This window comes from Myiozetetes cayanensis, unplaced genomic scaffold, assembly GCF_022539395.1.
Source record: "Myiozetetes cayanensis isolate MyiCay16 unplaced genomic scaffold, myiCay2020 scf10, whole genome shotgun sequence".
NCBI lineage: Eukaryota > Metazoa > Chordata > Aves > Passeriformes > Tyrannidae > Myiozetetes > Myiozetetes cayanensis.
The window spans coordinates 6,400,153-6,515,322 of record NW_026086605.1 but is presented as its reverse complement, the minus strand read 5'-3'; the positions used below and the strand labels follow the sequence as shown (position 1 = coordinate 6,515,322).

General features: G+C 48.1%; 3 protein-coding genes across 26 annotated transcripts; 1 reads left to right on the top strand and 2 right to left on the bottom strand.

The window, feature by feature from the left end:
* Positions 1–765: 765 nt before the first annotated feature.
* On the bottom strand, positions 766–69,207 carry JAKMIP3 (Janus kinase and microtubule interacting protein 3). Of its 23 annotated transcripts, none has more exons than XM_050337446.1 (25): positions 50,127–50,295; positions 44,295–44,432; positions 43,386–43,620; positions 41,790–42,287; positions 34,537–34,752; positions 32,884–33,003; positions 32,310–32,456; positions 31,431–31,562; positions 30,923–30,958; positions 29,431–29,490; positions 27,574–27,702; positions 26,028–26,156; positions 24,223–24,306; positions 23,512–23,574; positions 22,987–23,085; positions 22,054–22,152; positions 21,905–21,964; positions 20,224–20,289; positions 19,775–19,843; positions 19,611–19,688; positions 16,432–16,635; positions 16,037–16,102; positions 15,056–15,097; positions 13,098–14,329; positions 766–2,560 (listed from the first exon to the last, which is right to left on the bottom strand). In XM_050337446.1, the coding sequence occupies exons 3-24, from the start codon at positions 43,518–43,520 to the stop codon at positions 14,015–14,017; spliced, it is 2,847 nt and encodes a 948-aa protein (XP_050193403.1). In that variant the 5' UTR covers positions 43,521–43,620; positions 44,295–44,432; positions 50,127–50,295; the 3' UTR covers positions 766–2,560; positions 13,098–14,014. The 23 variants fall into 23 exon arrangements, with proteins under 23 accessions (XP_050193403.1, XP_050193268.1, XP_050193255.1 ...); XM_050337311.1 differs by lacking the exon at positions 766–2,560 and adding an exon at positions 69,078–69,144 and having other exon boundaries at positions 14,181–14,329; positions 15,056–15,128; positions 50,127–50,309; XM_050337298.1 differs by lacking the exons at positions 766–2,560; positions 50,127–50,295 and adding an exon at positions 69,078–69,207 and having other exon boundaries at positions 14,181–14,329; positions 15,056–15,128.
* Positions 69,208–74,381: 5,174 nt separating this feature from the next.
* BNIP3 (BCL2 interacting protein 3) lies at positions 74,382–81,626 on the top strand. The gene is made up of 6 exons (XM_050337596.1): positions 74,382–74,539; positions 76,861–77,044; positions 77,684–77,768; positions 79,416–79,522; positions 79,629–79,778; positions 80,705–81,626. Exons 1-6 carry the CDS (start codon positions 74,503–74,505, stop codon positions 80,754–80,756), a joined length of 615 nt encoding a protein of 204 aa, XP_050193553.1. The 5' UTR covers positions 74,382–74,502; the 3' UTR covers positions 80,757–81,626.
* Positions 81,627–82,444: 818 nt separating this feature from the next.
* Positions 82,445–105,749, bottom strand: PPP2R2D (protein phosphatase 2 regulatory subunit Bdelta). Of its 2 annotated transcripts, XM_050337546.1 has the most exons (10): positions 105,632–105,749; positions 105,300–105,398; positions 94,373–94,470; positions 92,158–92,323; positions 91,126–91,238; positions 88,429–88,606; positions 87,134–87,298; positions 85,539–85,708; positions 85,365–85,456; positions 82,445–84,402 (listed from the first exon to the last, which is right to left on the bottom strand). In XM_050337546.1, the coding sequence occupies exons 1-10, from the start codon at positions 105,636–105,638 to the stop codon at positions 84,123–84,125; spliced, it is 1,368 nt and encodes a 455-aa protein (XP_050193503.1). In that variant the 5' UTR covers positions 105,639–105,749; the 3' UTR covers positions 82,445–84,122. The 2 variants fall into 2 exon arrangements, with proteins under 2 accessions (XP_050193503.1, XP_050193509.1); XM_050337552.1 differs by lacking the exons at positions 91,126–91,238; positions 105,300–105,398; positions 105,632–105,749.
* Positions 105,750–115,170: the final 9,421 nt, after the last annotated feature.

Sequence of the window (115,170 nt, the reverse complement as noted above, 5' to 3'; positions counted from 1 at the left end):
AGGAGTGAACCGGACGGGAGGGAAGCGGACGGGATGGGGCTCCCACTCGCCCTCCCTGCGGGATTTCGTCCGAGGCGGCTCTGGGAGGTGCCCCAGACCCTGTCCCAGCGCAGCCCAGGTACCTGCCGGCAGCCGTCGCGCAGCTCCGCCGGGGCGATGGCTCTCGGGGGCGGCGCGGCCGCGACGGGGCCGGGGTCGGTGTTCGGGCTGGGTCCCGTGTCCGGGCTGGGTCTCGGGTCGGGGCTGGGTCTCGGGTCGGTGTCGCGGCGGTGGCCCCCGACGGGTGTCACTGTTCCGGAGGCAGCGAGCGAGGCGAAGTTCAACGTCTTGTTGTCGAACGCATCCTCCACGCTGCAGAACATCCCGCCGCGCTTCTGCCGCGGCCGCGGGCTGCCCGCACCCAGCCCCGCAAAGCAGGCGGGCAGAGCTTCCTCCTGCCGCCCCGACATGGGCCCGGGACCCCCGCGCTGCCCCGGTGCCGGTGCCGCTGCGCTCCCGCAGCCGGCTCGCCCTGGGGAGAAGAGCCCAGCGCTGCGTTAAGAGCCGCCCAGGGACCCCCCGCCCCTCCCGGTGCCCATCCACCCGTGCCCGTCCCCACGCACGACCGGGAGGTGACATCTCGCAGCGCCAGTGACGGCAAAGACAGCGTGGTTGGCCCCCCGAACGCCCCCGCGGCCCTCCCACCGGCCATCTCCCGGTGCCCCAGGGCCACCAGTGTCGCAGTCCAGCTTCCCCATCACCTCAGCCACAAACCAATTCATCCAATTTGAAGGTTTAAAACAGATCTTTTTATTAAAAGTTGACAATAATTTATGTATTTTACAAAGGAATAGAAAGTCTCTCCATATATATCATAGGAATCACAATACAAAAATATGTGTAAAATTCTGTACTTGATCGCTCCAGCCCCTGTTTTCGGGCTGTTGCAGCACTGAACTCAATGTTCTGTCTTTTGGATATGATTTTGGGGTTGGATTAGAGGACACAGGTCACGCCGGCCAGGGGGCCAAAAAAGTCCATTTTCTCCACGTTAATGTTTTGCATAAGTTTACAATAATCCCTTTTTATAAACTGTACAACACATCATACAGGGTTTAATACACGTATTCACAGGGCGATTTCCTGAGTCGAAGCTAAACCTGTTCCTGTGCACACACACACGCTGCCGGGGCCAAGGAGCCGGCGCCGGTCCAGGGGCATTGTCTCTTCCTGGTCAGGAATTCAGTTCACAAGCCGTGTAAGGCACTCAAGGAATCACTGAAGGCTACAGATATTATAGAGCAGAATACTGGAAATAACAGCCACATCCTCCAACAGCTTGAACAAGAAGTCCAGGCCTGACACGCACGTGGCGGTGGGTTTGGGGTGAGGGGGTGGCCCCCTCCTCCTGCTGCTGTACCTCTGCACTGAGGGGCTGCAGGAACCCCCCAGGTGAGGGCACTGTCCCCACGCCGCGGTCCTGTGGCTTGGAGACCGTGTTTTAGAAGATGCACCAGAGCCAGAGGTGAGGAGGGAGCAGCCGAGACCCGACACAGCTCATCTCATGGACAGCACCGGCTCCAGCTCGGCCCCAACCCACGGCCAGGGACTGATCAAACAAACCCATCACACAGAGCCCAGAGGGGTCACAGACAGAGACCGAGAACCCAGCAGAATCCCTTCCTGTGGAGTCAGGGAGCACATGGATGTCAATCCCCTCTGTGCATTTATACGGAGCGAACAGTTCTGAAAACATTCTTGCAGCCATTTCTTCTTTCCTATGTACAAAACTTCTTACATATTTATATTGACATATAGATAAGCACAATCCCTTATTTACACACAGACCTGTCCTGTACAGTTGGCTTTGTAATTAAAACCCCCAGGATTAAGGAAGTCGAGTCAATGGGAAAACAGAACTGATGCTTGAGACAGAAACACACAACAGGCAAGAGCACAGCCTGAGTGAAGAGCCATGTGATGGACCCAAGCCACTTCCTAGCACACACCTCAACTATCACCTGCAGGGCTTCCACTAAATACTGGTTTTTAAGACATGAAGTGTTTCAGTAGAACTCAAAATGGACCTGTTTTAGGTGAGAATGCAGAAGTGAAAATGCAGTTCATCCTGGAATCCCAGCACTGGTATCAGGATCTGGTAGAATTGGAGTTTGTTAAATTAATTCCATAATATAATCATTTACTGACATAAAAATCCACAACCTTTGCCTTAAAACGTTGCATCCATCCAGTACAAATATCACATCTGACCAATTCAATTCCGTTTCCACAGCTGAGCTCCCTGTGCTGGGTTAAAAGGGGTGGTCAGTGTACTGGTGTAGGGAGAGGGTTTAGAATTTCAGTATCAAGGGGTTCTCCTCATAACTTTACAAACTCCAGCCAAGCTTTGGAAGCAGTGCAGGTACCTACAGAACAAAACAAACACAGGAATTAACTACAGCTGGGCTCCTCTCCCCCACATGGGATTTTCAGTTCCATTCCACGGGCTATGCTGAGTTGTGTTAAGCAGCTCTCAGTTAAGTCTAAGTTGGCATAGGCTTAGCCAATTGCTGGATTTTCCCTGGAAAAAAAAAAAAAAAAGAGGTCATTTATTAAATGTTAAATGTGCCGTTTTCCCTAGGCTGTGCCACATATCATATCATTCATTTTCCTTAAGCAACACTCCCCTAACGGTTTTGGGTAACACTCAGAATATCGTGATGATAGTGATGAATGAAGAATTTAAAGTTTGCCTCATTTCACAAGCTCTGAGAGGACAAGCTGATAACCATGGAGCCAAATTCCACCTCCTCTGATGAGCAGAGACAGCACAAAGGACGTGGTGCCCACAGGTGGGAGGGTGGTCCTGCAGCTGCCCCGACCCTTCCTGTGCACCTCCTTGGACCCTCCTCTGTGTTCTCAGTTTCACACTCAGCTACGAGACCAGCGCCAGATGGAAGGGGAATTTCTGGGGCAGACACATGGGAAGCAGAACAGTTCAGCCAATGACTAGAAAGGAGAGAATCCCCCTTTCCCTGTCTCTTCTACCCCCAGACCTCATGAGCAGCTGAATCCCCCCTCCCCAGCACAGCCCCTGCACTGTGGGGGGAATGAATTAACCCTTCCCTGCCCACTTAGCCAGCAGGTCGGAAAATCCCAGACTGGGTTGGGCTGGAAGGGACCTTAAAGCTCATCTCATTCCACCCCCTGCCATGGGCAGGGACACCTTTCACCACACCAGGTTCTGGAGGTCAGGTGGCCCTTTTGTCCCTCCGCAGGAGGCTCTAGACAGGGACACGCAGCTCACAGGGGCACAGTAACACCCCAAGAATTTTTTCAGAAGCAATTCCTGAAAAGACACAGAACTTAAGAGAAACCAAGAGTAACTAACACCGTCTCTTCCAGATGCCGCTTTGCTTTATGCCCGGCTCTGTCACTGCTCATGGCACCGGGGTGGCAGCCCGGGCGGGGCGAGGCCGTCACAACGGGTTTGGGTGAAGGCAGACACGGTGCCTGCGCTGGGACCGCCGCGCTGCCACTTCAAATGTCACTCAGTGCGCCCGGGGCTGCCCGGGGCTAGCCGTGCCTCAGATAAAAGGCACAGTTACCACTCTCTCACCCCGCAATCTCCTGCCAAAGAGGGATTTTTTTTTTTTTTTTTAACAGAAAGCCGTACAAATGGGACAAAAGCCTTTCAGAAACGGTAATGGACGGAGCGCTAATATTTGTGCATCTGAGCATTCACAGCGTGTGGAAAACGGCAGCTTTGCTGAATAGAGCAATGCAAGAATGCAGTTCCTCAAAGATTATGGGTCACATTTCATAGGGGAGAGGAATCATAGAATGCCAGACTGGTTTGGGTTGGAAGGGACATGGCAGGGACACCTTCCACTGTCCCAGGTTGCTCCAAGCCCTGTCCAGCCTGGCCTTGGACACTTCCAGGGATGGGGCAGCCACAGCTTCTCTGGGCAACCTGTGCCAGGGCCTCAGCACCCTCACAGGGAAGAGTTTCTTCTGTACATCCAACATAAATTCCCCTCTTTCAGTTTGAACCCATTACTCCTTGTCCTGTCACTACAGTTCCCGATGAAGAATGGTCACCCTCATCAGCACAGCCTCTTAGCAAGGTTGCAGTGTAAGGAGACACATATATATATAAATATACATATATACGTTTCTTTCTTTGTAAGTGTTGCTAAGGGGATTTGCTGGGTTTGTTTAAACATGTCATCCTGAGCTGGAAATCCCATTTCCACGCTCTCGCCACCCGTGTTCCCCAGCGAGGGGCTGGTGGCAGTGGTGGAGCCTGGAAACCGATTTGGAATCCAGCTTGGGACCTATGAAGTTATGGGGGTTTACAGCAGATAAAGATCAGGGTACTAATAGTTATGGATCTTTCCATACTTACAGAAATTACAGCTGCAACCCCAGCTTGAACAGAGTGCACCTGATGTGATTTTTGCTAACACCTGCCTGTGTGAGCGGGATGAGGGGGTGAAGACCACTCAGGTAATTATCTACTGAGTGAAAATTAGTCTCTGCAAAAATTCAGATTCTGACTGCATTTGAGGCCACACTCCCATGGCTTTTGTGGTAGGAGGAAGGGTTACTGGCTCCGAGAATCTCAGCAATCAACAGCCCTTCGTTGTCACTTTGTTGCTAAATTCCTAATTTTTACTTAAGAACTAAGAGCACTGTTTTGCAGGACATCCCAGTGAACATATCCAATGGTGTGCTTTGTTCCTGGCCATGCTGACTTGGAAAATTGTGGGGTTTTCGTGCCTTAAGACTGTCATATCTACCAGTGGAAGGAAAATTACTGACCCGACCCATTTATGCTGGCAAACCCTGTGAGCTTAGCAGGAACTGCCCACAAGCATAAAAGCACTTCACCTCATTAATATTTATGGCCTGGAATCTGAAACGCCCTTCCTGGGCCCCCGAAGCTTTCCAGCATCTCCAGGGCCTGGGAGGAGGCTGGAGCTGGGCTGGGGGTGTCAGGCACTGCTGGAGCTGTGCCCCTCACCCCCATCACTGCTCTGCCAGGTCGGGACTAACAGGAACAAGCAGCACAGCTGAGTTTGAACCATTTCTGGTCACTTTTCTGCACAGTTTCGTGCCATAAGCAACCCACATGTAGGGCAGAGCTGGGCTTCTGGCATCGCCCTCCTGCACTGCAATCAGAATGCCGGGGGCTCTGCCACCACAATCAGGCTTTACCTGTCCTTTCCCAGTGGAGACAGGAGGAATTCTGACCCAGACACGCTACAAACTGCTTCTGCTATGGGATAAAATAGTGCTGGTCCCTTGAGGCTTGATAGCAGGGCTTTAAAAAGCTGTTTCCTTCCATTACAAATCATTTATCTGTGATAAAATCTTGATACTACTCATTTTACATGCACAGATATATGTGCACAGAAGCCTACAGCATTTTCTGTTCACGTTGGATTTTGAAGCAGCGTGTAACAAAGAGTGAGCAGAATATTTATAATTAAAACTATTTAATGACTGCTACCCCACCCAAAAAGCAGCATGCGTGAGCACAGCCCTGGTTCTTGCGCTCCCATCAGAACAGGTTAAATGGATCTATTTTGACCTATTATGCACTGCTTTTACAAAAATGGCTGATTCTGCACTGAAAACAGTTAGTTTTGTCCTTTAGAAAGCTGGTTTAGGTTAATTGCTGGTATCATCCCCTAATTACTGGGGGTATTTCATTTGGGTACACGGTGCGTATGAGTGACTGTGATCCACTTATATGCACTTTTCATGTAATTTGTAAATAATATTAAAGTGCTTTTTAAAAAGACAAATCTCTTCTTACAAGACAGTCATTATGGTGATGGAAAACGTACGGCAGCTATAAAATATATTTACATGTTGTGTAATATATAAAATATTAGGCAATATCACTATTTTTTACACATTGAAACAGCATCAATTTGTTTTCCAACTAAAGAAAATATGAGAAGAAAGAGAAGCTTTAGCTGCTCCATCCCTGTAAGTGTCCAAGGCCAGGTTGGACAGGTCTTGGAGCAACCTGGGATAGTGGAAGGTGTCCCTGCCCATGATAGGGGGTAGAATGAGATAATTTTTAAGGTCCTTTCCAACACAAACCGTTCTGGGATTCTAATTTAAAATATATGTCTTCTGTATTTGCAATAATGGGGATTTTATAAATGTCATTGTCAGTTAACCCTTAGAGAAATCTCTGTTTGTAAGGCCTGGGCAGTGAGTTCATGACTGGAATCCCTTATTGGCACCAGCATCCATCTGCTGCCACAGCTGGAAGGGCTGGAACGCCCATGAGGACATAAATCCTTGGGCTGGGAGTGTCTCCAGGAGCAGCTGGGATCAGGAATGTGGTGTTTGAGGGGCTCCCAGGAGAACTCCAGACAAAGCAGCCATTCAGCTCCACTCAGCATGGGCAGACAGGAATGGATTTTCGGTCCTTTCCCAATGGACCTGCAGGAACAGGAGCAGGTTGGTGGCAGCAACCAGTGCTGCCAGAGCTCAGGTGCTCCCAGGGCAGCGGGAATGGAATGGTGGGATGGCACCTCTCCGGGTTCACCTCCAGCAGCCCTCCTGGTCCAGACCTGCTCACTTGCAGGTTTCACACAATGACAGCATCATGGAATATCCTGAGTTGGAAGGGACTCACAAGCGCTATCCAGTCCAACTCCTGGCCCTGCCCAGGACACCTCAACAATCCCACCCTGTCCTTGAGAGTGTTGTGTACATGCTCTTTGAGCTCTGGCAGCCTTGGGGCCATGACCACTGCCCTTCCCCTGACTTCTGGTCTCTTCCAGAACATGTGCTCCCATGCTAAATCCATGGCCAGGTCTCCCCTACAGCGTGAAGCCATAATTACACAACACAGAAGGGAATAAACCACCCCCTGGTTCACCTGTTCTGCACATCAGCTCTGAAGGGCAGCAGAAACAAATAAAGAAACATCTCTGAGAAATAATAAACCATCACACCCTGGCGAGAACGGTCACTCTCTGGCATTGTTCCTGTCACAGACCCCTGGGCACAGGGAGGGAGGAGCTGCAGCTCTGGCACGGGACAGTTCAGCAGGACGGGCACGCAGGCAAGCTGAAAATGCAGCACTAAGGCAGGAAGTGCAGGATGACACCTCAGCCTCCCCATCACCTGCTCCCGGGGCAAAGGCACACCAGGGTGTTCCCCAGCAGGAACCTCAGGCCTCAGGGTGATGGCACTGCTCAATCCCATTGGAACATCCTTCTCTTGCCCAGATGACCTCACTGTGGAGGGTTTCGGAAACGCAGCTGCAATTAACACCCTCAGAGATCTGGTACATTATAAATTTACAGCCCCCAGAATCCTACAGTCGCTCTCTCAGTACAGTTGGCACGGGGTGAAAAGTGGCTTTGATCTGATGGTGGGTGAGTATTTTTACAATCCCTTTAGTTCCACGACATCCCAGCGCTGCCAACGCGGGCTGGTCTGTCTGTGACAGCCGTCCTGACACTCCTCTCTTCCATTTGCTGTATCCCCGGGCTGTTTATAACATTCCTGTTTATAACAAGGAGGAAAGTGCCCCCTGGGGAAATGTGTCTTCAGAAAGCCATTGACAGAACAGAATTTCCTCCGTCTGCCTCTACAGATCAGCACGAGGCCTGGACAGTCTTAGTTACTTGGACATGTTGTCCTTTCCTGGGGGAGTTTTCTCTGGGATTTTTGCTGACCTGGTAGTGCAGGCACATCACTGGGCACCTCTGTCTGCACTGAGGAGTTGCTCCATGAAGAATAATTGATTTTAGTGTAACACAGAGACACCCAAACGCTACAGACAGCACAGGTTTGTGGCAGACACAGCCACCTGTGCATGAACCCCTCCAGTGCGGTCAGGATGGAGCTGTCCTGCTCCCACCTCACGGCCGGGCTGTCCCCTCCCTGCCACCCAGCTGGCAGCCCAGGAGGCCCAGATCCCTACCCAGCAGGATTAGCTGCTGCAAGGTTTTCCCCCCAGGACACAGTCTGACCTACAGCATCTGCCTCACACTTTATTGCGTTTGGACAGTGACTCCAGGAGAACCACAGGTGAACATGGTCCCTCTGCCACCTGTCCCTTTTCATTCCAGAGGAATTAGTAGCTCACTGGAAGGATTTGGCACAGTTACTTGGGTGGGGCTGGGCAGCAGCCACCTTGCATTTCTGTGTCTTTGTCAAACCAGACTAAACCCAGAAAAACAGAAGTTTAAGACTTGACCACACAAAATCCCAGTAACCAATAATGCTCAAGAGTAAGTCAAATACTCCTTCTTCTCACGTACTTATCCAACCAAAAATCTTCAGATTTGGGACTCTTCCCAATATATCTCTACCCAAAATCTTCACAATAGGTTTTTGTGCTCCTGTGTATGATCTTACAGCAGCATGGGAGAGGACAGATCACAGATCCAGGAGATCAAAGAACCATGGAATGTCTCAAGTTGGAAGGGACCATAAGGGTGATTGAGTCGATGCTAATCCATATGACACTATCAAACAGCTGCACCACTTTTTTAGAATTATTGTGTGAAATCTTTAGGAATAAAGACCATGAATTTAAAAAAATTTGGGCCATCAGCACTGTGAACTCATAAATTATGTGGGTTTTTTTAATCTGGTAATTTGCATTCTTTTCAACATTCGATCCTCCAGATAAAATTTAGGTGTTTTGTTGTGCATTTTGGCTTTATCAGAAGGGAAAGGATGAGGTCCCTGACAGGAGGCAAGAAAAGGTTCCTGGTAACTTTTGCTACAGCATGCTCAGAAAGATATATTTCTAATTCCTTTGACATTATGTATCAGTATAACAACTTCCCCAAAGGCTTTGACCTCTGCTTGTCTGTTAACACTGTGCACATGAAAATGTAATTGTATAAATACACGGGGGGGAGGGGGTGTACACAAACACATGAATTTACAAACATAATGCATTTTTTTTAAAAAAAGCTCCCTTTATAATAGATTTTCCAGCTAATTAATTCTTCAGGCTAACACTGAGTTTGGTACATTACAAAAATATATGTCCTTATTATTTATGAGAACTCAGCAAGACCCAAATTAAGGGGGAGAACTCTTCAGACGTGATGAGAACTGAACCTGCTCTGCTTGGGGAATGAAGGATAAAATGAATTATTATCTTTAAACCAGCTTTAAGGACCAGGCTTTTACCCTGCCAGTCTCAGCTCTGTATAGAGTTAGGCTGAGATTTCTTTCTGAGAGCAAGCTAAGGATGGAAGGCACTGGTGTCCTGAGGGGAAGCAGACAGGACACCAAATTGCTGTTGCTGGGCACAAATTTGCAGGATGTTTGCACTCTGAAAAAGCTCTTTTTTACTTCCCACAGACACAAGAACACCCTGTGAATGGTTCAAGGCCAGGTTGGATGGGGCCTGGAGCAATCTGGTCTAGTGGAAGGTGTCCCTGCCCATGGCAGGGAGTGGAACAAGATGAGCTTTAAGGTCCTTTCCAACCCAAACCAGTCTGTGATTCTCTGCTGTGTTCCAGGTTCCAGGTCCTGCCCTCTCTGAACCTGCCCAGGAAGCACAACCAAAAGTTCCTGCTGTGATAAACCTGATGTTTGGCTTAGAAGAAAAATCTCAGCAAGTCAGTGACAAAGTGTTTTCCTGTGGGATTTGGCAAACCAGCAAGGAGCAGGCTCTGCACAGCCCAGAGCTCTGGGATGAGCTGCAGCCCTGCCTCAGACCTGTCTTAGCCGTCCTTCAGCACCAGCAACGTTCCTCCTGCCCCAGGGCCTCCATCTCATCCCGTCTCAGCCATAAATTCAGACTGACATTGTCATTTCTGTGCATTTCAGTCTGGAACAGCTCCTGAGACAGCGAAGCAGAAACACCAGGCCAGAAGACACCCTAAGCTTTTATATAAATTGACAATTATTAACCCACTGGAAATCTCTTCATTATTGCTGAGCCCAATCTGGGTCTTCACCGAGAAAAAGAAATCCACAGGATTTACAGCACAGTGAAAGGGAGTAAAAGCTTTTGAGTCAATTCTCTGTGCCTTCCCAGCAATGCCTTTGCTCAGTGGGAGTCTCCTTGATGGCCTGAATTTCCCCTACACTTCACTTTAAACAAAGATGTTTGGGGTCACCCTGCACAGCAAAGATTTGCCAATTAGCATTCTAATGATGCAGCTCATTAGGGCCCCTGTGAGGGAAGTAATTTCCAGCCCCTTCCAGAAAGCAGGAGCTCACACACACGGGGTTGCTGATGAAGCCTCACAGGGAATTTCAGCTCCAGTAGCTCTTCATCTCCCCTGTGGATCCTCCCTGGAAGGATGTGCTGCTGACCTCGAAAAAACCCCAGGCACGGCTGACAGCTGGAGTACACCAGGAGCGGAGAACAATTCGATTATTGTTCGGCAGATCAATATATAATGTGATTTAAAGAAAAGGAATTTTCTACAAAACAGAGGCTCACAGGGACAGAGCCCCCACCAATGCTGGAGGTGACCCCCCTGACCTCTGTGGGAAATGCCCCCCATCCCACTGCACCTGGTATCTGTGGTCAAAATCATGGAATACAGACTAGCTTGGGCTGGAAGGGTCCTTAAAGATCATCTAGTTCCAACCCCCTGCCGTGGTCTTCTCTCCATCCTTCTGTCACTGAAAACATTGAAAATAATAATTTAATATTAATATTTTAATTATTTTAATAATAATTTAATATTTTCAATGCTCTAGTACAGATTGAAGTAATTAAACTGTAATTACAGCAATATCTTCTGTTACCTTTACAGCCATGAGTCAAAGTGGATCCCATTCAGGTGTGACCCTTTTCCAGGTAGAGAGTGTTTAAGGGTGGGCACAGGGTCTAGTTTGGTCTTTCCAGTTCTATCTGTGTCATCCAGTCCAGGTTAGCAAGAGGCAGCACTTGGGTGTGCATTTATCAGAAGGAATTTATTTACAGAAGACGCTGTGTGGCAGTGATGGGCAAACACCCCTTCCCCTCAGATGCAGCATCTACAGACACTGTCAGGGCCAGGCTCTGTGCTCTCCACGCTCCCAGTGTGGGCACCCTCACACACACACAGAGAATATCATCCTTGGTGACCACATTTAGCTGTAAAGGGCATGGCCCCATCAGTGTCCACATCTCACAGAGCGGTGGCTGGACTGGGGTAGCCCAGGGGGTGCAACAGGATGGGGGATTGTAGGCAGCAAAAAACAGGGAACAGGGAAAATTACCAGCTGAAACCACAACAGCATCATGTCCTGGCTAATTCCAGCCGGAGGGACAGGTCTCCTTCTGATGACCTGCAGGGGCTCAGGGGTTTGCACCCCGAGCCAGAAAGCCTTTTGGCCGGAAATATTAATGCTGGGATGTAACTCCCAGAGTTCATTTAGGATTTGATGGAATGTGTGGTTGGGCATGTGCAGCTGAATTTCTAAAGTATTCCAGTATAAGGCATTCCAGTACAAAGTATTCCAGTATAAGCTGCTGCATGAAGCACAGATTTTCCTGATGCAGACCTGGGCTCCAGCACATCCCAGATGTTATTTCCTTTGAGTAAACAAATATCAAATGGATTTATAATTAATATTGGATTTTAAATTAAACTGAGATAATTGAGAAAAAAAAATGTGGATGCTCAAGCCTCTTCTATAAATGTAAGAGTCTATAGCGATAAATTTCTCTTAGTTTACTGACAACTTATTTACTTGGATATAGGCGAGTGCTACCTATCCCTGGGAGTCTCCAAAATTCCTCAAACACACACAAAAATAAATAAAATAATATCCTAGAACTGTTTAGAAGAATAAAATAGCCTCTAAAGCAGCAGTTTATGATCCTGCAGGACACATAGCTCCCAGTTTCCTTAGGCTGCAGCACCCTCCAGTGGGGTCCCTGCTGATGGGTTCTCCACCATTGGGACACCCTGGGTCCCCCCCTACCTGGCTGCTGTTCCTTTCAACCCACAGGAGAAATTAAACTTGTAGTGGAATTAAAAGTTGGTGCTCAATGAACGCATAAATTTGGTGTTTAAGTAATGCTTTCATAAAGCAGCTTCCTCAGTGCCTGCAGATATCTGTGTTTATACAAATGCTCATATTTGTATTTATGCATCTTTCTAACCCAAATATTTGTGTACCTAGACAAGCACAAATACTTACATCAAAATATTATTAAAAGCAAGCTGAGAAGTTAAGCAGTTGCAAACTAAGCCAGCCAAAGGCACTCTGAGCCCTGCCTGGCCTTCTTTGCCGGTGTCACCCTGGACACTGCTGTCCACCACTGCCCCAGCACCCCGAGCACACCCAGCCATGATTCCTATTCCACACTTCAGAGACTCCCAGAATAGTCTGGATTGGAAGGGACCTTAAAGCTCATCCAGTTCCACCCCATGCCCTGGGCAGGGACACCTTCCACAGTCCATGTTGCTCCAAGCCCTGTGCGTGTGGGACTTGGCTGGGGCAGAACTGTGGGCACAGAGGGGTTGGGGTTGGATCTGCTCAGGGAATAGGTTGGGCACCTGAGAAAACAGGTCACAGGGTCATGCCCAGAAGGCCAAAAGATTTTCTATTTCTTCACTTCAGGGACATCTCAGAAGTTCATGTTAAAACAAACACACATTCTTAATACAGAAAACATTTACTTGAAATCTAACTTTCTGTTGAGGAGTTGTCCAACAGACACTTCAGAAAGCCAAAGCATTTTTATTTTCCTCCTTTGAGGGATTAAAGGCTTTTTTGGGTTACTGAATTCACAGATCTCACTGACCTCACTGCCCTGGAAAGTCCAGCCCCTGGGGGTCTGGTGTGATACCAATGGGCACAGAGCACTGGGACCATACTCTGGAACCTCCCAGTAATTTTGTGTTGAGTGACCACTGATCTAAAAGCATGAAGTCAGCATTTGTGATTATATCACACTGAAATTCAACACCTAAATTACTGAAGCAAAATAGATAGATAAATAAATGATGTTTAAATAAGGACTTTGGTAATTTCAATACCAAGTTCAATGTTTTCTCTGTTATCATCTGAAGCATTTTAACCCAAATGAGAGAGACTTGCAGGTGAAGGAGTTCCAGGGCTCACAGAATCCCAGAATAAGGGGGTTCCAGTTGATCAGCCCATCTTACCTGCCCAGAGCTCTGTCTCCTTCCTTCCCTGTGCTCCCAGGGATGGGATCTTTGCTGTGGCTGTGAACAGGAGGTTGTTCCTGACCTTGCCCCACAGCCCCGTGTTTCTGTGCTCAGCTGCAGATCCCACGTGGTCTATCACAGTCTGGAATTTCTTCTGGATTTCCCCTCTTCAGCTGTTTTTCTAGAGGATTCCTTTTCCTTCCTGGTTCCTGCACCAGCCTCCTGGGCTTGGGATCTGTGGGATTTGTGCTCCCTTTCCCCAAGGTGAGGACGTTTTCCAGCTGACATCATCTTCCATTTGACAACATCTTCTGCTCCCTCTTGCTGCCTCCCCCAGCCCAGCACGTGTGGATCAGGGATAATTGTTTTAGTTCACTCCTTCACAGGTTGAACTTTTTGCTGGGACAAAGTTTAGCCTTTTATCGTCACTCAAGGACAGCAAATTATAAATTATTGTGTCATTTTGCTCATCATGGTTTACTGAAAACTCAAAAAAAAAAAAAAATTACAACTTGATTTCCTGAATGCAGCTTCATATTTTTCCCCCAAAACCGGGCTCTTGGGATATTCAACAAACCATGGGACAAACCCTGTGTTACGGAGAAATACCTTGGAACAAACCGCTTCATTTTCACTCCTATTCATCTTGTCATGAGCTACTCCTCTGGAACTCTTCCTAAAGTCTTCTTTCAAGAGAGATTTTTAAGGAACTATGGATAACAAATATAAATGTGTGACATACAAACGGGACACGGGCACTTCTACACAGAAGCAATTTGCCACCTGCTTAGCAGGGAACCAAAATAATTCAGTGTATCTGAATCAGTTCTGTCGCTCCTGACAGAGCCAAGCGCTGTGTCCAGCAGCAGAGCCAGGATTCCACTGGAGGTTAGTTCAAGCAGCAGAGCCAGGACTCAGGGAAGGAGCCTGTGGCTGTAGGAGAGGGAGGAGGAGAGTTTTTGGGCTTTCGTTGTCAGCTCAGTTCTATCTTTTCCAAACGCTCCGTCAGGGATTTCAGTGGTGTGGATGTGGCCTGTGCAGGGATCTCCACACCCCCTGGTCCAGCCCCAGTCTGAAAGGGTCACAAGGATTTGTACCTTCCATTGCCAGTAGCAAAGTATGAGAGAGATTTGGGGGGGTGGAAAGGGCAATGTCTCTGTTTCGGTCTCGGGAAGCAGGGCTGTCTTCCTGGGAATAACAGCAGGAGCAGCTGTGTCTCCCTCAGTAGGCTGAAACAAGACATAAAAACATGGATCAAAGAAAAGCCCATCTGGGCAAAAACAACACGCATGAAATTTCTGTAAGGTTCTATTTATAGTTATCTCTTGAATTCTGCAACTGATAAAAAAGGATTTGTGTTATATTCCATATCCGTGGGGAGCATTTTCCTCAATGCCATCTATGCCACAGCCATTTCTGGCAGCACAAACAGAAGTAGGGCAATTTACCCCCTATTTACATGGGGAAAGGGGGATTCATGGAGTACCCAGGGCCCTTTGGCATGATGATTGGAGGAACACACCCTTATAAATGCCATGGTCTCCCCAGACCCCTCTGGTTGCTCTCCTGGAGGTAGGACAAGCTCCCTGTCAGTGAGCAGGTCAGACCTCAGCCATGCAGGGAGAGGGGCTGAGGCAGATTTCCAGCAAGGATCAGTTGGAGCAATCTCTGGTGAAGCCAGGAATAAGCACAGAATGGGTGTTTTCCTTGTTTCCCTTTTAAGCCTGCTGAATTTTTCCTTTTCCTTGTCCTTCCCTCTAAAGAAGGAAATTCTGTTTGACAAGATTTTTTCTGCTGGTGCCAAGATATCATGGTTTTTAAAGGCTTTGGAGTTTCCATTTTTAGGTTCTCTGGGGTGCCCAGGAGACCTCTCCAATCCTGCCAATACAGCAAGGGGAAGGCTCTGGTGCTTTATGAGAAGAAGAGGAGAGACCAGAGGTGACCCGAGGGCTTACCTTGTGCATGTGGCCTGAAGGGCTATGACCAGAGAATGAAAGCTAAAGAGAAAAATAAAAACAAAAATAAAAACTGAAAAGGGGGGGGGAAGAGAGGAAAAAATGGAAGAGAAGAAAGAGATTAAGAGTTTACAGTGTGTTTAGCTGAGAAAAAGCTGTGGTTACAGACAGAGTGCAACAAAACTCCCAGGTGAGAGGAAATATGGAGTGTGAAGTTGGGTCCAAGGGCTCAGGGCTCGACTCAGCTCACCAGAGCCCCTGTGTCCCTTGGACTGGTCACAGTCACCCCCTGCCTCCTGAGCCCAGCCCAGTCACAGCCACAGGCTCAGGGAAAATAGGGAGGGAAAACACCATCTGAATTCTTCTGACACCTCAAAACCCCCCAGACCCAACCCCGATGAGGTTTGGGTTCAGTCTCAGGTGCAAGTCCAGCTCAGCCCTGTTTGCCCTGACCAAGCTCTCCCCTGGCCATGTCACTGGAAATGAGTGTGTTCAGCTGAGGGCAATTTTGGGGTCGAATACACCGGTTCTGACTGGAGAGGCGCCGATGACAGGAACTGCGGTGGCAGTGATGGCTGTGGCTGCAGGTGAGGGGAGGAGAGCGAGGCCCCTCATTCCTGCTGGGAAAGGCTGGTCCATGCGGCTGCACGGGAAGATGCTGGAGATGGGAGGGAGGGAGCAAAGATCCCGGCTCCTTCCCCAGAGCTGACCTGCTGACCTCAACTCTCTCCCTTCCCAGGGTGGATGGACCCCCATCCCTGCCAAGTCCTGTGTTATGGACTTCACTGAGGGACAGCAGAAGGAATGATTCAATTTAAACAGTCAACCTTTCCTTCCCAGAGGAACTGATGCAAGTGCAAACTGGTTTCCTGGAGCTCTCCCACTGCACACACGAGCTCTCTAAGGACATTTCCTTATCCCAGGTGAAATGGATAATGGTCATGTGCACACACAGCAGCTGTCCCAGCTGCATGACCTTACCTTTTCCTCTAACTCTTTTATTTGTCTTTTTTGGCCTTCAATTCTTTCTTCTAGCTCTTTAATTCTCTGTCAGATTTCAAATAAAAAAATATTTATTAACCAACCAAATAACAGATGTACCCAGAAGATGCATTAGTTTTGGGGGGATATAAACTGGATGTGGCTGTGCTTCTACCAAAAACACATTGGGTATTAAGCTGCAGGTGAGTCCTCTGGGAATGTCACTGTGTGTGACGAGGTCAGGAAAACCGAGATGCCCCGTGTGCAGGGTTATCCAAGGCCAACCAACACCTGCCCCAGGACCAGCCAGTGGTGGGGCAGCTCTAGGAGGAGAGGCTGGTGCTCACAGGGACCATCCCACCCTGGATCCCACTGTGCCCTGCCCCCGTGCCCACCTGCTGTGCGTGCTGAATGAGCTCCATCCTTTCCCGCAGGATTTGGGCGTCCCTCTCCCGGAGCTCACTCATCACCTGCCGCTTCCATTGCTCCACGGCGCTCTTCAGCTTCTCCTTCTCCTCTTCTGAAAGAAGTTCGGAAATTTTGGCTCCAGCTTCTTGCTGCAGGGCATCATAGAGCATGGCTTCTAATTCCAGAATTTGCTAATCAAAAACAATATAAGGCTGTCAGCTCGACCTTGTCCCTGGTGGGGTGAGGAGTTTGTGAGGAACTGAACATCCAGGTGAGGCAGCGGGAGCAGTGGAGGGGTTTGTGTGCTGAGCCTCCCTCACAGGACAGCGCGGAAAACTCAATCCAGAGGGAAAATACTTCAGGCTGCCTTTATCCCATGGGGGTCTGGGTAGCACTGGAACTGGAACAGCTCTGGGCCCAGCCCAGTCTGCCCCTCAAACATGTGTGGGAGCCAGCTTATCCTTCCTGGGGATGGGAGATGGCCGTGGGGAGAGAAGGGAAAAGGAAAAAAAATAAAAGAAGGTGGAAAGGGAGAAGGGACATTCAAAGAAGACTCATTTTGTGAGTTACAGATACTTTTTACAGGTAGTTTTCAAGTCCCTCAGTTCCCCTTTTCCAGCTCTCCAGTTCACAGCAGCAGAGGACATGGCAGGACCATTCCATGTTCCTGCCAGCAAGGAACAACTCCCTGCTGTGTGTGTGCAGATTTTGTACCAGCCAGCTGAAATGCTTTGTGGGAAGGTGTTCCCAGCCCTTCCTCTGGCAGAGCTCTCAGCTCTGAGAGGCTCCATGCTCAAGGAAATGAACCTGTCTCATAGCTGGGCCTTGCCAGACGATGTCTTCTGCTTTTTAATCCAGGATAAATGCTATTCCCTCAGACAAGCCAAGAGTAAGCTGAAATCTTTTTCAGTGAGTTTGATACAGAGCAAGACAAAAGGCAGCAACTGGTGGCACCTCTGCACACCCTCTCCAGAGCTTGTGGTGTCTTGCAGAGCTTTCCCTGGCCTCAGAAGAACCCCACTGCTATAGAATCACAGAATTGTTGTGGCTGGAAAAGTCCTCAAGGTCCATCAAGTCCATCCAACCATTCCCTCAGCACTACCAAGGCCACCCATGTCCTCAAGTGCCACACTGGGGAACATGTCTTTTAAAGCCCCCCAGGGTCTGTTGTGATAATTAGGCTCAGTTCAAAATCATGTTTCTCCACCTGAGGCTGCCTGTGGTGTTTCCTCACTATGGCTTAGCAGAGCCAGGACAGCAGAACACACTCACAAGGACAGTGACACGTTGGCAGGAGTCACAGCACTGATGATAACCCACCTCTGTGGGGAAGATCACATCAGATCTCAGGAGAAGATTCTGCTTTCCTGTTTTAAAACAACCCCAAACAGCCTCACTAACCTTGTCCCAACAAAATACTGTTACTTGAGACATGGATGTGTGCTGGGCCCCAAACGTCACGTACACAACCATCATCCTTCTCTGACGTGAGAAAGAAGAAGGGCCTGGGCACATTCCCAGTCTCCAGAGCAGCAGCAGTGTGAGCCAAGTGTTTCTTGGAGCAGAATCCCCTCCAGCAGCCACTGGAGTGAGAACCATGCACAGATTAGCGGTTCCGGCTGGTAATCTTGTTGGCTCCAGTTCAGGGGGGATGCTGATTAGCAGCTCCCCATCTCCAGGGGCACAAAGGAAACATGGAACTGAAGCAAATTTTATAAAGCAGAAGAGCTTTTGCCACTCGAATTGCAGGGCAGAACAAAGCTTTCTGTTGCTTTCAGGCTGCATTTGTGCCCGGGAGCAAAGCCCAGTGCTGTGCCTGGGATGTGATACCTTCAAAAAATACAGGAAAACCAAATAACCCTCTGCTCGGGCTGCACAGAGTCATTGCACTCACTCCTTCCCCATGAGCAGCAGAGCTGAGGAGCTGAATTGTTGTTGGACCCTTTGGTAAATTTGGGATCCCGGACTGGGATATCCATCTCATGGCTGTGAGCCGCAGGGGTGCTGAGGGACACCCAAATCCACAGCAATGGCTCCACGTCTCAGCTCTCCTGCATACTCCATGACGTTCCCAGGAGTTTCAAGTGATGCCATATGCTTTTCCCACTCTGCTACTGTTGTGAGTTTCCACACAGATTTCTGGCTCTGTTCAGAACTCACCCAAGACTGAGCAGATTGTTGCTCTGAGGGCTTAACTGTGAGGATGAATCCTACAGACTGCCAAACTTTGGCTGCACCAAACTGCTTCTCAGGGCAGCTCAGAGCTGCAAGAGATCGTGGAATCTCAGAATCCCAGACTGGTTTGGGTTGAGAGGGATGTTAAAGAACATTTCGTTCCACCCCCTGCCATGGGCAGGGAACTTCCCCTGTAAGATGTTAAGGCTGAGACCACAGGTAAGGGGGGAACTCGTGTGGTTCCCAGGGTTTCCACTGTGGATTGGTTCCAGATACAGCTCAGCATCTGGCAAAATCAGTCATAGAAATCACTCTCATAGGACAGAGAGTGCATGGAGTAAAAGCTCCCCCAAATGGTTTGAGATGCGAATAGATAACAGGATCCAAAACCAGCCCTAAATACTCATTGCTCCTCAGAAAGTGTAACTGTGCTCAAGGTTTACACAGAACTGAAAAAATGACTTGAGGTGACCATTTATGCATTTCTGTCTTTTGTGAATATATATTAAACTTTTCCCTCGCTGAAGGAAACAAGACAGCTGGTGACTGAAGGGATGGGTGAAATGCCTTAGGACCAGCTAATGATGAACCTGCTGTAAGAGTAGTTTAATTTTGAATTTACAAAATCCCAGAATCCCTTCAGCTGCTTTGGTTACAGAGGCTGTAATCCAAGATCCAAGGAAATGTCTAGGTTAAAATATCTATTTTGGAAAGAAAAGATGAGTTACCGAAAACATAATTTCCTTACCAGTCCTTTACTAAAACCTCTGGTGAATTAAAACTTGTATTTCCTAAACCTGCGAGGGCCACCCAAAGCCAAGGAATTCTGTTCATGAGGAACTCACTGTCAGCTCAGGGTGTAGAGGATCTGGCTAACACTCAGCCTGTCACACTCCACGAGCAGAGAGTGTCCACAGGGAACAGACCACACACATCACACCAGGTGAGTTATTCGAGGTGTAATAACTCAGCCACGACTGATGTCCCTCACCTTGTGAGCCTGGTCCAGGGACTGCTTCCTGAAGTCCAGCTCATCGTCCAGGTAGCCCTTTTGCTTGCTGAACAGCTCCTAGGGACCAAGGAAGGGGCTGTCAGTGACCACCACACCCCACCAGGAGTCCTCCAGCCCCTCCCCTGCTCCTCCTTTCCTGGTACCTTCTCGTTTTCCAGATCCAGCATTTTTTGCTGCAACGCTGACTCCGTCACCTCGATCTGCTGAAGCCACTGCACAGACAGAGAGCAGAGCCAAGCCTGAGCAGGGCACACCCTGTGAGCCCAGCTTCCCTGGGACTCAGGGTGTGCCAGCACACAGCGAGTACTCAAATAAAAGCAATATTAACTGTATAATCTTATTTTTCTTTTCTATATATTGGCGATGGCAAAAAGGTGTATTTCAAAGCCTGACCATTACCTTCTGACATTGCTTTGTTAGTTCAGTACCATTTTAAGTTAAGCAATGTCTGTCTGCATTCCCAAAACACTACCTGTACTTTGACAAAAACTAGTGTAATTCCACATAAAGCATGGTGGCGTTTGGTGATGGAGCCATCATCTACATCACCACTGTGTATTCTGAGAGGCACACATGATGCCCTGGTTATTACCTTTTCAGCCAACGTGAGGACAGTCCTTGCTTGTATGATGACCACTTGCTCTTCGTTGGTCAGATTCTGCATCAAAACAAAATACAATTACAACAAATCCCAGTGTCTTGTTATTAACCCACTACTTAGGCCACTGCTGTATTAAAAAAAATCTGAAATTAAATATGTTCAAGGAACAATAAACCAAGGCAGAGAAAATTAGTATTGTAATGCAATATTCATACCGAATCCTTATCATACACAGAGTTAATTCTCCTAAAATTCTCATATTTACCAAATTAAAAAAGGTGACACTGGATCTATTTTTACCCAAAAGGGAGTAAACACACAGCTACACAGGACAAGATCAAGCTCAGCACAAAGTGCCACTGAGAGAAGAGACACAGTGCCCATCCCATGCACAATCCTCACTTTGCCAGCCAAGCCGTGATTTTGGGAAGCATTTGTTGAGATGTTGGCTATTCCATCCATCTTCTTTTGCTCTTTTAATAAAATCAAAGTAGTGAAACTGGGGTTTGCAATTCATCCCACACTTCAGTTTGACACAGACACAGTAGGAGTAGGGAATCCCCTCGGCTGAGTCTCACTTGTGTCCAGACCCAGAGCAGCATCAGCTCGTGGGGCAGGGGGAAGGTGGTGATCAGGGTGACTGTGAGGAGCTTCAGTTCAAGGCACAGCCTGGGAACAGTGACAGTGCTGCCCAGCAGGGATAGAACTGTAGAATCCCAGACTGGTTTGGGTTGGAAGGGACCTTAAAACTCATCTCATTCCAATTCCCCTGCCATGGGCAGGGACATCTTCCACTAGCCCAGGTTGCTCCAAGCCCTGTCCAACCTGGCCTTGGACACTTCCAGGGATGAGGCAGCCACAGCTTCTCTGGGCAACCTGTGCCAGGGCCTCCCCACCCTCAGGTACTTATAGTTCTGTTACTTCCAGGCTGCCCTGCAGTCCTGGAAATGGCGTTTCCCTGGTATCCAACCTGTCCAGAGGCACAGGGAGAGCTGGGGCAGCCCACGTGCAGAGCTGTGAGGGCAGTGGAGATCTTTCTGCAGCCCCACTGCAGGTGGTGGGGTCCTCCAGGGGGACCCCAGAGTGGATGAGGGCTCTCTGAGACCCTGGGCTGGAGAGGGCTCTGCTTTTCTTGGCCCCTCACAGCCCCGAGGGCTCTGCTGAGAGAGGAGAGCACAGCAGGAGTTACACAAGGACACATGGATATCCCATGCACATCACCGTTTGTGTGATTAGTCACTGCCACTTGCTGAAGGAAAACACTTGCAAATTTCTTATTATCTGCTTACCTTTTGTTTAATATCCTGGTTACTATCAAGGGTTTATAGGTCATTAAACAACATTAAAACACGCAGCTGCTGAAATGCAAAAAGCAAAGCAAACGCAGAGCAAGCAAATCAAGAAACCAGGTGACCAGTGGCCAGAAAACACCGAACACCAACATTATTATCCAAATAACAGAAACATTAAGAACAAAATGGTGACATTGAGCCCCTGTGTGGCACTTCAGCAGGCTGTGAACAAAACCTTAAAAAGCCAGAAAATGCTTCCTTCACTCGCAGCCCAAACCAGAGCAGGACAGGCTGTGCAGCACCAAGCCCAGGTGGCCTTGCTCACTTGACACGAGGACAAGTATTCCCCAAAGCATGCACAATTTATTAAAGGAACATACACTTACGGCGTTATCCCCTAAAATGTCCAATTTTTTCATCAGCTCTGCTACTACTATGTCCTGACAAGAGAGAAATGGAGAACCAGGAGTCAGCACAGAGTGTCTGATTTTGTTTAGGGAGAGGAGGATAGGAAAGGAGAATCCCTTACTGTTACACCTTCTGCCTCGCAGTACACCTGGAGGGGGCTCTTCCCCTCCGTGAACGGGCCGTGCAGGAAGTTGATGGCAGGGGACCGTCTCTCCCTCTCCTGAAAGGACAGTAATTCCTTGGTTACACCCTCTGGTGTGTCAGGCACATCACAGAGTCATGGAAGCGTTTGGTTTGGAAGGGACCTTAAAGCCCATCCCATCCCACCCCGTGCTGTGGGCAGGGACACCTTCCACTAGCCCAGGTTGCTCCAAGGCCCCATCCAGCCTGGCCTTGGACACTTCCAGGGATGGGGCAGCCACAGCTTCTCTGGGCAACAACAGATTGCAACAAAACTATACCATAATATATACATATACATAGATAGGTAGATAGATAGCTTTGAAATTTTGTTTGTAAGTGGCTGCTTTGTTAATGTCTCCTTGGAGAATTTCAGAACCAGTTTCCAAGAGCTCACAGGTTCTGTTTGTACAGGTAGGGATACAGAAAACAGAAGGCTCAGGGGAGTAACTGCAGTGGCCACCTGATTCCTCCTGTGCAGGTTTAGCGAGAGGTGAAACACCGGGATCATTTTTGGCAATGGAGAAAAGTTTCTTTTAATTTTTCTTTCCCAGGGTTGATCCATTCTGATTTTACCTCTTTGCCTTTTCAGGACAGAAGGAGAATAGTAGAATGTGTATCTACAGCATGGGCCAACTTTCTGGATCTTAAAACCACTTAAGCAGTAACGCTGCCAGAACAACTGATGGTGCATATCAGTGTTGATCCCTCGTTGCTTGGGGTTTTCCCCTTTCATAAGCACTTTGTACCAAGCCCTGTGGCCTCACTCGGTGCAGTGTGTCCCTCTCCAGACCCCCCTGTTCCCAAACCCGCAGTGCCTCCGTCCCTGGCTCGCAAAGCCCAGGGCAGGGCCGTGGCTGCCACAGGTGCTCACTTCCAGCTCCAAGATCCTGAACTCCAGAAGCTCGTTTTGGTCCTTCGCGTCCTGGACATCGTGTTTCAGACGAGCTTCCTCGGCTTCCATCTGTTTGATCTGCAAAAGAAACAAAGCAACTCATCCTTAGCACTGTCAGCAGAGTCACTCCTGATCCGCTGTGCACTGACCCCACTGGGACAGGGCTGGGGGCACTGGGGGCTGAGCCCAACTCCCTGGGGGCAGTGGGAGCACTGGGGGTCCCAGCCCACCCCAGGATCACCATGAGCAGGGACACACGACCCCAGCCATGAGGGGACACAGGGTTGTCCCCCAGAGCCACCATCCTCACGTGGCCTCCCACCAGACACGTGTGGGCCAACAGGGAACGCTGGAAACTCACTTTTTCCCCGAGGTTTATAAGGATCTTGTGTTACACATGAATTATTTCTACAGAGCTGTGCAGTACATATTAAAATACTGCCCTTTCTGCATCCCTTCAGCCACAAATATTATCGGGATAATAGAAATAGAAGCACTGAACACCTTTTCTACCAGTTCCTGATTTCTTCTGTAGAGTGCTTGCTTCTCCTCGATCCACTTCATGTCCTTGGGAAGGAAAGGACCAACACAAAAGGTGAAGCTGGCAATGTTTAGCACCAATAGAGCAGCAAGTATTTCACTAAATCTCACATATACAGGGACAGAGCAATATGCATATGAAACTGTAATTTCATTGTTTCCTAAAATAACTTCCTAATCTAAACTCACCCATCTTATTTTAATGGAGTCTGTAATATGCAAACAGAATGGAAACATTCCAGTGATTAAAAAACTTTTTCAGATCAAAAATTTGCATTAAAAGGGATATTTCCAGCTATGTGTCTACTACTAAATTTCTATTTTGCTAAATACAGATGACATATTTCTAATGATCAGGCAAAATAAACCTTATCTGGAAATTAATCTCTTAGTCTGAGGGATATATAAAACCCACAAAGCCCAGAACACTGTTTATCAGCAAGGGCAACAACAACAGAAGGTTAAGCTGGAAAGGCAGCTATGAAATGATTTAATATTATTTTAAAGTTCTCAAAACAGTTTTATGCTATTTTTTCTTCTTGTTTTGTTTGTTTGGTTGGTTGGTTGGTTGGGTTTTGTCTGGAAAAGTACTACACAAGTTGGAAGCAACCTGGGAACATTTCTGGTTCCCCAGCAGGGAGGTGGGACAAGGGCTGGAGTAATTTGTGGCATTACCTGTCCCTGCTCGGCCAGGGCCTTCTCCAGGTCTTCTATCTGAGCCTGGGACCGGTGGATTTCTGCTTGGAGCTGCTCACGTGTCTGTGGGATACAAGGGAGAAAGGAAAAAACCCCAACAAATCAATAAAAAATACACCAAAAATAAAAATAAATCCAAATTTCTCCAAAAGACCAAAGCTAACGCAGGTACAGAAAACACTCAAAACACGAAACACTTTTAACAAGTGATTTTTAAAGTTCTTTGGTAGAATGAACTTGACCACACAGCATCAGCCGGGAATCAAATAAAGTCTGGGAGGTGGGATAATGATTTTCAGATTTAAGTCCAGATTAACAAAACAGTGAAGCAGAAGTGGCTCCTCATGGTTGGTCGTGACAGGCTGCAGCCAGCAACCCCCTGCTCTGGAACAACAAGTGTAAAAAGCTATTTCTCTATGAAAACAAATGAAAATTATTATGGCACAATTCTGGGCACACCTGGTTCTCTTAAATTTGGGGCAAGTTAAAAAGCTCAGGGCAGACCCCACATATGTAACATTGGAGAACAGCAAATTCCATTGATTGTTGTGCCTTTAGCACCTTATCTATGATTTACTGCCTTATCTGTTTAGTACCCATTTAGGGTCTTCCTGTACTGTGTGTCACTGTTTAGTACACTCGTATCTTCCTGCTTACTTAAACAGACACCACCTTCCTACACATGTTTGGAGAATAAATGCAGTTATTATTAGCTGCCTTATTCATTAAATAGTTTTACAGAACACTCTCTGTCTTCAAACCATTTCTCTGCTCTTTATCTGGTTATTTACACTGAAAATTATCTTGTTTGCATGACGTACACTAATCTCTCTTTTTGCTCACTATGGAAAAATTAAATTCTATCCACTTTTCCAGCTGGGCATGTCTTTGTTCACTATGATTTTCTTTCAAAGTGCAATTCCTAATGCCTCAGAGTAGACATCAGTTCTGAGAATGTATCTGGGAATGTCAGTTTTTATGCTTTTTACCTTGATCTACTGTAAGTGTTCCCGGATAACACCTTCACACAACAGATGCAGGACCAAATTAAGGCTCTGCAGGTGCCTTTCTCCTGTTAAACTTCAACTATTCCAACTCCCTGCCATGGGCAGGGACACCTTCCACTAGCCCAGGTTGCTCCAAGCCCCATCCAACCTGGCCTTGGCCACTTCCAGGTATCCAGGGGCAGCCACAGCTTCTCTGGGCAACCTCTGCCAGGGCCTCCCCACCCTCACAGCCAAGAATTCCTTTCTAACTCCTTGTAACACACAACAAACTCATAACAAATGCAATACTTTAGCCCAGCTGTCAGGAGCCTCAGGGGCTGCCTAAGCACATGGGCAGGCAGAGCAGCACAGGGCACTTTGCAATTTAATTAAGAGAAAAAAATCTCAGCTATAAGCCTTCTAAACATTTTATGAGGAATCATGTAATCTCTCAGATCCCAGAGGGAATTATACACCACGCATTATACATTTAAGGCTATCTGTCCTACTTCTTAATAGGAAAAGAGCTTAATTTCAAGGATTTCCCATAAAAAAACTCTCTCTGGATTTCCCTCAAACTGATCAGAGGTGAAAAGACTCAGCTGCACCAGTGGTGGATCCTCAGCAAACCCTTCCTAGAGGAGGGTCAGACATCCCAGAGACCCCCAGCCAAGCCCCCCAGGCTGAGTCCCAGCCTGGCTGCTGCAGGCAGTGCTCGAGAACAACCTGAGCAGGTACAGTTGGGCCCCCCACCCCCTCTTACAATTCCAATGTTCATGTAATATAAGCCATGTAGACCTTAACTTCTCGTTCTGCATCCAGGGTCCCTCCGACCTGCTCCTGCAGCAGGGCATAGGCTCGTTGCAGGGCCTGGTACTCCATGGTCAGCTGCCGGAACCGCAGCTCTGTCTCCTCCTTGGCCATGCCCTGCAACCAAAAAACAGAGTGGATTAGCTATGTTTTCTCTTCAAAGTGCCAAAATGATCACTTTTGAAATGCAATTTGGGAAGCACAGCACTAAGGATCTCGTTTATGTGCCCTCAGACTACTTATCTTCTCTCCCCTAAACACTTCCAGAAAATGCAATATAGAAATAAAAAATAATCCCCTGCCTTGAAAAGATAAAAACTTGCCATCCATATAACACACTAATGATGCATCACTCTTTCTTCCTGTAACAGGGAAAATCATCACGTTAAAGGTGAAAATACAACTTTCTTGAAACAACAAAAGGTTTCCAACCTGGGGAGGAAGCCAAGCCTGACAGCCTCACTCAATTATTAAAACACGAATCCAGAGCTAATACTTGTAGGAGTGGTGACAGCAACATGAAAGGAGCCCTTCATCTTCTTCACCCTCCTTACAATATCCAGCATGGAACGCTTTCATGTCAGGCTGACCGGAATATTTCACTCAACATGAAATGGAATTACATTGCTGCGTGCAGGCACCAACTCCCCACCAGCTGAACAGGGGAAAACATAAAGGAAGGAAAAACAAACAGGCTCATACATCCACAAATGCATTCAGATTCCTGCAGTGCAGCACACACCTGGCAACCATCACAGCTCTCTTATGATGGAGACAGGAATCGTCCAGGTTGCCTCTGACAGATCTAATTACAGCCCACGGCACAGGAGAATGGGCAGCAGAGAACCTGCAGCCAGTGCACCGTGAAAAGGCTGCAGCTCATCAGTGGCAATTTTCTGTCTGTTACAAGATTCTTGTTAAACCCAGAAGCGTGTAATGGTCCAGTGATCTGACACACACAGCCAGGAATACATTTGTAGGGAAGCCCTGTAAAATACCAGGAATAACAATCCCTTTGATTTGTATTAGCTTTGTGTACTCTGCACTCAGAGCTCCAGAACAGCCCAACCTCCATAACCCAGCGAGGAACCAGCCTTTCCCTGGAGCCTGGAGCTTTAGGGGAATACTCCCTGCTCCTTCCCCAGACACAAACCTCACTGCTCTGGGCCGAGGTCAGAATGGCAAACAGAAGGATCTGACCCAAACTACACATGCCCAAATATGCAGCCAAGTTCATAGTGAACAGACCTCCTAAGGGTTCTTTGACTTCTCAGCCTTTTTAGACCTCTGACCTATAAACCTGCTGTAAATTTAATATTCTTATGATATAATATTTCCAGCTTGGCTGCAAGCTGTGAAATTACTGAAGACCTGACTTCCAGAGATACCAAGCAACAAGCATAGGGTCAAATTTAATATAAATGGTTAATTTTTTGGCCTGAGGTGAGAGAAGAATGATAGAACAGATCAGGAATTCCATTAAAAATTAGCAGTGAGTTTGCAAAACAAAGTAACACAGATTTTTGATGATTACCTCTTCCAAGTCATCCTCAGGAGTGCAGGGGGTTTGGTCTGTCCGGTCAGTTTGGTAGGAGATGGAGGAACCATCTGACTCCAGGGAAGCTTCTTCATCGTAGCCATAAAACGTCTCCACAACCGGCTTCTGGCAGAGACAAAGGTCAGGGAATGTGGCCAAGCCAAGGGCCCCGTCAGCCCCTGAGCTGGGGACAGTGCTGGCCCTGGACACCTGGATAAACTGTGCCTCTGTGGGACCTGAACACGGGCAGCTGGGAGGAACCTCAGTGCCAGGCTCTTGGGAATTCTCACTCTGCTGCTCTTTGGGAACTGGTGCAGCTCGTTACACGTGAATACACAGAAGTGTTTTCACCCCATGCCAGTGACAACAGCTAAATTGATTTAAATCACTGAAGTGCCATATTTGTCATTAGGTATCCCAGTGTGTGACTTCACAGCCTTTGACTTTTTAAACGTGTTTTCCTCCCAATTTCTCTAAGGCCAAGCACTCTTTTCACTGAGTGTTCACCTCAGCATAAGGTGGGACCTGTGCACTGAAATGCCTTTTAACCCATTGTCATCACTGTGATGTCCCCCCTGTCATCACCACAACTGTCACATGAAAACTTAAGATTTTCAACGAGTATTCTACTTGAAAATGTAAATTTAATCACTACAGCAATGTGTTTATGGTTTGAAGAAATCCAGTTTTCCATTCAAAGCTACTTTTTGTTTAAAAGAATGAAGGGAGTGGTGGTAAAGAAAGATTTACTGTAAATGCTTGAAAGCCAAAGACAACACTTCACAGATCAAAAAACATTTTTAATTGATGATTTACAAAAACATACCTAGATTTTGGCTTTTTGTTTTAATTTGCAGTGGGTAACTTTGGAAGGAGAATCCCAGAATCTCAGACTGGTTTGGGTTAGAAGGGACCTTAAAGATCATTTAGTTCCAACCACCTGCCATGGGCAGGGACACCTTCCACTAGCCCAGGTTGCTCCAAGCCCTGTCCAACCTGGCCTTGGACACTTCCAGGGATGGGGCAGCCACAGCTTCTCTGGGCAACCTGTGCCAGGGCCTCACCACCCTCACAGGGAAGAATTCCTTTCTAATATCCCATCTAACCCTACCCTCTGGCAGTGGGAAGCCATTCCCTGTGTCCTGGTGCTCTAGGCCCTTGGTCAAAGCCCCACCCAGCTTTCAGAGAGAGACAGAACGTGTCCCTCTCTGGAAGGCCTGCCTGCCATGTGCAGGATGACAGGAGTTATCTCCCATCAACCTCAATTAGTTATTTATAGATTCATTAGCTCCAGCTCCACCCTAATTTTTCATCTGTAGATCACAGAGTGCTCATAGTCTCTGGCATTAAACCTTTCTGTGCCATTACAGTGTTAATGTTTACATTAACACCCTGCCAAGTTCTCATTAACTAACGTTCCCTTTTCCCTGAGCTCCAACCACGGCTTCTCGTAACGGGCAATTTTTGCATGTTACTAAACACCACCATGAATTATTTACAACATACACATGTTTTCAGGCAGTGCCATTAGAAGATCATTTTGAGATGTGTTAATTCATAAAATCTGTCTCCTCCTAAGACAACCACATCCCACCGAAGTCCCACAGGGTAAGCGCAGAGCATGGAAAGGCTCAGAATGTGCAATGCAAAGGGTCCCCTGCCCCTCCCAGGTTTTTCATAAATATCCCCAAAAGGTCTGTGATTGTCCTTGAACTACATCACCCAAATTTAGGCTTAGGACCCATTTGCATACCCTTCAGGAGAACATTCCCCCATGTGGCCCCGAGGTACCTGGGGCACCCCAGCACCAGCACTGCCCATCAGCACGTCACTATACAAGCTTTTTCGTTTTACCTTAGGAATTCTTGTCATTTTTTTCCTTTGCTTCCTGAACCTTAACAGCTTATCACGTTCCTGCAAGAACCAGAGACATGTGTTAGCTGTTTGCAGAGAGCTGCTATTCAAATTAACCACGTCAGTACTGGGAGCCGCTGGGCAAGCAAGAAACAGGAATGTCACTGCTGGATGCTGTCACCAGGCATGGGTTAGTTCACTCCAACATCTTTCAGGTTTGCATATACAAGTAGACATTGCTCTTTATGTCCATGAAAATCTAGCTAAAATAAAGCTGATTATAAGCAACACAGTGCACTGAGAGCTTGGGTGTCACCTTGGGCTGCTCCATGGGTGACTGTAGCACTCCAGCCCAGGCCTGGGCTCTGCTCCCTCTGCCCAGAAAGAGAAGCAGAGACTGGCCCTGCCCTGGGCTCTGGTGGCTGTTGGTGCCTCTGGAAGGTGCATGCACGTAACAGCCCCACTGCACAGAATTCAGGGGCTGTTTGAACTCAGCACTTCCAGGCTCAGCTCCTTCTCTAAGGATCTGCAGGTTCCCAGTGCCCCTGGGAAAAGGTTTGAGCACTTACTGATTGCAACAATTTTTTTCCAATCAGAGGAAATCATGGAATCATCAAATCCCAGACTGGTTTGGGTTGGAAGGTACCTTAAAGCCCATCTTCTTCCACACCCAGCCATGGGCAGGGACACCTTCCACTAGCCCAGGTTGCTCCAAGCCCCATCCAACCTGGCCTTGGACACTTCCAGGGATTGGGCAGCCATAGCTTCTCTGGGCAACCTGTGCCAGGGCCTCACCACTCTCACAGGGAAGAATTCCTTCCTCTTTGTGGAGTAAGGTCAATTTTTTACAGTACTGGGAAAAAAAGTCTCTGTTCTCGACTGCAAATCCAGGTAAAGCCCAGGATTGCAGAGAGGAAGTTCCAAAAGGAAAATCCTTAAATCTTTCATTTTAACCACCTGGTAGAAGGATGTGATGACATTGTGGGACACTGACAATGTGCCACTGCCATGAGCCCGATGGCAAATCCCACTGTCAGCAGCAGTGGCAGAGGCCAATCGAACACTCATTGCTTGGCAGTGGGGAACAGGACATCCCATCAATACCTATTAGTGCTTAACTCCACAAAGTTCCTGCTGGTCATAATAGGGATGAGTCGGGCAAGGGCAGGGGCTGGGCACAGGCCAGTGTGGGTGACACAAACCCAGAGGTAACTTGAGTTAAAAAATGCAATTCCCATGTGGCAGAGCTGTCCTGGACATGGCTGTTGGCCACTGGGGCAGGTGGTGGGATTAAAGCTTTCTTCTCCACTATCACTGTATTTTTCTCTGGTGAACAACTGCTGTTACAACATCTACATTGAGAAAACAGTGTGTCAGCTCACTGCTGAACAGAGGTGGAAGGGAGAACAAATATTATTATACCCTGCCTCCTCTTCCACAGACAGCAATTTAAAGTGTCCAAACATGGGGATGAAGTTAATCCCATTCTTACCATGACACTCTTCACATAGCCAGCAGTCTCCAGGGTCTGATGCAAAAAGAATGAAATAATGTCAGTAAGTGGACAGGCTTAAGAAGAAAGGAAAGAAAAGTTATTTTCTGGAGGAGTATTAGTATTCTGGTGTTTTCTGTTTCCAGAGACTGAGAATGTGTTAACAAAGAAGCAAACCCTCTAACCCAGCATTGCAGACCACCCCCTGTTCACAGGAATCTTTAGTCCCAGTGATGTCTCCAGCTGAAGGAGCTTGGACACTTTCCCTCACAGGTGCTGGATCTGGCCACCAGCACATCTCCTGGACATGGTTCTGTCCTCCCAGTGCAATTCAGATGGAAAGGGTTTTTCCAAACACTACACCACAGATTACTTTTATTACCACTAAACACAGAAATGCCTGCCCACTGTGCCCGTGGGCTCCCAGGACCCTGAGCATCCCTTGCTTAGGCTTCCTCTGCCCTGCCCTTGGTCACTCTCCTGTGAGAGCAGCCCTGTTCCATCTTACCTTGGAGAGTTCATCAATGATGTTTTGCTGTTCAATAACTTGTAGTCTCAGGAAATCAACTTCTCTTTCTTCCTGGCTGTGGTCAAGGTCATTTAAGGAGCTTGGTCTCCTTATTGCTCCAGTTCTTTGCCTCTAAAACCAAAAACCAGAGGGCAGATGAGGAAATGATCAGGAGGCTTTGCCAAAGGACTTGTCTAACCCTTCCCTGTACAGTGAGTGGTGCATATCTCTAATGGCTGTTCTGGCAGCATTCCTGCTCCCCTTTTGCTGAGTCTCACATCCAGGCTGCAAATGTGCTGGAGGGTCCTGCTCCTCTGATTGCAAAAAAGGGCAGAGTCACCAGTGCAGATTTCCCAGGCATTACCAGGTGATTCTGGCAGGAAAGTCAAAGCTGAATCATAGAATCCCAGACTGATTTGCATTGGAAGGGACCTTAAAGACAATCCAGTCCTACCTCCTGCCATGGGCAGGGACACCTTCCACTAGACCAGGTTGCTCCAAGTCCCATCCAACCTGGCCTGGAACACTTCCAGGGCTGGGGCATGAAATGGGGAGATCTGTGCCCATGTGGAGACTGAGCAGCCCCAAGGGAACAGTCACCTGATAAACATGTGCAAAGCTCACACCACTCCTTTCCTTCAGAGCTATTTGTTTTCAAGGCTAAAGTACATCCTACATTGTGGTTTTTTTACATTTTACATGTTTATGTAAAACCAGACGTGTCCAAGGCACAAACCGCTCCACAGCACAGCACATCTGAGCAGGAGCTGGAGTGGGGACAGTTTCCTATGGAACCAGCAGGTTTGGGATGATGCCTGACCCCCTCAGCCCCATCGATTCCAGCACCCCCAGTTCTCCCAGGAGCACTCAGGTTCTCACCATTGCGATATTTTCTTGTGTCACAAATTTCAGTTTATTTTCCATTCGACGTAAGGCATGTGACAACTCCTCATTCTTCCTACTAAGGCGTTTGTTCTTGTCCAGAATGGGCTTATACTGACTTTCTGCTTCTCTGAGACGTTTTAACTGGAAGATAAAGAGAGAGTTAACACCTCTGGAGCTTTTTCAGTGAATATATTAATACTTTTCTTTAACAATCACATTAGCAGTATTTCCTCCTCATGAAAAGCAGAACTGATCAAAAACTCTTGTTGTTTTCCTGTGGGAAGAGATCATTCCTCCTTTGTGAGATATTCAGTCTGTGCAAGAAGGGCTCCATATGGGGCATGCATTTTTTTTTTTAAAAGGAAGTAAAAATAATTCCAGCTAATGCCACCTTAAAAATTCATTGTCATACAAGCCAAGAGGAGTGTGACGTGGCACAGCACCGAGCAGAGAGCTAAGGAGGGGCAGCCAGGATTTCCAAACAGCACAGGAGAAATACCCTGGTATTTTTGGGACAAGGCACATCCCTGGCAGTACGTCCCCCAGTCCCCATCCCTGCTGCCCTCACCAGCTCGTTCCTCTCCTCTGACAGCAGCGCGTTCCGGTCCTCCAGCTTCCTGATGATGCCGCTCAGCTCCGCGATTTTCAGTTGGAAGCGCCGGGCATCCTTTTCATCCAACTGCTGTTCCTAAAACAAAGATCAACTGCAAATAACTGTTCATAAGTGTACACGCCAGAGCACGTTTTCAAAGCTCAAACTTTTTCTCATCCCAAATCCAAACATTTCAAAACATTCTCGGGCAGAGTGTGACCCCTGGAACCCAAGTGACCATGGAAAGCTGCAGGATGAGACCAACGGAAAGTCAGGAGTGGAAATGTAACAAAGAATGCAAATGCAGAAGTATGTATATGTATATGCATATGCAAAGTCACGAATGGTAAACTTGGAAACAGCAAATATCCAAACTGAAGGCCGTGTTCCAATGGTGCCACTGTTGAACTGAGAGCTTCAGACACATCGCTCACTGAGGTCTTGGCCATAAGAAGATGATATTAAAATTACTGAAGTACAAATGGGGAAAATCCATGAAATTGTGCCACTGCAAAAGCTCTTCTCCCACAAAGCTGTGACCCTTATGGGGTCCTAAAGGGTCACTTGTAAAGCACTTTACTTGAGTGAAAATGCTTAAATCAAATCAAAAAGGAATATAGATAGATGTGTTCTCGTTCAGAGAAGTTACAGCTATTGACAAACATGCCAGACTTTTCCCTTCTCTAGGACTCGTTCTGGTCTTTGGCAGAAGTTGAGTACAACTCAAAGAGGCAAATTAGCGCCCACAGTGCGGGTGGCACTTTTTTGGGAGGTCTAGGGTTCCTCATTCAACAGGTGCAGGAGAGGCTTGGGCCAAAGAATGAAATAGGTAGGTCTGCTCATGTGTAAATTTTACACTTGCACTGAGAAAATCAAGGCTCTTGCAAAAGAAATCTTGATGAGGATCAGCAATGAGGACGACCTGCACACGTCAGAGGTACGAGGTCAGTTACCTGAGGGGTTCATCTGAGCAAAGGAAGGCCAAAGCAGAAAGGGCCCACAGTTACATTAAAAAAGGCATTGTGGAAGGGTGATTAAAATTAAATGTTCTGCATATTGCAGGAAATAAATAGGAAGGAGTAGGTTAGGAGGTCTTTGATTCACTTTGTGGCCCACTGACAGCGAGAGCACTCGGCAGCGGTATCCCGAGGGGCTGTGGGGTTTCCATGCTCTCACCACTGACTGCCTTCCCCCATTCCCTCTGTAACTGGCCTCGTCCATCTGCTCCCCGAGCCCCGTGCTCGCAGTTCCAGAGCTGCACACATACATCACTTGGTGAGAAATGCATTTGCATCGTTTGTTGGCAGAATCGTGTCAAACTGTCAAACTAAGGCGGGTGGCTGAGCATGGTACAGTGAGGAGAAGGAGAGAAAGAACAGAGAAATTTCCCCCTGCTGACACAACCAAACCAAACCGACCGGGAAACAAAGCGACAGAAAGCAAAGGCTCTCCCATGACAGGGTTTGATTTGAGATCAATGGTTTGGATAAAGCAGGAGCACGGAGCGGGTGCCTCAGGCTCCCCCGGCACGGCCATGGGAAAGCTCTTGCTCCAGGGAGCACTCATCAAGATTCTGTCACTTGGTGCCCTTTGGTCGCTGTTCAGGTGAAACCAAGTGAAAGTGCTTACGGGGCTTCCCGAATGATCTGAAGCGTCTCCTGCACCACTTGCATAAGGAAGTTCCCGCTTGGGGCTGCTCAGATGCCGGTCAGACTCTTTGAGCTGGGACAGTTGTTCATCTAAAGCCTCCTTTTGGAGCTGCAGTCTCTGAGCATGCCCGGCTCGCACCCCTAACTCTCTCTCCAGCACGAAGACTGCTCTGTCCTTAAACTTAATCTCCTCCATCTACAAGGAGAACAGAACACAATCACACAGGAGCAGCGGCTCAGCAACAGCATCCCGGAGAACCCCTGCCCATGGAAACACAGCACCGCTCCCGGGAGCCAGAACATGGACACTGGTCAGTGAACATCAGGCTCAATCACTTCAGGAGCATCGCCCTTCTCCTGGGATCACCCAGAGGGAAATCTCTTTATCGGCAGGGATTTTGTCATTAACTTGATTCGGAAATACCCCGTGCTCTTATCACTGTTTCAGAATATCTTAAAAAAAAAAATTAAAACTTAACATTCACATCACAATTTGATTGGTTCACTCAAACATTCTAATGATTTTGCAGCATTTTTCTTGGGCATCGCCTTTGGAAATTTCAAATTCATAATTTTTAAAGAAAAATATTAAAAAGTCAACATCTTTCTATTTGCAAAATATAGAAGGAATGTAAATTTTTAATCTTTTTCCCAAAAAGTCTCTCATGTGAGCAATTTAATAATTCCCTTCCTATGAGAGGTTTTGCTTATGGATAATAAACATTGTGCAAAATCATTAAGTGCTTAAATGACAAATGTCCAGTGACCTCTAATTCTCTTCTTCCCTGTTTGTCTGTGCTGAGGGGCTGTGCACATCCCATGGGATCAGCCAGGATCCAGCCCTTGTGAAGGGTGGTTGGGCCCTGCCTAATTATGGAAAATCCCTAATCCCAGCCCAAATTGCCTTGGGTGCCTGTGCTGCTGCACCCACTGCAGCAGGATCTGCAGCTCTTCCCGGCTGGATCACAGACACGTACATTATACATGGATGTAAAGGCATTAATTACACTCACACACTACATGTGTTACAGACACTGATTCTTCGGAAAGAAGGAAATCACATCCATCCCCTCAGGTGTCTGTGAGATGGTTTCAGACACCATAAACACAAGATTTTTAGCATCAGTTTTTGAAACTTTAGACATTTAATTTCAAGGATCCCTTTTTAAACCTGGCCTGCTTGAAATAAGCACATTTTGCCCTGTGAGAACTGTGTTAATACTTTTGTCTCTGCTTTGTCTGTAAACCTGGAAAAAAAAATTTCACTGGGGATCAACAGTCACTCAGAGGACTTTGTTTCCAATGGATACCAACATGGCCCAGCCAAGAGAAAAGCAGGTGCTGGCAAGTCACACAGGTATCAGGAGAGTCAAATGGAGCAAATGAAATGTATTTTGGGTGCCACGGACTAAAGGTGCTTTCAACAATGTCCATGAAGGCAGTGCCTGCTAACTTTGAATGAAACAAAGAGATGCCTCCTGAGCACCCGAGGTCCTTCTGCTAAATGCTTAATCAGGGAGAAATCTAAATAGATGTACAGACAACAAGGGAACACATCACCAAATGATTATTTGCCAAAATAAGCAGAATATTGGCTAGTTGATCCCTATTTATACGAAAACAAAGACACGTTACAACAAAGGCAACACATGAAATTGGGAGGAACAAAGAAACTGGAGAAAACACAAAACGTTTCACAGCATTTCACTAATGGTTTGTTTTCCAGGAAAAAAAAAAAAAGCAAACCCTAAACAAAACCATAAACCACAAGGAAACATCAGCATTCCCATTTTCCTTTATATCACTAAATTCCCCGTAGGTGAAACATGCACAACAGTTTGGTGTTTGCAGCCCGTTACTAAACACAAATGTTGTAGGAACAGCACAAATGGAAGGAAGCATCTCCCTGGAAAATGGCATTCAGTCATTAATAAAATTAAGGACACATACAGACAAGAGACCCCTCGGAACTCACTGGAATTGGTGCCGGTTGCCCGGGGTGGGTGCCCAGCCCGGCCTCATTCTGCGCTGGTGCTGGACTGGGGACACTCTGGGGCTCCTCTCCCTGCTCCCACCCCTGCTTGATGACTTGGGTCCTTGGGAAGGGCTTGGGAAGGGGCGTCAGCGTGCGGGAGCATCCAACCACCTGCGAGACACCCTGCGCCGCGGATATTCCCACTCTATTCCAGAGGCTGGGATGAATATTTATGCTCTATGCTAATTTATACCCAGCCGTGAGCACAGCTGATGCCAATTACACAAATACAGCCCCTGCAAGGTGAAATGTGCTGTTCCCTCCTCGTGCTCCCCAGTGCACACCCGGCACAGCCCGACCCTCCAACGGCTCCAGGCCGTGACTCTTTCAGATGTATCATTTCCATCCTGATTCAAACCCAGTGTGTAGGTCCTGGTTGGGGAATTTCTCCCTGTGATGTTCCTGGGGCCTTTGCAAACTCATAGGTGCTGTCAGAAATGGCCTTTGAAGCTCCCAGTGCCTGGGATCAAAGCCAGCCCCGCCAGGCAGGGGGCACACGCAGAGGGGAATTCCTGTCCGGCCGGAGCTGCCCCATGACAGACACACTTCCCAGCGGATATGGTGTCAGAAGTGGCAGCTGGGACACATGAGGACACCTGTCCCCAGCCTGGTCCCTGGATGGGACTGCCAGGCTCCTGTCACTGGGTGATGAGGAGATGGGGTGGCTCTTGGGGGTGACACCCCTGAGAGAGGGGGTTCAGACACAGGGGGCACAGGGGACACATGCCCTGCTCGTCCACCTTCCCTCCCCGCTGCCTTGTTGTGGGACCTGTCCCCAGCAGCAGCAGCAGCCAGATTCACTCAGAATCTTGGCTTGGGCTTAGAGAGACCCAAAATCTCATCTTGGTCCAACCCCCAGTGGAACCATCCAGTGCCCTGAATGAAGTGTGGGGTGTCCCAGACCCTCTGGAGGCAGAAACCCCATGTCCAGTGCCAGCAGCTTCCAAGCTCTTCCAGAGGCCCAGAGGCCCCAGTCCAAGCCCTGTGTCAGGTGTGTTGTAGCACAGCACCACAGTTACAGCTCAGAAGAGAGCAGGATTACAGAGAAAAATGTTTTTTAAACCCTGGCCTGCGAGACACCAAAGGAATGACTCAGAACAAGGAGGTTTATTGACCTTGTTAAGTGTAGGACTAATGTTGTCTGGCTTTTAATATACAACAAAATCCTCCAGTCCAGGTTTTAGTTGGAAAAAATACTGTTGTAAATGAGGGTCAAATCACAAATGACTAAAAAATGCCCAGCTGGCAGAAGGAACGATTCCCCTTGAATGCTGTGTGCACCTTTCAGTGTAGGTGAGTGCTGAGCCACCTTTATAATACCAAATATGGGGATTTCTCACCACATGAGGGAATCAAAAGGAGAAGATAAAGACTAAATCAATCACTGATAAAATTAATATTTAAAAAGTCAGCTTCCTACCCTTTCATCTGATCCCACCCTTTAAATCAGACATTTTCACTAATTTACCACTGTCTGACAGGGAGCTCAGGGTCTCTGTCTGAGAACACAGAGGTTCAGAATGGTGCAGAAAACCTCAGTCTTCTCTTTGGCTATGGGATGGCACTGCCATGAGGAACCAGTGAGGGTCTCAATGACCAATGGTCTTACAGAGGTGATGGAGCAGGTTATTAAAGCTTTCTGTAGTCATCATCAGCTACAGTTTATCTAAATTGAAAATAACCACTACCCAGCCTCTAATAAATCTAATTCATTCTGTTTTTCTGATTTCTCAGTACCCTGGTAAAGGAGCCAGGAGGAAGAGGCTGCAGTGGCCATGGCTGTGCAGAACTTCTCCTTCCTGACTAATCTACAGCTAATTAAAATTTAAATGCTCTTCACCACATTGGATTCTGGTTCCCACCAAGCAAACTTCATGGCCAATTGATCTCAGGGAACATTCCTGACTGAAAGCTGCCTCCCCTGGCTGTGCACACGCTAACTCAGGGAGTGCTCCTGACCATACAAATGTAATTAAATACATCCACGTAGTATTTTAGGCTGGTTTAAAAATGCACAAATTGAAATTTAAAACCGGTCTACTAAAATTAGAAATTCTCTCTCGAAAGGAGGCCGTTCCACACGTCCTCGTTACCATCTGCAAGGGAATTTCATCTCTTGCAGCCCCACTGCTGGAGGTTCTGAGCCAGGGACAGCTGAACTGGGTTAGTTGAACGTCTCTGGGGAGCCTCACGCTCAGTCTGCACAGACACAGACAGCACAAGCCATATGTGCAAACACAAAACACGAGCCCAGAGCAGCCTGAACGCACGTTTTGGAGGAACACCTTATTCCACAGTGCTGAGAGGTGCTCAGCCCTCCTGCGTGGGACTGGTCCAAAGCTGTTGGACTAACAGTCACCCTGAACCTGAAAATAACTACAGTGGAGAGTTGGGATTTTTATTTGGTAAATGCTCAGAATCACAGAGTTATTTGGGCTGGAAAAGCCCTCCCAGACCATCAAGACCAACCTGTGCCCAATCCCCACCTTGTCACCCAGCCCAGAGCACTGAGGGCCACGTCCACTCCTTCCTTGGACACCTCCAGGGATGGGGACTCCATCACCTCCCTGGGCAGCCCCTTCCAATGCCTGAACACCCTTTCCAGGAAGAAATTCCTCCTCATGTCCAACCTGAACCATCTCTGGCACAGCTTGAGGGTGTTTCCTCTCATCCTGTCCCTTGTTCTCTGGGAGCAGAGCCTGACCCTCCCCTGGCTCCACCCTCCCATCAGGGAGCTGCAGAGAGCGAGAAGGTCTTTTTGACTGGTCACAGGTTGGACTCAGTGATCTTGAAGGTCTTTTCCAGCCTTAAATATTCCATGATTCTATGACTTGGAAACGAAGAACTGAACCTATCAGACATCAATCACTTCAAAAACAACCTTGTGCTAAAGGGCTTCACACCATTGCAAAGCCAAACCCAGATGAATTTGACTCGTCTTTTTCTACTCTGATTCAACTAAAAAATAACTCTTTTCTTAGGTATGAAATTAAAATTCACCCAAAGGCTACTCCCTCCTTGATTAAAACAACTAAATAATGCATTGTACACAAGCCACGGAGCTTTTAAACCTTGAGCTGAATCCTTGGGCAGCTCAGGGCTGGTTGCCTGTCAGTGCCATGGGATGCAGGTGTGATCCCAGGGCTCTGGGGGATGGATGGACCTGCTCATCTCCAGCTCCTCTGTGTGTCTCTGCCTCACTGCAACCCCAGTGAGGCTCAAGGACTGCACTTTATGGCTGAGTCCTCTCTGAAAAGGAAGGAAACGCTGGTTTCCAGTGATAGTTGAAGTGTTTTGGGAATTGCCTCATTTTCATAGAGAGCTTTTATCACATGAGGCAGCACCAGCCTTTTCCCCAAACATCAGGGCCCTCCCTGCAAGGTGCCAGGAGCCACCAGTCCCCACTGAAATTATTTCTGGTGGAGTCAATGGAGCTGAGAGTACTTGAAGCCATCCAGGAAGCACTCAGGGCTTGGTGAAACAATGGCATCAGGTAATTTCATTAGTGCAGTCTAGCTAATCTCATTCTTTCCAGCAGGAATTTAAAAAGAAAGTTTGATTTTCAAAGGCAATTTAGAAAACATCCCATCAAACCACTCTATTCCTTATAAGTAAGACCATATTTATTTAACAGTTTCTACATTAAGGGCCATTAGTGAAGACTTTCCATGTGATGCAGCAAGTTTATTTAGGATGTCCATTAACCACCCTTCCACTGGGATGTATGAAATCAATGCACCAGTGATGAATGGTTAGAGAGGAAGGGACTTACTCTGCAGGATATTTGAACAGCATCAACAGATCAGTTGGTTATAAATTATTTTAACATCCTCTCTTCACAAAAATAAAATAATGCATGAAAAAAACTTAACAACCTATAAGTCTGAGGGAATAGGTGGCTAAATAAAGGTAGGACAGACTCTACTAATGGTGTGTCAGTCCCTGCCAGGCCCTTTGGGTCATCAGGACACAGGTGATGCTGTTCCTGCTCTGGGATGGGTAGGAGGTTCTGCCAGGGGGTCCCTGCAGCAAGGCCACACTGCCAGGCTTTGATTTGGGGCCAGGCTGCAAGAAATTTGGGCATTATTAATTGTTTTTTAGGATTTGGATAACAGCCAAGGATCAATGGCTTAGGAGAAACATGGATGAGTTTGCACCAGGACACTGCGTGGCAAACACAGAACGATGGTGACATCACAGAAATACTGAGACAAGACCCAAAATACACATGATGGAGCATGGCTGTGTTCCCAGGTCCTTGGGAAAGGCAGAGGCAGTTCAGGGATACACTCCCTGTGCACTCACAAGATGGGAATCCCAAGGCAAGAGTCTGAGACAACGGTGGAAAATAAACCACCTTGAACTCCAGGAGGTGCTGGTGGCCTGCCTGGCTCTCATGCACAGGCTCCCTGTGAGGAAGCTCCCTCCTTTGAGATGTTCCTCCCTTTTCCAAGGACCATGATCCATTTCAGTCTCCCCAGCCAGTTTCCAAACATGCTGGAGGAGCACTCCAAAGCACAAGAGTGAAGCTCTTGCCTTTGAGACTGGAGCTGTTGCTCCAGAGGCTCAGAAGGTGGATCAGGTGAGTGCAGGCTGAGCAGCTCCACACAAAGGGTTTGTGAGAATCAGGGCAGCAGGGACAGATGAGGATCCCAGGGACCTGCTGGGATCAGGAGCCTGTGGAGTCAGGCAGGAGAACCAGCCCCTGTCCAGGGGAAAATCACTCGAGGTGGGTATGGAGAGGAATTTCCCCTGAATGCCTTGCTGCATGTGTAGGACTCAGGGATGCAGAAGAAGAGCATTTTGGGTTTATGCAGGGCTCATTATGGGATATTCATGGGAACTAGCAAAGGCAGGGAAAGGGAGGGACCAAGGAACACTTGGGGAGGAAATAAAGGCCTAGAAACACAACTCTTCTGTAGCATTCCCCTAAGCAGTCAGGAACCTGAGAGCTCCTCCTCATGTCTGAAATGTGAACAACATTAACAGGCACTGACACGGATAGAGAAGTTCCTTACAAAACATCCTGATAGTTTTAAAAAACAGTTCAACGTCTCTTCTAGTAAATGTAGAACAGATTTGAAGCAAGTTCCAAATTTCCAACACCCATCCTTATCCCCTCAGCTGAGTCCAGCACTGATCATTTCCTGACTATCAATAAAGTAAGTTAAAGCACAGATGCAAAGAGCAACACGTACCAGTCTACGAATCTCCCTCTCGCACTCCCTCTTGATCCTGGTGATTTCCTCCTGGTGCAGGTGATACACACTCCTGATCTCCGCTGCTTTGATTTTGTCAGCTTGGATGACCATAGTTAGAGCCTCCTCCACTTGTTTCTTAGCCCCCTTCAGCTCGGAAATTTCCTGCTGCATTTTGATTTTCTCCACCTCGAAGCCCCTCTTGGCCTCCTCCTTGGCCTCCGAGAGCAGCACCGTTTTCACCTTGTCGGGACCCCCATCCCGCACGGCGTTGAGCAGGGTCTGCAGTCTCTGGATTTCATTGTCCTTGATTTTTATTACTCTGAGCAGCTCAGCTTCGTGCTGTCTCAGAAGTGCTTCTCGAACAGCTTGGAGCTCCTTCATTTTGTCCTCGTGCAGTTTGACTTTGAGCTCTGTGACCACCACGGTACTTTTATGCTGTTCGTGCTCCTTGATCTGCTTCACCTCCTGGTTTTTTTCTCTTTCCAACTTGCTGACCTGCAAGGAAAATCAGAAAGGACTCTACTGTCAATCAACAAAATGATTAGTACAAATCATTATATTACTTAAAAATTATACAGGTCACTTTATAACGTCAGAGTTCAGTGCTCTATCTCTGTGTCTACGCAGCAAAGCCCTATCACTGGAAACCAGCATAAACAGAAATATCTGCATATTTAGAAAAAGAAACCAAAATGTATCATTATCATTTTGGAAATTGTCGATACTGAGGCCGAAAGGCCAGGTACCAATGCTGATTTTAGCATCTTATTCTATCTTCAGAATTAAAAAATTATCCCTTGCAATCTTACAGGCTCTTTAATTCACCCAATCCAGTGCTCTAGAAAGCATGTGGTACAAAATATAAATGATTAGCACAAATTTATGCAAGAAAGAGAGAACCCAGGTGCCCAAACCACCAACATCCAAACACTGGAGGAAGTGTATGGTCACAAACTGGGCTGATGTGCGTATACCAGGTGCTACAAACAGATTAATGAGTGAGATAATACACATTTAGGAACCAGGCAGTATCTTGTGAGTAAGGCTGAGTCCTTACTTCAGTGTGCAGAAGCTCTCACACCACATCACCAAAGGAATACATGAGGAATCAGATGCCAAGCCAGCATTTTGGCTTGGCAGGCACACAGACCCAACCCGCACAGAGCACACGTGCACAGGGAAGATACGCAAATCTCCAGTGAAACCCCAAACAGCTGCATTTTACCAGATGCTTTCTCAGCAAAGAGTTATATTCAGTGCAAATAACTGACTGTACCTGAGCACACAGGGCTCAGATGATGTTTCAATTTAAAACCATGACATAAACTCTAAAGAAGCCGTGACTGGAAGTGGTGGGGTAGAACAGAGAGAAGGAAAAGAGAGTCCTCAGCCTTAAAACTGCCAACGCTGCTTCACATCAAAACGATTAACAGATCTTCTGTTTTGATATCATATATATATATGTTGGATTCATATTCTACAGTGCCTCATAATCATGCAAATGTATAAGGCAGCCATGAGTGGGGCAGAGAGCGGTCAGAAATAACAGAAATACGCTGAATTTGCCGGTGGAAGGAAAGGGAAGCTGCACACCTTACTCTTTTCCTGCTGGAGCTCTATCTGGATGTCAGTGAGCTTGGCCCTGAGCTCCTCATTGGCAGCCTGCAGGGCGGCCAAGGCGTCCGGCTTGTCCCCCCTGGCCCGGCTGCTGGAGCCCCTCTTGGACATGGTGAGGCTGTGGCAGGGAGAGAAATCCTGCCTGGAGCCCCTGGCCCAGCACTCGCTCCGGCTCCTGCGCCTCCCGCCGGAACACTACATCTTCCTGTGCCTGGAAAAGGGAGAGCACGGTCACACAGCACCCCCAGAGAGGGGTGGGCAGGGACAGGACACCACCACACACACAAGGCACTTCTACATGCATGGGGGACAGGGCAGCCAGCTGAAGGGGCTCTTCCCTGCACTCAGTATGGAATCACAGGTTTGTTCAGGTTGGAAAAGCCTTCTGAGCCCATCAAGGCCAACCATTGCCCCAGCACTGCCAAGGCCATCACTAACCTGTGTCCCCAAGTGCCACATCCACATGGCTTTTAAATCCCTCCAGGGATGGGGACTCCATCACTGCCCTGGACAGCTATGCTAAGGCTGGACAAACCTTCTGGTGATGGAATTTTCCCCAATATCCAACCTAAACCTGCCCTGGTGCAACTTGATGTGATTTCCTCTTATCCTGTCACTTGTTACCTTGGAGAAGAGCCCAACCCCTACACCCTCCTGTCAGCGAGTGTCTCATCCCTTCATCTGCACTGGAATTCACACAGTGCAAAGGATCTGGAATGCTCATGAGGGATGTCCACACACCATCCCCTGGCACCATCAAGGCCTGGAGACAGCAACCCCTGGGAAAACTATTTTCATAGAACCATAAAACCACGGAATCACAGAATCATTATATTACAGAACTCCACAGAAATAGAAGCTCAAATTTGGGAGAATGTTTCCAACCTTTTTTATACTAATCTTGTTAATGTAGATAACGATTTCCTTGGGACGATGACCTTCAGTGCTTTGGTTTATTCCTCATGACTCATGGTCAAAACCACTGTCTGAGCACGAGTGAAGGGGCTCCACAGGTCAGGGCAGCTGTAATGAGAAAATAACAATCAGTGGTAAGAGTGAAATAGCAACTACTTAATAACAGCACCAAAACAGAATAATAAAAACAGCAGCAACAACAACAACACCACCACACTGATTTGAATTCTAAGAGCAAAATCCTGAATCTATAATGGAGAAAAGAGCCAAGGAAGGGCGCTGCTCCAGGGATATATAAACAGGATACAGAGCTGGGGGAAGGCTGAGAGCATCTGGGAGAGGGGCTGGAGTTTGGGAGGGACAGGGCAAAGCTGCTGAGAACTGGAAAAATCACATAGGACAGACAGTTAACCCTGCTGGGTCAGAGGGACAGTGGGAAAGCTGAGACTTAAGAGAAACAAGTAAGAAAATAAAATAACATTCCTGATATTAATTGTCCAAATCAAAGTGGCACAGTCCCAGTTCTGCTGCTTCTCAGGCTGATACCTGACTTTGTAGCCTAGAAGTGTCTATAAAAAGAAACGCGTTTGGTTGGGCAAAGAAATAGAAATAAATTAAATTTTAAAGATATTGCCTGAAAAACCTGTAACAGGAGCAGATGTTCTTTGCATTTAAGATTCTTGCTGCTTTGTGGAAGCAGACACAACGCACCAGTGATCTACAATGGAGCTTTAAACCCTCTTTCTTTATTGATATAAAAATGGGGCAGCCTATAGCCACAGGCACAGGGCTCTACCTGCTGTGAAGAGTGAGGCCTTTGTGCACTTTACAATTCTTTCCTTCAGTGATCTCCTGTAATGGCAGAGGCAGTGGCGAGCCAGGTTGTCTCACAACCTGAGGAAACGAGCAGCGCACTACGAGCTTTAACTGCTTCCACTTGAATGGCAGACAAATCACAATTTGAATGGTACAGGGATTTGTGAGAGTAATTGCAATCAGGATTCCTTTTGACAGACAAGGGCTATGAGAATTTCTGCTTGCTTGCTTACAGAGAATAAAACTGAGGAACTGATACTGTGGAGCACAGTTCACTGGGTGGGAATCCTGTCTGAGATTGATTTGTAGAACCACATGTCCTCTCACTTCCAGTTTTTAAGCTTTTTAATTTTGTTTAAATGTTACCAAGGCCTAATTGCATGAGTTGGTACAGTTCATGTCAAGCAGCTGCCTAAACCTGATTCTTCTCTACTGAAAGACAAAGTGTAGAAGTGGCTGGCTTATTTCAAAGAAGAAAGGTTTGTACAGCCCTGTTTGCTCCAAGCAGGTCCCCAAAACCTTTAAAGAAGAAATGAAATATTATCAAGAAGGTCACAGAATCCCAGACTGGTTTGGGTTGGAAGGGATCTTAAAGCTCATCCAGTCCCACTCCCTGCCACGGGTAGGGACACCTTCCACTATCCCAGGCTGCTCCAAGCTCCGTCCAACCTGGCCTTGGGCACTTCCAGGGATCGGGCAGCCACAGCTTCTCTGGAGAACCAATGTTGGAAACATCTTCCAGACTTGAAATGCTGAAGCCTTAATGAGATTTCCCAGAGAACTCAGGACATTCTGTGATTCTGCAGTTTACACGGTCTGGAGTCTTTGGTCCATTTAATGCTCAGAGCGTTGTTATTCCCAGGGATAATAATGCAGAACTGGACTGGACAGAGTCAGACGGCTTCTAGTACCACCCAGGGCCTTCTGTGTGTGCAGTGGGACAAGTGTCATTGTTGGGCACCACGACAGTCACCGTTTGTACTCCCAGCAGTGCCGGCCCCATGGCCCAGAGCAGCCGTGTCTGCCGGGGATGCCCCACGCGGAAGAGCCATCAGAGACTGCTGCACAAATGCCAGCCTTAAAACAACATTTCTGCCAAATGCTGGGAGGAAAACATGCCACAAAAACATTTCTGAGCCACCATCGCTGTGCTGATACGTGTGTGCAGCGAGGAGGTGGTTTATCAGGGAACACAAACCCGCTGCTCCCTGGTTGCTCGGGCTCTGCTCTGGCTCCAGGTGGCACACAGGGAGCGCAGGAGGCCAAGGGACCAAAACTGAGCCCAGATCCTCAACAAGCCCAGTCCCTACAGGGAACAGAGCAGCTCCCTGGGACTCCTCACCACAGCACTGGGTAGAGGAGTCATTCCCTGGTAAAAGTCACTTGCCTTTGGATGTTTCCCCTATTTTTCCAGTGAGTTATATAGAATGGGCATCCATCAGACACATCACCTTAATAGAACAGAAAGGTCCTCATATTTTTGATTCTGGGAGAATAGATCATGCATCTTCTTCCTGGCATGTTTGATATTGAAAACAGCATCAATAATGCATCAGAGCTACCTTGAGCTGGGCTCAGAGTTCCCTTTGCCTCCTGACTTGTAATTCAAACATCAAGGCTAATTGGAAAATGTGTTTTCTAGGTAGCAGTTTCTGAAATCAATGTTTCACTGCACCTTAACAATAAATGAATACATCCCTACCCAGGGTACCAATATTTTAAACAAAACACAGCTTAAGCAGCACGCTGTTCTTACAAACACTGCACATTTCCAGTGTCTGCCACAGCCTCTGAGCACTGGTGTTCTCTATTTTTGACAAATTGTTCTAATTAATTAGTTTAGACAAACCTTGTTGAGCCTCTGGTGCACCTCAAAATATTATGATAGAAAGAAAATGTAATACTGTCTATGGGTGAGTTCCCACTTCCTCCTATGAGTAATCTCCATGTTCCATTTAGGATTGCAGCAGCCTGTAGATCCGAATGCAAGAAAAATGAGTTTTCCTCTGGAAAGGAATTTCATGCTAAGCCAATGCAATCACCTTCAGTGCTGCATTTGTGCCTTGGGGGTTTTTTTTGTACAAACATTTGTCACAAATAGCGTTTCATTCCCTCAGCAGCAACATAAGAAGAAAACTTGTTGGAAATTACATGGAAAACAGAGTAAACTGGTAGCTGAGATCAAGAAACAACTGCCAAGGCCTGTATTGTCCTGTACTCATGGTTATGTTGTGTATTTCCTGCACAAAAAGACTCAAAGAATCCCAGTATCACTGAGGTTGGAAAAGCCCTCCCAGCCCATCAAACCCACCCCGTGCTCAATCCTCACCTTGTCACCCCACCCAGAGCACTGAGGGCCACGTCCAGACCTTCCTTGGACACCTCCAGGGATGGGGACTCCACCACTACCCTGGGCAGCCCCTTCCAATGCCTGAACACCCTTTCCAGGAAGAAATTCCTCCTCATGTCCAACCTGAACCATCTCTGGCACAGCTTGAGGCCATTTCCTCTCATCCTGTCCCTTGTTCCCTGGGAGCAGAGCCCGACCATCCCCGGCTCCCCACTCCTTTCAGGGAGTTGAAGGGAGCAAGAAGGTCCCCCCAAGCCTCCTTTTCTCCAAGCTGAGCCTCCCCAGCTCCCTCAGCCACTCCTGTTACTCCACACCCTTCCCCAACTCCACTCCCTTCCCTGGACCATCCCATAAGGATTTTTTGTTTCTGCTGTTTAATGATCGAATTGAGACCAGTTTGATAAAACCCTGCTTTTTTAAAAAAATACAATCAATGTTGGTAACTCAACCCAGATTCCAAAGAGCCATATCTGACTTGTTCATGCTTTTACTGGGAAAGGTTCAGGCTCCCCACACTGCAAGGGTAACATACTCCATTACCCTCAGTCAGCTGCTTTAAAGCAAATCTCCATTTCCATAAGGAAAAAAACAACCAACCAACATTTCCCAGTCTGAAATAAGCTCTGAAACCTATCCTTGATGAAATATGTGCTTTAAATTAAAAACAATGCCCCTCTCCCCCCCAAACCCTGACAACCAGCGCTGAGCCCTTGCAGATGGAAGTCTAGCCAAAGTTCTGCCGAGGATTAGATCAATTCCAGCAGCAGCTGTAACAGACACATGTCAAATCCTGACTGACCTGAATTTTTCCTCAAAGATTAATCCTTCAACCGTTGTTGGCTTTAACTCCTTGATGGGTGAATCATATTTACAAACCCTGAGCAAAACCCTGACGTTCACGACATCTACATTTGTAGTTCACACAGGCTCCTCTCTGCAGGCTCACCTTGTGTCTGTAGTTTCCACACATGGGTCTAAATCCCATCCTCTGATTTTTCAGCATAAGTTTTACAAAGCTTTTTGGTTTGTTGGTGTTCTTGGTTGGTTGTTTGGTTTTGTTTGTGGTTTTGTTTGTTTGGTTTGGGGTTTTGTTGGTTTTTTATGGAAACAATTGGGTGTCAATTATGCAACTAATTAACAGTTTATAGAGAATGGCTGGAGCTGGGTCAGGGCAGGGTTAGGGTGGATCTCAGGAAAAGGTTCTTCCCCCAGAGGGTGGTCGGGCACTGAACAGGCTCCCCAGGGCAGTGGGCACGGCCCCAAACTGACAGAGCTCCAGGAGTGTTTGGACGAGGCTCCCAGGGACAGGGTGGGACGGTTGGGGTGTCCTGGACAGGGTGGGATTGTTGGGGTGTCCTGTGCAGGGCCAGAAGTTGGGCTGGATTGTCCTTGTGGGTCCCTCCCAGCTCAGGAGATTCTATGAATTCCAGTACTGACAGACACAATTGCTGATAAATCCCAGCAGGTACATTTTAAAGCACGACACCTGTTTAATTTTACATCTCCTATAGCTAATTTGCAGAAAGAGATATAATTAATTAAGAACACAGGCGAGTATGTAGGAAGCTCATTTTTCTTTTTGCTCAGATAATCCCCAACACTTAAGGTACAAAAATCCATTGGAGTTATTGCAGTAACACTGCAATAGCACACCTATCCAAATTCTCTGTTAAAATGGAGCAGCTCAGCATAATTCTAGTGCTTTGGGGAGGATTATTAGTGAGGAATACATTTCAGACTAATGCCATCAGTTTAATATTGTGTCACTCTGTTATCTTGCTCTCAAACAAACTGTTAGAGCAATGCCATCCCTTTTCCCAAGGAATTCATGCCTGTATAATTAACTAAATCAACTGTAACACAGATGGCATCGCACCATCCAAAAGCACTTGATGGAAACATTTTAAGCATGTTATTAACATCCCTAAATAACTATTTAATGCTACCTCTCCAACCCTCTTCGGCACCAACATGCAACACAGCTGGATTTGAGGGTGGAAAAGGCAGTATTTAACCGCTACACTCTTATAAAAGATTTTCAATTCTCGGATTTATTCAATTTATAAATGAGCTTGAAAATAACAGACTAGACAGTGGCAACAAAAACATTGTGGTTTAGATTTCAGAATTAAGATTAATTTCCAGACTGACTCACCATCATCAGATTCAGCTGTGAGGAACTGGGCAGAAGGGAAAGACTGATGTGAGGAGGAACCTTTCTTTAGGCTGGCCATGGCTATCTAAAAATTACATGTCTATTTGACAATGTGTTTTATGTCTCAGTAGGTGTGTGCCCAGCTCTAAACCAAGAATAAAAACTTACAGTTCACAGCAACAGACAAGATTTTGAAAGGAAAGTCCATTAATCTCCCAAATGCAAACAGCTGCTAATTGTCAGATGCCCATCAGGCTCTGGTGAAAAGCTGCTCCTTCAGTCCCAAAAACTGAGAATCCGATTATTTCAAACCTGATTTTTCGTTACTAAATATCCTAATTTAAATAACCTTTTCTTGACAGTTGCTGTGACAAAAATAGCAAACACGCCTCCTGCCTCACAAACGTAAATAAGCATAATAATGAACATAAATAAACATAAATACTGATTTAGAAAGAAAGCAAGAATATGCTCAGAGTACCAGACTGGCTGGAGGTCAGTTGTGAGGGGAGTGGACTCGGTAGGTGGTAGCGCTGGGGATTAACACCATTCCTCTCCCACCAACATCTGCTGGGCCAGGGCAGGCCTCGGGGGGCTGGAGAGCCAAAATCTCATGGAATCAGGTGTGAGCCCTGCAGCGTGGCCTCAGCTGGGAAAATGGTCCCTGGGGAAGACCAACAGAGCTTTAGTTACATCCTGGTGGCAGGGAGATCTTTTGCATTAGAACAAGTGAGACACAACGTGCTGCTCTCACCTGGTCCAGCTTCTGGCAGGAACACTCTTACAGAAGGTAAAGGGACAGATCCAAAGTAGAGATAGCAAAGGAGTTCAGAACAGAAAGGCTCTTAAAATGGGATGGGAAAGCCACAGCTTCTCTGGGCAACCTGGGCCAGGGCCTCTCCACCCTTACAGGGAAGATTTCCTGCAATATCCCACCTAACCCTGCCCTCTGGCAGTGGGAAGCCATTCCCCCTTGTCCCATTTTCATGCCTTTGTGGAAAGTCCCTCCCCTGCCTTCTTGCAAACCCCCTCTCAGGTACTGGTTAAGTACACATTTACAACTACACACAAAAGATCCACTATGAAAATGCTTTTAAAACAAAAACAGTCCCTGGAAGATGACTGAACAAAATCCCAAAATCAAACTGTCCCTTCCAGACGACGAACGAGAAGCCCTAACCAAAGCTCGTGTTTCCCAAAGGAGAGGCAGAGCAATAGGTGGGAAGGAAAAGGCTGAAGGCACATGGGAAAGCTGTCCCTGAGGAGTGAGAAAGACTGGTGTGACATGAGCCAGGTCCTGTGCCTGGGGGGTGACCGAGGCAGGGCCATGCCAGGGACACAAAGGTGGCTCAGAGCTGCTGCCCTTGGGGAGGTGAGCTCTGCCAGGGTTGGGGGGAGCACTGACCAGATGTGCACAGCCCAGGAGTTCAGAGCTATAATCTGATTTGATAAAGCTGATTTCATTTGAGATGCTGCATCAGCCTTTAGAGTCAATTTGCCTGGCATGTGGATACTATTTCCCTGCACTTTCACAGAATGGATCAGTAAGAGGGTTTAAGGCAAACACAGAGCCAAGCGGAATATTTTAGGCCTTTAGGGGAAATAAAAGAGAAAGGGCTGTTTCAATCTCACTTTAACATTTAAAATCAAAGGATGCCGGGTTCAAAAGGTTGCCCAGAGAAGCTGTGGCTGCCCCCTACCTGGAAGTGTCCAAGGTCAGGTTGGATGGGGCTTGGAGAAACCTGGGCTAGTGGAAGGTGTCCCTGCTCATGGCAGGGGGTGGGACTGGATTGTCTTGAAGATCCCTTCCAACCCAAACCATCCCATGATTCTGTGATTCCATGATCCATTCCTCTGGGAAAACTTTATTTTCAACACAAGAGCTCCATAACTTTTTTTCTCATCTAGACTAATAACAAGAAGATTTCCATGGAGAATTACAGTCAGTTTGTGCACATCATTGCATTCAAGATATATCTTGAATATTCCAGTCACTAACAAACCCTACATGTACTGACCCTCCCAATGCTACACTAAATGCAATAAGCTTCACATTTGAACACGAACATAATGGAAATAATTTTTTTAACTATAAAAATAATTGCAATGAGCAACTCAAAGATGGACCATGCAAACTATGTGTGTATTTGAGGAGTAAATTAATAGAAGTTACACGATGCTCTAGAGCCACCTGCTACCAAGAATGACCTACCAAGGGCCAAGAATGACAACACCAGGACAAGCTGGTGCTCACAGAGCTGAATTTTGGGTCAGTTTGCTGGTTCTGCTGAGGGACACAACTGGGGCAATCTCAGGATGTGTAAGTGTATGGAAAAGTCTCTCATTTATCTTTTGAAGGGGAAAGAAAAGGGAAAAGCATAAAAAGAAAGGGGGAAAGGGGAACCTCAGCAGCTGCCTCTGCTTGTGCTCCCTATTGGGTCACCAAAATTGACTTGCTGGAGTTCACGTCTGAGGCCAAGTCCCTCATTCCCGAATGACATCTCCTGGCTGATGCCTCCTCTCCAGAGAACCCATCCTGTGCAGTTATCTCACTCTCAAGGACCTGTGCAGATGATCAGGAAAAGTGCTTGGCCTTGCTTTTCGTAATGAAATATGCTGTAAAAAGTAACTGGGGAAACATTCCCTCCAACATCCCCATTGACAGGCAGGAGAAGCTCCAGAGGAGGTCTTTCCTAGCCACTGGGTTAGTGTGGCAGCTGGGTAATCTGGGATTTGAGTTCTGGATTCTCCAATCTTTTAGCCTTCTGCACTCACTCCTTCAGGGAAAGTAGCTTCTTACACGGGTCGCAGGGCGCTGATCCTCAGCTAAGAGGATGTGTCCATCTGGCTCCTGACTTTCTGGCTGATCATTGCTCTTGGAGCAGGAACACCGGGTTCTGCCTGCAGTCAGGATGCCCGAGGGCAGCAGAAATGCTTCCTGCTGGGATCTGAGTCCCACCAGCTCCTGCCATCACAGCCAGGCACGTTCTCCAGGGCAGCAAGGGTGGAACTGTGGGACTGCGAAGCTCTGGGAGTCTGGAGAGGGTCAGGATGAGGAACAGCAACAGCTGTGGCTGCTCTGCTCTGGGGGAACCAGAGTTTGTGAGTTTTAACAATAAAAATATGCAAATTCATATGGCTCATTAAAGGCACCAGAGAAACCCATGCCCAGGACACCCTGCTGGTGCTCTGGACAGACAGTGACCCACCAGGCAGAGGGGTGTGGAAATGTGACCTGTGTGTGGGGCAGCAGAGGCATCTTGATGGATCCTGGCACTGCAGTGGGTGAGGGACGTGAGACCAGAAATCGGGATCTCAGCTTCGCAGGCACACGCAGGGTTGGACACGTCCACAACAAACTGCTCAAGAGTCACGGAATCACAGAATAAATATCCTGAGCTGCAAGGGACCCACAGGGACCATCGGGTCCAACTCCTGGCCCTGCTCAGGACATCCCAACAACCCCACCCTGTGCCTGTGTGAAGGCTGAGTAATGTGGTGTGTGAAAACATGAGTCACAGATGGGGAATCAAAACAAAGGAGGACTTACTACTACAAGGAGGAGTTACTACTACAAGGAGGAGTTACTACTACAAGGAGGAGATTCCCAGCTGGGAGCTCCAAGGCCCAGGGCTGGCACTGTTTGATATTCTGGTGACCTGGTAAAGAGTAAAGGGCAGGACACAAAAACCTGCTGATAGTAGGGGATTATGTAGGTCAATCAAGAGGAGAGAGGACTACAAAGCAAGCAAAAGGAAGAAAAAAAACCAACAATAACCTCAAACCAGAAAAAAATAGGTAACTAAGCAACATGAAATTCAATCCAGGAAAGTACAAGATAATCTATATTTAAAAATACAATTTGACATATCCTGCACACAGAGATTTAGGAGGAAAGATCAAGTCATCACTGAGGACATCTGTTGTGCCCACAGCGAGGTAAATAAGGTATTATAATGGCACGAGACTGGAAACAGGGTGAAAAGCATTATGATGCTACAGAAAGGTAAGTAGTAGGTACTCATTAATCCATTCATCTAAAAGAAACATAACAGGTGTGACCAGGTAATAAAAGATGAAGGATCTGTGATTTTTTTTTTTTTTTTTGGAAGAGACACTGCACAGGCAGTTATAAAATGATTGATAGGGTGTAGGCAAAAACAATGTTTCAGTTACTTTTCACACTAATGCAAGAAACCACCCTGGGGGCACTTGGCAGGAAGTGATTTTTTCAGTGGAAAGATGAATCTTCCACCTTGGATCACACACGACAAACCCTAGGGGCACTTCTGCTGCTCCTAGGGTCAGCCCACCACAGCCAAATACAACAGGGTGGGAAAAGGATAGTGCTGTGAGTCCCCAGGTACTGGTGACAGAGACAGGGCCAACCCAGCCCCAATACCACCATCACAGCACTTCCCTCCCAGCCCAAACCATTCCATGATTCCATGAATGGGTAGGGTGAGGCCAGGTGTTAGGACTGAAACACTGAGGCGTCTTGGCCCTTCCATTTCAGGAGAATATTTGCCCTTCTTGTTTACTTCTTTTATTTCTATATTGAAGTCACAGTTTCTTCTCTCACCTTGCTTTGTGCAGTGGAATGGGACATCCCAGTGAGACAGCCTGGGATGAGGGCAAGAGGTCAGGAGGAGAAGCCCCAGATGAATTCCTCAGGATGAGAGGAAACAGCCCAAAGTTGCATCAGGGGAGGTTTAGGCTGGACATTAGGTAAAATTTCATCATGGGAAGGGTTGTCCAGCCCTACCACAGGCTGGAGTCCCCATCGCTGGAAGTGTTCAAAAAGTGTGGATGTTGCACCTGGGGACAGGATTATGATGAACATGATGGTCATGTGGGTTGATGATTGGTCTTGACGACCTTGGAAGGCCTTTTCCAACCTTAACAACTCTTGTTATTTTGATTCCATGATTCTGCTCCATCCCTCAGGGACGGCAACTCAGGGCACATTGCCCTGTGCAGTGGTCAGACAGGCTGAGCTGGGCTGATCACCCACAGCTCAGCAACATCACAGCCCCTAAACACACTGCCAGGCTTTTCTAACACTTTAAAAATCTATTCAAAAGTACATGGAAAATATCCACACAGTCATAGCTACTTCAGATTTGCTTTAAAAAACAAATCTGCAATTTAAACGACCACGAATACATTTGCAATAGCAGCACAAGAGCATTTTTCTGTCTAGATAACACACATCCTGGCAGCATTTCAACAGAACCAGAATTACTTTCAAGTGTCAAGTGCTACATTTTAATGGTGTTCAGCAAATGCTCCCGTGTCTCTGTTCCACCTGCAGCCTCCCTGCTGTAAGGGAACCCACCTGGCTTTCCTTCATCAATCCCAAATCACTCCTCCCTCTATAAACTCCCCTGGATTTGACACCCAGTTCTGTGGACTTGAGGAGATGAAAAGGCTTTGGAAAGCAAATAACCTGAACCACTGAAACACGGTGCAGAGGTACAAACAAAGCTGCTCAACTCCACAGTGGAGAGCCTGGAACAGCCCCAGGTCATGGCTGCAGAGGGATTTATACAGGCAAGGACGGCGGGACAAGCTGGGAACAGGGAGAAAGGCTCCGATGGAGCATCAGCCGCGGCACTGCAGGTCGGGAAGCAAAGAGAGAACACCACACCTGGAAACACGGCCCAGAGCCCGGAACAGAACTGCCTTTCCCTTCCCACCAGGCACCAGCTCTGCAGACACGCCGGCCCCCTTTCCCAGCAGACCCACTCCATGCGCTGCCCCCGCTCCCCATCCTGTGGCAGGGGCTTCCCTGCCCCGTGGGGCTCCTGGCCATGCCAGAGACACGGGGAGATGCGGCGCTGCATCCAGAGCAGGTCCCACAGCCCGCATCCCGCCGCAGGACCGCTCCCTGCCCTCGCAGAGGGACGGGGCTACCCCCGGGATGTGCCCGGGATTTGCCTCAGCAGAGCCATGCATCCCCCGCCCCGCACGCCGGGGATGCAGCTGCACCCTCCCCCAGGCTGAATTCAACTTACAGTGCACTTTAAGGAGATTCAAAAAACCATTTCAGGCAAGAAAAGCGGCGAGAAGGATCCTGGCCAGCCTTTCCTCACCTCTGCTTCAACTCCGGCGGCGGCGTCTCCCGGCTTGTCACGGCTCCAGCTCCGGGGGCTGTGACTCAGCAAAGGGAGCAGCTTTTTATTTTTCCGATGGAACTTACCAAACCGTGCCAATATTACGGGGAGGATCTGCTTCCTGGAGCCGCCGCTCTGCCAGCCTCTCCCGAGGTAATTCCACTGAACCCTCCCCATCTGCTTACGGTACGACAACAGGAAACAATTTCTTTGGGGGAAAAATATCAAATGCAAACCTGCCTGAGAATCGGACTGGGCGAGGCAGAAAAGATTCCCAAGCTCTACCTATGGTGGATTTAAAAGAAAAGGTGGCGTCTCACTATTAGCCTGAGAGTTTTGCTGCTCCTCGTCAGACATCCTCGGATTTGATTCTCTGTGAGAGCTGGAGCTCGGGAAGGAGAGCCTCCTGCACCAGAAGCTCCCAGGCTGGCAGGGGTGGGAAGTGCCCCAGGAGTGAGGCAGCTGTCTCTGCTGTCTCTGAAGGGATCCCTCTGGCCCTTCCACAGGCTGGAGGAATCCCCCCCGTACCCCGTGGAACACGGCAGGACAACTGCACCCACGGGGAAAGAGCTCTCACCCCAACCACAGCCCCTGGGGTCACAGGCCTGACCCCACTGCCTCCCTCTGCTCTGCACTGCCCAAACCATGGAGAAACAGCCCATGGAGTCTCTGTGGGATTTCAGGAGAGTTGTGGAGGGCTGAGATCCCTCTCTGTCAGGCTGTGCCTACCTGGAGTGATAGAACCACAGGCACAGGGGCACAAACCCAGCCGGGCAACCTGCGGCTCCTGCTGTTAGGAAACCAAACTCCAGCAGCTCAGGAACAAAAGGCTGACCCACACTAAAAATCCCAAGCCTGTTCCCAATCTCATAAACCCCAATATCTTACACCACCCTATGGCCACACATGTTCAGGTGAACCCACATCTCCAGGCCCACCCAGTGCCAGCATTCAGTGGGTCAGGAACATCCCCAGCAATCACCCAGCTCCTGTTTATCCTCCTCTGTGTCCTTGCCAAGAGGGATGCACAGGGCTCTCCTGAGCCCATGGACTCCCAGCAGCTCCTGTGCAGAATCTGGGGTGCTCCTAGCACCACTGTATCATCCCTACATGGTTATTTTCCTTATCCAAGATGTCCCAGTTCCCCATCCCAATGGCACAGGTTGCCCAGAGAAGCTGTGGCTGCCCCATCCCTGGAAGTGCCCAAGGCCAGGTTGGATTAACCTGGGATAGTGGAAAATGTTGGTGCCCATGGCAGGGGGTGGGACTGGATGACATTTAAGGTCCCTTCAAATGCAAAATATTCTGGGATTCTGTGATTCCATGATAATAGAGAACTGACTGGGTTTGCCCCAGGGTTATTTTCCAATGAATTTGTTACTAACCCACTTTAGAAAGATAAGGAAGATGATGTCACTGCCAACACAAGCTCCATTTGCCAATCACTCACAACAGCCAGCAGGAATGCAGAGGCTCCAGGCCCAGCCCGGTGAGCACAGTGGGCAGGGGACACTGCCAGGTTTTGGGAATGACGCTCAGCACAGGGAGACTGGGAAGGGTCCCAGGAGCCAGGAGTGCTACAGCATCCAACCAGAAGTGCTCCAGAGTTCAGCCTGTGACAAATCAGCAAATACATCCTTTAATTAAAGAAAGCCTTTCCCTTTGATTTTTTAATTAGAAGCAAGAATGCAGATTCCATTTACATATGAGGATTGTCTTGCTTTCCTTCCAGTGCTGGCACAACGGAATTCCAATCACATCCTGCAAATTTCCATGGGTTTAAAAAAGCCCTCGGGATTACAAAGCTCCTGACCATCAGGTTTTGAGACATAGGGTAGCAGCCATAAATTGTGGCAGAAAAGATCCATATAGAATTTTGACACCTCTGTAAAATGAGAAATACAAGGTGCAGTTGAGAGTTTTAGAATGGATTCAATGAGTGAATGAGTAAGAAAGCAGAAGAATGAAATTTTCATGGCATGCAGGAGACATGAGGTGAATACTTGAATAAAAAGTAATAAAAATGAAAAAAATCAATATTAGCCTGAAGCACTGTAGAATCCCAATTTAAACCAGCCTCCCAACCCCCCAGGAGAGTAGGGCTGGCTGTCCTCCTGCTGCCTGAGCTCCTGCCCACAGCAGCTCAATACCCTGACCTGTCTTCAAAGGGAAGGGATGCACCAGCCTGAATTCCCCTGCAAGGACAGAATCCCATCAGATTCCCCCTAATTACAGACAGCCATGGCAACGTCTCTGGGAGGGGGAGACAGGCCAGAGGAAAGGCTGTAACATCTCTATCTCTTCCTCACTGATTTTTAAGCAGTCTGGCTCTTGTTTTAGTTATAACGTGCTTACAATTCCAGGCTGGTTTGGGTTGGGAGAGACCTTAAAGCTCGTCCCATTCCACTCCTGCCCTTCCACTATCCCAGGCTGCTCCAAGCCCCGTCCAACCTGGCCTTGGACACTTCCACACCATGCCAAGGGCAGGGACACCTTCCACCAGAGTAGGAAATAAACCTCAGAAAATGGGAATGAAATACCCTGTTTTGAGCTAGATAGACCCCTTCTGTGATCAAAGTTGGCCTTGTCTCACCCTGCTCCCCCTCCTGCTTCTCTTCACACCCAGGCTGAGGCTCCTCCCGGGTGGGTTCTCTGGGAGCCACAGTCCCGACAGGATCCGAGCAGGACTCGCTCGGTACCACCCCACTCCTAACTGGATTAAGGAAAAGACGACTTTCCCTGCTGGCAAATGGGCTTGTAGCCAGACAGATTTTGAAAACAAATATATCCTCAGGAGCACCTTCTCCACGCAGCAGCCCCACAGCCCAGGCAGCCGCTGCCGTTGCCATGGAGGCCGTGCCCGCTGTTCTTTTTCTCTTTTTCCTATTGAAAAAAAAAAGGGCAGTAACTGCTGCAGATCAGTAGCACAGATTTACAGGGAGCTCTCACAGGCCGCAGGCACAAGGCAATATCTGACACAGGCAGCTACTGAGAGAACTTGGCTGCCTGAAGGATCTTCGTGATGGATTTATCTCTCCCCCATTTTAGTCAAAATATTGAGATAAAAAATTGAGATTATGTCAAAAATGAAAGTGAAATGTTTCAGAATGACATCTGAATTTTTAGAAGTGCTCATACTTAGTTAAATTCAAGAGTTTTAAAGCCTTATTTTGAAACTGGAGCCCCTCTGCTCTGGAGACAGGCTGGGAGAGCTGGGGGTGTTCACCTGGAGAAGAGAAGGCTCTGAGAGACCTTAGAGCCCCTTCCAGGCACTAAAGGAGCTCCAGGAACACTGGAGAGGGACTCTGGACAAGGGCTGGAGTGACAGGATAAAGGGGAATGGTTTCCCACTGCCAGAGGGCAGGGTTAAATGGGATATTGGGAAGGAATTCTTGGCTGTGAGGGTGGGGAGGCCCTGGCACAGGTTGCCCAGAGAAGCTGTGGCTGCCCCATCCCTGGAGGTGTCCAAGGCCAGGTTGGACTGGGCTTGGAGCAACCTGGGCTAGTGGAAGGTGTCCCTGCCCATGGCAGGGGGTGGGACTAGAGGAGCTTTAAGGTCAACTTTGAGGGGAGCTCCTTACTCAGCCAGGAAGCAGGGTGGTGTTTTTCTGCTATTGCCAAAAAGAAGTGCACTATAAATGTTGTTCTTCTTTGTCCTTTATCATCTCTGATGACTTAGCAGCAAGTGCTAAAAATAATTTTTCTTGCTTCATCTTCAAAGTCGATGTGGTGCAATGTTTAAAAAAACCCCAAATCCCATTATCCCAGCAAGAATATTACAAATATTTCAGGATCCAAATGAAACTTTCTGAAGATGTGCTGTAGGGCTGCCAAATGTGATGTTTCACACCAGCTTTTCTCTCTGAGCTCCCTCCCAGCCCTCTGCTCACAGAGACAGCAGTTGAGACAGTGACACTTTTTTGAGAGCAGGCTCCCATCAAGTGCTCAGGATTCACTGCACAAAGGCATGTTTGGGAAACAGTGAACAAAAACTCTCAGGAGTTGGAGAGGAAATGAAACAATATTCTGATCCCCAGGCAGAAGTTTGGGCCATTCAGGCTTTCCCTTCACAGTTCTGATGTTCAACACATCTCTACAGTCAGCAAGTGGGCAGGACACAACCCAGAGGCAGAAACGGGTTTGGAGATCCGCAGGGAAAACCAACAGCAATGAAATAACGACAATGGTGTAACAAATGACTCCTACCCATCCCACTGCATGGTGATGGCCTAAATTTAGGTGTAATAAAACCTATTTGTCCTGCAAATAACATGAAATAACATATCAAAATTTTTGACTCCAAGTGAGTCAAGCAGGCTTGGAATTCAGAACTCCAGGGAAACTGAAGGGACCTGAGCTTGCCTGCATGTTACTTTAAATAGCGAGTCTCATTAATATGAAATGATGTTGCCAATGCCACAAGTACAGCATTCCTTAGTAAATCTGACACACACAAGTCACAGGCAGTACTACCCAAGTGCACTGTCCAAGCACTAAAGGTTATCTCAACAAGATGCACAAAGGGCAAAATCCTCCCAGGCACCCCAGGGAATGATGCCTCAAGACTACTCCTGCATTTGTTTACACACCCAGGAGTGGGTTCTGTCCCCAGACAGAGGCTGCAACAGGAGGGTTAAAATGATGCTGAACAGACAGAAGGTGCTCACAGTGCTCTTAAATCCCACCCAGAGTAACTGCAAGCATTCCTAGAAACAGGGAATTTCAAGAAGTTCTGAAGAGCTAATGGATGCTGGGGAAGCTCAGGCGTTGCCCGAGGGCTGCCTGGAGGCTGGAGCAATTTCCCCGTTCCCAGGGCAGGGTTCATTAGTAAGGCATAGATGTCATTAAGTACTGGTGTACAATAACATCTTCAAACTCCATCCTAAAGATGCAGCTGTTGTTCTAACCATCCCTTGGATCTTTGCTCCCTGCCTTTCACTCCCGATTTGGGGATGTCCATGTACATCCATGTCTGTGCAGACAGCCCTTCCCAGGAGCTACATCTGCTCCGGAGCTCGCTGACACTCCTTGATACCACTGTGCTGATTGACACGGAAACACAAACAGAAGAACAAACATTCCTGCCTCTACAATTTGACACCTTCAGTGCCAAATTCAGTTGTTGAGTGGCTTATTTTGAAGTGACAGGAACAATATTTTTAGCCGAGCACCTATTTCTCTGTACTTTCACATGTTTATGCATAACATCGAGTTAACCAACAACTTGTTCCCCCTCACACAACTGTTACTGCTCTTACAGCAGAACACATCCAAACCTCAGCTTGGCTTTGGGAGGGAAAAAACCCACACAGCAGCAGAGCTCTCTGCAGCTCCCTGTCGTTGTTCCAAGGGGTTTATTCCCCTTCCCGCCCTCCTGTGGGTTGGGATGTGCCCTCTCTGTCGATACCAGATTCAGTCTGACCATCTCCTGCCACCTAAGGCCAGGTTGGACAGAGCTTGGAGCAGCCTGGTCTAGTGAAAGGTGTCCCTGCCCACAGCAGGGGGTGGGACTGGATGAACTTTAAGGTTCCTTCCAACCCACACCAGTGTGGGATCCTGCTGGTTACTGGGCACTGCTGAAGAAACTCATTTCACACACTCCCATTTCAGCCTTTCCCTTTTGAACAAACAAAATAATAACAGAAAAACCTCTGAAAAGCAACTTTGAGGGAAAAAGAGCATAATTATATTTGTCTGCTCTTGATGGTAACTCTGACACCAACCTCAGTGACCCTCCCCATCCCTGTGTTCTCTGCTTTCCCAGTCTCAGCCATCAGGAGGGCATCAAGCATGCCTTTCTTTCCATTCCTCTTCACATCCCAGATACATCCCACTTTCTGGGTTGCTTAATTTGTGGTTATAAAACCTTATCAGGCCAAAACTGTAAGCCAGTCTCAGGTGACACACTGACGTTTTGGTAAGAGGGGAAATAAAAAAGCAATTCCCAGACCAAATAAAGCACAAAATTGCCTTTGTTTAGGAAGTGCTGCCTGGCAGAGCTCCCTCAGGCTGGAAGCAGGTCAGGCTGCTGGGCCTGCTGGGTGACTGACAGGTAACAAGGAGCACCTGCCAGCACTCAGCCCCTTTAACTCCTGCTAAGCCTGAGCGTGTCATAAGGCAGTCAAACCTAATGACATTCCCTTCCACTGCAACTCTGCAAACCAGCAAAGCCCGGAGTTCTGGCAGTGATGGTTTTGTCCCTGTAGACTCGGATTGGTAAAATAGGGAATTGGAATTGCTGCACGTGAAAATCCAGGAAGCAGCCAGGTGTTCAGGAAAGCTCGGGAAAAGGAGAGAAAATTAAACCCAAAAACCATCTCCTTGTTCCAAAGGCTTGTTTTGATTTGTCTCTGACTGTGCTGCCAAATCAAAGAATAGTGGAATTTTTATAATTGGAAAAGACCTCTGAGATCTCTGAGTCCCAATGTCCAAACCCAATCACCACTAACCAAGTCCTCAAGTGTCACGTCCACAATTTTTTTGAACATTTCCAGGGATGGAGAATCCACCACTGCCCTGGGCAGCTGTGTCAGGGCAGGACAGCCCTTTCCATGAAATTTTTTTCCCTGATGTTCAACCTAAACCTCTCCCTGGCACAGCTTGAGGCCGTTCCCTCTCATCCTGTCCCTTGTTCCCTGGGTGGCGAGCCTGACCCCCACCTGGCTCTCCCCTCCTGTCAGGATATTGCAGAGAGTGAGCAGGTCCCCTCTGAGCCTCCTTTTCTCCAGGCTGAGACTCCCCAGCTCCCTCATTCCCCAGAGGTGACAAGGCAGAAGATTGAGGGTGTGACGGGGCTGTAGGTGCCGTGAGACACCCTGGCCCCTCCACCACCTCTGGGCCCCCCTGACCAGCACCTGGAGGGGCCTTGCATGAAACACTGAGAAAAAGGAGACACCAGCAAACTGTGGAAGTGTCAAACTGTATAATGAACCTTCCCACAGCAGCATAAATAATAAATCATTGCCCTGCAGGCACTGCTGGGTGAGGGAAAGGCTCCCAAGGGTCCCAACAGTGCTCCAAGCTCCGGCCATGGCATCCAGCAGCTCTGGGAAAACAGCAGGGCTTGGGTTACAAAACCAAAATCCATAACACTTCCCTCAAGGACAGCTGGTAATACAGAGCTCAGGCAGGGAAAAGCTGGGATCCACCAGTACAGGAAGTTTTTAAGTAGCCACTCGTAGCCACACTAGAAATCCCAAAAGTGTTTTGATTGGAGAGCAAGGGCTTTTAACTACTGCAGGCATTATTGGGATAGAATGGATGAATCTTGACAGTTAAGTCAGTGTGTTTTCCATTTGCTTGTTATTACTACAGGTCAAGCAAATAAATTTCCCTTCAAGACCATTCCATCGTATCATAAACCAGTGTTACAAACCCCAACACAAGGACACCCTGAGCCCAGTGCTCAGAGGTGACAACCAGCACAACAGGGAACATGGACAGCGACAGTGGGAAGAGGCACAACAACACTGAGAGCAAACAAATCAACTCTGTGACCAGTGACTACTGAACTGATGTAAAGAATGGCTGTAACAAGCTTGTTGTAACACATTCTGCTCAGATCTATTGGAACCTCAACCCTTCATGCCCCACCTTGGGCACCAGAAAGGCTGGTTGTGGTTTAACTACAGCTGGGAACTCAGTCCTGTGCAGATCTTGCTCACTCTGTGGGATTGGGAGGGGAATCAGGAAGAGGTAAAACCTGTGGGTTATGAACAACTGCAGTGAAAAGTAATAAAAGTAATAATAATGACGATGAGAAGGAAACTGAGAAAGAGGAGTAAACCTCAAGAATGGCAAGTGCCACCCACTGACCCATGCCCAGCCCATCCCCAGCAGCAATCACTGACTCCCAGCCCACTCTCCCCAGTTTATACCCTGGACACGCCGTTCTGTGCTGTGGAACATCCCTCTGGCCAGTTTGGATCAGCTGTCCTGGCCTTGCCTCTATCCTGTCCCTTAAGCTCCTCCTCCCTGGCAGAGCAAGGGACACAGAGAAGCCCTTGACCAGTGTAAGCACTGCTGAGCAACAACCAAAACATCTGTGTGTTATCCATGTTATTCCCACTCTAAATCCAATCACAGCCCTGTATCAGCTATCCGGCACAAAATGAACTCTGTCCCAGCCCAAACCAGGGCACTTCACCGACTTCATGTGAACATTTCCTTTGCCTGCAGCTTCCCCTGACCCCAAATGTAAACAGGAGATCTTGACCCTTCCAGCAACCATCACCCAAGTCACAGCAGCCTGACCTGACTCACTCTCCCACAACATTCCTATCAGCAAGCTCCAGTGTGCTTGGTGTATCCTCCCATCTTCCAGGCAGGGACAGGCTTTGGACAGTGGGTGCAAGAGCTGAGCAGTGAGAGTTGTCACCTGCATGTTCACAGCCATGCACTGTGGGTCCTGTTACTTCTCCCAGAGACATCACTGGGTATTTCAATCGTTTCTGTTGAACTGAACCATAACTGGCCTTCCCATCCAATGTTTCCCAAGGAACACTGTCAGGATAATCTGGCCTGACTAGCAGGCAAGAAAGGCGTTATGATATTAGGCAATAATGAAATAATGCATGGTGATTCATAATTTTCTTTTCCTAACAACACAAGCAACATGTAAAAGATAAAAGTGGCCCATAAATCACAGGATATTTACTGTGATGGACCAAACCCTCAGGACTCACTGCTCCGTCCTTGAACCAGGATAAAATCCAGATATCACATCGTGGCACACAGATCTCTGCAGTTCCCCACATTGACAAGGCTGGGGCTTTAAATGACTGTCTGCTTTGACACAAACATGACCCCTACTGCAACACATATCAACTATAAGTAGGGAATGTTTTATTCTGATTTGTGTGAAAATTGTGTGAAACAGCCTGGGAGGTAAAGAAAATCTGTGCTCTGGATACTAGATTTTTCTCTGCCTTCAAGCTTCTCTTTACCTTTCTTTGCTATTATTTCTCTGCATATAAAGTAAGAAAATCTCATGCCCAAGAAATACCCTGTCACTACAGAAAGCCAACATTATGGAACATTTTGATGGAAATTCAAAGTCTAGTGTTGTCCTGCGCTCTGAGCACCAGTTACTGGTTGGACAACACCTCCTGGTTCAGTTTTGTCCAAATGGAATTCAGATTGTGGATGCTGAGACCACACCATCAGTCAAACTAGAATGCAAATGGGCATCATCAAGAGATTTGCTTTAACAGAACCACCCTCATCCAAACCAGACACGTTCTCGTTACAAACCACGGCTGGAATTAATTTGTTATGGAAGCAGCTGAAAAAGTAATCCAGTATCAAGTGAATAGAATCATTGTTTTAGTATAGAATTAGTTAACATGCAGCAAACACTTGTCAGGAGGGCCACGGGAATATTAGTGTAAGAGTCCTGCTAGAAGTTGGTGCGAATCAGTAAATCTTCAGCCACTTCAGGTATTTGGCAAAGTTCTCCCTCTGGGCTCATCCCAAGGCTCTGCAGGCAGTAGGATTTCTGACACTGCCTCAGTGGCATCAGAATCAGGGCTTTGTGTGCAATTTCTGTTTAATTAAACCCCATTAATAAGGAGTTTGGTGCAGATTTACATCCAGTAAATATCGTCTGTGCCATCTGGAGTCCATTAATTCTGTCCCTACTCCGGGGATGTGCCAGGGGACACAGGGATTACACAACCAGGGATCATGGGAGACATAACAGCAGTCAGCCAAAAGCGGAGATGGTTTTTAGTGTTAAAAGCCTGAGTTGAACCAATTACCCCTGTACTGATTCTCAAAGGGCTCAACTAGAGAAACAAGGGTGGCCACAGAATGATGGCCAATCCGAGCACCTTCCCACCCCACAGCCTTGCACTGCTCACATCCACACTGAGCAGCTCCCAGGGGATAAATTCTGGCTGTCACTATGACAAAATCGGTGCACAATACCCAACATTTGGGCAGCAGCTTTCCAGACCAGCTGCAGCTCTCAGTTAGTCCTGGGACATCAGGTTGTCCAGAGAAGCTGTGGCTGTCCCATCCCTGGAAGTGTCCAAGGCCAGATTGGATGGGGCTTGGAGCAACCTGGTTGAGTGGAAGATGTCCCTGCCCATGGCAGGGGGTGGGATTGGATGGTCTTTCAGGTGCCTTTCCACCCAAACCATTCCATGATTCTATGGTTCTGTGGTCCCACCCCAGCGAGCTGGGAAAGCTGAGGGGCCCAGCCTGCAGCTCCTCACTGACCAGGTAGGCCTCCAGGCTGGGAAAGCTGAACTGGAACCAGCAACAGGGGAGAACTAGAACCAGAAACATTAGTTCAAAGGATAGAAAAGACACTCTCTGAGCTTAAACTGACTCGTCTTAAGCATCCCCCTTTGCACATGACCTTGTCAAGGCTGAATGACCACAGCACCAGCGCAATAGCTCAAACCCAGGATATCCATGGGATTTAGGAAAACCAACACTCCACACCCTGCTGCTGGCCTGTGTATTTGAGGAAACTAATTTTGGCCTCCAGACATTCTCCCAAGCCTTTCCCAACCCTCTCTCCTCAGGCACTGCCTCTACTTTTATGGAGGGTCCCTCTGGGGGATTATAGGAAGCTCCACAAATAAAATGTATTGAACCCTCCTCTCGATTCTGCACTAGCAGTGAATAACAAATCCCTGATCACACGTGCTTGGAAATAACCATCTGTGGGCCTGCACTGAACTGAAGAGATTTTAAAAATTCTACCAGGATGTCATTCTCCATTAGAATCATTTCTACAGAACTATATTGAATTCCTGAAATCTGTTGGGGTTTATTTGTCTACAGCGCACTTGGCTGTAATTGCTAAAGGAAAATCAGGAATTATCTTTCCAGGTTAAATGAGTGGTAGAAATGGATTAGTATCCTGCCACTAATAGTATCCAACACTTGATGCTCCAGGGGCAAGCTCCCTTTCCGCTTGCATGCAGATACACGTGGGCAAATAAAGACAGGATCACAGGAGTGATTTAATTTGGAATTCTGATGTATTGGCTAATACTTGGCTGCTTTTACCATGAATACATTAGTACAAATGCTGCTACGTGTCTAAAAATTGCTCACCCCCAGAGTAGCTGGATGGGTTCAAATCCTACATCACAGTCAGCTGGCACATGTCAAATTTTTAGAACTTGCTTTTTAATTATTTTTTCCATTCAAGCTAAACCTCTGCTGCTGATCATACATGAAGAGCTGCACTGCAGAAGGTGACAAGATGAGAACACATGTTTTAAGGGCAAGTGTTAACACAGATTATTATTTAAAGGCCTTCATTTGGTAACATTCATTTGCTGATGCTACTTTGAATTCAAGTCATCTGAAACAAAAAGTAATATTTTAGAGACGCATTCTGGAAGCAAAAAGAAAAAAAAAAAGTGAAGCAAAGTTTTACTCTTCATGTAAACTGACAGTGCTCTGGGAAACTTGGTGAAACTTCACCATGTGGGAGGTGTTGACAACCGAGCGCGTAATAAGTGAAGGATTTACAAGCACACAGTGCCACAAATATATCCCAGGCTGGTATTTGTCAAGACAACCAATGGGCCTTCAGCACATTCTTTAAAGCCTTGTTAAAATGGGGTCTTATTCTCTCCATCAGGGCCCTGATGACAAATGCACCTTCTTTTGCTCAGGGCTTTCTTGTGGCCTTGTACTGGTGTCATTGGCCTTTCATCACCACTACAAACACTAAAATTCCTACCAGTCTGGTATTTGAAGGTTACAAGTCAAAAAGCTGCCAAGAATCAACACAAACCAGGCAGAAATTCCACTGCAAAGGCAAAGTATGTAGACAGTCCCTATGAAACTCTCCATTTCTGAGCATATTTGAAGCATCCACCAAGCACTCCCATGTACAGAGGGGAGCTGAAGTGCAGAGCAGGGGGCAGGACAAGGATGCTGCACGTCAGCTGAGAGCCCAGGCTTAAGCTGTGAGTGTCTCCTGCCAGGAAATTATTATTTTGTACCACACACATCTCTCTGGAAGTATCACAATGTGACAAATAACAGGCAAAAGCCAACCCCGCTCCAATGTGCTTTCTAATTTCTGTCTGCATTTTAAACAGTGTCAGTAGAGGCATCACATGAACTGCAAGGAAAAGGAATGTGGATGAGATAAATGACATTTAAAACCACTGAGGAAGTGAGCAGCTGGGAAAGGATAATAAAAGAAGTTTTTTTTTTAATCGAGCAGGTTAAACATCACAGAATAGAATAATCCCAGACTGGTTTGGGTTGTGAGGGAATATAAAGCTCAACTTGAACCACTCCCTGCCATGGGCAGGGACACCTCCCACTAGACCAGGTTGCTCCAAGCCCTGTCCAACCTGGCCTGGAATACTTCCAGGGATGGAGACTGATTTCCTGACAGGTGTAGGATTGCAATGGGAAGCAGTTCTGAGACACACAGTCAATGGAGTTCAGCAAACAGGAAATGCCCGAATCAGTTCCTTGGTGAGCACAGAAACAGATTGTTTGTTACAGCAATTCATCATCACGTGTATTACCCCAAACATCAACATCTACAGCTGCAGAAGACATTTATCAGCAATCACAGGCCCTGGCATTTCAACTCCATCACACACGACGGAGCTGCTGTAAGATCCTCAGGAATAAACAGCAGGAAGGTACAGCTGGGATCCAGTGCCAGGCAGAGCCATCCCCTTCCTGGCATCCAAGGGCAAAGCTCTGCAAATCAGAGCCGTGGTTATAACCACACCGAAGGGAAGGGGGTGGAATAACCCCAAATATAGAATGCAAAACAGCACATTTGAGAATGGGTCCTACAGAGCCTGTAGGCAGCAGATGGGTCATATGTAACACATCTATATATTTACATGTCTATATACCTATATATCTGTATATATATAACACATATACGTCCATATTTATAGATGCATAAACACATACAGGCACTGATAAACACGTGTAGGCACATATAAACACAGGCACTAATTAATAAATACAGGTAGGCACTGGTTAATGAGCACAGGTAGGCACTAACGTCGCTCCATCCTGCTGCACAGAGGGAGCGCCAGTCCCTGCCTGCAGAGCACTTCAGATAAAACCTGTAGGCTGCTCCCAGCAGACACACTTAAAGGGATTTTTACGATTCACCCTGCAAAAGTCAAAAATTAAAACAATCCATCCCTGCTGAATATGACCCTATTTTCCTCCTCCATCCTCTGAACAGTGGGATCGGATTAGGAGTGATACATCCATCGGTCCGGGGAAGCACTGAGAGGACGGAGAAGGAAAAGAAAATAAAAAAATAATAAACAACAACCAACCCCAGAGTAAGGTGTGCTCACCCGCCGCGGATCCGAGCAGTGCGGAGCTAAGGGCAGGTTTCCCGGGCAGGCTGCGCGGTGCGGGCGCTCCGGGCCGGCGGGATGCGCTCCGTGCCAGCAGCCTCAGCCATTGCGGAGTCACTGCAGCTCCGGCAGCACGTCAGCACCGCTCCCGGCTCCAGAGCCCTCCCTTCCCGGAGCCAGCCGAGGATGCTGCGGGAAACCCGCTCCTCCGCCGCTCAGGGCCCCGCGCACCGGGATGCGCCTGAAAGGATTGGCATTTCCAGGCTTAATTATTACGCAGCCAAAGCTTTGCATCCAGCACGGCTGGAATCTGCACGGAGCTGCTCCTGGGGCAGGGCTGAATTACTGAAAAGGGCAGGCAGGCATTGTAGGATATTTGGATTTAAAAACAGGCACCAGCCTTTGCACTTGTTCCTAGCAAAGGAGATGGGATCAAGTTATAGGATCATGGAATCACAAACTGATTTGGATATGGAGTGACCTTAAACCTTATCTCATTCCACCCCCTGCCATGGGCAGGGACACCTTCCACTATCCCAGGCTGCTCCAAGTCCCGTCCAACCTGGCCTTGGACACTTCCAGGGATGGGGTAGCCACAGCTTCTCTGGGCAACCTGTGCCAGGGCCTCCCCACCCTCACAGCCAAGAATTTCTTCCCAATATCCCATCTATCCCTGCCCTCTGACAGTGGGAAGCCATTCCCCTTGTCCTGTCGCTCCAGGCCCTTGTCTGAAGTCCCTCTCCAGCTCTCCTGAAGCCCCTCTGGGCACTGGAAGGGGCTCTCAGGTCTCCCCAGAGCCTTCTCTTCTCCAGGTGAGCACCCCCAGCTCTCACAGCCTGGCTCCAGAGCAGAGGGGCTCCAGCCCTTGGAGCATCTCCATGGCCTCCTTTGGGTTCTCTCCAGCAGGTCCATGTTCCATGGAAATCTGTACCTGTGGAAGTGCAGGGCCTGGCATTGGAGAGTCTCTCTTACAGGAATGGCTCTTCTGAGTCATGCCATGCTCTGGAGTTATGTGGGAATGGTGATATGGTGGGAAAAGGCAGGTGTCATTCCAAGGCCCTGTAAGGTGGGATTTGAGGACTAAAGCATGTGGATATAAAGCATGTCTGTAACCCCCATTGTGCTGTGTCCCACTACTCCTCATAACTGAGAAGATATCCATTGTCAACATTCACACCACACTGGGAATTCCCCTTTCCATCAGAAATGAATAACAAATGCACGTAAAATAAATGCACTTGGGTACCAGATACTTATAACAGCCCCACTCCATAAGTTCTCTGGGTATGGGGCCTATTTATTTGGGTTTTGTGTCTTCCTGATACGAGAAACAGGGAAGGCTGGGAAGAAGGCTGGGAACCATTCCCAGTGCTGTCCATGAACTGCTGACAGGAATGATAGGGTGCTCTGAGTGCAGGGCTGGGGAGCAGAAACTCCAGTTTCTCATAGTCTCAGTTTCAGAAAGCAGGGTTTGGGTTTTTTTCCCCTCCAAACAGTACCTAAATATTTGGAACTTTCCATTTAAAAACCTGAGTTTCCCTGAGTTCAAAGCCCCCAACTTTCTGCAGCAACAAAATGCAAAGCCAAGAAACATCTATGACTTCCAACCAGATTCCTAGAAACATGTTCCTATTTCTGTGGATAACAACTGCTGTGTTTCTCCTGCTCTGTGGTTCAATTATCCTTTGCCAAAGGGACAAGTAGCAGCACTTGGAGACAACAGGACTGGATGCGGCTCTGAGAGCTGGGACAACAACAGCTTTGGGATAAATAGTGGGATAAATAAAACTATTTTCTATTTTTAGAGCTGAATTGCAACACTCTGTGGCAGTCTGTAAGCAAAACAAGTCACGTTGCAGGCAGTGTTGTAAGCGATGTACAGCGAGAACCCGGCAGTGGTTTGCATCACTCAAAGAATTGGGGTTTGTTTCTCAGCTGGCAAGCGCTCAGGAAAAGCATTCCTCTGGCAACTTCCATGGGCTGAGCTGTACAGAAATGGGAATGGGCTTTAAAAACCTGAACTTAGTGAGTCAAGCAGAGCTGAAATAATTTTCATGTTCTGCTTTTCCGATTCCCACTGGGAGAGGTCAGAGTGTCGTCATTGCAGAGGCTGAAAGGAAACCAGTGCCAGCACACCTACACCTTACTATGACACTGAGCTGTAGGTCAGCCAGGGGATTTCCCAGGTGATTTTACAGGGAGCACCCTCTGCACTCCCTACAGAAACAGGGCATGAAGTGTCTCCTCAGCCTCTTGCTCAGGAATTGCCGAGATAAATGTGACAGACACTGCACAGGATGCTCAGCAGAGCCCTGGGATCACAGCAGTTGTGCCAGAGGCAGGGCTGGGTTTGTTTTTCTTTCTTTAACTCTCCAAGTGGAACAAAATCATAGAATCGTGGAATCCCAGACTGTTTTGAGCTGGAAGGGACCTTAAAGCTCCTCTCGTCCCACCCCCTGCCATGGGAGGGATATCTTCCATTAAACCAGGTTGCTCCTCACATCAACAGCCTGGATAAGCAGGAACAGCTCAGAAAGGGCTGGAGAGCAGCTGGGTGGTTAATGATGAACTCCATTCCAAGAAATGCACAGCATAAAATATCCGTATGGTTCAATTTCCAGAGGCAGCAGGAAGGTTAATGACTAACCCCTTGGCGGCAGGGAAAAAACCAGGTGGAGACAGGTAGTTCTCAGATTCCAGCAGGGTTCGGGGCCTGTGCCTGTGCAGATGAGCAAGAATCACTGAATCATTTGGGATTCCCACCTTGTCACCCAGCCCAGAGCACTGAGTGCCACGTCCAGTCCTTCCTTGGACACCTCCAGGAATGGGGACTCCACCACCTCCTTGGGCAGCCCCTTCCAATGCCTGACCAGCCCTTTTCAGGAAGAAATTCCTTCTGATGTCCAGCCTGAACCATCTCTGGCACAGCTTGAGGCTGTTTCCGCTCATCCTGTCCCTTGTTCCCTGGGAGCAGAGCCCAAACCCCACCTGGCTCCCCGCTCCTGACAGGGAGCTGTAGGCACATTCTCCCAGATCGGTCCTGAAATCCCCTCTGTCTTATACCATATCCATTCTAATGTGGGATGGATTACTTTAATTTTTATCGACAAGAAACCAAAAAATCTTCAATCAACATCATCCATTTCCAAACCAATGTAAGTTTATCATCAGTTTGGGATTTCAAACAGCTTTCATGCAATGCCTGACACACTTGTCCCTCACAACTGGGCCAAGCTGCCCTGTCAGGCCAAACCCACAGGCTGAAAATCAAACTGAAAGTTGAAGCTGTGTGAGCAGTAAGTGTGACTTGGTACCCAAATTACTGCCTTTGTTAGTCCATGGAGGAGGCGAGTCACTGTCCTTGTTCTAAAAGGAATTAATCAATACATGATTGGTCTGGTGACATACAATAAACAAAATTAGAGTCCCAGATGGGCAGAGAATCACAGCGTAACACATCGATAAACTTTCAAAGGCTTCATCCAACACAATTTTCAATTTTCCCCAATCACAGCACAGGATGTTTCTGTCAATAACCAGAAACCTCTTACCATAAAGCTTTATATGCAATTAAAAGCATTTCTCCAATAACTCATGAAAGAGAAGCTGTTCCTGCCCCATCCCTGGAAGTGTCCAAGGCCAGGTTGGATGGGGCTTGGAGCAACCTGGGCTAGTGGAAGGTGTCCCTGCCCATTACAAGGGGTGGAACTGGATGGGCTTTAAGGTTCCTTCCAACCCAAATCAGTTTGGGATTCCCAAATCCATGTGCTTCCATGATTCTATGACCCCCTCATCCCTCCTGAACCTTGCAGCCCTTCATCATGTGAACACAGAATTTCTGTTCCTTTCACACCCCAACTAGTGTTGACAAGGAGCCCTGCTGGAAGGGTGAACTGGCTGTTCTTCCCCGAAGGAACGCTTCCCGGATTCCCTGCCCTGGTGGGCAGCAGAGAGCAGCAGAGTGCTGTGGGATGAGCTCCAGTGCTCCTCCGTCACCCCACGGAGCATAAATAAACTCTCAAACACAGGGAACTTGCTTCTTGAGCAGCTGTTTAATTACAGCTGGCATTTCGTTCTGCCAAGGACAATTTTTTATTAAGTTCCTGAGCAGAACAGCATCGATTTTCAATCATGCAAATGAAATACAAATTTCTTGGCAGATTTCCTGTGCTCGGACACGAGGAAGATAATTTAGGCACTGGCACGCTCAGAGAGGCTGGTGGCTGAAGCGCAGCCTGTTCCAGGCTCTGCCACCCTCCGTGGAATGAAGTTCTTCCTCATGTTGAGGTGGAACTTGTTGTGGTTTGGTTTATGGCCCTCAAGTCCCAGGGGGCCAGACTGAAGTGTGGGAAACACTATGTTAAGGATGCAAAAGCTGCAGAACGGGCCCTGAAAACTTCTTCATGGGCCAAAGCATTCCTCCTTTTTCGTGCAACGATGCATTGGCTGTGCAGATATAACACACAAATCGACAACAGCCTGACATTGTCCTTTTGGGGACATTATAACCCAATATTCCTCCCTGCCACAGTAACTCACTGACCAGCCACGTGTATTTCACTTGGGCTGTGGAAAGGCACAAATGACAACAATTCCAGCCCGAAGAAACTGCCTGCATGCTCTCATTAAGCGAATAACACTTTGGCTAAATAAAATCAGATTTTACGTGTTTGTCTTTATAAAATCCCAGCAGCAGGTATCTGCTTTCAAATGATGAGTCTTTCCTAAGTGGTTCCCTCTGTGGAGAACCCCGGTGGCACCACAGAATCAATTAAAGAGAAAAAGGAGAAGGAATTCTGCTTATTAATTATTAATTTTCTTGGGGTGTCCTGTGCAGGGCTGAGTTGGACTTTGTAATTCTTGTGGGTCCCTTCCAACTCAGGGCACTCTGTGATTCTGTGACTGTCTATTACTGTGTTTATCATCTATTTAGGCCATGTGCCATTTGCTGTCGGGGGCTGGTTTAGCGCCCAGAAGTTGTGATTTTGCAACCAGACGTGTTTCCTGTGAAATCCCATCACTGTGTCCGTGCTCCCTCCGTGATTCCGCGTGAGGCGCCGCGCGGGGGCCCGACAGCGGACGGGCGGAGCGTGTCGCTGGGCAGGCGGGGAGCGGGATAACACGGCACTCCCTGCGGGAATGACCCCTCGGGAATGATCCCTGCCAGTCTCCGTTCCCCCTCGGGGCAGTCCCCGCTCCCCAGGCCCGCCCCCCCCATCATGGCGGCCTGAGGGCCGCTGGGGGGGCCGCGAGCCAGCGCGCGCCCCGCCCCGCCCCGCCGCGCCCACCAATGGGAGGGCGGCGCGGTGTGACGTCACGGCGGGAACGCGCGGCAGGCGGGCGGCGCCGCGCTCAGACCGTGTCCGTCCGCCGCGGCCGCAGCACCGCCCGCGCACAGCGCGTATCGCTCCGCCCCGCAGCAATGTCGCGACAGAGCCCGCAGGAGGAGAACCTGCAGGGTAAGGGCCGGGCCGGGGCTGGGCCGGTGGGAGCAGCGCGCAGGACCGCGGGCGGGGTGGACGCCGCGCTGCCCGTCACAGCCCGGGCACTGCGAGCTGGGTCCGCGCGGGGCCTTTCAAGGTCGCGATATTCACGATATGCGGCGGTTGCGGTGTGAGGTGCGTGCGCTGCGGGACATCCCCCGCGCGGGGAGCCGCCCGGGGCAGCGGCTGTGGCTGTGGCCGTGTGGGGTCGGGCCCCTCCCAGGGATCGGGCTGGAAACACCTGGATCGGGCCGAAATTCCCGGGAAAGGGGCAGGTCCGGGCGGCCACGGACACCGCGGGATTTTAACGAGGCATTGCCAGCCCTCTGCCCGATTTGGCCGCAGGCTCTGAAAGCCAAACCGTGACAAAATTCGGGTTTCCAGGGCTGATCAGACGCTTGTTAATGCTGGGCTGTGCTCCTGGGGTGTCCCGGGCTGGAATACGGGATAAACCCGCTCCGGAGCCCTTCCCCGGGACTCACCTGCCCAGTTCCCACCACCTTGCCTGTGCTTTGCTCTGCTTGTGTTTCCAGCTTCGTAAAAATGCGGGCTCTTTCATTTCTAAGGGATGGTATCACAGCACAGCCTTATCCTGGGGAGTGTCCAGAGGAAGAGGGAGAAGAGGGAAATGTGTGAAGCACATCCACTGTGCTCCAGCTGTTACAATCCCAATGCTCTCCCTGTTTCATCCTCCGTTCCCAGCACTGTACCCAGTAAGACTTCAGCAGATAGTCCTGATCTGAGCCCCAGGGGTTGTGGTTGTTCTTTGTTAACAACTTGGGCGCCCTTGAATTTTGGGGGAAAGGGTAGGGAAGGGTTTGTCTGGCTCCAAACACACCCCCAGGCATGTCACATGGAGGGGAAGATTCCCAAACAACAACAAACCTGTTGTCAGGGAAAAGGGTTTTTGAAGAAAAACTCGGTAACGCACGGCGTGTTTATTCAGCGGGGTTTTGGTACTTTGGCTGTTGAGGTGATGATCTTTGGATCCTCATGTTGTTTGTGCAGATGAGGCACTTCAGCACTGGGCTATTTCCATGTAATTCCTGGGCCCTCAGTCCTGTCACAGCCAGGATACCTGTGGTACCTTTGCTCATCTCATATTCCTGTTTCACGCTAGATCCCTGTGTTGGCTGATCCCCTCCTGCATTCCTGGAATCCCAGGATGGGTTGGTTGTGAAGGGACCTTGAAGACCACCCACTTCCAGCTGTTGTGGTTTTACTCCCTGAGCTCTGTCCCAGGGAGCAAGAACAGCCCAAACCCCCCTATCTCTGTCTCTCCCTTTCCATAGCTATTCCTTAGACATCCTTCCTGCTGTGCTCCCCAGAATTCAGGGAGTTCCCCCTGCCCTCCTCGTGTCCTTGCTGTGCCTGGCCCACACGTGTCCCACAGCACAATTCCATGGGCACTTCTGTAATTCAGGTATTTTCTGTCCTCTGAGCTCATTCATGGGGGGATGGAGGGACAGGACAAGGGGGAATGGCTTCGAACTGACAGGGGGTTAGTTGGGATACTGGGAAGGAATTGTTCCCTGTGAGGGTGGGCAGGCCCTGGCACAGCTTGCCCAGAGAAGCTGTGGCTGCCCCATCCCTGGAAGTGTCCAAGGCCAGGTTGGACAGGACTTGGAGCAACCTGGGATAGAGGAAGGTGTCCCTGCACATGGCAGGGGCGTTGGACTGGATGATCTTTAAGGTCTCTTCCGACCCAAACTATTCTGGGATTCTGTAAGAGAGGGAACAGCCCCAGGCCCTGCAGGGAGCTGGTCCCTGCCTGGGAGGGAGTTGTTATTCCCTCCCTGAGGAAAACAAAGCCCACGTGACGGTGTTAAATATACTGTGAGGAGCAGACACATGCCAGGCCTTGCCACGCACCCGCTGTTGCTTCACAGCAACACCTACAAACAGCACAGGAAAAGGCTGAACAAAACAGTCCCCTGGGTTCTGCAGCCCAAAATAATTTCAGTAAGTGAATAAATGAGCTGTGGCAGCAAAAGTCCTTGAGATTATTTTGTTTGGCTGCCACCTATGGTAAACAGTAAAAATGAAATATAACCCAAAATAAAAGATCTTCAGCTGCAGAGGGAGACACAGTGTACTGAACAGCTGCTCCCCAGCCCTGTGAGCCTCCCCAGCTCCCCTGCTCTCCGGCATTCCATGGTGTTTATGAGCAGGGAGGCAGGGCTGGCACTGTGTGTCCCTGCACTGTCACCCCGGGCAGGAGCACCGGGGTTGGCACTCAGAGGCCTCCACCAAAACACCTCCGGTCACTCGGGCTCAGTTTTCCTTCTGCCCAGCAGGGTCCTGGGTGGAACTGCACTTCAGCAGCAACGGGAATGGCAGTGGGAGCTCTGCCTCCTCGGGGAGCCAGGAGCAAGTGCCAGCCTCCCTCTCCATCCACAACGGGGACATGGAGAAAATCCTGCTGGACGCCCAGCACGAGTCGGGCAGGAGCAGCTCCAGGGAGAGCTCCCACTGTGACAGGTGAGCAGGGCTTTGCTGGGCACAGGGAAGCTCGTGGACAAGGGCACCTGGGGTCCCAGGCACAGACAAACACAGAAATGTCCATGTCTGTGTATTTACATGTGTCTGTGTGTGTATTTACATGTGTCATGTGTGTGCACAGAGGGAGGTTTCCTGTGTAAAGGTTGGTATTTAAATGTTAGAGCAATGCTGGGGTAAAGGCTGTGGATCAGCCCTGGGCACTGCCAGAGCTGTCCTTAAGGACACAGGGGCAGGGAAAGGGGACAAAGTGTACAAAACAGATTTCCAGGAGTGTCACACAACTGCTCAGCCCTGGGGCAGGGGGTCAGGCAGTACCAGTGATTCACTGACTGCATTTTGGTGGAAACTCCAGGACTCATCCCGATAGTGGGATGCAGAACTGCCTGGTCTCACCTGGCTTGTTTGGGTTGAATCCAAACCCCTCTGATTCCCCTCGTTTGCTGCCCACTGTTATGGTGTAAGGGCAGCAGGAATGTGGGCAGAGATCCATCCCTTAGGTCGTGGTCAGGCCACTTGGGGACAACGTGCACATCGATGCCCTGAGTGGCTGTTGGTGCAGGAACTGTGTCATGGAAAACTTACTGATCCTTCCTTCCCTTTGCTTCTGTTTTCCTCCAGCCCTCCTCGTTCCCAGACCCCTCAGGACAGTCACAGAGCTCTGGAGATAGAGAGTCACAGCAGTGGGGAAAAGAACAGCTTCCAGGTAAAAACCTCACCTTGCTGTGGGAGGGGGAAATTCTCACTCAGAGGGTGTTGGGAAGGGACAGGGGGAGCTGCTGAAGCAGACTTCCATAACTCAGAATATCTTTGGGAGATCCAGGCTTGGAATGTGTATGTTCTTGACTTTTGTGTATGTCTTGGATTGATTTTTTTCAATCTGTAACTGAGATTTTTTCAGAAGGATTTCCCATCCCACTTTGGCTGCCGACTGGGTACATTTCCTGCATCCCCCACAAAGAAATTGTGTTTCAATGCACCTCCACCAGTTTATTAGGAATGAAAAAGGGAATTCGGCAGCATCAAGAATTTCTAGAGTCATTTAAATGTGGCAGCCAATAACAGACAACTTCCAAGCCCTGCCATGGGATTCCAGGTTTTTTAACACCTGGTACTTAACCTGAATGCTGCTTTGGAAAACTCAGTTATTTCTGATTTCATTTGGTATGTTTGTTTATACACGTGCAAGGAGAGTGAGTAAATACATTTGAGACGAGAGTGGGGGAAAGCTTGCTGTACATGGACCATGTTTTATCACTGCAGAGCTTATTGCAGGATAACAGGCTGAAATCTGAAGTCTGCAGTGTAATAAATTAGCTTTTAGTATGAAAAACATTAATTACAAAACATTTTGAGGAGGAAAGTATTTAAAGGAAGTGAATTTCCCCATCATCTCTGCCACTCCTGCAGGACTCCAGTGACCCACCATTAGGTAGCTAAAAATGGTAGTGGAAATGATTATTTTTGTTTTATATTTTCAGAAACACCCCTCAGCTGTTTCAAGTTCATTATTTAGATTGAGAACAAATAATCCCAAATTAGAAATCCATCAGAATTCCAGCTGCCTGGGCAGTTTTATTTCCATCCTGTGTGTATGTGTGTGTGTTATGTGTGTGTGTGCATCAAGAGCTGCTTGAATTCTGGGAGCAGGATCTATTTTTATCTCCAAGCCTTGGCTGCATGGAATGGAGCTGTGCTGAGCCAGGAGCTCTGCTCTTACTCAGCGTTTTTGCTGGGTTTCACCTGACAGCAAAGCCATGGTTTTTTGGGGATTTATGCCCTGCACAGGTGTGAGCACAGCCCTGGGTGGAGTCACCTGGGTTCCCAGGATGGCCCCAAAGCCAGGGAGATTCACACAACTGGAATTATTCCCTTGTAGGAGCTTGACAAGGAGCTCCAGTGGCACCTGCCCAGCTCTGAGCATGGGCAGGAAAACCCCTCTGCCCAGTGTCCATCAGACTTGGGAGCTGGGATAAGGCAGGAAAACCCCTCTGCCCAGTGTCCATCAGACTTGGGAGCTGGGATAAGGCAGGAAAACCCCTCTGCCCAGTGTCCATCAGACCTGGGGATATTTTGGATCCCATGTGTAAGGGTTAAACGAAGGGCTCTGGCATTTCACTGCCAGGGCAGCCTTTACTTGATCAGATACGGGATATGGATGCGGGATATGGAACATGGTCTTTGCCATTCACATCCCACTCTGGAGATCAATCTCCCCATCTGGCTCTGGGATCTGAATACTTCAACAGGAGTGGAATGGGAAGGGATAGGAGGGGTGAGTGTCAGAGCAGGAGCTTTGGCAGCTCGCAGCTGCCCTGTGTCCGAGCACTGTTTGATGGTGTGTCTGTTCCAGTCCGAGGAAGATTTCCTGGAGAGGAGGAGGGAGGTGGAGCGGCTGCTGCGGCGGAACGCGGACTGGATCTGGGACTGGTCCAGCCGGCCCGAGAACATCCCCCCCAAGTGAGTGCTGGCACAGCCCCTGCATGGGCCTCCTGCAGCTTTTCCTGCCCCAGGCCTGAGCACAGATCTCTCACTGCTGGGCCTGTGCTTTCCTCCCCAATCCCAGGGAATTCCTCTTCAAGCACCCCCGGCGCACAGCCACCCTCAGCATGAGGAACACCAGTGTCATGAAGAAGGGGGGGATATTCTCTGCAGAATTCCTGAAGGTTTTCCTCCCATCCCTGCTGCTTTCTCACCTGCTGGCCATTGGACTAGGGTAAGGTTCAATTAAAAAAAAAAAAGCAGATTTTTTTAACCTGTTTTCTGTCAGGTCTTATTCTGATTCCCAATTCCCTCTTTGCCCAAGAGAGGAGTAACTTTCCTCCCTGAAGGGGGACAGATGGTTATTCAGGATGTGCTTCCTGTCTCTGGTATTGCTGGATGGTTCAAGTTTTCCTTTGCTTTCCTCACTAGTTGGGAATTTGTCAAAACAATTAATGGGCAGTGAAACGAGTTTTGTACATTGGAACTGTAGTTACACAACACTTGGCTCCACTGGAGATGAGACCTTTAATCTCATAACTAATGGCAAAGGGCAAAAATAGTATTTAATAGATTTTAAGGTTCCACTGACACCTGAGAGGGATGGGGGACACAAAAAAATGAGGACTTGGGTTTTTTTATGATTTAGGGTTTAGAAAGAACTCCAGGACACAGACACTGACCCTTACCAAGGAAGTTGAGGGTGTGGGGATGGAGGAGGTGGAGGGACAGAGGGGGCTCTTCCCAAATCTCCCATGGTTCCACCAGTGTCCCCAGCATCGTTCAGGATGGGGAGGGCACAGGTTCTCTTCTTGCACAAGCTCAGGATCTCAGCCACAGAATCCTGTAAAAGGAACATCAGACTCACTCAGTCCTTCCAAAATGAACCTGTAATTACCAGAGCCAATTACAGCATGATGGAAGTTTGGGGCTAAGTGCCAGGTCCTAGAGCTGGGGAGTGGTACCAGACCAGGGTCAGTCACTGGGGTGAGGACTGAGCTCCAGAGCAGTTGATTTTCCTGCTTAACTACAGCTGGCAGTGCTGTCCCTGCTGGGAATTGCAGAGGCACTGGCCTGGCGAGGGGAGTGTTCCTTGTGTGCTGTACTTTGTGTTAGTGACTCGCAGCCCTCGCTGACCTGACCGCTTGTTCCCACCCCCAGGATTTACATCGGGAGGCGCCTGACGACCACAGCTTCCAGCAGCTCGTTTTAGGGCACCCGGAATCCTGGGATGGGAGCGGAGCAGACTCACCTGGAGTGCAGGAGGTGCAGAGCCGGGAGGGGGGAGCTGGTCGTGGCGCCGTCGTCGTGTGTGTCCTGTCCGTGTCCTGTTTTAGTTTAGTCTAACGAGTGGGAAGGGCTCCCGTGTCACATAGAGCCGCCTGGATCAATCCCTTCTGGATCAATCCCCTCAGCACGTGGCAGATGCTGTAACGTCCCTTAGTGCTTTGTAGTGAAGTACCTGAGAATTAGAGCTACTCAGTGTTTTAAATCAATCCCAGCTTTAACCAGCCCTTGGGAGGGGCGAGTGTCCATCCTGGCCCTCCTGCCTGTGGGTGGGAATGTTGTCACTGCTCCAGTAGTCCTGACAGGGAGGGATCAGCCCAAACAACGTGTGGCCTTATGGACTGATAGGGGAATTCCGAGGAGCTGTTCCCTGCCCTGGGGCAGCTTCTCCTCAGGTAGATGTTGCTTAGTTCACTTTGGTGTGAGGTGTGAAGTGTTGAGACAAAGAGGGAAGAGATGAGCACGTGGGTAAAACTCCATCAGTTTGTCCTAGTTCAGAGGTAGAGTTTGGATTTAGTGCCTAATAAAGAGCTGCTTTTGCCAGGACATTTATTTAACCCCATCACTAGTTCCCAGCTGTACCTACCGCAGGCTGGCGCTTCACAGGCTTTATCTGTCAAGTAGTAAATCTGCATCCAACACCCCAGCCCTGGGCATGTGTTCCCAGGGTGGCTTCTCCTTGGTTTTTACTGATGCAATGCCTTTTCCTTCAGTGATTTTACTTTATTTAATGAGAAAATGAATGTTTGCCAAAATACCATGTTTTATATATTTAAATAAAAAGGTTCCTGGTGAACTCAGAGTTTCTTCATTCCTTTTTCTCCCAACAATGAAAGGGGCTGGCAAGGCTTTTTGCCTCCAGACACGAGTTTCCCCCTGGTCACTTCACAACTGACACAAAAATCAGAAGTTTCTATAGAAACAGCTGCAGAGCAGTCTCACACGTGGCCCTGCTGTCAGCAGGCACTTGAAAACCACCCACCCCTGGCCCTCTGGGCTCCTCCCTGCTCAGGCACAGAGGGCTCAGAGGTACTTACACATTCCATGCTTCCTCATTCTTCATCTACTTGATTTTAATTAGAATTTCATGGCATAATTATCACTGAGGGGCTGAGCCCACGTCCTGGATCTGCAGTTCCAAAGCTTCGGTCTGGAGGGCTCTGCCTGAAGCCATTGGGCTGAAACAGAACCCCAGACTGGCCTGGGTTGGGAGGGACCTTAAAGCCCACCTGGTTCAAATCCCCTGCCCTGGGCAGGGACCCATCCACCAGGCCAGGCTTCACTGGGCAGCAATTCTATCAAACTGACACTAAGATCTATCTTAAGGTAAAATGAAAAGGATACAAATTCCGTGAATAGTCAAAAACTATTTAATTGAAAGTTGTACAAGCAAACAGAATTGGAATAGGAGATTCCATCATATCCTTCTTCCCTTTACTCATATTCCACTTGTATTTGCTGAAAAAATAGATCCAGCCCAGCCAGCACAGGGGGAGCAGCCCTGGCCCCTCCACACCCACCATCCCAACCTGAAACGCACCCTCAGTTGGCCCATCCAGCCAATTCCCTCACACGCAAAGGAAACATCATCAAAACACAGGGAGCACAGCCAGGTAAACATTTAAAATTTATTAAACTTTTTGGTCAAAAGAACTGAACAATTATGTACAACCCCACGGATCGGCTCGAGCAGGCGTCGGGAACGCGGTCGGATTAACGGCTCAGACCCCCCCTGTTCCACATCTCAGGAGTTCCAAAGTGTCACAACCAAGTACAGTATAGGACTGAGTGAATTGAACCTTTCTCTGTAGAACCTCAGGGTTTGCCCTTCCCACCTTCCGGGGACCCTCTGGCTCGGGGGCAGTACCGGGAGGGGTGGTATGGCCACGGTTTGCTCTTGGGAGCTTAACACACCTTCATTCCAGGGAAAACGGAGTGTAAACCACACTTGGGGCTGCCTGGGGGAAGCTGGGGGCTCTGGGAAAGCATTCCCAGGCTGCAGGCACATGGCAGAGGGCAGGCTCTGGCCCCTCGGGGCTGCTGGACGTGCCTGCGGCTCGTCCGGGGGAGGGGGATGTGATTTAGGCCTCTTTGGAAGAAAGAAAACAAAAAAAGAAAAAGTACCTAAGGCTTAAAACAAGTTGGGCAGGAGAGTCCCAGCAGCTGCTGTCACACCAGCTGTGCTTGGGGTGTCCAACATCTGCCCTGGGCACAACCTGGGCCCGGTCTGGAACTGCAGGGGACACACAAGGTACTGTGCCAAACACTTAAAATAAACTGTTCCCTTCGTGACAAGAACTAAAAAGGTTAAAAACCATAATGCACGTCAGTTCTGCCTCTGGCTGAGGGGGGATGCACCACAGAAGCTGCATTTTTATCCTCAGGGCAGAGAAGTGTCGATGTTTCAGTTCCCTCCGTGCAAGGCCGACACTTGGTTAAGGCTGTGGATGTTTCTAGGACCCTTTCCATCTCCTACTCGGCACACACAGAGCCTTGGACAACAAATCCAGTGCAACTCCAACTCTATGACAATGCCATGGAAACTCTAAATTTAGAATCTGAAATACTACACAAAAAAGTTCGTATTAGTCTGCCAAAAACTCGTTGTTTTGGGGCAAACCCTGTCAGAGGTGCCACCAGGACTGTTCTGCACCAGCTCAGGACATGCAATACAAAAAGAAGACTGAATACATCCCTTCAGCTTTAAAAACACGTTTGATAGGCTGTTATTTATTAAGTGGTTTACACCAGAAGGTGTGGTTATAGATACAGTTGGTGAGTAAATAGTCATGGACACCTGCCTAGAACCCAACTCAAGCCCTACCTAAGTGCTCCAAGGTCAGACCCTGCGCTGGCTCCAGGCCTGAGGAATGTGTACAGGCATCAAGCACAAGAAATGTTCTGAAAGGCCCAAATATTACAGCAGAGAGAGCGAGAGAGAGAATTTACACTTTTATGACAACCTTTTCTTCTCGGGTGTTAAATTTTTTGGTCTATAAACTGGAAAGGAAGGCTCAGACGTCAATAAATACATTTGTTTTGTGTTGGCCTCACTGAGCACTGTCCATCAATTCTGCCTGGGGAGGCTCCTCCCCGAAAGCCACCGGGCGCTCCCCCCCCACCGAAGGCAGAACCACTCCAGGGACTCAAAGCCAGGCCAGATCCTCTCCGTTAGCTCAAGGGAAGTAAGTGCATCAATGTTCTTCACTGGTAGGACAACAAGGCCTTCTGTTACAGATAAACAACTGAGCTGAACTATGCGAGACGAGACTCTGTCCACGGGCAGCCATCACTAGTTAACCTTGTCCTGGAATAAATACAAGTTATTGGTGGCAGCTACGGCGATGAAGTTCTCCGTGGGGTGCCATGCTGTGTGGAGAATCTTCTTGTTGAAGTCCAGACTGTCAACGCTTATTTCGTCCTTCTTCCTCTTCCCCCCTGTGCACACTTTGCGTGGCTTTAGGATGGCACGGGATTTGCTGCTCTCCCTGGAGGCCTCGAGAGTCGTGTCCCGGCGCGTGTTCCGGTCAAACATCCTGAAGAAGTTGTTGTAAGATCCAGTCATGATTGTACTGGTGAAGGGCAGAAGAAAGGTAGGTCTTGTCAGGTCTCCAGAAATAACATTCCCCCCTCCTCTCTCCCACATAAGGTCACTGTCAGGCCAAGCTCACGGTCAGTCCATTGCACTCTGCAGACAGACACCTCTGCTCAGTTCCTCTGGGACTGCAGCACTGCTCCCACTGCACCACTTCCAGGTGTTCCCCTGGTCCCCCCATCCTGCCACTGGCACCTGGCTGCAGTTTAATGCTTTGTTCATCTTTACAGGAGCAAAGCAGGTTTTCCTAGTGCTACTGCATCCCCTTATCCTGCGGCAAAAAAACCCACAGACTGGTTTGGATTGGAAGGGACTTTAAAGACCATCCAGGGGCAAGGACACCTTCCACTATCTCAGGTTGCTCCAAGCCCTGTCCAACCTGGCCTTGGACACTTCCAGGGATGGGGCAGCCACAGCTTCTCTGGGCAACCTGTGCCAGAGCCTCACCACCCTCACAGCCAAGAATTCCTTCCCACCTAACCCTGCCCTCTGGCAGTGGGAAGCCATTCCCCCTTGTCCTGTCACTCCAGGTCCATCTAAATAGTCTCTCTCCATCTTCCCCACCAGCTCCTTCAGGCACTGGGAGGCCACAACCAGGCCACGCCAAAGCTTCTCTTCTCCAGGCTGAACAATCCCAACTCTCTCAGCCTTTCCCCACAGCAGAGCTGCTCCATCCCTCTGATCATCCTGGTGCCTCCCCTGGACTCGCTCCAGCAGCTCCTTCCTGTGCTGGGCCCCAGGGCTGGTGGCAGCTCTGCAGGTGGGGTCTCACAGAGCAGAGGGGCAGAAATCCCACTGCCAAATCTGTTTGTGTAAACCGAGCGCTCCAGTGGGATTTCTCCCCTCACTAACTCGGAGCCACCTGCAGCCTCATTTTGAGTAACCAACTTTGGAACCCCAACTCCTGATGCTGAGGGAACTCCAGCCCCTTTTCCTCACCTGTCCAAACCGTTCCAGCAGCACTCAAACTTGTCGAAGATGCAGTCGTTCTCGTACAGGGAGCACAGTTTGCTGCGGAGGTACTCGTGCACCTTGGGGACACGAAATGTGGGTTGGACACAGAAACAGAGGAAAAAGGGGAAAAGGGATGGTGAAGAACAGGTGAACATGTACCTGGTAGGTCTCTACAGGCCTGTTCTCCATGTTGAGGTCCCACACCTTGACAGACAGGTAGTCCCTTGTCATCATGTATCGCCCGTTGTGGCTGAATTTCACATCAGATATCGATGATATTATTTCTGAAAAAAATGACCTGCTGCTAGGATCTTCAGGTTCCTCAAAAACTGCAGAGAGAAGACACAGTTCCAGGTGAAACCAACACCAGGGCTTACAGCTTCTAATATTTTTCAGTATTGGAACATTTTAAATCAATAACTAGTTTCTCTTCCAAGAAAATAGATACTTTTGAAGAAAACAGATACTTTTTAGCAATAATCTTTTTTAAAGCACTGTTGTGCTCTAAGTCATCAGATTGCCAATGACCATCTCCAACACTCAACTGGAGCACAGTCCCAGCAAAGCACAACTCAAGGTCTTGGGGATCAACCAGAGGAAAAAGGTTAAAACCAGCATATGGGTACAGTAAACACCACACCTGAACATCCCATGGAAGAGAAGATAGGAACAGCAGCATCCCAAACACAAGGAGAGTATGGACAAAGTACTTCTCTTTAGACCTGAACCAACACTGTTCTAAACATCCCACTGAAATGTGAGCAGCTACACTAGGAACACAGTTTGTGTGGGTTTAGACAGCAGATCAAGATGTGTGTTGTTTAAATCCAAGAGTCAACCTCTGGAATCAGCATTTCCTGATCCAGGCTACCCAGAACTTGTTCTTTTTTGACAGATCCCTTGTAACAGGAGGTGACTCAGTCACAAGCAGCTAAAAATAAAGTGCATTTAAGTGATTTAACGCAACACTGAACAGAATCAATGAAGTGGCCTCACATTCTCCACTTCCTATTGCACAAATACTTCCTTCCAGCACCAAGAAACCCCTCTCTGCACTGCAGGAAGCTGACCTGGAACTGTCAGCGTGTCAACCCACAGGGCTGATAAACCACAGCTCTTGCAGGAGGGAACAGGGAACACACAGGTGAGTACAGCACAGGGAACACACAGGTGAGTACAGTGCAGGGAACAGGGAACACACAGCTGTGTACGGGGTAGGTAACAGGGAACACTCAGTGAGTACAGCGCAGGGAACAGGGAACACACAGGTGAGTACAGCACAGGGAACAGGGAACACACAGGTGAGTACAGCACAGGGAACAGGGGTCCTTAGGACTTCCACAGCAATGCTGTCTTTCCTCACCTACATGAGTTTTCGTGGCTCAGCAGCCTAAAGAGCATTCACTTTGAACCCCTGGACACCTGCAGTGTATATCCCAAGGACTGATCCCATCCTAGGAGCTGCACTGCTCCCTAGGGGAAGGGTTTCTGGTTTCTAACCCAGTTTCTAACATACGAAGGTGGATGAACTGCTCTGATGAGCAGATATTTTGAGAGGCACCAAGGCTGAGCGTGGCCAGAAGACAGGTGTCACTGGAGCCCAAAGCACTTCCTCCCATCAGTTTATGAGGCAAAAACGGGCCAAGAGCAGCAGAGCCAGATGGTCAATTGCCTCCCGCCCCGCCTTGTGCGCAGTGGTGGCCTAGAGCAAGGCCCCCGTTGTCCCTGTCCCCCGCGCAGGGTGTGTCACTCACACTTGGAGTGGCGGTCGCAGAGGGCCGAGGAGCGCATGTCGCACAGGCGGATGGTGCCCTTGCTGCTGCTGTACACGAACACGTTGCACTGCTGCGGGTGGAACTCGGCCGCCGTGATCACCTCCGTCAGCTCCTCCATGTTGGCCGGCTTGATGTCCACGATGTCTGGGGCGGCTGGTAAAGGCAGGGAACGGCTCACATTCGGCCCCTTCCCGCAGGGAATGGGTGACAAGCGCTGGCAATGCCATGGCAGGAGCTTTAACTTCTGCCGTGTGCGAGGCACACGAAGTAAAGTGGAGCCTAGAGAAGTCTGGATTTCACAGATCACAGAATCCCAGAATGGTTTGGGTTGGAAGGGGGACCAGGTTGCTCCAAGCCCTGTCCAACCTGGCCTTGGACACTTCCAGAGATGGGGCAGCCACAGCTTCTCTGGGCAACCTGTGCCAGGGCCTCCCCACCCTCACAGGGAAGGATTTCCTCCCAGTATCCCACCTATCCCACTGCACTCTGGCAGTGGGAAGACATTCCCCTTTTGTCTGTCACTACATAGTCTTGTAAACAAAAAGTCCCTCTCCATCTTTCTCGATCTGAAACCTAAGAGCCGGTCAGTTTTAGACTCTTAGAATCACAGAATATCCCACAAGGATCATCAAAGTCCAACAAGTCCTCTCAAGCCTCCTTCTTAATGCTTCCTATTGAACACCAAACATATCTCTTTACCTAAAACTTTAGAAAACTCGACCTAAAACTTTACAAGATTACCTATTTAGAAGACAGTATTTCCATAACTTTTGTTTTACTGCAGATTTGTTGATGTAAAACACAGTTAGTTTTGGATAGATGGGTTTGCAAAAAGATCTGAAAATTCTTTCTGCAGTTAATGAAATCATGTGACACAAAAAAATATTGAAATTTGGTTTTTCTAAGAGAAGTGTCACTTGGTTAAGAGACCTTAAACTCTGGAATGAAGTAAGATCTACTTTTCAAACCTGACAACTCTCATTTAAGTTGACTGATCTTCACAAATTAAGGATGCTCCAGCAATTCCTCAGTTTCTCCTTAGAACACACTGTATGGTATTTTACTGATGCTTTTCCATTGGAAGCACATTTGCCCTCAGGAACGACTGATCCTTCCAATGCCTGCTTTCACTGCATTACACCTCCACACTTACAAATTCCCTGTTTGAATCCCTGGATTCAAACACCCACTCTAATTAGTACCATTAAAGTCATTCTCTCAAACACAGCCAGCTGAGCTGCACCAGGTGTGCCCCAAGAGACACCAAAGGATACTAAAACTCCTGTTTGTGATTTCCAAGTGCCAGAGGTTGATCCGGAGGTCATCTGCAGACAGGTACGTGGCGTAGTCGCTGTTGACGGAGATGGAGTTGATGTGGTACGTGTGTGCATTCGCAAATATCCTGCGGGGACTCGCCTCCACCATCAGGTCCATGGGCTTCAGGGTTGGCACCTGCACAGAGAAACACCACTCACTGTGGGCAGAGAACTCATTCCTGATCCACAAGAGGTTAATGAGAGTCACCAAATCGTTTAGGTTAGAGAAGACCTTCAAGACTGAGTCCATTTCCCCAGCATTGCCAAGGCCACCAATAACCTGTGTCCCCAAGCACCATATCCACACAACTTTTAAATCCCTCCAGGGAAAGGGACTCCACCACTGCCCTGGGCAGCTGTGCCAGGCCTGGATAACCTTTTGGGGAAGAAACTTTTGGTAATATCCAACCTCTCCCCTGGCACAGCTTAAGGCTGTTCCCTCTCATCCTGTCCCTTGTTCCCTGGGAGTGGAGCCCAACCCTCCCCCCCTCCCCTCCCTCTGTCAGGGAGTTGCAGAGCCAGAAGGTCCCCCCTGAGCCTCCTTCTCTCCAGGCTGAGCCCCCCAGCTCCCTCAGCTGCTCCTGGTGCTCCAGACCCTTCCCCAGCTCCGTTCCCTTCCCTGGACACTCTCCAGCCCCTCAATGTCCCTCTTGTCTGAGAGGCCCAGAACTGCCCCCAGCACTGGAGGTGCCCCAGCAGTGCCAGCACAGGGACAGTCCCTGCCCTGGGCCTGTGACACACCATGGCTGGCACTGGGGCCATTGGCCTCTTGCCCACCTGGGCACACCTGGGCTCATGTCCAGCTGCTGTCACCAGCACCCCCAGGGCCTTCTCCAGCTTTTCAGCCCCTCTGCCCCAGCCTGGATTGTTCATGGGGTTGTTGTGATCCAAAGGCAGGACCTGGCACTGGCCCTTGTTGTCCCTCATCCCACGGATCCAGCTTGTCCAGATCCCTCTGCAGTGCTTCGTGCCCTCCAGCAGATCAATATCCCACCCACCATGGTGTCCTCTGCCAGCTGACCAAGGGCACACTCCACCTCCTGTCCAGATCATCAATAAAGATCTTAAACACCACTGGCCCCAATACTGAGCCCTGGGAACCCCACAGGTGTGTTTAATTAATTGATGGCAATTAGTTAATTGCACACCACAGATTTCTCTATTGATTTAGTGACTAAACAACTCTGAAAACCACTGAGCAAGAAAAATAATGAAAGAGCATATGAATGCTGACTTTGGATACTGCTGACAAGAATCCTCAGGCACCGACTTCTGCATCAGAGACCTGTCAGGCCCAGCCCTTTGTGCCTCACCCAACAGGACACAGGGTGTGTTTGTAACAACATCTAAAGATTAGAGAAATGTGCCCTTAGAAATGTCCCTGGATCTCAGAGGGGTGCTTGGGACACCATTGGCAACACCATTTCCCAAAGAAATCCTCAATTTAATCCTGAACAGTCAGCACAAATTCAGGGACACCTGGGTGTCCTGCGGCCACAGCCAGCTGAGCTCAGGGTGCCAGGGTTTGGCAGGGCCAGGGCTCGACTGCCCTTGAGCTGCTCCCCAGTGCCAGCACTGAGCAGGGGAAGGTGGTCCTGGCTGTCCCAGCACAACCCCAAGTGGCATCATCCAGCTAAGGACCAGGTCTGACAGTGTCCAAGACAACCTGTCTGCCTGGAGCCAGAGACCAGATCATCCCAGAGCTGCCTCACTGCTTCCCTGGGTTTGTATCTCCAGGCTGTTTACATCCAACTAATGACTACAATTAATCCATTACTTTTTATCAGGCCATGCCCTATCTCACCACACGAGTGCTCCCAGCCTGGCTGTGACATCACAGGTACACTAATGGGAAAAATGAGGAATGGTATTTGGAAATGCCACAGTCTCAGTATTGCTTCTCCTCCATGTCCCCCACTTCACAAAACATGGGGACTATATTTCTGTAACAAAACTTGCCTTCAAAGCCCCCAAAGCCCAGGGTACATACTCTGGCTCTCTAAACCCACAGGGAGGTAGCTCCAGGTGAGGTTTTTCCCCCTCCCAGCTGTTGCTCAGACTTGGCTCACTCCATCATCCCTTCTCCCAAGCTGCAGTGCCTGGCAGGGCTGCAGCTCAGCCCACCCTTCCAGTGCCAGAGAAGCAGCAAGTTCAGAGGAGTGACTACAAGTGTAGGGGTGGCCCTGGCTCTGAGAGCAGGGAGAGCCTCAGTTCTGTTCCTGTTTATGGTGACAGTAACATAGACCCTAATAAAACCCCCAACCCTGCATGTTTCATTTCCTGAGCTCCTGATCTACGTGATCCCAAGTTTGGAGCACTGCCTACTACAGCATGATGTCCAAGACTATTCCAGTGCACTTTAGGTTATCCAAATACTCCAACTTTGCCTCTAACAAACACACTTTCTACCCAACCACAGAACATCCAGCACCCTGTTCCAATATTTGAGTCTTGTTCCTAGAAACACAATATTATAATCATGAAAGTTTCCATCAAGCTTTCCAGAGGGACCTTATTTAATATGAAGTGTCTCCATTTTTTTCTAAAGTTTTCAATGACCCTGACCCAAACATCATTTTTAACCTGCACAGTTCAGTTTGGGAGCACAAAGGTAGAGAAGTACATGCAAAAAGATATGTAAAGTCAGAGACGTACCCGTAGTTCTTTGATTCTGACAGGATCCCTAAGTCTTCCATCTTCATCTTTTAAATTATAACCTTCGGCTCTTTTATCCCTTTCACTTATTTTCCATAATTTAATAGTTTTATCTAAAACCAAAAATTCACATGCTTGAGAATGAGTTCAATTCAAAATAAAATCCCTAAGTAGGGAGTGAGCAGAGTGGACATTACTGACCTGTCTGGGTTTCCCCTGCTTGCAGCACAAAGGACCCTGGCAGAGTTCTTTACCCTGATGGAGCTTTCTATCCCCAGCAGGATGTGCAGTTTGAATAAAATCCAAAGTTCTGCCTGAGCAATAAGGCCTGTGCCTCCCACTCACCCAAAGGACCCTTCACAGGGGGTTTTCACACACCAATTATCTAAGTTCCCCTCTAAGCCCTGTATGATTATCTAAACTATCTTAACAGACCAGTGCTAAGGACAAAACCCAGCAAACCAATGGGTCACACTTGTTTCACCCATGAGATCGATCCCTGGCTAAATGGAACCAAACCTCTCCTCCCTAAACCCCTGCAGAGCTTTAAAGCATTTAAGATGACAAAGTTTAAAGAATGCTTTAAGTTTTTTAAGACATATCAATGTATATTATTTTAATTTCGAGGTCCAGTAGATGGAAGTCACTCCTGCTTTAAAAATTTTATCATGACTTCACAAAAAGTCATTTAAATACAGGGCAAAAAGTGATCCAAACTATGAGGAACAAGCACCTTCCTCTGACTGTAAGAGCAAGCTTTTCCATAGAATAGTTTAGGTTGAGAAAGACCTTTAGGATCATGGAGTTCAACTGTTCCCCCAGCACTAACTCATGTCCCCAGTCCTACATTTCCACCTACAGATGCTCCATGATGTACCAAAACAGAATAGACTCAATACTCACACAGACCTCACACCCAGGATTACAATCAAAACATATTTTGCATATAAAGACATTAAAACCCCAAGTGGGTCACAGGTGAGACAATATTCCAATGACAAAGTCCTTTGTGCAAAAAGAAAGGGTCCTTACCATTTGTAGACAGCAGGAAGTGAGCAGCATTCTGTTGTGGTAACCACCTAATTTTATTAATTTTTTCTTCAATTTCTAGACTTTTCAAGTAGTCAAACTCAGGCTCGTGACTCTGGAAGGTACTGTAAACATTATATTCTCCCCGAGAGAGAGGACGGCTTTTACTCTGCAAGAGAACAGGGCATTTCTTCAGGATGATGTCACTAGGGGCACAAATTAGTGTCTAGAAATTGTCCAAGAGAAAGTCCACTTTTACAATAGACTGTGAATTTTACATTTTCACTCTGATACTGTACCAGTTTAGCATCAATACAGTGCACACAGCCTTCCTCTTTCTTTATCTATAAACATCTGTGTACCCTTCAGGCTTTATTATCCTTCTCTGTGGATGTGGGAGCAAGGAACAGAGAGCAAAGTTCCAAGTGTCCACAGATTTGCATTATCAGATTTGAGGCAACTTGTTATCAGGCTTTTCAAGTGAGTTAATGTTCATTAGTGGCTCCTGTTGGAGAACAGCCCCACTGGTGTTGAGTTTTCCCCTGCAATGTCTCCACGAGTTTCCACATTTCCTCAGTGTGGAGTTTCACTTAATTCTGAGACTTTATATGATTTTACTCCCTAGAGGTCATTCAACTTGTAATAATTTTGGACAGGACCCTCTCAACTGACCCCATGCAGCAGTTCCCTGCCCTTGGAGAGAGCTGCCTTTGCTGGCACTGGTGCTTTCCCTCTCTACTCACACATTAGGTTGGAATAATTTGCTACCTGCAAGTGAAATCAACTCATCTGAGCCCAGGGCATGACGTACAGCATTCCAGTGTGCCTTCCCAAATCCAAGTGTCTGGGGGATTGTATAACCACCATAAGCTGTCAGAACCTGGTTAACCTAGTCTTAAATCCAGACAGGGTAAGAAAATTGTTGTTGCTATATTGGAAGATTACACACTTTAGATTTTTCCTGCAGTTTTGCACATGACAAGAGAAATGTCCCTCATGCCCAACTCTTCCCTCAGTTTCCATGTGCTCCCAAGGAGACAGCTGAATATTCCTGTGTACTTGGGGTTTGGTTTTCCCCACCCTCTGAGGAAGTGAGGTGACTGGAGGGTTCTGCCTTATGGAACAACTGAGCCCTGACAGCTGAGAGCCACCCCATAATAGTCCCACTGCACACAACATCAGTCCCGAGCAGGGGGCACTTCTGACCTTCTCCCTGGGCCTTAGTTAAGTCTGTACCCAGAGTAAATGATGGATGAGCCCTGAGCTGTCTGGGTGCAGACGGGTAACATTTCAGCACAGTTTTCATTTCACTGCTCCAGAGCCCTCCCAGTACAACCAGTACAGCACCTCTGGGAAAAGGGGTCATGAACAGCACCACAGTGAGCATGAAAGGCAAAATACTGGTGAGGTGTTTGTTAACTGAGCATTATCAAAACCAAAGGCTCTATCTCTCATCAACTCTGATGCAAATGACAGGATAACCATGCTCTTGGGGGGGGGGGGGCAGAACTGCCACGTATAATACTGACTTTTTAAAGAACACAATCCCAGACACAACCATTATTTTCCAGCACTTCATGCACGTTTCCAAACCCTGTTGTTGCTCTGGGTATCCAAGCTCAGGGATGTGGCTGCAGGATGAAGGCAGAGGAATGTTACAGCACTGCCACACAGCTGAACTCCTTGCAGGGACCAGCTGAGGAGCTGTGAACTGCAGGAGGGACAATCCTCCCACCCTCCCAACTGGAAATGCTCAAGTGTTTCTGGAGAAGTTGCTGTTCCCACTGGTTTTGAGTCATAGGACCCTAAACCAATTTTTAACCACCTTATCCCATTGTCCTTGCAGCTTAGTTTATAAACTTTTCTTACATCCTCCCCAAAGCACTGTGATTTATCTCGGCTCAGCCTGACCCAGTAGAAGGTTCAGGAAAAGTCCACAGGCCATTCTGCAAAGTGACACTGAGCACACCAAGCACACACAAAGAACTCACCTGAATTTTGGGGACTTTTTTTTTTTTTGGAAGAAGGGAGGAACTCCCACCCAACAAAGCCACTGAGTGCGGCACAGGGCACACATTTAGAAACTTGGCTAACTTGGGGTTTTCTGAGGAAACTCTCCATTTTAAGCATTTAAACCTCAGGGCATGAACAGGTGAAGGGAGCCTGTGCAACACAAGAACAGTGTAGTAACAGCACTTTTGTTTTTTGAGTCACTGACCTCTTGTTCCCTTTGAAATATAACCACTCTGCCACCTTTGTCTCCTGTTGCAAGAAGATCACCAGAGTAATTAAATTCAACTGTTGAAATTATATCAGCTGTAAAGAGAACAGAAATAAAACAGCACTGTAATGTGGAAAGCAAATCAAGGAGTTTCGAGACTTGAACACAACCTAAAATTACAACTTATATTAATGCAATGACTTCATTTACATCCCTAAATTAAGCCACATTGCAAATCCTAACATGGTTTTATTGACAAGCTAAAACACTTGCTCATATCTCAGTGTAAGCTTTTGGGGCCTTCAGCCAAAGTGTGTGTTCTACTGTGGACATAATGCTGCCATATCCACGGAGCTATGCATGCTCCAAGCTCCCCAAAGCAGGAATCCTCTCCCAAGTGGTCCATGTGTGGTGTTCCCTTGCACTGATCCAGGTGAAGCTGAGGCTCACCTGCCTCTTCCAGAGCTGAGCGCTCATGGAGTTAGTTCAGGAGCCTGGAATGGGCAGCTCCCCTCTGCCAAAGTGGGGAAATAGAAGGAAAATTCTTCCAGTGGAGCTTCCTGAACCAGCTCCATGCAGAAGCATCAGCAAAGATAAAAGAAACCAGGAGAGCAAAGGAAAAGCCCTCCAGACCTCCAACTCCAAGTGCCTGCAGTGCCCTTGGACCGGGCCTTGAGAGCACCCAGGTTTATCCCACTGCAGCCACAACTCCAATCAGGAGGTGGCAATAAAGAACTAAGGGCCATCAAACAACCTGAAGCCAAGGGGCAGGAGATAAGGAGCTGGAAATGTCTGTCCCAGGGCTGGGGCAGATGGTAACAAACCCAACAAAGCGCTCAGCAAACACTGCTCCTGCTGGGCCTGCTCACATCAAATATTGCTTTTATGATGCAGATATCAAAACTCTAAGGTTTGAAGAGTATGACAGCAATTAGTTCCAGACTGTGCAATTGGAGACTCACTGAAAACCCCTTTTCTGTATTGATTTTGATGTTCTATCATCTTCGAAATTCCTTTCAATAATGCCCCACTCTCACGAGGAAGGTGATTAGAAACCCTAAGCAGTATTCTCAATATATAATTCATTTTTCATCTTTTATTAACAGACGACTTTAAAAGTTTTTTCCTAGGCTATAGGGATGATGATTTACCTTCTTGGATTAAAAAAACTATTTAGAATGAATAAATGAATGAGTAAATATCTTTTTACAGAGTTATCCCAGCCTTCAATATTGCATTACTAACCCCCTTCTGGACATGTCTAGTTTTGTAGTCACCTTTCTTTAAAGGAAATTATCACTCAGTTACCAGTTATTACCAATTATACACAGGGATTTCAGGAGACACCATGGAAAAGTAAGAAACCAAGGAAAAAGAAATGAACTGATGAGGTGAACAACACGCACTGAAATAGCCTGTCACCGACATGCTCTAGGAAACTGGGAAATGGGGGGGGGCACAGCAAGACAAAAATAGAAACTTCCTTCAAATGTTTTTTTTAAGTTAAAAAAATTGGAACATGAGGAATCACCTTTTTTAACATCACTGTACTTGTTTTATATATAAAAGTATTAATTCAAACCTGTTTTCCCTCTAGGTGTGTTTAATTGAAGCAGAACAATCCCTAAATCATTCCACCCACTGCCCTCAGCACTCTACCACCTCAAAGCAGGTAAAATAAAAAAATTCAAAGAACAAGACTAGAAGTAAAGCCCAAAATGAATTCCAAACCCATCAGTGTTCTTGACACTTCACCCACCTACATTTGCTCTTTATTTCCAAGTCAGCTTAGAACTTCTAGGAAAGAACAAAGCAAACCTCTGCAGGTTCTTCATCATCACATTAACTTTCAGATTTTTGAAGGTTTTTATTAGATGATGTAACATTTTTCTTACATGTACAAGCACCAGTGTTATTTCCCCGCATTATTTTCAGCCTTTTCTACATGCCAGCGAAATAAATCCCAGTGAAACACAGGAAAGGGTGAGCAAAGCCAAGACATCATGGTATTTGCTCATGGACAGCATCCCAAAGCTCTCTTCTCAGGTACAGACACCTTGGTGACTGTGATCTTCTAGAAACAGAGGTCTGTCCAGCTTTCCCTCCAGTTGTTCCCGTGGGGCTGGGACTCTGCTCCAGAAGTATCCATGTAAATCCTCCTCCTGTACCTATGGAGAGCAGCGAGCCCCATGGCTTTACAGTTAAGATATTAGGTTGGCAATATTTCTTTCCAGACATGAAAAATTCATGTTTAGCTTCACTTCTGGAAATGAGTTCCACCTTGGTTACATTCTGCATCCAGAGCAGAAACTCCAAGCTGGTTTCAAAGGTGGTGTATTAAAAGGATTGCTGGCAATTACATTGTGACTCTGTGGCGTCCCCAAATTTAAGAGCACTGAGCCCTTCCAAGGGTAGGAAACACCCTCCCGACACACCAGAAGGCTACAAACACCCACCTCCACAGTAATGTGGTGGAGCCCATTCCCTGACCCAGAGAAATGCTGTGAGCCCTGAGGGATGTGTCCAAGTTCAGAGGGAGTGCTCTGAGCCTTTCACCATCCCTGTGAGTGTGCACCTCCCTACAACAATCCCTGTCACAATTCCGGGAAGTTCAGAGCCTCCAAAGCCTCCTGAGCTGGCTCTGCTGGGGGAGGAAAGGGGGCTGGGATGGCAGAGACCAGCTTTTATTAGGATTTGGAGGTGACAGCAAGCTTATACCTGTAAACTAACTGAATCCCCCCAGGATTCCTCACGGGATTTCTGACACCGGTATCAGCACCCAGGCTCTGTTTGAGGTAATGGAGAATGCAAAGGGATCCACACCAGCCACATTAGGGACCTAAAATAGCTCCCATGAACTTTTCCTCTCTCAGCTGGCCATGCACTGCTGCTCTGGTGAAAACCCAAACCTGAAAGCGTGGAATTACTTCATGGCTCACCCAGGAGAGAAGGGAATTTGCAGCTGCAGCTCGTGCTCAGGACTAACACGAGACACGAGCAGCATCAGGTCCTTTCTCATCCTTCAGAGCTGTTCAAAGCCTTTTGCCAAGAGCCCTCTCCTCAGGCATTTACTGAACAAGGAACCACTCCCTGCTCTCCATCATCATCTAAAAAGGAGGCTGCTCCAACTTCCAGGGGATTTTAACCTAGAATATTCCAAGTACATAATGGACAACACCACTTTATGTGCAGCACATGAGCAAACAATGCACACCTGCTAACCTGGCTCCTGTCCCACCTCTTGAGAAGGAGTTTTAATACACAGCCCCTTCTCCATGATCCATCCCAGAGATCCAAAGCATGGACTGCTCTAAGGCCGAAGGAATTCTCAGCAGCAGCTCATGCTTTGAGAGGAAATGGCTGGATTGGAAGGCAGATGGCTGGCACGGACTGCCAGGGACACTGCCAGTGGGAATGAACACAGAGGGAATATTTCTGTGCCTGCAATCAAGCTCAGAGGTGACACACCTTTCATCCAGCACCCTGTTGTTGTACAGCACTGGAACTCTGTGGACAAAGCTGTGGGAGACATTGTGTGGTCTCCTACAGTGGATGGGAAGGAAGCAGAGCCTGTAGAAGGGGTCAGTGCAGTTGTGTGCTCCTAAATCAGCCTGGAAAGCAGACATTGGGATGCCCCTGGAATGCTGTGCTGTGTGACATGACATCAGGAGGAACAAGACTCTTTTGCAGCAGACAGTGACAACAGACCATTCTGAGGGACCACAGGTGACAAATGGGGGTGGTCAAGAAGAGCAAGGAACCCTCACTTCAGAGCAACTCAGCAAAGAATCACCAAAAAAAAAATAAACGGAGCAAATAAGATTAGTGAAAAAAAATAGAGATAACCTTTAAAGGGAATGGATTATCACAGAGAATTAAGAAGTTTAGAAAACAGCACCTGCTAAAGAGCAAATCACAGAAAAAATGTTTTAAAAACCAAAATCCTATTGGAACTCAAGTTCCAGGCACACAGGGCCTCAGAACTGCTCGTACTGACTTACAGTCACTGCACTTCCCAAAGATTCCCTGGGTATCCTGCTGCACTGGAAGGCTCCAGGGTGAGCAGAGGGAAGTGTGACAGTTCTCCAGCTGGGATGGCTGCAGCCACCACACTAGGGGAGCACTCAGAGCCACTGGCAGGCACCCTGCTCCCAATAGACCCTTCCTCTTCTTCCTCATGCTGGGGCAGGGAGGCAATCCTGGAATTTCAGTCCCTGCAGGATTCCGACTCCAGCACTTGAATTCCATGCTTCAACCTCTCCCTCCTTCCTGTACCTGTCACTGACTTGCTTCCAGGTAAACAAGGGTTCTCCACTTGAACTATGGCTGCCAGGACAGTCAGTGGGACAGTGGTGTTAACCTGCAGTGGGGATGGACTCAAGACTGGTGTTGCTGCTACTGCTCCGAAAATATGTCCTAAAATACTGGGTTTAAACAGTTGATAGAATTTAGAATTGTACTGAAAAGTGAGCTGAACTTTTCAGCTACCGATAACCACTGACAATCTACATATACATAGAAGTCACTCAAAATCACTCATTTGTCAGAATACCCCACTTTACATACTTAACTTTCACATTCCACTTTTAGGATTTCTTTTAAGAGTTAAGACAGGAGTGAGATGTACCAGAAGTCAGGAAAATAAACCAAAGGGGTACAGTTTTGCTCAGATCAAACTTCTCCAAACTTACACTGCTAAACTCTGCCAACCTAAAGTATCCATAAGGTCTAACAACATTTTATGCCCTAATACTCAATCCACTTGCAAAATGGCTTGAATTGCCTTTAAGAACCTGGTAGGGTTTAACTGAGTCCAAAGTAACTCTGCTTTTGGAACTAATTTAAATCACTGAACAGATTTAAGGTCAAGCAAGGGTAGGAGCAGGGCACCCTGGCTGCTCCTCAGCAGCTCGGCCGGCACCGGCCAGCCTGGAAGCAGAAGCTGGCTGAGGTCAGAGCTGCTGCTGACAGGCTGTGGCAAACTCCAAACATCTTGTTTGGAGTTCTCTGGGAAAGCCTGCCAGCTCCTGTGTGTCCTGGATGGCTGGAGCACAGCCACTTGGCTCCTCTGAGGAGCGCTCAGGCCATTCTGCTGCGAGCGCTGGAACATTGGGGAAAAGCAGCAGCACAAGGTGCCACACTGTTGCCAAGGCCTGCCCCAGGGCCTGCCCAGCAAACCCCACACCAAACCCTCCTTCTGGGATGTAGCAGCACCTCAGAGTTCCAGCTTGTAAAAAGACAATTAGTGCCTTTCCCTCATTTAGTTAAATCTGTGTTTACTTGCCAATGGAAGTAGACTGTGACTTGATACTGGAAGACCTTTAAATTACATCCTAAAAATCTGTCTCCACTGAGTTGGGAGTGCACAGAGTTGCCTGGATGTGTCAATGCAAAGCAAGCAAGGAAAGCATAAAGGAAGCACAGCAAGAAAAGGCAGCAGTAAAACCAGAGTTCAGCGAGACAGATGTAAGTGTTCCCTTCCTGCCTGTAGAGTGTGTTCCCTTGCTGTGCCTTCCTTACAAGCCATGAGAAGTAAGGGAGATTGTTTTTTAATATTCATGGCATAATTCAGGATTCTCTATGCAAATCGATTGCTTCAGTATTATTTTGTAACCTCTGGAATAGTAATTTCAGTAAGCTTTCTCCTACTGGAAGTATATTTAATTAAGTCATGCTATTGTTAGTTTTTCCTAAGGAGCTCATTGTGATGCTGTTCCTTGTATTTCTAGTAGGAGTTCAGAAAGGTCTTAACACAATGGGAGAATAAAATTTTCCTTTACTTGCAGCTTTCACACCTTCCTGTCCTTAAAAAAAAAAATTTTGTCATTTTTGATTAAGCTCTTTCCCCAGATGTTAAAACACTCCCCAAACGGCCCAAGAATGAGGATGCACGTGGGGACTATATCCAAGATTTCCTGGGTGCACAGGTTCCCCAGGCTGCTGCCAAGCATTTACCGTTCATCAGCTGTGTGTTCTGAAGTTCCACATTTCATTGAAAACATAATCATGGAATCCCAGTCTGTTTTGGGTTGGCAGGGACCTTAAAGACCATCCAGTCCCACCCCCTGCCATGTGCAGGGACACCTTCCACTAGCCCAGGTTGCTCCAAGTCCTGTCCAACCTGGCCTTGGACACTTCCAGGGATGGGGCAGCCACAGCTTCTCTGGGCAACCTGTGCCAGGGCCTCCCCACCCTCACAGCCAAGAATTTCTTCCCAGTATCCCATCTAAACCTGTCCTCTGTCAGTTTAAAGCCAAGTAATTTATCTTCTCTTATAGCCTAGTGGTTGCTTAGTCTTTTAAAAGACCTTTTAATCTGTTCTTTAATGTCCCACTTCCCATCTTTCACTGGTGCTGAGGATCTTTTCCCCCTTAATTCCCATAAACCTCCACCTGTGTAGTTTTCTGACAAGGCTGTCCTAACTTTGTTATGTGTCAGAGTCAGGAAAGAGATGCTAAATCCAAAAGCTCTGGGAAAGCTTCAACAGTCAAAGGCATTTCTGAACCACTTCTGACTGCCCTCAATGTCTCCTCCTGAACCATAAACTTCTCCTTTCTTTTACAAAAAAGACAGGTATCACTGTCCCAACACTCACAATGCTGAACATTTCTGTACTTATACCCACACTCCCCCTCCCCTTCCTGTTCCTGAAGTTCCATTAACCCGTCATGTGCACATGCCAGAAAAAAAACCAAAATCAAAGTGTGATCCCATGGTAAAGATCAGAGATGCAAACTCACTGTACATGAGCAGGCAGGATACATCCTGTGCTCCACAGAAAACTGAATGACATCACTTACATGACCATTTTACAAATCCTGAAGATCACCTGGAGCTTTTTTTTTTTTTTAGGCACAGCTATTGACTTGTAAATCTGGGATAGAAACTTCCCAAAGTTCCCTCCTGTTGCATTTCTCACAAAGCACACCTGTTCTTACTAGTTCCCAGGATTACTGACATGTTACTGTACCGTAAGACAGTGGAATTTGCTTTCCAGTGCCACAACACCCTGGGGTTTCTGCTGTCTGACACCACTGGAATTCAAAAGAACACTCATTAAATACCTATTATCTACTGGTTGAGCACATTTTTAGCTAATAGGGTGTTGTGGAACTTGGGGTGAAGACAAATTCTTGGTCCATGGGTTGTATGAAACCTCTGGAATAACATGACCTGCTTGAAATGCTGACTCTGCTTTCTCCAGCTGGCACCCAACACGTGCTCAGGGCAAAACTGTTTGTGAAATATTGTCATGGAATGGTTTGGGTTGGGAGGGACCTCAGAACTCATCTCCTCCCATCCCTGCCATGGGCAGGAACACCTTCTACTATTCCAGGTTGTTCCAAGCCCTGTCCAGCCTGGCCTGGGACATTTCCAGGGACGGCACAGCCACAGCTTCTCTGGGCAACTCAAAACAAGGGGAAGGCAAAGAACATCTGAAGTTCTGCTAATGGCAAACCACTGGTTTTCAAGGAAAAATCCAAACCCCAACCCCAGCTTAGAGCCTATCTTCTGCCCCACTCCAGCATGAAGTGACTCCAGAAATAACCAGAAAGGAGACAGTGCACATGGCTCAATAATAGAGTCATCACTCCCAAATTTTCCAGTTCATACAGAAAAAAGATGATACTACAGCTGGCCAGAATCAGGTCTCACAGGGCTGTACCTCTAGGGGAAAAGTTTTTCTAAAAGCAAGAAATCATGCCAGAATTCCCTTTAAAAACAATGGGAACAGGCCAATTAAATTCCTAAGCAACACATGAGAACATTTTAAACCAATGATTTATAAAGACAATCTAATACTAAGAGCATTTCCAAATCACTGGTATCTGCACTTGAGAACAGGTTCAGGATTACAGGCCAATGTATTTTTATTAGATTGTGGTTGTCTTTGCTCCTGCTGTTCTGCTTTCTGGCAAAGTGCTGAGGTGACCCAGCACCCCATGGGCTGCAAAAGGAGAGTTTGCTGAACTGAGGATAACAAGGGATCTCTCACTTTACCAGGGCTGACAACACCAGTCACTATCTGGAGAATTAAAAAAAAAAAAAAAAATGTATTTCTTCAATCTTTAACTGAAGGTACAGAATTACATCCAGAAGTGGCCAAGGACTAGATGCAGAATGTCTGGCACAAGGGAATTTGGCCATATCTGTACATTATTTAATAAACTGGTTTATATTTTGCTTGCCAAAAAAGAACCCCTCCCAAAACAGAACGTTTTTGAACATGCAAAACAAATTCAACACTGAAATCACGAAAGAGATAAGGTCTCAGGCAGCAATTGTATTCCATATTTAGAAAGGTCCTTCCTACAGAAAGAGGCAATCCAAGAATCACAAACTGCACAGGCAATCAGTGAGGGGTTTGGAGCCACGTGGTTTATACTAACAACACTATTACAACACATCTCAAATTACCTTTGTTTTTAAATTATGCTTGTTGCCATCCTCAATATTAAATGTTTCACTCAATGTCTGTTTTATCCTCCAGCCCTCCTCCATGAATCCAACTAAAGTCTTCTGCTTTAGAAAATTCACAGTCAATACTTTCTAAAGTCCCCATTCAGTAAGTGATGGATTTTCCTGCTCCCTGAACACTGCCCTTCTCTTCACAGACACAGAGCCTGCCTAGAGTTTAGGGATCTCTCCCTGAACAAAGGGAATGCCCACACAAGACAAAGATGAGAATGTGCTTTTCTGTAATAATGACCCAGTTAGGAAAATCCTGGCAATGGAGCTGGCAGCTGCCAATCTAATAGAGCCACTTGTCACAGTATTTTTATTAAGCAACACACCTGAGGAACGACTACTCAGTAGAAAAATGTATGTTAGACCTGCCCTGTAAAGGAAGTGATGTTTGGGTAAAGCTGCCTGAGTATCAGGCTTTGGAGTTTCAGCTCCTGAATGACCCTTAAGTGAGGAAATTCAGCAAGGCAGTCTGCATGGAATAGGTTGGACATGCTGGCATTTTCCTCTAGAGAGCTTAAAAACTGCACAAGAATTGACAGAAACAGCAAGTTTCCACTATCACAAAAACTTACGTGAAATCCCAAGGCTATTTCAAGGCAACAGCTGCCCATCAAGCAGGTTTGGATGTGCAGTTTGGTAAGAGAAGATTGAAAAAACCGGTAATGAGGAAATATGTCCATAACTGGGCCCAAAATTCTAGCAGTCTATTTGCACTCTTGCTGCGCCCTGCTGAATTAAATTCGGGCAATTGTAAGAAAATAAACCGGGTATTTTCATCACTGAGTTCCAGTTTCAAGGCAAAAAGTAACGGGAAGGGAAAGGCCACAAACCAAAATAAAAACAGGGAGTCACAAAAACTGTAAATACTTCTGGTATTCCCAGAGGAAAACCAAACTCTTGCACCAATTTCTGCAAAAACACAGGTTCTGCATGGTTCCTTGAGCCTTCCCGCTCTGCACAAATCCACATTGCACAGGATTTGCCCCTGGGAAGTGACCCCAGGAGCCAGGTGCACCCCGGGAGTGTTTCCTTTGCAACTTCTAGTCCCACAGATGACAGCTCCCAAGAAACATAAAAGCTACTTAAATATATTTCCATAAGAATTCTGGGAGCTTCAGAGCAACAGTAAAAGCTACAAAATATATTTAGAGGGAAAAAAAAAAAAGAGGAGAAAACAACTGAGTGAGTCTAGTTTCTCGAGCAGTCTTCCAGTCAATTCCTCCCATGGCTATTATTTTAAATGGAATGCCAAACAAGTGGCATGAAAATGAAAACACTGTCAGCATAATTCCCCAGCAGCAGACAGCAAGGAAAAATATTTACTGCATCCAGTAAAAAAAAAAAAAAAAAATCTCAAACCCAAGCTGAACACACAGAGCCCTGAAAGTCTGTTCACACTTTAGAAAGGAGCAGCGCCAGCCTGGACAATTTGAACACAGGAAATTTCGGGGAAAAAAGGAACTTTCTCATCAAAGTCAAGCAAAACTCCCCCTTGGTTCTGCACTACAGAGGAACACTTTTCCCAATTAAAACGTTTCTTGTTTCCTACTCTGTCCGAAACACGCCACACTCGGAAAGTTTCAGAGAAATGCGAAGGTGTGCCCTTTTTCCCTGCTTTAAATATCCCTATTTATAGCTCCCAAACGTTAACAAGTGGGAATAAAATCTCTCCACAGCTGCAGGAAGCCTTTAAACTGCACTTTTTAATGCAGCACAAATGACAGAGCTGCACTCTCTGTGCGTCAGAGAGAAACTTGACAAGCCTGACAGACTCCACTGAGGATTTTTTCCCCCTCTCCCTGTGATTTATCACTGTCAGTACCTTTTCTCTTGAGCTCAGAACTGTGTCCAGTTCTGGGCTACTCACTACAAGACAGACAGGGAGCTACCGGAGAGGATCCAGCAGAGGCCACAGAGATGATCTGGGGTCTGGAGCATCTCTCTCATGAGCAGAGACTGCAGGAGCTGGGCCTGGTTAGCCCAGAGAAGAGAAGTCTGAGGGGATCTCATCAATCCACACAAATATCTCCAAGGGGTGTCAGGATCAGCTCCCACACTCTGTTCAGTGGTGCTCAGGGACAGGACGAGAAGCAATGGCCATAAACTAAAACACAACAAGTTCCACCTCAACACGAGGAAGAACTTCTTTCCACGGAGGTGGCAGAGTGTGGAACAGCTGCCCAGGGAGGGTGTGGAGTCTTCCTCTCCGGAGACATTCCAATCCCACCTGGACACGTTCCTGTATCACCTGGCCCAGGAGACCCTGCCTGGGCAGGGGGACGGAACTGGGTGATTCCCCCTTCCAGCCCTAACAATTCTGGGATTAGCTGTGAAGCCCCGGAGGAAGGCGCCGTGAGTTGTGCGTGATGCTCTAAAGGTGGGACGAGAGGCTCGCTTAGTCACGGCCCACCCCCGGCCCGGCCGGGAGCACTCGGGGTGCCCGCGCCCCCCTCACCTTCCGCCACGTCCTCGTCGATCGCCCCCTTCACCTGCGAGAAGCACCACTGCAACTCGTTGCTGCTGCCGCCGCCGTCGCCTCCAGCTCTCGCCACCCCTGCGGAGGGAAGGGGGAGAGGGCGGTGAGGGAGGGAAGAAGGGAAGGAGCGGACCCCGCGCCGCCCCCGGCCCGGCCCGGCGCCCTCAGGGCCGCCGCGCTCCCGCATCCCCCCCGGTGCCGCCCGGCGCGGCCCGGCCTGCGCCCGGCTCCCGCGGCCGCGCGGAGCGCACCCGCAGCCCACGGCGGGGCCCATCCCGGAGCGGAAGGCGCGGCCGAGCGCGGACACCGACCTGCCATGGCGGGGCGAGCCGCGGGAGCGGGGCCGGGCGCGGGGCCGGGAGCGGGACGGAGCCGCCCGGAGCCGCGGGAGGGTTCGCGGTTTCAAAATGGCGCCCATTGCCGGGCGGCCCGGCCGTGACGTCACCGCCGGCTCCCCTCGGGGAGGGCGGGCCGGGCCGGGAGCGGGGGGAGCTTCCCGGTGCTGTCCCGGAGGGATCGGGGCGCGATGGAGGGCGGCGGGAGCGGGAGCGGGAGGAGGAGGGGGAGCAGGAGCACGAGCAGGTGGCGGCGCGGCCGCGGAGTCGCTCCCCGGGCGGCTGCGGGGACTCCACACGCGGCGCTCCGAACGCGCCTCGGCGTGAAGGGATGAGGCGGGCTCGCCCGGGCTGGGGGATAACGCCGTGCTTCCCGATTCACTGCTGCTCCCGCCGGGAAGGGTTAGTTGGGATGGTTCCTAATAACAATAAAAAAAAAGACAAGGTGCTTCTGTCTCGTTTGCGCCCTCGGCGAGCGCCAGCCCCGCGGTGAAGGAAGGGCGGGCAGCGGGGATTCACGTTTACCCTGGGACACATTTACCACAGAACCACAAAACCAGGGGGCTTGGAAAAACCTCCCAAGATCACCGAATCCAACCTGTGACCCATCACCCAGCTGTTTAAACCAGCGGCAGGTACTGCCCCTTCCCGGGATTCTGGAGAGAGCTCCAGAGACACACTCCCGTCTCATAAACTGAATATTCCCGGTGCTCCCTTTATTCCAGCCTCTTCCACCGACGGCTGTTTTCAAACTACAGGTACTGGAAGTTGTGCAGAGGCGATTTTTGTCCCTAAATCCCAAAGAGCAGAAAGAAATCCAAATGAATTCCCACCCCCACACCCCCCCAACCCCTATGTTGATGTATTTTTGACCTCAAAGTCCTCTCAGAAAGTGTTACAACTTAATGAACTCTAAAGCCCCAGCTCCTTCTAAGGAAGGGCCAAGTGCTTGGAAAGGTAACAGAGCCGCGTTGTTGTGGCTTAAATCTGAGGTAGTTTCCAAAATCGTGTTGCTCATAGGAAGTACAAGGAGAGGGATGGATGAACAGACACCACTAACTGTGATCTTGAACATAGATGAGTAAAGAATATCTGCTTTCTTACAGACTCATGTTCGTGATAAATCAAACTGTTTGCAGGTATCTTTGTCTCTCACTGAACAGAATTCCACCTGTAGGTTCCTCGGGATCTCTCTGCAGAAGAACTGCAGTTCTAACACTGCCCAAGTTCAGGATGGTTCTCTCCAAGATGTCTCTGCTCTGGGCTGGCAGCCTCTCTGACACCTTAGATTCAGAAACGCATTTGACTCAAATTTTCTGTATTTAATTTCTTGGTATGACGTCTGTGCCCATTTCGGAATTCATTAGTTGATTTGTGTTTATTCTTTATGCAGTGTGTTGTGTATTTAAGAATTTAAATGAAATTATTTTCAGCTTTGTCTCTTGGATGTCTCCTCTGTAGCTCTAGGAGAGTCATCTTTTAAGGCAAGGGGGTATTAATTGTGTTTCATTTGCTATCTGTTCTCTTCATAGAGAACTTAAGGAGCAAGTTTTGTGCTTGGAAGACAACTTTCCTGTTGAAAATTGTGCTGTTTATTATCTGATTGACTTGCACTTTCAGCCATACTGATTATCCACCCATATCCATATTGAAAAGTCATGTTATGCGTGCAACATAATTGTGTAGGTACCCAAAAATGGAGAGTATTTCACTACTGGAAATCCAAACTGTATTTATTTTATTTTTAAAGGAACTCAGACTTGAAGTTTTTATTTTTGAAGATTTTATTACTTTGTATTGGTGACAGAATCATTAAAAATAATTAAGTTAATACATGCTATGAGGTGTAGCTGAGCTGCAGCCTTGGCCTTGTGCCTTGAAATCTTATTTCATCTTGAGCTCAACGCTGGCTGTGTTCTCTTACAAGAGGGGAAGTTTGATGTCACACTGTTGGCCTGTGTCTGCTTCAGTTTTGATGACAGCTCCTAGCCATGAATCAGGTTTATGACTGGAACTTCTAGGAATTCTTTAACAAGGAACATAATTTTAAAAGCAAATAAAACCCCAGTGGAAGCTCAATATTCTTAGTGGCTTTTTTTGCGTGTGTCGTGTTGCCGTGACGGTGAGCTGTGTGTGTAATGGTGGAGTTTTAAAAATAAATATAATTGTTGTCCTCTCTTGTGTCTGTTTTGGGTGTTTTCAGCCTTCCAGGGAGTGACTGGGAAGGCAGAGAAGAGCTTGTGCCTCATGGGTACAGCTGAAGTCGATCCATGGGAGCTGCAACCGGGGAATCCAGGTTAAACTAAGGAAAGGGCCAGGTGAGCCCTGCAGGTCCCTCCCAGGGAAATGGTTGGAGTCTGTGATATACACTCAGTCTTAGTTCTTACCTTAGTGTTTCTGGGGGTTGAGGGGGATTTTTTCCCCCTTTTTTGTGCACTAACATCTGCTTTTGGAGTGAACCAGATGCCTTTATATGCCATAAGCTCATGTAAATTAATGAGTATGTACAATCTGAGTGAGAATCCAAATGCCAACAAAGGTAAATTGTTTTGAGGATATTCTGCTAATTTGAAACCTGAAGTTAAAATAGCTGATAATTAAGTTAGTCTCTTGAAATGGGTACGTGCATTTGTGCATTCTCTAATTTATGGAATTATGAGCAGCATCTTTTAAAAAGTGTTGTTATGTTCTTGTGGAGCACTTTAAAAAAAAAAGATTCATATGCAGAATGCACCTGCTGTCATGGATTATGTTCAAATAAGAGGTTAATTAAAGTGAAGAAACTAGTTTGTTTAGATGGGATATTAGGAAGAGATCCTTCCCTGTGAGAGTGGGGAGGCCCTGGCACAGGTTGCCCAGAGAAGCTGTGGCTGCCCCATCCCTGGAAGTGTCCAAGGCCAGGTTGGGCAGGGCTTGGAGCAACCTGGGATAGTGGTCTGTGATTTTGTCTAAGGTTCTTCCCAGTGTCCCACCTAACGCTGCCCTCTGGCAGTGGGAAGCCATTCCCCCCTGTCACTCCAGGTCCTTGTAAATAGTCTCTCTTTGTGTTTCTTGTTGCTCCTTCAGGCACTGGGAGGCCACAATTAGGTCATACCAAAGCATCACTTCTCCAGGCTGAACAATCCCAGCTCTCTCAGCCTTTCCTCACAGCAGACCTGCTCCATCCCTTTGATCATCCTGGTGCCTCCTCTGGACTCGTTCCAGCAGCTCCACATCCTTCCTGTGCTGGGTCCCCAGAGCTGGAGGCAGCTCTGCAGGTGGGGTCTCACCTGAGGGGGCAGAGGGGCAGAATCCCCCCTCCCCTGCTGCCCACGCTGTGGGATCAGCCCAGGGCACGGAGGGGCTCTGGGATAAGAGTGCTGGGAAAGCTTCCAGGGAAGTGCTGGGAAAGCTTTCCCTGCTCAGCTCTGGGTGCGCAGGGGGCCCAGGGTGTTGCGCAAAGGGTGGGACAGGGGTGGGTCTGATGCTTTCGTAGGATTCCCAGAACTGAGGCACGGAGTGGCTGTTCCCTGTTCAATGGGTCAGTGCCGTGTACTCAGGAGCTGCACTAAAAGAAAGTGACGTTCTGCTCTTGCCACACTTTGCAAGAAAAGCTCCTGAGAGCGAAGTTTCCAAATGTGCTCTGGAAATAGGATCCCCCTCGGGCGGGCAGCTGCTCCGTGCCCCCGTCGTGCGCTGGGGGGAGGTTCTGCCAACCCCGCGGCAGTTGTTCCTCGGCGTATTTTCCATTCTCTGTTCAGGATTCACAGAGCCCGAGCTCGGCTAGTGGTCTCTCACTGCTATTGCTCTGCAAACAGAGCGTGCTGGAAGGGTAACTGCAAAAAAAACAAAAAACAAAAACAAACACGGGGCAGGCTGTGGAAATAGCACTTATGCTAAAGGGGAGTACAGCTGGTGGGCTCACAGAGTCTGGTTTCATTAACAGATAGCAATCGCATCCATACCACATGCTAACTGACATCAGATCACCTGACTATTCTTGGGTGAGAAGCGCAACGAATTTTTTTTCCCATGGAATTTTTGTCAGTCTTCCAAACTTCAGAGAAAATCTGTGGTTTGGCTGCCTTACTAGCCCTGTATTTGGCCATTTCACCTGTGTTTTTTTACGGTGTGTATCCCTATGATGTATAAGCACATTCTTTCCCTTACTGTGTATAAACATCCCCTGGACTTTGTGTTGCCCTCACCCCAGTGTGTGGTACCCACTCCCACACCTGTCCCAGCACTGAGAGCACAGACCCTGCTCTCTCTCTGCAATATTGTCCTTTAGGCTCCCTTTTTCCTTACCAAGGACTCCTTGCATCCAAGCCGCTCAGTAAAGTCCCTATTTCATGTCCAGAAATGTCCTAAACTTAGTGGTGGAGCTTTTCCCTTGGCTCCCTGCCCTTCCGAGGTGCCAGTCCTCCTGCAGCGCCGTCACCTTCCTGGCTGTCACCAGCCTGTCCCGTGCAGAGCTCCCTGTGATGTGCAGATCTGTCTGCCAGCCTGGCCCCAGCTGATCCATGACCCTGGAGAGGGGAGCTCTTCCAGGAAGGACCTTTTTCCTGGCGCATTGCATATGTGTGTTCTGGAGGAGACGGGAGGGATGAGGGCATGTGCTCTGCTCTCTATTTCTGGCTGCAGAGGCACAGTGTGCCCTCTCAGTCACATTTGTTGTCCTGCTTTCCTGGTGGCATTTCCAGGTGTTCCACACTGTTGTCAGGGAGGCCAGAGTGTGAGAAGGGAGGAATCACAGAGCACTTTGACAGCGCTGGTGAACATACCCTGGGAATGTCAGTTTTAGACATCTGAAAGCAGTGATGTTTTTTTTCTCCCAAAATAGAAACAAAAGAAACTCTTTGATAGCTGAATCACCTCCTGACTGAAGAAAGTGTCTGTTCTATTGTGTTCTCCATGCTCTGATCCAGTAATTGCTCTCTGGCTTTATAAGGAAAGATCTTGAGCTCTCCCAACACTCCAGGCAACTTCTCCGCACTCTGGGAGCACTTCTGTAGAAATCACTTTTTGAGTCATGTCAGAGACGTTCCTGCTTGCAGAGGATCTTGGGAATGGTCCCTTCATATGCCTGGTTAAGGAGTCTCGAGAACTGTGGATTTGGGAATGGTTTTGCCTGTCGCTCAGCCCAAGCCAGGGATCACATCTTGTTTGGTGCAGTAACTCTCTGTTCCACAGAGCAGTAGTTGGTAGTGGCTGAGGTGAGGTTTGCACATTACTCCTGGTTTGGCCCAGTTTATGGAGAGTGGGAAAATAACGAGTGATTTTCCCTTTCCCTTTTCTCCTCTCGGGCACCTTTACCATATTGCAGGCAGCTTTGCCAGCTTGGCTGGCAGGAGTTTTCACTGGTGCTCTACCCTTCTTGTTTTGTCTTGTAATTTCAGTCCACATGGACTCAAGACTGGTTGTTGGCTTCTTTATTTCATTTCATTTCATTCTGTGTTTGCTGCAGCTCTACACCACCCCCAGCATATCCTGGTCTCCCTTTCCAGCAGGTTCCTCCTCCTGCATGGAATCCTTCTGCTGTTTGCCTTCATCCCACAGCCTCTGGTTGTGCCTCGGCAGCCAAACCCTTGTCTGAAAGTGAACGATCTGGTTTCTCCACGTGCCACTGTCAGCAGTGTCAAAACTCTGCCTGTTGCCCTCATCACTCCAGTACAGCTTGTTAGGGCCCTTCGCAGAGGCCTGATTTTCACCTTCTTCCTTCAAAAATGATGTCCATCCTCTGGATCCTCTTTCCTGGCTCCTGCCCACAGTATGACTCTACAGAAATACTGTGGTTGGTGGTGATGGGTAACAGATGCTTTGGATTCTCCTTGGAGGTGGGTTACGACTCAGGGACACGCAGTAAAATCTTCTTATGCCAATTCTTTGTGGATTTTCAGCTGTTTTTGCTCTTTCTTCTGATTGATTTGGCTCAAACCAGTAATTTTAAGGCATAAAGAACATGAAGTCTGGTTCTGGATGTGCTCTGCTGGAATGTAATGAGGTGGTAATTGCTTCAATCAGAACCACCCTTAATTTTTAGCACTGAGATAGAATCACAGAATCATTTGGGTTGGAAAAGCCATCAGGTAACATCCTTAAAACACCTCCCTTCCACGCCCTTCCCATGCACAGTTTTCCATATTACTGAACACTGTGGGGGGTTGTGGTTTATTTGTCTGAAAGCTGGCAATTCTGTCTTGTTTCCAATCAGATTCATCTCAGTTAAAGGTTATTATTGCCTTTTGCACAAGCGGTTTGCTGCTCTGTCCTGCCGAGCCCAGTCCGTGCCAGTTTGCTCCAGGGCTGGTTCATGGCATCGCAGAGGTTCCACCTACTTCTTTCCCAATGGGAATTGCTGTTGGAAGGAACCAAGTGTGCCATTGTAATCCTTTAGCTGAAATCCTTCAGATGTTTTCAATCTTGTTACTGTAATAACATAAATCTCTGCCTTGGCACACGCTGTGCTATCTGATTTTGGTTTCTCCCAGTTTCTCCCAGCTTCCCCCAACACAGAGTGTGTCTTCCCTAAGCAGACTTTGTTTTGGGGACAGTGGGTGTGACTTCTCTGTGCCATGCTGTCCATCCAGAGAGGGCCCTTTGTGCTGTTTTAACACCTCTGCAGCGATGAACTATGAACATCTTGCCAAAGGATTCATTTTCCGGTTACCTTTGAAGGAAACTTGTATTATAAATGAATGGAATTGCTCATCCCTCTGCTTCTCTCGGATGAAAATGAAATTATCTTGATCTCAAGTTGGAGAGAACGGCTGTCAGGCACAGCAGAGGGTGACTCATATCTGTGACAGCAAGATTTCTGCTCACTGACACTTCCCTAAATGTCAAAGTCTTATTCCCACCACACTGCAGATGCTCCACTCTCCAGCTTCAATTAAAACTTCGGAATAATTCCAAACATTTCTGGGTTTGTCCAGCCTCACCCAGATTTTAATTGCAACCTGTGCATTTCCCTTTGGAGAAGAAAAGTTATAAACCTGTCCCAGCAGAGCTGTGAGTCACTGGGCCAGCTGTGAGCCTGGGCAAGGTGTGTCTGCAGGGACTGCACTCCCTGGAGTCTGCCTCAGTCCTCACCCACGGGGAACACTGTGGACATCCAGGACTTGTTCCCAAACTGTGTCCTCCTGCGTGAACCCAATGCAGATGCTTAAGGTGGGATGAAAAGATGCTCTTTGCAAAGGAAATGTTTGAAGTCTAATGTGAACACTCCAGTTAGGAAAACACTTCAATTTATTTTTAAATTATTTTTAAATTCTATTTATTTCATAGAATCATGGAATATCCTGAGCTGGAAGGGACCCACAAGGACCATCAGTCCAATCCTGACCCTGCCCAGGACACTCCCAACAGTCCCACCCTGTCCCTGGGAGCGTTGTCCAAACGCTCCTTGAGCTCTGTCAGCCTTGGGGCTGTGCCCACTGCCCTGGGGAGCCTGTTCAGTGCCCAACCACCTTCTGGGGGAAGAACCTTTTCCTGAGATCCACCCTAACCCTCCCCTGGCACAGCTCCAGTCTTTCCTTGGGTCCTGTAGGTGGTCACAGGGAGCAGAGATCGGAGCTGCCCCTCTGCTGCAGGCACTGAGGAGTCTCCCCTCAGTTTGGATCAAGGAGAAGCCCTCAGACCTGTGTGTGGGATCCACAGGTGGGGAATGGTGTTTTTTCTTGGTGCAGCTTTTCTAGTTTGAGATAGCAAAGGCTTGAGTGAAGACTATTTTTTTACCATGCTGATTGCAGAATGTAATTTCAGGAGGGTTGAAGGACTAAAGGGCCATATGGGCCAAAATCTGGACTTAAAAATAAACAGGATTAACAATCCTTTTATGGTCCTTGTTGGCTACTGCAGGAAATGCACATCCCAGCAGCAGTGCCATAATACACCCTTGGGGTGCTCTGCTCACCAGGCTTTGGCTTGGGAAAAGTGTTCAGCAAAACTCTTAAACAACGGGGGAGTTTTAAGGGAGATGGGATTGAATGGGACAAGAGGGAATGGCCTTAAACTGAAGGAGGTTAGATGGGATATTGGGAAGAAATTCTTCCCTGTCAGGGTGATGAGGCCCTGGCACAGGTTGCCCAGAGAAGCTGTGGCTGCCCCATCCCTGGAAGTGTCCAAGGCCAGGTTGGACAGGGCTTGGAGCAACCTGGGATAGTGGAAAGTGTCCCTACCCATGGCAGGGCATGGAATGAGATGAGCTTTAAGGTCCATTCCAACCCAAACAATTTTGGAACTGATGATTCCATAAATGAAGTGTTGAAATCTTTTCAAAGCCAGGTGAGTGTACTGCTTACCCTTCGTCCAACAGGGTGCTGGTAAATTTGGTTGGCTTCCACACCCATCATCCTCTTAAAATGTTGTTTGGTTTGGTTTGGTTTTGGTTTTTTTTTCAGTAAGCATTAAAAATATATTTGAAATGACAGGAGAATGTTTTAGCTGTAGTGAAATAATGGAGAAAATTCAATGTTGAAGCAAGTAGCACTAACATATGGTGGAGCTAAATTGGGTTGGAAGGCTCAAAAACAATCCTTGAGCTGTCGGTGGATATTGGTAACAGAGTATGTTACTACAGGCTCCAGAGAGTGAAATCTTCAGGACTGTATAACTCTTCTATCTCCAACCTGTGTGCCCTGTGCCCCTTGTAGAGATAACAGTGTGTGAAGCGAGTGAATTTCAAACCAGGGGCAGCTGCCACGTGGATTTCAGATATTTTTATTGCCCCACTGGGGCACTCCAGGATGGTCAGTGGAGACAGGGCCATTCCCTCTGGACAGGGAGGTGTGTTGGGACAGGAAGGCTGTGTGGGACAGGCTGTGTGGGACAGGCTGTGTGGGACAACTCTGTGATACTGAGAGCTGTGGCACTGAGGGTGCTTTGTGCTCCAGCCTCGTGTCCCACAGAGAGCTGCTGTCCCTGGGCATGAGCTGGTGCCACAGCAGCTGAAGCCATCAATGCTCCCCAGTGATGCCAGGGAGGTCGGGGCACAGCTGTGTATCCTCCTGGAGCCCTTGTAAGTCCCTATTATCCAAAGTACATGTGCAGTCATCCAGAAATTTGCTACGAGCTTCACACACATGTGGCAGGACTTCCAGAATGTGAAACAAGTTTCTATCAAAAAAGAGAGCAGGGATGTTGTTGATTATAGTTACAATTTGAGCTGTAAAATGTGAGAGGAAATAGACTCACAAGTTTTAGACATGTCCTGGGCTCCAACTGCTGTGGAACAACCCTAGGAGTGTTCCTGGGAGTCTTGCTGTGTGTTGTGCTCAGGCACAGCCAAGGGCAGGGGTGGGAGCAGGAACAGGGGCTATCCTGGCTCGGGAGACCCACAGCTCATCACAGATCCTGACCTGCATGGCAGGAGCCCTAAAACGTTCATCTGCCAGAACATGGAATATCCCAGGCAATCTCAGCAAGGCTGGGGAACTGTCACTGTAGTGTTGTCATGTGGCAGCCAATACTTTAGTGGTGAAATGTTCCTGCCTGAGCTGCTCAGCTGAAGGAGGGTCCATTAGCTCTGTCCTGCA

Coding starts and splice junctions, on each gene's coding strand:
- BNIP3 (XM_050337596.1), top strand. CDS start 74,503: ATGTCGCGACAGAGCCCGCAGGAGGAGAACCTGCAGG. Junction 77,045..77,683: donor GAGAGCTCCCACTGTGACAG/GTGAGCAGGGCT, acceptor GTTTTCCTCCAG/CCCTCCTCGTTCCCAGACCC. Junction 79,779..80,704: donor CTGCTGGCCATTGGACTAGG/GTAAGGTTCAAT, acceptor TCCCACCCCCAG/GATTTACATCGGGAGGCGCC.
- PPP2R2D (XM_050337546.1), bottom strand. Junction 92,324..94,372: donor TATTTCAAAGGGAACAAGAG/GTCAGTGACTCA, acceptor GTTCTCTTGCAG/AGTAAAAGCCGTCCTCTCTC. Junction 88,607..91,125: donor TCAGAATCAAAGAACTACGG/GTACGTCTCTGA, acceptor TTCTCTGTGCAG/GTGCCAACCCTGAAGCCCAT.
- JAKMIP3 (XM_050337446.1), bottom strand. CDS start 43,520: ATGTCCAAGAGGGGCTCCAGCAGCCGGGCCAGGGGGGACAAGCCGGAC. Junction 32,457..32,883: donor CAGAGGAGAGGAACGAGCTG/GTGAGGGCAGCA, acceptor TTTATCTTCCAG/TTAAAACGTCTCAGAGAAGC. Junction 27,703..29,430: donor AAATGACAAGAATTCCTAAG/GTAAAACGAAAA, acceptor TGTCTCTGCCAG/AAGCCGGTTGTGGAGACGTT.